Genomic DNA, 144,179 nt, shown 5'->3' with positions numbered 1-144,179 from the left:
TGCGCTATCCAGCTTCCTTGCTTGCTGCTGGGCTGTGGCACCCCAAACAGAGGCTGGTGCAATCTTCATTAAGCTAATGGGTTGTTAATTTGTTTGCAGATGGAGCCTCATTGCCTCCAAGGAGGGGGTAATAGACATGAGGATAATGGGATGAAAATTCTAGTGCAGTTTTTGCTGGAGAAGTTGGGGGGGTTAGACATCACTAAAAATGGCTCTGTGTGATGAGGACATGATCACCATTCTATATTTCACAATAAAACAAGTGTGCAGCAGGATTATGCTGAATACTGGACTTTGTAAATTGACCCTCCCTACCTGCTGTCCACTCACTTGCTATCTGTTTATCCAGCCTGGAAGATAAGGGCCACAAAATGCGACACCAATCCACCTCCTCTATATCCACAACACTGTACCATCTTCTCCATGCCCACTATACAGTACTAGCCTGGAAGAAGCTAACAATTTCACTTACACCAACACCAACACCTCCTCTGTATCCGCTATTATCTGCCTAGAACAGCCTGGAAGTGTCGCTTATACACCTACACCTCCTATCTGCTGTACTCTGTCAGAAAGAGAGAATAGGTATCTTTGTTAGTTGCTTCAGTTCCTTTGTTATAATGTTCACACTACCTAAACAACCTAAATTGGCACTGGGGATGGCCTGCATTAAATATTATCTAACATCAAGGCTGTGGTGCTCTTTGTAGGCTCCAAGGGTAGTTGTGGGGTTTAACATGAATCCAGTCTTCTTTTGTTTGGGCTGTGAAGTCTGGCCATGGGAAAAAAAGGATGGGCCCCCTGACCGTGGAGAAGAAAGGGGGGGCTATCTGGCTATAGAAATTAAAAGGTGCCCTCTTTGACCATGGAGAAGAGAGTGTGGACTATCTGGCTATGGAGAAGAGAGTGTGGGCTCCCAATTCTGTGGAAAAAAGAGGATGGGATCTCTAGCTGTGGAGAAGAGAAGGGGAGCTCCCTGGCTATGAAGAAGAAAGGGTGAGCCTTTTAATCATGGAGAAGAGAGGGTGGGCTCCCTGATCATCAATAAGAAAGTGTGGCCTCCCTGACCATGGAGATGGCAGGATGAGCTCCATGGCCATGGAGAAAGAGGGTGGGCTCCCTGGCCACTGAGAAAAGATATTGGGTTCCCTGGCCATTGAGAAAAGAAGATGGACTCTTTAGCCATGCAAAATAGAGTGTGGACTCCTTGGCCACAACTCCAGACTGCCCTGGAAGTCTGGAGTTTCTTAAGAGTAGTTGAGCTTGTTAAAGGGATAGCAACTTTGAGTGTCAGTGAAGGGAACAGATTGTGCTCATTGCACCCCTGTTTTAAAACATTTTTGTATATTTTTGCTTTCTGAACAAACAAAAGTGGGCTTGACAGCCATGAAATCAACAATGGTGCTCTTTTAGATAGGGAATACCAAATGCCTGGCAGGATGTTACAGTGATCAGTGTTGAGAGCAGATTGGATTGGCTAGAGATCAGCAGAAGACTGATCGAATGCTTCTTAGAAGAGATTGAATAACCACACTTGACTAAACAGACTTTTACACATTTGAAAGGATAACAACTGGATTGGGAGAAAACTAAATGGCCTGGATAGAAAAGACTGGATAGATTTTAGATGCTAAAGCATAATGTGGCAGCCTCTAGACCACACTGGATGACAATTGGAGCAGAGGGATGGAGAATAGACCATTCTGGACAGAGTTTAGGCCACACTGGATGGAAACTAGGCTACAGTGGATGAAGCTGGGCCAGTCATTACATTGGAGTAGACAAAACTTGGACCAGACTGGACAGAGATCAGACTAGACTGAGTGGAGATGGGACCAGACTGGCAAGAAATCAGTCTGGACTAGATGGAAATTACACACCAGACTAGGTAGAGATCAGAATAGAAATGATTGGTGGATCTGAACTGGACTGGTTGTGTCACAGACTGGGATCTTTAGCCACTGGAAGCCAAACAGTCCAGGTAAAGGCAAAGTGCCAAGCTGTGTGGAGACATAGGTGAGGGAGGTACCCAGGTGTCAAGGTCCTATCTTTTCCCTGAGGTTATGTTACTCCATGTGCCGGTGTCCATCTTGGATTCTGCTGTGCATGGTGGGAATCCTTTTATGCCTTCAGGTCTCTGTGGTCCATCCCCCAGAGGGGTGTGGCTGATGACATATAAGCCTGTGGCCCGCACATGTTCTTTGCACTTGTGTCGCTATTACTCTGTTCTGACTCTCGTGACTCTCCTGGTATCTGATTCGGCTTGTGACTCGACTATTCTTTGTATTCTCCTTTGATCTGACCCTCTGTTGCTGAACCCGGCTCATGACCTGTGATTCTCGTCTGCTGTCCTGTACTGTTTTGTCCTGTTGTTGTTGACCCGGCTTGTCTGACTACTCTTTTGTCTCTTCCACCAGCTACACGCCATTGGCGGCGGCCATTACCGCAGCTGAGGTGTCTCGGGGGCTGCGACCTGGTTCCTGGCTGCGTCAAGTCCATCCCCATCATCAGGGGCCCTGGTGAAGGGTAGCCTGGGACTTAGACTCCGCGCCCTGAGGGACTTCGGTCTGTGGGTGGTGGTTGTCGTCAGCCAGTGCGTTACATTGTTAGGCCTGCCTGTCTGTTCCTCGGCTCCTGCCCTGACACCAGGGCACAATACAGACACAGAGTTATACTGGTTACCCAGAGGTGGCATTGACACCAGAAGCTGTAGGGTTCCTGGGGACACAGGACTCTGGGAACACAGATAATGATCAGGAAATGCAAAAAGTCCCTGGTTGCTGAAGAGACACAAAGAGACACCAAATGCTCTGAAGACACAGAGAGTTGGTGACTTTGGGTGTCTACACGTATAAAGACGCTGTGAGCCTTAGGAAGGGTCGTAGAGCAGAATTTAAGTAGCTGCCTAATATTCATCAGAGCACCCTGCAAAGGGATGATGTACTTAAATGAACTAGATACTCTGGGTTCACTGGATGAGACATGGAAATGGACACAGGGAGAGCAGGAATGCTGAGGTCTCAGGGGTGCTCAGAGGTCACATGGTACACTGGAGTCACTGGAATGCACAAGAAAGCAAATCTCTGGGATGCAGGGGTCACTGAGGAGGCTACTGGGGAGCCAGAACACTGAAGTTACTGGAAGTACATAGGGGTCACAGAGGATGATTGGGTGTACAGTAATGTGGAGGCAGTCTCTAAAAAACACCAGGAGACACAAGGGCAGAGCAGCTAGTGCGGTGCTCGGCTGCTGAGCAACATATCCGCTAGCCCTTTATGCCACTTTTTGTAGTTAAATCTCAGAAAACACCAGCATACCAAAAGAAACATTTTAAAAATATTGTATACCTTTTAGATGTTTCTCAGGAAAAGGTGTTATTGGTGACAAGGATTGTTGAACAATGTTAGAGTGAGTCTGTCCTAAGAACACGATGAACTCCCTCTCATTAACATACAATACAAAAAGCCACGCTTCTAAACCTTAAAGCCAGCCATAGATGGATCGAATCTTGGCTGGTTCACCAGGGACCTGCTGAAATTTGCTCAATCTATGGGCAGGCTGGTTGTACTGAAGTCGATCCATCGATCAACTTCAGTACAACTAGCCTGGTGGATTTTTTGCATGCGATCACTGACAGTTGCTATAACTGCCAGCACTGATCACTGTGTTCTGTCGGCAGGGAAGGCCCCCTGCCAGAAGAACACAATAGCTCTGTGAGAGGGATTTCCCCATCAATACTGGCTGTGTTGATGGGGGAAGCACAGGTTACAGAAAAGAAAAACGCATCGCTTATGGCTTGCCTTAAACTTTTGTTTCAACAGACAGTGTTCAAATTTAGTCTCAACTGAAAATGAAGATCTGCCTGCACAGCACAGAGAGGGTAACTATGAAAAACATAGCTGCCCAGCCCCCTTATAAACAAAAAATCTAGTAGGATTTTACAGTGCTGGAGGTTCCAAGATAAAGCATCTAAAAAGGTAAACTGCATTTTTATAATATTTTTTAAGTTATGCTAAAAGAATGAGAATGTAACAAATATGAAGTAGGCGCTATCCCAATTTGGCTGCAAAAGTGGAGATACACTTTAAGATAATGGCTGGCTGCGGGTTGACTGTGGTGCTGGCAGAACCCAGTAGTTGATGACCATGCTCAGAGCACAAAACCTGCTACTAAAATGGGGCACAGGTGAGTGTGACAGGTTGCAGATTATATTGGACAGATTTTAGGGTGGAAATTGCCCAGACACTTTTCCCATCCCCTCCTTCAGACACTTGCTGTTCTATATCTGGACGCAGTTTTGATCTGAAACTGCCCATTACAGCAGAGATCCCCTGAATCTGTAGCAAGCACACTGTCTTGTCTAATGTAGCAGCCACAGAGCAAATACATTGCACTATAATGTATGCTTCAACTCTGAACACCAATCACTGCATACATGGTCAAAAACAAGATTTATTCATGATTCTGTGACTTGATAAGAAGAAATTATTAGCCATGCTTAAAATCATCATGCGAGAAAAAAAGTGATGTGCCTGTATCATTCATTTTATATATAGAGACCCAAGATATTACATAGCAGCAGCATCACCAATATCAGTTCTATGCAGTCCAACCATCCTGCTTCAATGACATTACTGGTGGCATTGTTCTTTTTTATTAGATTCCTCTCCTCAATTTGTTCTGTAACATATCCAGCATTGCTACAGACAATGGCAAGTTATCACCATGAAAAGAACAGGTGTGGGAGCAGCAGGGGCCACTGATGTGCCCCCTGCACCCCCTAGCCTGTCTGGCAGAGCTCAGCAATGTTAAGATTCCAGACACGGATAGAGAGATAATACAAACAGCTCCATTCCCAGTTCACTTCGTAGACAGCCTGTGGATGCCTCATTACCTGCGCTACTACTGGGCCCATCTAATAAAATTAAGTCACACTGGTAGGGGCTCTACACTTTAGGGGCCCCTTCTAGATCCCCTATTAGTACAGTGAATGAATAGACCAGCAGTTAGGTTGCTTATATAAGTCAGCATGCTTATATATTTCTCAAATTATTTAACAGATTTCCTTTTCAATAGCTTTATCGTTTTTTTAATAAAGACATTATTATCAAATGTTCCAAAGATTGAAGTTGCTTTGTATGCATGGTACAAATTTACAAGTGAATATATTTTGCAATTAATGGTTATTCATGCATTACAATTGTACATAACTTTTGAGTCTTTCTTTGTAACATTTTATATTGTCCATGATTTGTTGAACTTTTCTTCTCGTCAAGCATGTAAAAATAAAAATTTTCATTTTCTACCAAAATGTTACTCATTCAACAGATTTTCATTGTTCCCAAGTCCTATTTGTAACTGGATAGTGAAAAAAGTTCTAGCCGTCTGATCATTCTCAGAATATAATCATCCACATGTCATTTCCCCTCAAAACATGGTCACCCACAGACTGTTCCTCTCAGAATATGAAAACATACTGCCCATTCCTCCTCCGAACATGATCAAAGACAGACCATTCCTCCTCAGAACACGGCGACCCACAGACTATGCCTCCTTAAAACATGGTAACCTGCAGACTGTTCCTCTTCAAAACATGATGACCCACAGGCCAAAAATATGTTGACCAAAATATTATTTCTCTTCAGAACATGGTCACCAACAGATCATTCCTCCTTAAATCATGGTCTCCCACAGACCATTAATTTTTCACGCTTATCATTTCTCCCCAGGACACAGTAATCCACCAAATATAACTTTTTAGAACACCACCACCAACTGGGTCACTTCTTCCTCAGACCTTGGCTGCCTCCTACCACTTATTCCGAAAACAAGGTTCCTCTTCAGTAGGCAAAAAAGTAGCCTGCTAATCCCCAAAACAAAGACAGCCAGAAAATTATTCTTCTAGAGAGCAAGACCATGCATACTGGCTGTCCATAGTAAAACTATCCACTAACCATTCCTTAAAAGAACAAGCTCAGTTGCCTTCATTTATGTTCAAAGCAAGACTACCTGTTAACTGTTCCTCCCTATGGCTGCCCATTCCAAAGAATGAGGCCACACCCCTGCTGTTCCTTCCTTCAAAGAACCTATTACTTGACAATAAAAGGCAGTTTAACAACCCCCCTCTTAACAGGACAAGGATGTCCTCTGACCCCAGTACTGATGCTAATGACTGCAGAATTCTGCAGGTCAGATTGTGAGGTTGTAGAGGTGTAGGCAGTTTTTATTCTGTAGCAATGGGCAGAGCTTTACGTAAAGTATATTTTACTCCCCTCTGTTCTGATTCCTGGGACCGCAATGTATCACCGCATTAAGACGCACGCCATTAAACTCATCACTGCTGAAAAAATGAAGACCTTTAACACAAGAACTGCTTAATAAATGGCACTGAATTCCTCCATTAACCCCACAAAGCTGAAAAGTCGTCAGCAGCTCTTCTTCATTAACTCTACGGATGGATAAATCCATGGCAGTGAGAGGGCCTACATATTATGCTGCTCATTTAACCCATGCTGTGCCAAGGGGGATTTGTTGGGCTTAAATTATCACCATACTGTTGCTGATTCATTGAAGCTTGTGTGCTCAGCCCGTGCTGCAGAAAATTGTGAGCAATACTCAGCAGGGTCCCTCTTCTCTTAAAAGCTTAGACTGATGATGGAGGGGCAGTGAGACATCAGAACAGGTCAACCCTCGTTAGAAGCTAATGGAGCCATCGTGTAGGTCTGTCCTGGCCACCACGCTGAGCTCTCATGCCGAGAGCCACAGGGATCCAATAAGGAAAGCTACGTCTGCTGCTTCTTATTTGTGCCTTACTTATAAACACCCGAGAATTAAACATGAGCAATACTGAATAATGCATGAGCACAACTACAGCTTATTTGTGGCTTTACTTTTGCTTAATTTCCCTCCCTCAGTAATGTTCCTTTACCAAATATTAAACCCTTTCTCCTATCAACAACATGCTGTACTTTCTACCCCCCCCCCCCCCCCCTCCTAGTGACACTCTGCACTTCCTTCTTCCTCCTTTCAGTGACACTCTGCACTTCCTTCTTCCTCCTTTCAGTGACACTCTGCACTTCCTTCTTCCTTTTCTCAAGGACTCTGTACCTATTTCCTTCCTCCTCTCAGTGACTCTGTACTTCCTTCCTCCTCCCATCAGTGACACTCTGCATTTCCTTCTTCTTCTCAGTGACACTGTGCTTCATTCCTTCACCTATCGTGACACTATATACTTCCTTCCTTTTCTCAGTGACACTCTGTGCTTCATTTCTTCACCTATTGTGGCACTCTATACTTCCTTCCTTTTCTCAGTGGCACTCTGTGCTTCCTTCGTCTTCCTTTCAAAGACACTCTGTGCTTCCTTCTTCCTCCTCTCAGTGACACACTTGTGCTTCCAAAGGTTCTGTGTGTGTTTTTCTTCTGTTATGTACATGTTCTGGGGTTAGGTGTTTCAACTGTGTTAATATATGAAAGCCACTTGTTATGATGTAGGGTTATTTCACTGTGTCCTGGGTTGATCTGCTGGGCTGGTGGTTCCTGAGAAAAAATAAATAAGTGTTAAAGCTGCTGAACAGGTTTGCATGCACTTTTCAGGAAGGTTACCACTCCCTGTAGGTCATACTATATAAATAGGAGCTCACTAGTGCCCCGAGAAGGAGAGAGGGGGAAATACTGCCAAAATGTAGCTGTTGTGCTGTTGGTCAAAACCAGTGTTTCTCAACCTGTGGGCCGTGACCCCTTTGGGGGTTGAACGACCCTTTCACAGGGGTCCCCTAAGACCATCAGAAAACACATATTTCCAATGTGTAAAGAGCAGCTACTGTGTAGAAAGCAGCTGCTGTGTTGAAAGCAGCTACTCTGTTAAAAGCAGCTAATGTGTTGAAAGCAGCAGTATTGGAGGTAAAACAACACTCATGAATTATAATTACTGGGTAAATAATTTTATGGTTAGGGGTCACCACAACATGAGGAACTGTATTAAAGGGTCACGGCATTAGGAAGGTTGAGAACCACTGGTCTAAACCATCCCTTGGGAGGGAGCCCAGTGGGGTCTGGAACCTGTGGCCCTATGGACTTGTGTTACCTTTTGCTGGACCTAGTGTAAGGGTTATTGCTACCTCATGTGGATTACTGACAGTTATGGAATGTTGCATTGGAAAGGATTCTTTCTCTGGACTTGCTGCCTAGATCAGGTATGACTACTTATGGGGCACTTAGAGAACTTTGTACAGAAAATTTTGTGGAAGATGTCTTTGAGAACTGTTTTTTGTTACCTTAATCTACTTCAGTAAAAGATCTTTATTGTTCATCTAAATTGCCTGATCTGAGGTCTCTAAAGGGGTGCATATAAGATGTATCAAAAGAACAAGGAATACCACAGGGGACTGGGAATGTTAGAGAAGATTCCGTACAGAAAGCCTAATGAGTAGAGAGCTGTTTAGAGGAAGCTATAATGCCTTTAACAATGACTACCATGTTTGTGTCACTTGTTAAAGCAGCCAACCAGCCAGGAAACTGGTGACATGGCAGTATTGATGGATACTCTGGTAGAGAAGGGGTGTTGTGCTTGGCTCCTTCACTAGCAACTGGTTCCCCACATACTGGGAGCGACCACCTGGAACAGAGCACCCAGAGAACCAGCTTGGATTCATGGAGAGAGATGTAGAGGGGACCTTGGGAGGAGAACAAGCATGGAATTATGGAGAAGTGTTTTTCCTGTATCCATTTGTAACATACAGATTTGTCATTGGGAGTGAGGTGACAGGACTGCTGAGTTGGTGGAGACTGGTGCACGCTCCAGGGTACCAGCTCAGAAATGTTGCACACCTAGGTAGAGGTGTTCTCTAACAAAAGTTGTGCCTGAAGTGCATTGGTTTAATCAGTGGGAGAAGTTTGGTCACGGCTTAGAGAAAGTTAATTGTGCAAGTTTCCTGCTTGCATCTGGAGTACAACCCTAATGTTGATTTCACATTTGTGAGTGCAGTTCCATGGTGTCCCCGCTAGGGTGCCTTAAGCCCAGCCCACACTCTGTACTTCCTTCCTCCTCTCAGTGACACATTGTACTTCTTCCATTGTCCACTCGATGACACTTTGCAGTTCCTTCCTCCTCTTGGTGACAATTTCACCAGCAGGCGTACTTCCTTTTTTTCTCCTCTTTCTGTTGGTGACACTTCTGAAGAAATATAATAAGAATAAAGAATAACAAAAGTATAAGAAGTCCAAAAGTTAATATGTACAGTCAGGTCCATAAATATTGGGACATCGACACAATTCTAACCTTTTTGGCTCTATACACCACCACAATGGATTTGAAATGAAACAAACAAGATGTGCTTTAACTGCAGACTGTCAGCTTTAATTTGAGGGTATGTACATCCAAATCAGGTGAACGGTGTAGGAATTACAACAGTTTGCATATGTGCTTCCAACTTATTAAGGGACCAAAAGTAATGGGACAGAATAATAATCATAAATCAAACTTTCACTATTTAATACTTGGTTGCAAATCCTTTGCAGTCAATTACAGCCTGAAGTCTGGAACGCATAGACATCACTAGACACTGGGTTTCATCCCTGGTGATGCTCTGCCAGGCCTCTACTGCAACTGTCTTTGGTTCCTGCTTGTTCTTGGGGCATTTTCCCTTCAGTTTTGTCTTCAGCAAGTGACATGCATGCTCAATCGGATTCAGGTCAGGTGATTGACTTGGCCATTGCATAACATTCCACTTCTTTCCCTTAAAAAACTCTTTGGTTGCTTTTGCAGTATGCTTTGGGTCATTGTCCATTTGCACTGTGAAGCGGCGTCCAATGAGTTCTGAAGCATTTGGCTGAATATGAGCAGATAATATTGCCCGAAACACTTCAGAATTCATCCTGCTGCTTTTGTCAGCAGTCACATCATCAATAAATACAAGAGAAGCAGTTTCATTGGGAGCCATACATGCCCACGCCATGACAGTACCACCACCATGCTTCTCTGATGAGGTGGTATGCTTAGGATCATGAGCAGTTCCTTTCCTTCTCCATACTCTTCTCTTCCCATCACTCTGGTACAAGTTGATCTTGGTCTCATCTGTCCATAGGATGTTGTTCCAGAACTGTGAAGGCTTTTTTAGATGTCGTTTGGCAAACTCTAATCTGGCCTTCCTGTTTTTGAGGCTCACCAATGGTTTACATCTTGTGGTGAACCCTCTGTGTTCACTCTGGTGAAGTCTTCTCTTGATTGGTGACTTTGACACACATACACCTACCTCCTGGAGAGTGTTCTTGATCTGGCCAACTGTTGTGAAGGGTGTTTTCTTCACCAGGGAAAGAATTCTTTAGTCATCCACCACAGTTGTTTTCCGTGGTCTTCCGGGTCTTTTGATGTTGCTGAGCTCACCAGTGCGTTCCTTCTTTTTAAGAATGTTCCAAACAGTTGTTTTGGCCACGCCTAATGTTTTTGCTATCTCTCTGATGGGTTTGTTTTGTTTTTTCAGCCTAATGATGGCTTGCTTCACTGATAGTGACAGCTCTTTGGATCTCATCTTGAGAGTTGACAGCAACAGATTCCAAATGCAAATAGCACACTTGAAATGAACTCTGGACCTTTTATCTGCTCATTGTAATTGGGATAATGAGGGAATAACACACACCTGGCCATAGAACAGCTGAGAAGCCAATTGTCCCATTACTTTTGGTCCATTAACAAGTGGGAGGCACATATCCAAACTGTTGTAATTCCTACACCGTTCACCTGATTTGGATGTACATACCCTCAAATTAAAGCTGACAGTCTGCAGTTAAAGCACATCTTGTTCGTTTCATTTCAAATCCATTGTGGTGGTGTATAGAGCCAAAAATGTTAGAATTGTGTTGATGTCCCAATATTTATGGACCTGACTGTATCTTCTGCTAGAGGCTAAGAAATGTCAATGTTGTGGGTGGGGCAGAGACACAAACTACTGCATTCTTTTCATATGTGTATAATGTGGTTTTGGGTTTATGTACCAGCACTGAGGTGGTAGAAGATGCATATGTCTCAGCACTGAGGCGGTATATTGCACACATTTATGTATGTCACATGCATTGCAGTATTTAGAGTAAAAATGCCTGATTCTACCACACGTCAGTGACTTTACATATAGATAAGAGGGATTAATGCTCACAAGGTTGCCTCCAATACTCCGTTGAATGCTATCACATTACAATTAGTAATTGAAGCTACACGTGGCATCGTATTAATGATGCTTATCAGGAGTCATTAATTAAACTCGGTATTAATGGAAGCTGAGCTGGAAGTGTAATGGGGCAAACTACAGAGTCTAATTAGCAGGATTTTGGCCTTGGCTGCGGGTAATATTCATTTGGTGGTGGTGATGGGATGATGTGGAAAGGAATAACCGGTTGGTAAGACAGATGCATATCAGGAAGACATATTGCGAACGCTGCCAGCACAGGATGAGAGGGAATAAAATAATGAATAATGACCCACAATGTACACCGAAGAAATGGGATACCGCAAGGCAGGCAGATAGGGGTTGCCTGGGTCAGAATATAGACAAGCCTGTACAGGGACTATGGGGACTATCTATGCAGGGACAGGTCTGTCCATTTTACTTTTCTCAACTGCTCCTTCTGCAGGTATGATTCTTAATATTTTGGGATTCCAAGACCATCAGCCAAGCACAATGGTAAAGGCAAACCTTTTTATTTTCATAAAAGCAGGCAAAGAAAACATCAGCTTATCTTCAGCGAACAAATATAGTCCATACATTGCTGACACAAAGAATAAAGGGTCGGCTCTCCGCCAGTCACACCTGTCCCCTATTAGGCTGTTTGAAAGTTCCTGTCTACCTCAGGGGTCCCAAAGAGGACACAGTTCACTAACCGTATCTCAGCCACAGGCTAGCCCACATTACTCACTCAGCTGTGTGTTTTGCTCTATTCCATCTCACAGACAGGTACTGGCTGATTCCTCTTCCTTTTCTGGACTCAGATGCAGATGGGTTAAACCTTTCAGAACCAAAGTCCCTATATTCATGATTTGAAGGTTCTCCAAACCTTGAATTCTGGGTCCAAAATGGGGACTTAACAATCCAGAGAGTACTGAAAATCAGTCCTCTCCACCGGACTACCCTGGATCCCCTCACCCTGCATGGACGAGAACCCAACAATGTCTTCAAATTATCCCTGTTAAAATGACTACAACCCAAACGGGGGAAATTTACCTGCTATCCAGGACCCATCCCTGGCATTCTGGACTCCTGATATGCAATCACCTCGTGATCTTATTATTTCCTGTGAATTTGTTTCTGTAGGAAAGAATACCATATTAGTGGAGAATCAGCCGCACACTAACCCATAGTTTCCACTGCACAACACTGGCCCCATACTATGATCAGCAGATTTACATTTGCTGCTTTATGCCAGAGATGTACCCAGAGAATGGGGAACTGGCCATATGTAAACAGACATATAGCTTATACAAGTTTAGGGATGGACGCTGGTCAACCAACCCCAGGAGTCCAATGTTGAGAAATGGCCTCAGCCACCGTACTGGCCATGTCCTCTGATGTGTTTTGCCCCACCCACTGGGGGGCTTGGTCACACCTCTGTGATCAAGCCCCCGGAGGGTGGGGTGAAACGTGTCAGAGGGCATGGCCAGTATGACAGCTGAGGCCATTCCTCAACATTGGACTCCTGGGGTCAGCTGAGCAGCGTCCATCCCTTAACTTGCATTGGCTGATGCTGGAATCATTTGGACTCATGCTCCCATCTTTTCATCTGCCGGAGGGGTGATCTTTTTCCTTCCATCCAGAGCTTGGAGTGGCACCATAAGGTATACTTTTCATCAGACATATAGTTTAGATGTGCCACGTATGAGATAACACCCAGAGGGTTCCACCAGAAATCCCAAACCAGAATATGGCAATCAACCGTGTACATTAAAAATGTATTCTAAGCTGTAAATATCGGACCACTTCCACCCAATGTGATATCTCTGCACTGCACCCTGCACTTTCCCTGCTATGACATCACTGGTGTCACTTTTAACAAACCCTGCTGTGATATTTTTGCTTCCACTCTTCCCATACCTTCTTTTTACAAAAGCGATCAGGCTTTTTGGTTAGTGGTGAGTTCTCGGAATTGTAATATCTGCTAGACATACATAAAGTCACTGGAAGGGGAACATGGATCCCTTCACAGGTACCAGGAGGGGGCCCAGTGTTTCTTTTCCCCTTTGAAGACATTGACGACATTTCTGCTGCTCTCTGGGTGGTGAACATATGAGCAGAATCCTTTCAGACTCCCCTATGACTCTCCTGTCTGTGTGTCCCGGCTCAGTCTCCCTTCCACCATATGCCAGGCAGTGTAAGATCGGGCACAGCTGTCATGTCTGCATGAATCATTTACACAACACCTCCATCTTTGCACCAGTCATGCACATCAGGCGGACAGTTCCTGGAGTAGAAGATAATCAGTTGGGACACAAAAAGCACAAGCAGCTTCTCCCTGGGCATCACACACCAAATACCTACCATATATCTGGCACTGGTACAGAGTGCACAACCCCCCTGACAGAAATGCAGGGGTGCCAATATATTTGGCCATGACTGTATACATCTGTGTATAGGAATGGAGGTGATAGTGATATAAGAGGGGTAGACCTGTATATAATAGTTTGTGACTGTGGTGGGACATTCCAGCGTAAGCTCACTTGGTGCAAAGAAATGTGACTGGCATAGTGTCCCTTGTAGAGTACTGTGGAATATGTCAGAGCTATGAAAATATATATTTAGAGTATGTGACTATAGTGGGACATTAGAATGTAAGCTCCTATGCTACAGAGACTGGTGTGACTGGCTCAGTGTTCTCTGTATAGCGATATGGAATGTGTCAGATCTATATAAATGTATAATAACTGTGTGGATGAGGTGGGACATTAGAGTGTAAGCTCATCTGGTGCAGAAACTGGTGGGAATGTCTCAGTGATCTCTCTACAGCACTATGAAATATGTCAGAGCTACGTAAATGTATCATAGTAATAGTGGTTGACTTTGATGGGGTTATAGCAACAACTATGTGGCTAAGGTGGGACATTAGAGTGTAAGTGTCTCTGGTGCAGAAGCTGATATGAATGATTGTTTTCTGTGTATAGCTATAGAATATGTCAGAGGTATGTAAATATATAACAATAATACTGTGTGATAATGGTGGGACATTTTTGTTTATTAAAAATCTTACAAACAACATAATAGAAAAAACATATTTACATATAAACAGAATACATAAAATAAATATATATAATTAAACAAAAAGAGCTTACTTCAGCATAGAAAACAGGAAACGGCTTTTTTTGCCGGGAAAAACAAACAGAACCAATCATATTTTACTATTATTATCATCTTTATAATGTATCTCTGCAAACATTACCATCACCTAAACACTCCCTTTAAGAAACAATTAAACATTGACCCCATGCATGCAGCCTTTTTTTTTAAAAATCTGATCTTAGAAAAATCTAAGGGACGTGAAATGACAGAAAGAGAAGCCAAGCCCCCAGAGACTAACAGACAGCAGCTACGGGACCTGACATTCCTCCTCGCCTTTGTCCAGGGTCTCAGCCCCCACCTGTCCTTCTTAAGACCCCGAATCTTCATAGCCTCACCCAGAATGTTGTTCACCACCACCTCGACAGAAAGGACTTTTTTGCGAATGGAAACCTTACACCGTGCATTCCACATGTAGTAATGAACTACTAAGCTAACTAGAAAAAGTCTTGGTGAGTTTGAAAGGCACCATAAGACCATTCCGTGTAACTCAAGCGGGAAAGGAAAGGGATACCCAGAGCCCCACCCACCCGCTTGTAGACTTCTATATTCAAGGCGCACTCTTGGACAACCACGGTTCTCCGCAGAGCGATGCTTCAGGTTGCCCTTCACATAGAGTCTGCTGTGGAATGAGAGCCAGGCCAAATCCCAAAACTTTAAAGGGATTCTCTCCAGATTCATCAAACATAGACCCTCCCTCATAACCTGGCCTGGGCAATCCCTCAAGGCTAATGGCTCGCTAAAGGCAGATTCAACAACCCTCCTCTCCAGGGCCTTCTTAGGAAGAGACTTCATTTCTTCTGCCGTCATTCACCATTGCTGAAGCATTTTCAGGCATGGGGCAACATAAGCTGGGAGCTTACCATGTTGGACCCTCAGGCTTTTCACTGGCCCACCATTCTACCATCTCTGCAGAAAAGGCCTAAATCAGGACTGAAAAATATCAACCCACCCAGGCGGTTCCTCTGCCAGCATGCTACCAAAATTATGTTTCACAAACATCAGAGAAAAGAAAACCACTGGGCTGACCAAACCTAGGCTACCCATCTGCCTGGGAAGGTAGGTTACAGACCTCTTAATGAGGTTCAGTCTGTTCCCCCCCAACAGCTGGAAGAAACAACTGTAGATCTTCACATAGAGAGAGACTGGCAGAACACAGACAAAGCTGACATACAGAAATACTGGGATCAGGTAAGCTTTTAACAGGTCAATCTTTTCCCTGTAAGAACGTTTCCAATCCTTCCAGCTGGCAACCTTGGCATTGGCATCTTGTAGCCTGCTTACCCAATTTGCAAGGCAGTAATCACCGGGACCGAATATGATGCCTAAAACTTTAATTTCCTGCCAGGGCTCTGGGAAAGCATCCAGAAGAGTAAAGCCTTCACCTTCCTCTCCCATCCAGAAAACCTCACTCTTATCCTGATTAATCTTTGAGCCAGATACCTCAGCATACTGTTCCATCACCGAGAGCACCTCCTCTGCCTTCTGCGTCCCAGAGATGAAAACATACATGTAATCAGCATAAGCCATGACACTCAAAGGAGGCTCCCCAGGAATGCCCAAAGGAACTCCACACAACGGTTCGCTCTCTAACCTCCGAATGAAGGGATTGATTGCGAACGCATATAGCAGAGGACTCAAAGGACACCCCTGACACACACCTGAACCAACCCCAAAGGGTCGTCCAATCCAACCATTTACAAGCATGAAGCTTTCATCCCCTCTGTATAAAGTCTTTAGCCAATTGATAAAGCCCCCCTCCAGGCCATACTTGCCAAGAAGCAGCCATAGGTACTCATGATTGACCTGATTAAAAGCTTTGGCCTGATCCAATGCCTGCAAGAACTTTCCCCAGCCTGCAGCCCTGCACTGCTCCAGGGGCTCCCAGACAGCTAACACCGCTGAAAAAGTGCTTCTACCCTGAACCGAACAGTGCTGATGGCGAGAAAGTAAATTGCCCGCAACAGACGATAAATGCCACAAAAGTATCTTTGCCAGTGTCTTCCTACCAGCATTGAGAAGGCTATTGGGCCGCCAATTCTCAATTTTCGAAAGAATCCTTACCCTTTGACAGAAGAATCACTGCAGATTGCCGCATGGAGGGAGAGAGCGAACCCTCTCTCAGATAGCCATTTAAAACCTCCACCAAATATGGGGCCAGAGTAACCTTAAAGTGCTTATAAAACTCGGCTGTCAATCCGTCTGGCCCAGGCGACTTCTTCATGGCAAGCTGATCAATAGCTTTAACCACCTCATCTGCCGTGATGTCTTCTGTCAAACTCACAGGAGAACTGCCATTTCCCAGTCCTGGAGTAGAGTCCAGAAAACCCAACATGCTCGCCCAATCAAGGTCCCTCATACCCAGGAGTTCAGCATAATATGACCTGGAGGTTTCCAGGATCCCCGACTTGGACTTTGTCAGGGAACCCGTACTGTCAACCAGGCCTACAACTGACTTAACTGCTCTACCCTTTTGCAATTCTGGTAAGGGTCGGGCGAGTAATATTTCCCATAATCCCTTTCCAGACCAAAGAGGCATGCCTGTCATATTGATACTTCCTGAGCAAGAGTTTAACCTCAGAGATCGGCCCCGGATCTGCATTATGCGAGAAACGCCTATTGAGCTTCCTCCGCAGATGCTGGTAGGTGACATACTTATCAAGCTGTTTATTTCTTCCTATGGCCTTGAAAAACCCAATGATCCTTCATTTGTAACCTCCCTCCACTCTGACTTACTGCTGCAAAAGTCCATGATTGATACCTGTGCCTGAAAAAAAATCCTCAAAGGATTGACTCACCTTCTCATTGTCCAGGAGGAGCCGAATTCAGCTTCCAGGTACCCCTCCCCCTAGGTGGTGTATCCGGGCCACTCAGAGTCACAGACAGAATGCAGTGATTGGAAAACTCCACCACTTGACACACTGGTGCCGAGAAGGAGGAGTTCCACTTTAAAAAAAAAAACCCTATCTATTCTACTCCGACTAGCACCTCGCTGAAAAGTGAATCCCGTGTCATCTGGGCAATGAATGTGCACATCAACCTGACCTGCCTCTCTAGCTATTTTGTTTAAACAAAGCCATCACAGTCCAGCATGGCTTCGGTACCTTTCCTGTCCTTAGTCCTAGTTACGGTGTTAAAATCACCACCGAAGACAACTTGCTGGGCTGTAAAAAGAAAAGGCTTGATCTTCATGAAGAGGCATTTCCTGTCCCATTTTGTCTGGGGCCCATAGATGTTAATCAGGTGCAGGTCCAGCCCCCCTATGGAGACATCTAAGACCATGCATTTCCCCATTTCTACCTCAATAATCTGCCGACAGGTTACCATGCCGGAATAAAGTACTGTAACTCCAGTGTAAGGCTCGGCCGCAAGAGACCAGAAGGAGGGGCCACGCCTCCACTCCTTCACCATATGAATATCTGCCAAACCGGACAACCTGGTCTCTTGCAAAAAGAAAATATATCAGCAACAAACCTGCTGAGCAAAAATAAGGCCATGTTACGAGCACTTACTGATTTTATGCTGGTGACATTAATGGTCGCCACCTTCAAAGGAGTAGGAACCGCCATCAGGATGATTGATGCACACGTTTCTTAGCCTGCTTACCCCCCTCCCTACTTGGAGACCCTACACACTTCAGTGGTACATTAGAGTGTAAGCTCCTCTAATACAGAGACTCAGTTTTCTCTCTACAGCACTATGAAATATCACAGCTCTATATAAATGTAAAATAATAATAGCAGTTGTGGTGGAGATACCTGAGTGTAAGCTCCTCTGGTGTGGAGACTTTTCTACTCCCTGTACATCTCTGTGGAATATGTAAATATAAAAAAAATACAAAGAATAACCATGATCCATAGATCTGGATATAATGGATGGGATCTTCATGTACGTACGTGTCATACTCCGATAATTCCCAATACGGTTTACTAGTTCTTTGAGCTGCTTCTAAATTGCTTTTACACACATTTTGACTTTGTGAAACTCAGACAAAAGCCTCTGTACATGAGCCTTAATTCTCTAGAAACCATTCCATATTACACTCTGCCCCCAGTGATTGCTCTGTGTTTAGGGCAGAGTGGGGACACTTCTCATCTCAGCACCATGGACAGATCCCACAACTGGGCTCATTCTAGTAATAGTGTCCTCCAGCTCCTGGTGATCTACTGCCACCTTCTGGATGTAGTCAACACTTCACCCCCTTTCACTAGGTGTATTTATATAGAAGATATGACTGTGGCAGTCAGGGTTCTCTCTGTGTGCTGTGACTGTGGGCTCTATAAGTCCCCCTCACACTTGATACTTTTTGTACCCCCCTCCCTCCCAAAGTGGACTTTACCAAATGATATCCACTGATCCCTCCATATCTCTTGGCTTCTTCACTATATCAGTGCAAAGTGCAAGAACCCAAAGTATTCCTAAGTTTGACTTTAGTACGATGTAATTTGGTTGCTGTTGGTAACTTCCCTTAGAGTACAAATTATATTTTTGTTCATTAATTCATAGCTGTGAATGAAACAATTGTAACCTTCCATAGAATGATGAAGAAGTATCCATCACCTCTATTTGCATTCCTCATGAGTCACAAGTTGCCTCCAGGGAGGTGGCTGTTGTCACCCAGATTGTATCACTTATAATTCTGCATAATGTCAGACATCGGGCAAAGCAGGCGGCTCCATTCTGAAATATCAGATCTGGCATTCAAGATCACCAGCATGACCCAACACGGCTATCGGACAAAAGCAGAAGGTTTAGATCTACTAGGTCTATCTTTGAAAATATCTATTGGAACAATTGTGTTAAATTATTTGTACTGTTATACTAAAGGCAGTCAGAACCAAAGGGGAAAAAGAAAGAGAATCTGACTGGCTGGATAAAACAGACTATAACAATTCCTCAGATTTTCCTACAAGGGTGACTGATCAGTATAGAAAAACTCCTATGTGCTTTACACCTGAACTCTGGGTACCAAGACTCTCATTTAAATGCTGTATGGTGCACAGTTGCCAAAAAAATCCACTTTGGGTGCACCAAATGCTAGATATTAAAAGTAGCAGCGACATCATCTCTGTACTGTATATGACTTGTGCAGAGAGCAGAGCTGTGGGAGGGGCCTGGCAGCAAAACCTGCTACAAACTGTTAGCAGAAACCTACAGAAGGGGCGGAGACAAGACCAGTCACCATACATAAAGAGAGAGAGCAGCAGTGACCGGTCTTCATTATTATTAGGAAGCTCCTACACAATTGCACAGATCTGAAAGAGATATGTAAAGTACACTAGGACTCAATAAAGAATATACACAGCTTTTCTATTTAGATAATATTTGCTTATACCTGAGTTCAGCTTTAAATCAGAAATTGTATGTATTGTAGGAGACTACATGCCTAAAAAATACTACCCACACCTAATGTGAGGTTTTCTTGACATGTTCCCTGATATTTGTCTGTTCCTGGACTGGCCTGACTGGCTCCTGAATGCCTGAACCATTAATGACTAGCAATAAACTACTATACAGATGAAACTAATGGGTCACTATAGTATAAAGTACTCAAGTAACATATAGTATGGATTAATCACACATGATTGCATGATGCTCCAAATGTGTGAATATAATGACAAGTACATGCTACATGTGTAAAAGGGTCCTATCCCTGGAGTGATCCTTTGCTGTTCTTCACCATTAATAGAAGTTTATTCAGTTGGTTGTACTACCAAAACCCACCCATGTTCTTCCGCTTATATACTGTTCACCTAGGGAGTATATCACCAAAACTAAAATTCCTATCACAGGGGATGCCTACAATCTGCCTTGTATCTTAGTGCAGATGTCTAAGAAGTCAATCTCACAAGCCGGACATTACATTTTTGGCGGCTTTTCCTACATCAGAGGGGTCAGGGAGGAACTTTTTCCAGTCAGAGCAAATTGTTCACTGCTTTATTAGGGTCTTTTTTGCCTTCCTCTGGGTCATCAGCTTTAATTATAGGATTCTGTATACACAGGTTTTCTATTTATTTATTCATTATTTTGTTTGAACTTAGAAGTTCAGGAATTAAAAAATAAAACAAGTAAACATTTATAGTCACCTAGGTGGATGTAGAATAGTTCTGATGCTGCATCTGCCCCCCATCAGCCCCATTCACATCTGCCGTTTTGGGATCTCTGTCGGAATCTTCTGCCCACGACCTCAAATCACACTGTAACAGTGGGAAAATACACCATGCGTGTTTGGGGGCCATACAGTGTTAATGGCACCTAAACGCGCTTCAGGTTGTGGCAGGATTTACCGGGCAACAATCACAGCAGAACTGCACTACATTATGAAACTGAATGGCACCTGAACACTTTTGGTGTGTTTTGCCACTATTGCAGTGCAATTTGGGATTGCGGGCGGAATCACAGTGATTCTGCCTAAGATCCCATAACGCCAGATGTGAACAGGGCTTAAGACCGAGTACCAAGCAGTCAAAGATGGCTGATCGCTTGGTTCTTGATCTTCAGTGAGCAGAGAGCAGTGACTGTCAGTTACAGACTCTCTGCTCTGCCCCTCTGATGTTCAGTGGAGTGCTGGGATGTGGAGGGGAGGGAGCGGCTGGCTCAGGGTCTCAGTGGTACGCTAAGAAGCTGAGCCTGGTGTTGGTCATGAATCTGGGTGGATCCCTCCAGAGTCTGGACTAGCTCAGTGATGTCAGCCAACAGAGGAGTTTAGCCTGACATCAGCTGAACACAAGTCACAGGAATGCACAACTAAATGAACTTCATGTGACCCACAGGAAAGGAGCTTTGGCCATACTTTTCCTTTAAAGGACGTGCGTCTTTTCTTCTATATGACTATAGGACTCTGCTCTCCCCCAAGGCCCACATGAGCTTTGGGGGTTCTGCTGCTAATGTGAATTTGTTGCATTCAGTCCTATATAGAACCTCCAAGGATGGTGTGTAAGAAGGCAGCAAAGGGTGTAATGTGGTTTGCGACCAGCAGATGGTAGCAAATCATCAGAAATACTGATGATCATCCAGAGAAGAAGAGCAGAGTCTTTCATTTTATAAAGCATTTTCATGTAAGCCAGTCTGATCTGTGAAGAATTATACAATTAAGGAATCATGATTTCTGCGATTATTTTCAGACTGGACAATCTTTATTTAAAATAATGTGCAATTCACCTGCTGTGTGAACTGACAGCTGTGAGTCTTCTGTCTGTCCTCAACCGCTCCGAAGCACCTCATATGTCTTCACATGGCACCATTCCATCATACATAGTTCCTGGAGGCCATCATTCCATTATACATAGTTATATAGGGATGCTGTTCTGATATTTTATTTATTTACGCCACCCTGGTACCATGCAATCACTGTGACCAATCACAGAGTTCACATGTCCAGTAGTAAATATGGCTGCTATTCATAGGGCCATTAAGAACCACTTTGATTGGTTACAGTGAACACATGGTACAGGGCCAAGCACTGCCTCCTTGTATGATGGATAGCTGTAGCCATTTACAGCTATCACAATAGTTCTTAATGGCTGCATGAATGCAGGTGAGAACTGTCAGAAACAAGTGTTTATATAGCCATCAGCTGCCCACAAGGTTTAGGAGTGTGTCTATGGGAATGTTTGACCATCCGACCATTCTTCCAGAAGCGCATTTGTGAGGTCATGCACTGATGTCGGACGGATGAGAAGGCCTGGCCCACAGTCTCTGCTCTAATTCATCCCAAAGGTGTTTTATCGGGTCTAGGTCAGGACTCGGTGCAGGCCAGTCAAGTTCCTCCACACCAAACTCACTCATCCATGTCTATATGGGCTTTTCTTTGTGCACTGGTGCGCTGTCATGTTTTGTTTTTTTTTCTTTTTTTTTTTCAAAAATTTAAGTGGTTTTTGGTTTGTTTAGCAAAAAATAAAAAACCCAGAGATGATTAAATACAACCAAAAGACAGCTCTATCTGTCTCAAAAAAAATGATAAAAATTTCATCATATGGGTACAGTGTTGCATGACAGCTCAATTGTCATTCAAAGTGCTACAGCACTGAAAGCTGAAAATTGGCCTGGTGTCAAGGTCCTACCTTTTTCCTGAGGTTATGTTACTCCATGTGCTGGCGTCCATCTTGGATTCTGCTGTGCATGATGGGAATCCTTTTATGCCTTCAGGTCTCTGAGGTCCATCCCCCAGAGGGGTGTGGCTGATGACATATAAGCCTGTGGTCCACACATGCTCTTTGAACTTGTGTCTTTGTGTTGCTATTACTCTGTTCTGACTCTCGTGACTATCCTGGTATCTGATTCGGCTTGTGACTCGACTATTCTTTGTATTCTGCTTTGATCTGACCCTCTGTTGCTGAACCCGGCTCGTGACCTGTGATTCTCGTCTGCTGTCCTGTACTGTTTTGTCCTGTTGTTGTTGACCCGGCCTGTCTGACTACTCTTTTGTCTCTTCCACCAGCTACACGCCATTGGCGGCAGCCATTACCGCAGCTGAGGTGTCTCGGGGGCCGCGACCTGGTTCCTGGCTGTCAAGTCCATCCCCACCATCAGGGGCCCTGGTGAAGGGCAGCCTGGGACTTAGACTCCGCGCCCTGAGGGACTTCGGTCTGTGGGTGGTGGTTGTCGTCAGCCAGTGCGTTACACTGTTAGGCCTGCCTGTCCGTTCCTCGGCCCCTGCCCTGACACCTGGGCAGGAAAGGGGTATAAGTGCCCTGTAGGCGAGTGGTTAAGATTCTGAGGCCACATGGAAAAAGGTGTTCTGGTCAGATAAGACTAAAATTGAATTCTTTGGCCTCAACAAAAAACGATATGTCTGGTGCAAATCCAATACAGCTCACCCTCCAGATAACACCATTCCTACAGTAAAGCATGGTGGTGGTAATATCCTGTTATGGGGGGTTTCTCTGCAGCAGGGACTGGAGCACTTGTCAGGATAGAAGGAAAAATGGGTGGGGCAAAATAATGTCAAGTTCTTGAGGAAAATCTGCTGCCAGATAGTTGTGAATGGGAAGGTGGTTTACCTTACAACATGACAATGACCCAAAGCATGCAGCAAAAATGAGCACACCGTGGTTGGAGGAGAAAAAGGTGAATGTCCTTGCATGGCCTAGTCAGAGCCCAGACTTAAACCGCATTGAAAATCTGTGGAATGACTTGAAGACTGCAGTCCACATATGGTCACCATCAAATTTACCTGAATTTGAGCAGTTCTACAAAAAAAAGCAGACAAATTTTGCAAAGTTAGTAGAGACACATCTCAAGACATTAAAGACTGAAACGTGGTTCAGCATAATACTAATACAAGGGGGTGATCCTTTTTGCAACTTAGTGATTCTTTTTTTTCTGACATGTTAGTGATATATCTGTCACTTGGCTGTTATAAGTTGCACTGAGTAAATACAGCTGGATAAAACAAAAACTGTGTCTGTCTTCATTTCAGGCTGCAAAGCAACAAAATGTGATTATTTTAAAGGGGGTGATTCTTTTTCATACCCACTGTAAGGAATACCACTCATAGGTATACACAGTATTCATCAAGTCTCTGTATATTCTAACCTTTCATGGTTAATCCAGCTTTAAAGGCTAAATTCACATTTTTTTTCACATTCACAAAATATTTACCAATATATCATTAATATACTTCTGTTGCAGAAAAGTTACTAGCACGATCTTTGTAGAAAATTTACATTTACCAAAACTATACAACAGGAAGATACAGCTATCTATCCAATCACTCAGGCAGGCCCTTGCACGACATATTTAATGGTAATGCTAAAGGAGATTGTATAGTGTATGGTGAGCTTTACAGACCTTTCCTGTTTTCAGTACTACAGCCTGCATGTGAGTACAGCAGTGGCTGGGAGCAATTTTCTGGAGAACAGGAGCAGGGTGTGTGCTAATGAGGTCAGGGGCATCCCTAGGGTTGGTGTCACCCTGTGCAATAACACTTGGTGACACCCCCTCTGACGATCCCCGCAGACAGAATGGATTAGATCTATGGATTGAGCATAATGGATCGAACTCCGATTCTTTATGCTCCCCAAACCACAGATCCGATCCATCCTGCGGGGATCGTCTGCTTTCTTTACCACTTACCTTTTCATAGAGCGGGTCTGGTGTCACCCCGTATAGGTTGAATGCCGATGATCCCCGCAGGATGGATCGGATCTGTGGATTGAGCATAATGGATTGGAGTTCAATTCATTATGCTTCCCAATCCGCGGATCCGATCCATCCTGCGGGGATCGTCGGCATGCATCCTATATGGGGTGACACCGGACCCGCTCCATGAAAAGGTAAGTGGTAAAGAAAGCCGATGATCCCTGCAGGATGGATCGGATCCATCCTGCGAGGATCGTCAGCTTGCTTTACAACTTACCTTTACGCGGAGCGGGTCCGGTGTCATCCCGTGCGGTAGGTGTCACACGGTGCGGCGCGCACTCCCCGCACCTGCCTCGGGATGCCACTGGTGACAGGGCCAGGGATAAGGGGGTACCACCAGTCCTCCTGTACGGGGCCCAGGTCAGCAGGGGGGCCCAAGCAGCTGGGTGAATTGGATGTGGGCAGGGAGATTGATCAGCAATTACTGGAACCAATCCCCTGTATGACTTTCTGCAGCAGCTGAAAGCTGGCTTCTCCTCTCCCTCCCTGGCTTCCAGCTGCTGCAGAGAGAACCATACAGGGAAGGTTACAGTAATTGCCCATCACCCCCCCCTGTACGCCATACATTTACCCCTGCTGCCCCCAACCCTGCAATGTTGCCGGCTTCCCTCCTCTCCCTCCCACCGGCAGCTGCAAGCATACAAAAGGATCCTTCAGGATGGAGACTGGGGGAAGGGTCTGGTAAATATGTCACATTTACTAACCTCTTCCTTTCCTGAATGAACACAATGAGTAATTGGTACCAATCAATCACTGTGTCCATTCATAATTGAAGCATAGTAAACAGTTTTTTTGTGGGAATTGGGGGGGTTGTCAGGTTGGCTGTATGGGGCTTCGTGGTTTCTAACAGCAGCCCTGGCTGGTGAATTTCTTCCTGTGTCTTAAGAGTGTTCACGTCCTAAATCTACAGTGGGGATCGAAAGTTTGGGCACCCCAGCTAAAAATGTGTATTAATGTGCATAAAGAAGCCAAGGAAAGATGGAAAAATCTCCAAAAGGCATCAAATTACAGATTAGACATTCTTATAATATGTCAACAAAAGTTAGATTTTATTTCCACCATTTATACTTTCAAAATAACAGAAAACAAAAAAATGGTGTCTGCAAAAGTTTGGGCACCCTGCAGAGTAATATCTTGTACTGCCCCCTTTGGCAAGTATCACAGCTTGTAAACGCTTTTTGTAGCCAGCCAAGAGTCTTTCAATTCTTGTTTGAGGTATCTTTGCCCATTCTTCCTTACAAAAGTCTTCCAGTTCTTTGAGATTTCTGGGCTGTCTGTCACGCGCTGCTCTTTTAAGGTCTATCCATAGATTTTCAATTATGTTGAGGTCAGGAGATTGTGAAGGCCATGGCAAAACCTTCAGTTTACGCCTCTTGATGTAATCCCCCGTGGATTTCGAGGTGTGTTTAGGATCATTATCCATTTGTAGAAGCCATCGTCTCTTTAACTTCAGCTTTTTCACAGATGGCATCAAGTTACCATCCAAAATTTGCTGAAATTTTATTGAATCCATTTTTCCTTCTACTCGTGAGATGTTCCCTGTGCCACTGGCTGCAACACAACCCCAAAGCATGATTGATCCAACCCCATGCTTAACAGTTGGACAGAGGTTCTTTTCATTAAATTCTGTGCCCCTTCTTCTCCAAACGTACCTTTGCTCATTCCGGCCAAAAAGTTCAATTTTAACCTCATCGGTCCACAGAACTTGTTTCCAAAATGCATCAGGCTTGTCTATATGTTCATTTGCAAAGTTCAAACGATGATTTTTGTGGTGAGGATGTAGAAGAGGTTTTCTTCTGATGACTCTTCCATGAAGACCATATTTGTACAAGTATCTCTTTATAGTGGAATAGTGTACCACAACTCCAGTGTCTGCCAGATCTTTCTGGAGGGATTGTGCAGTCAAACGTGGGTTTTGAATTGTTTTTCTCACAATCCTGCGAGCTGTTCTGTCTGATATTTTTCTTGGTCTTCCAGATCTTGCTTTAACTTCCACTGTTCCTGATGACTGCCATTTCTTAATTACATTCTGAACAGAGGATATTGACATCTGAAAACGCTTTGCTATCTTCTTATAGCCTTCTCCAGCTTTGTGAGCGTCAACTATTTTCAGTTTCAGTTTTCTAGACAACTGCTTAGAAGAACCCATGGTGCTGATTGTTGGGGCAAGCTCAGATGAGTCTGGGCATTTAAAACCTTTGAGATTGACATCATCTGGTCTTCCCAGGTGATGATTGAGAACAATCCATGACACTGGCAGGTCTCAGCTTTGCAAAGGGGGCAGTGCATGCTATAAATTCTGCAGGGTGTCCAAACTTTTGCAGACACCATTTTTTTGTTTTCTGTTATTTTGAAAGTGTAAATGATGGAAATAAAATCTAACTTTTGTTGACATATTATAAGAATGTCTAATCTGTAATTTGATGCATTTTGGAGATTTTTCCATCTTTCCTTGGCTTCTTTATGCACATTAATACAAATTTTTAGCTGGGGTGCCCAAACTTTCGATCCCCACTGTACATACCAGGAAGTCATTAACTTTTCTATGGAGCAAGCTGGAGCTGGACAGGTAAGGCTGTTCTAAAACACTAAGAAAGCTTTATATTTTCAGCAACAGAGGTACATTAATGGTATATTGGTACATAGTGGAGCTGGAATTAAAAAAAGAAAAGAAGTGAACTTAGCCTTTAAAATCTAAGTATAGTTCTATTAAATACAGTAATGTCATTGCTTTGTTGCTTACTGCTTCACCCCTTCTTCTTTGTATTGTATTTCACTAGATATTCACTCTGTTACAGAGTATAATAGATGAATTCTTTATAGACTATTGGTCTATTATAAAAGGAACAAATGTCACTGCATTCACAACTATAAACCGCTAATAAAATATATATATATATATTTGTACAATTCAAAAAGTTCATAATGTGTGTGAATCAGTGACAAAGTTCCACCAAATTCATTAGATTATTTAAATCAGTTCATATTGCAATAAGTACTTCAAACATCCTCCACACATGTCCATACATCTAAATATTAAATTATTTCATCCACCAGTGCATAGTGTCACAGTGCTGTGCAAAAGAGTGAATTATAATCTTTGCAGTGCACAAAAAAAAAAATAAGTCTGTGACCTCCACCTTGGGAAATGTCTACTCACCAACAGATCCCAGGACAACACAATACAAATCAATGTACAGTTATGATGTTCTAGTAAGCATGTAGAAAGTCAATCTCCTGCAACAAGTGTTCTCCTAGATCAGGGGTCTCCAAACGTTCTAAATAAAGGGCCTGTTTTCTGTTCTTTAGACTATAGCAGGCTGGATTGTGGCCATTGGCAATATAAATTGTCCTGGCATCGGTGGGAGTAAACCATACATCTTTGGAATCAGGGGAAGGAATAGTGCCTCATCGTTTGTGTCAGTGGGAGAAATAGTGCCCCATAGTTGATTTTAATGAGAGAACTGGTGCCCCATTGTTGATGTCAGTAGCAGGAATTATGGCCCATTGTTGGTGTCAGTGGAAGGAATAAGGTATTGTATCAGTGAGAGAAGAAGGGCCGGATAAAGGCAAGTGAAGGGACGCATCCAGGCCCCAGGGCACAGTTTGCAGGTCACTGTCTTCGTTGGTCATCAAGGGGTTACAGCATCTCCAGTATCCCAGTGGTTATATAACTCCTAACTCCATCCACATAGATGGGAAAGAAAACAGTGTAAAAACTTTTATTAGCAAATAAAAACATGTATCACACATACATTTGTCAGTGTCAAACCTGACATTAAGGAATCTAGCGCATAGATATTACTCAGCTCTGCTGACTCCAGCCATGAACTGTGACTGCAAGTGAACAGTGTGGGGTGATGTGACTCCAATTAGGCTCCGCCTTATGCGTTTTAACGCATTTTCGTCACCAGGAGCTGCAGGAGGTTGACATATCATTGTACCGGGCTGCTGCCACTACCATGTGATCTGCTGTGACCAATCACAGCAGATCACATGGCAATTGTACACAATTAATGGATTTTATTCATAGCCATTCATTGTGTACTATTGTGTTGATCTCCGATTAGTCACAATGATCACATGGTACAAAGAGGGCCAATCACAGCCCATCTGTACCATGTGATTAGTTGTGGCCAATCAAACCTAATCACAGCAGTACAAATGGAAGCTTTTAATAAAAAATGGACGGGAATCCAACTATGGCAATCACAGTGTGGTACTGCATAGTGCAGTGTTACTATGGTGACACTGAGCTACTCTTATGACAGGAGGTAAAAAAAAAACCAAAACATTTTTTAATTAAAAAAATGTAAAAAATAATTTACATTTTTTTACATACTGTCACCAGTTATATGATGACACTGTACTGCACTGGTCACAGTATGTAAAAACAAAATTGTGAAAACACTTTTTTAATTTCTTCATTTTACAAAAAAAATTACAACCTCAAAGAACTTGCCATACCCGCTTACTAAATACCTTAGACTGTCTACTTACCAGAAAGGGTAATTTGTGGGGTATTTGTACTGTCCTGGTGTTTTAGGGCCTCAAGACATGAGATCAGCTGTCAGTACATCAGAACTGATCAATTTTCAAAGATACAGGTGAAACTCGAAAAATTAAAATATCGTGCAAAAGTTCATTTATTTCAGTAATGCAACTTAAAAGGTGAAACTAATATATGAGATAGACTCGTTACATGCAAAGCAAGATAGTTCAAGCCGTGATTTGTCATAATTGTGATGATTATAAATGAACTTTTGCACGATATTCTAATTTTTCGAGTTACACCTGTATATCCCATAGTTTGTGGACTCTATAACTATCTTACAGACTAAATAATATACATTTATTTGGGTTATTTTTACAAAAGGAATGTAGCAGAATACATTTTTTGCCTAAATTTATAAAAAATTATCATGTATTTGCAAAATTTTATAACAGAAAAGATTTTTTTTTTTTCAGATTTTTCATTTTTTTTTGGTTATTTAGCAAAAAAATAAAAAAGAACAGTGTTGATCAAATACCACCAAAAGAAAGCTCTATTCGTGTGAAATGTCATTGGGGTACAATGTTGCATGAGTAATGGTCAAAGTGAGAGTACTGAAAGCTGAAAATTGGCCTGGGCAGGACGGGGATGAACGTGTCCGGTATTGAAGTGGTTAAAATGTATGGATTCTCTAAAGGTTATTGGTATATTATAATGTATAATGCTGTCAACTCTCTAAAGTCTAACAGTTTCTTATAGTGTGTAATGGATGGACTCTCTATAGAGAATCTGATATAGCGTAAATTGGATTTCCCATGTTATTAGAAGGTATAATGGATGGACTCTCCATAGGTTTTAGTTCTACTTTAGTGTATGATGGATGGACTCTCCATGGGCTGTTGGTCTATTAAAGTATACATTGGGTGGACTCTCTATAGGTCATTGGTCTATTACAATGTAAAATGGATTGATTCTTCATAGGCTATTGGTCTAATTTAATCCATACTGGATGAACATTCCATAAACTGTTGGTCTATTTTAATATATAACAGATGGAATCTCCGCATATTATTAGTCTATTATAGTGTGTAATGGATACACCTACCAGAGTGTATACTTGGTGGAATTTCTTCTGGTTTTTGGTCTGTTATAGTGTATAATGGGTGAACTCTCCATAGGTTATTGTTATATCGCAGTATATATGTGGACTCTCCTTTGGCTGTTGATCATTACATTACGGTGTATAATGGCTGGATTCTCCATGGCCATTTTTGGTTATGGGCTCTGCGAACATTTATGTGAACTTTCCTATGGTTATTAGGTCTATTAAAGTGTATATTGGATGGACTCTATAGGTTTGTAGTCTACTATAGTGTATAATGGACTGGGTATTCATAAATTATTATAGAATATAACAGATGGACTGTGCAAATTGGCATATCAGTATATAATACAAGGACTCTCCAAAGGTTTGTGGTCCATAAGAGTGTATAATGGATGGACTCTCTATAGGCTTTTAGTCTATTATAGTGTACCATTTAACAGGCTCTTTATAGGTTTTTAGTTTATTATATTGTATAATGTTGTGGATTCTTTATAGTATTTGATCCATTATAATTTATAAAGTCATGGAATCCCTATGGAACGTTGGTCTATTGTAGTGCATAATAGAGGGACTCTCTATAGCAGGGCTTTTTTTCAGCAGGAACATGGGGGAACACAGCTCCGTCACCTTCAGCACTGAATGTATAATGGCAAGGGGTGCTGGAGGGTCTATTGATGCTTGCTTTTAGGGGATCTATTTTTGAGTGGGGGTCTATTGTTGCTAGGGGGTCTTTTGTTTCTGGGGGTAATTTTTACTGGGAAATAAATACTGTTGAGGGAGGGGGTCTATTAGTTTTGGCTGCTGGAGGGTTTAGAGATATGTTGTTGCTGATGGGGGTCTATTGTTTGTATTGTGATTAACTGTCCATAAGTTATTGGTGTGTATAATGGATTCTCTATAGATTGTTGGTCTATTATAATGTGAATTAGGAGGCCTCTCCATAGATTTGTGGTCTATTATAGTGTTTAATGTATGGATTGTCTATGGGATATTAGTCCCCGATAGTAACATTGCCCATCAAAAGGTCCAAAGTATGAACGCTTGCTTATGAAGAGATAGTTTTCTATCAGCCACAATCAGATTCAAACCACTTCTGAAGGTCTGTGGGGAAGTATGCCAAGTCATGTGTGTCAGGCCTGGAGTGTCTTGGTGTCAGATTGATCAGCCAGTTATCCTCTTGCTTTGGGCTTGACCATAACCAGCTAAGTGTGCTTTCAATTGGGGGCACTCTTGCAAAGTACTCAGGTCCCTATATAAATATACATACTGATGTTTTTTCTGGAAAGAAGTGACTTCTTTGCTGTCCTTCTTGACACCAAAAGTCTTCGCCTCACTGTGTGTGCAGATACACTCACACCTGCAAGCTCTGCACTGGTGGTGCCCTAATCCCACAGCTGATTCAACTTTAGAAGACAATTCTGGTGCTTGCTGGGATTTCTTGGGCACCCTGAAACTTTCTTTGCAAAAATTGAACTTAGAGAATGAAGACACAAGAAGAAACAATGTAAAACAGATTTCATATATTTATTGTAAGAGTTTTCTTTGCTTCATTAAATATGCATTCACTTGTACAAATATTTATTGAAAATGACTCTGTCTGGTTTCTAGGTGTGAGGTGTTTATTACTTGAATGACTGTGATAAAACCGGAGACCCAGATTCTGCTCCGTAATGTTTCAAGCACCAATGTAAGGTTTCTGGGTTGTGTGTTCAGCGGGAGAATCTTTAGGAAACCATTAACATAAAACAGCCGGAGCACCAGTGCCGGTCTGACATTCTAATTGCTGGGATTACATTCTGTGGTAGAGAGCCTGGTTGGTCCACCAAAAAGTGATAGTACAGTTACAAGTGGAACATGGTGGGCTGAGTTGCTTACCGATTTCTGATATCTCTGGGGAACTCCAGTGATGAAATTTCACTGTCAGATTTTGTGGCTTTGTTCCGCCCACTTTTGGGGTGCTCCCAATCCTCCTGCTTCATTATCCTTTGTGTAAAATAAAGTAATATTCTAGCAAGCAGAGAGGGAGTCCTCATCATGTTCACAGCCCAAATCCCTGAGAGATATGAGTAACCATAAGGTGGATTGAGTACCATTACCTACCAGCAAAATATCAGTTTTGGGTGGAATAATCCTACAAAAATCCCAGAGCTCCGGCTGTGGAAATGACAGAACTCAGAAAATCAGTCTTGTGCCACACACTGTAGATCAGAGCAGGCTCACTGCTTATTGTAACGCTCTAATCTATATGCTTTCTGAAGTCTGAACCTCATCACCAAGACCATTTGCCTCACTCCCGTATAATTAAGGATAGAACAGTAGGACAGTATCCCTCCTTTCATCTGCCCTGAAACACCCCCATAGGGGGGAGGAATAGGAATATTACAGAGCAGAACACAAACTCCAAAATAATTGTGACCTCTATGCTGAAACACCCGACAGCAGAAGACGAGTGACAGGACATGTCAGGTGTCTCTATCTACAAAGTGAGGGAAGTGGCACTGTCACTTTGTAGGTGTACTTCATTCGTGCTCCGCTTGTGTCTATAGGCTAATGGGAAAATGCACAAAGGTCACGCTCTTTGCAAGTAGGTAATACACAAGTGCAATAGACATGAGTGTGTCACCAGTGCGCTACTCAGTGCATTCTTCACCCTCCTGCGAGGAATCAAGATATTCCCCAACATGATTGCCCAAGCTGGGGAATGAAGAACTGACATGACGGCGTTGTCTCCTGGTGCTTACAATCTATAGTGCATGTCACACAAAGGAGTGGGAAGAGGGAGTCTTTCAGTGCAAAGCCTAAAACAGCAAGCAGGCTGCCAGTGCCCCTATAGGGATGTTCCCCTATGTATTTTACACACAACTATATTTTAGCAATCATGGAGAAAGCCCTGGCTACTGAGAAATTCGGAAGAGATTGGCAATGGGCTCATTGCATGATAGAGAGATAGCAATAATGAGCCTTCTTCAGATATTGTTAGGATCCAATGGAAGATGCCTGACAAAACACAAGAACCATCTGCCAACCCTAACACAACTCATCTACCATAGGGAGCTACTAGGATCTTCATCCTTTTGTGGCTGAAAGTGGCAGCAGTACAAATGTGTTCAAAGCTTTGTTCCCCTTATCTCCTTCTTATTGACCAAAATTGTTCCAACAGTGGAAAATGTTCACTAACAATCACTTAAAAGCTTTTACAGCACCTGTAGAAAGTCTGATACATTTGCCTCAATGCCTGCTTTTATCAGGTCGTTAAAGGCCAGTCTGTTAACCACCAACCAAAAGATTAGCCAATACTGGTTCTAATGTCAAGTCAGGATAAGCACACAATCAATGTTCTGCAAGAAAATGGGGCTCATTAAGTCAGCACTGAAAAATGCTATGGTGACCTTACATGAGATTCACCGTCTCATTTTCTGAAAGCAATACAGAGAATTATTTGAACTATTTTTCTAAAAGTGTTTTCAGTAACTTCAAGTGTAGCTCGTCTACTTGCAAGAAAGAAGTGCAGCAGTTTAAAGACACCTAACTTTAGTTTCTATAAAATTGCCTGGGAGGATTTCACTTGTCTCTCATTTACCTGGGTGCAAAACTTTATTTGTTGCTGGAAGAATGGCAGCTTGCTTCCTGTAGAAATGACTGAGCCCATTCAGTGAACACATTCAATAAGAAATATCTAGAAACTTTGGCACAATGTAGTTTGAAAGTTGTCAGAGAGCACCAGAACTGGTCACCGGCAACAAAAGAAAACCTTGGATGAGCAGTGAAAGACAATGTGTCTATGAATAGCACCCTTCAATGTAAGACAAACCCTACCAGCTTATCACCTCTTCTCTACTGACAAGCTAAGGCTTCAACAGGTATATCTGAGATGGCATATGTGCTTCTGATGGCAATAAGGCACTGAAGGGGCACCAGCAGATTACCCCCTCCAGCTGCAGACCAAATTCTGCCCAGAGAGGTTAACCACACCTGGAATCTCTGCGATGCTCCGGAGACAGGTACCCCAATGTGCTTCTTCTGAATGTCTCCCAATTCGTCACCTTCCAGCCGCACATAGATGGACCCTGAAATAAAAATAGGGTGTTCTAATATCTGCGGGTTGCGGCAGTGGCACTCGCTCCTTGGCTGGTAATGCACAGTACAGAATATTGAGGTGTCTGGTGATTAGGAAGGCAAGAGGCCATCATATGAATAAAGCTAGAAGCCAGGAGTCAGACACCTGAGCGACAATCATCTGAACTGCGAATCTGTGGAAGGTTTGATGGCACTGTAAGACAGACACCCTGCAGGCAACAGTCAGATGCCCCCCATGATGTCACTTTACTGCTGTACAGCACACAAGAGAAATGGTTTAGCCAGAGATCACCGAAATATTAATGGCTATCTGGCTAGGCCTATGCACCAAAGAAACTACTGAAATGATAGCCAGACGTCTATAGCACCGACAAATGATCCCGACCAGAGAGGAGGTGTGCTAATCTCCAGAGGGAATCAGATGACTCTGTCCACAGGGGCCAGTTACTACTCACAACTAGCCCTGTGGCTAGCAGCAGCTTGATAGAAAAATAAAAGATACTATATATAGATAAAGTCTCTTCCTCTCTCTCTCACTATATATTTCTCTATATAGATTTATATATATTATTCTTATATGTAGACTTTGATATTAGCACATAGAAACAACAAGAATACCTTCGGCCATGTAAAACAAGGAAAAGCTCCAAAGGATTAATAATGAACAGGTATGTACAAGATGAGCCCCGAGCAAGTGACCCTCTATGCACCACTAAGCAAGTTATGTGCCAAATCAAACCAAAATAGCACCGATGCAGTCTGTAACAGGACACAGTTTATACTGTGCACACAGGAACCGTATGCACCACATGTACATGACACTAGCTACACTGTGCGCAGAGGACCCATGTGTACCGTGTATACATGACATGACCTACACTGCACACACAGGACCCGTGTGTACCATGTATACATGACATGTGTACCATGTATACATGACATGACCTACGCTGTGCACACAGGACCCATGTGTACCATGCATACATGACATGACCTACACTGCGCACACAGGACCCATATGTATCATGCATACATGACCTACGCTGTGCACACAGGACCCATGTGTACGATGCATACATAACATGACCTACACTGTGTACACAGAACCCATATGTATCATGCATACATGACACGACCTACGCTGTGCACACAGGACCCATATGTATCATATACATGACCTATGCTGTGCACACAGGACCCATGTGTACCATGTATACATGACACGACCTACACTCTTCACACAGGACACATGTGTGCCATGCGTGGGACACAACCTACATTGTGCACACAGGACACATGTGTGCCATGCGTGCGACACGACCTACATTGTGTACACAGGACCCATGTATACATGACACAACCTACACTGTGCACGTCGGACTCATATTTACCATATGTACATGACAAAGTCAGTTAATCATGTAGGGTAACACCTCTCATCAGAGTTATCCGCTCTGTGGAAATATATCATCTGAAACAAATTATTATCCAGTGTCTGCTTTTGCCGTGTCAAGAACCTTGCGATATACACTGGGAGTGAACAGACCGAACTGTGAATACAAAACTGCCAGACTGAAGAGAGATGAAAGCAGGTGCTCTCTCCTTTTTCTTCATTGTGGTATACGGCAGATGGGTAACATCATCCTACAGCTGGCAGCAACACATCTCCATGTACTCTCGCATCTCCGGACAGCAAGAACCAACCTCAGATGGACACACAGATCACAATAGACTGCAACTGTCTGGCCTCTCACCACTAACATTATTGCTGAAACCAAAGCACCCCTTCAATTAATACTACAGTACATTGTAACAAGAAGGACGGAGAAACCATCAAGAGAAACTCCAAATATCTCCACCAAACTCACAGCAAGATGAACATGGTTCTATAAATGAGAAGGGAATCCTGAGAGACCTTCATCAGAATAGACTGAAACAAAGAAGATGGCAACCACTCCAACAAATCGTTATTCACAATCGCCACCCTGATCTAATGCCATCTACATTCACCACTTAGATCTAACGCAGATCACAGCCATCACTCCGAACTAATGCCAAACGCAGCCACCACTCAGAACTAATTACATTTGTAGCCACCACACAGATCCTATGCCTTTCAGAGCCTCCACTCAGATCTAACTCCATTCACAGACATCACTGAGAACTAATGCCAATCGCAGCCATTATTCAGATATACAGTTATGCTCATTAGTTTACCTAGAAGAGGTTGTAAAATGTTAGCTATTCTTGCTGCACCGATGCCACTAAACAGACCACTTACAATATGTAAAAACTGCACCAAGAGAAGCCTCAAAACTTCTATAACAGAATCATATGAAGGGATAACACCATAACTGAACTTTGTAGTCACAACAATAAACGTTCCCTTTGGAGACAAAACCATTAAAGAAAAGCACACCATCCCTACTGTTAAGCATGGCGCTGGATCCCTGCTGGTATGCGAGCTACACTGCACAGGGAATACAGTCAAAATTGAGGGAAACATGAATGCAGCATATTATAATATAATGGAGGAAAGTCTGCGTTCAGCAGCTTGGAAAGTGCACATGGTGCGCACTTGGATTTTCCAACAAGGCATCCAAGACATAGGGCCAAGATGACCCTTCAGTGGCTGATGCTGAAAAAAAGAAGGTTCTGCAGAGGCCATCACAATCTCCTGATAACAACCTTAATAATCCACGCTAGGGAGATCTCAAATACACAGTTCACCAATTTAGATGACCTGGAGGCTTTTTGCCAAAAAGAATTGGTGGCTTTGCCAAGCTATTATTGGTTTTATTAAAGTATCACTAAACCCACAAGAATAAAATTTGGCTGTACATGCAGTAATGCATCCTTGTCATACTCCTCGTCAAGCCAGCCTCTGATCCCCCTTTCTTTCACTGTCCCCAATTCAGCTGTCAATTCTACAGCGTAACATTGGCAAGCAACCAGCATGCTCTGTTTTATCTGTGTTTCAGCACAGGACATTTCCTGTGATCAGAGTTGTGCAGGTCACATGTTACCCATCATACATGTGGGCATACAGATGATAAATGAGAGCCCACATCCTCCCTCCTTCTCCATGCCCACTAACTAGCAAAATACACAGTGGGTGGGGTAGTGAAAGATTATGATGGATGTGTAGCTCCACCCACACCATGCTGTTGCTGAATTATAAAAAAGCCTGTGTGTTCGAATATGTATGTGTATGCTCATTTTATATAAGGATGCAACATTAAATCTATATTTTCCTACTGCATCATCAATAATTTTTTTTCCCGGGGGGGGGTTTGGATCATGTGACCAGGACAGCAACAAACATCGCTGTCTAGACACAAGGGTCACTGTTCATGCTCCCTTTTCTGATGTACATAGATACACAGAGGAGAATGGAAGCTCCTCTTATGATCTCTCCTAGAACTGGGCTGAGCATTAGATATGAATCATGTGAGACCACTGTATGCAGCTATGGCATACAGGCACCTAAAATAAAATCAAAACCACTCTCTTAATAAATAAATCCAATTCCCCACAGCACCATCAACACCTTCACCCCAAAAGATGTACAAAGATCAACAAACAGAAAATGCTATATCATAAGTCCTCAAAAACTATGTGCAGTCCCTTATGATTAAGTCGATGACGAAACGCATCAAGGGGAAGTGACGTCAACGCGCACACGGAAACCGGAAGTTGACCGGCATCCATCTTGGATGAGGGAAACGATCATCTAATTTCCCCTGGGCACTTCCTGGATAACAGTAAACTACTTCTGAGTACTTTTAAGCGTTTTTTAAGCTGATGAAATGTGAGCATCCTATTTAAAGTTGATTATAAGATTGATTCTGGCGGTATTACACTATTGTGTTTCCTATATATTCATATTTATATGATACATGCCTGATGTGGATATATAGAGTCTCAAGGCTGTTGGATCCTGATGCTAATATGAAGGCAGACTATATTGGGTAAAGATCAATAGGAGGACTGTCTCCCACCTTCCTTTTGGAAAGATATAAAAAAGCGTCTATTTTTCTGAATATTGGTAAGGGTATGCATTCCTTACTGCACTTAGAAGTGTCACAGTGCTGGTTGGAATAGAGCACTGAAGAGTGATTCACATTCACAAGGGTTTTTATTGTTTTTGGCTTCACAGTTTTTTTCACTTTGTTCACTTTTTTCACGGATTATTTATGGGATTGGGTATTCACTTGTATGAAGTCATTATTATTTATTTAGTTATAAAAAAACATAATGCACTATGTGAATATTTTTTCTTTTTGAGGTACATTATCGGAGGAATTTTTTGAAAGGTTCTTTGAACACGAGAAGAATTTGATTTAAAGATTGGACTTATAGGGTTTGGACTGCACATAGTTTTTGAGGACTTATGGTATAGCATTTTCTGTTTGTTGATACAGGTACTTAGCAGTTTCATTTTTTCAAATAAACTAGAAAAACATGAATAGCATACTTTGGCAGAACATATAAAGGTTTTTATGGGGTATGTGTTTAGTATTACTTTAAGACCATTTTATTCTTTTTTGGTAATGCTGTGGTTTGTGTACTGATAGTGATATTCCATGATGCTTAACAATTTATTTTAATCATGTGAACAAATGTGTCTGGTATTCACAATCTTCTTTTTTTTATAATAAACTCTGCATTTCAAATTCTGCAAGGAGTATGTAAACTTATGAGCACAACTGTAGTCTTTTCACAGCTGCCACTCAGATCTAATGCCAATCACAGCCACCACTTAGATCTAATGCCATTTGCGGACGCCACTAAGAACTAATGCCAATCGCAGCTTCTACTCAGATTTAATGCCAATCACAGCCGCCACTCATATCTAAGGTAGTTCTGACCGCCCTTTTGATCCAATGCCATTCACTTTCATCACAGAAATGCAAAATCAGTCTCAGCTGAAGGAAATTTTACAGAAAATCCACTAACAGTCTCATGTTTCAGGTTATAACTGCCCCTCAGACTGCCTCGTTATTACTCCTGCCAGGGGTAGAATAATGATCAGGAAATGGCCCGCTTCTACGCCTGGATCAATCTGTCCAAATACAACACATGCCTACAGGCCATCCAATAAACAAAGGACCTTATACTATAAAACCTGGGAACACTTCAGACTGTGTTAGCTACATCACACCATGGACACACCATCTTGTAGGATGGGAGCTATTTGAGGTTCTGTGGTACTGTGTTGTCAATGGAACACCCAATGCATTCATAATATGTGGTCTGTTCATTCCAGGAATTACAGACAACAGGTAGATTTCAACATAAATTACCTATAGAGGCCAACTCTGCTCAGGAACAGCCAAGTATGACCATGAGTGGTGGATGGGGATGACAGATAGGCCCCTTCCCGTCACTGAGAGGTACTTTATTTCTCTTCTGTATTGTTGGCACTAATATGGGTTTGTGACAACCTATGTGTCTGCAGTCACCTAGGTAATGGGACTGTCAGGCGTTCCATGTCAGCAGTCCTGGAAGAAGATGACCCAGTGATACAAGACATTCTGAGAGGAAATGTGACAAAAGAGCTAAACCATCTGCAGCAGTTTCTGGAAATTATTGCTTACACGATTACCTCAAATATTCCCTCTGCCACAACCATCGCATTCAACATCTGAGCTATCACAATAGCAGCTTATGGAGAATATCACATGCGATCTGTGGGACCCCCCACCATACAATGCCGACCCAGGAGGGCTTTATCGCCATTACATCATAAAAAAGCCTTCAAGAAAAACAAATGGCAACAAAAGAAGTAACCGAACAGCTTGTACTACTTCTTCATGTGCTTAAAGGTGGCCTGTCATGACAAAAACCTGGAGCCCACCATTGATGGCCTCTCCTTTTCAAAAGTGTAATTGGCTGTCATGCTGACCCTCTGGCTTTGATACTTCGAACAAGGATGCAGATGAGGGCTTCTGGCTTTTCTTTGACTTTCCTGATGTACTGACTTCTTTATGGTTAGTGATTCAGAAAGAAATAAACTTCGGAAAACAGCCAGATGACCAGCATTTCCAGAACAATGTTTTTCTTATGACAGGTTTCCTTTAAAATTGATCCCAGTTTCCCCACCCAGCAAAACAACAAGTGAACACCCCAGATAAGATCCCTTCTGTCGTGGCTGGCCCCTCCGAATGTGGAGACAGAAATGGGAATGGGCTGCACTGCTAGCGAGGGTTCAGGAGAAGCCGGCCACAAGACAAATAAATTAAATAAATAACAATAATGACTGAACACATGAATAGGTAGTACAAACTAGATGGATGTCATTCAGCAGCTTTAGTGATGTCCTTCCCCAATAATACAAACATCTAATCAGTCTAATCCCTACACAATAAAATATATCATTTATGTCTAAATATTCTCTCTATGTACTGCGTAGTCAAGGCGCACCCATTAGGGGGTACATGTACAAACACATGTATACACAGACACGCCGTGGCATGTTTATGTAAACATGCAGCGGCTTGGCTAGACTCACAGCACAACTCTCTGCTACGGTTCACATAAAAACACCATTGGGTGGATTGGGCTGTGAGACGTGGCTTTGTTCTCAGAGCTGCCACATGTGCTATGGTCATACAAAGTGCCAAGCTGTGACCAGCATGTGTGTCCCCACCAGCAGCCATCTTAACACTGTACATGTCTCCAACATGTGAGGCTAAGTCTCTCCTCCGTGCACACACAGGATTGGTGAGGTAGGAATGAACGCACAACTTGCTGCTCACATTTTTTTTTAAGAGGGAGGGCGGGTAGTGTCAGCACCAAGAGACAGAAAGGGCCCATAATAAAGGCCTCTCTCTAAGGATGGTCACAGAAGGGTGGCATGGCCGCTGGAATCGTCAGGCTCGGTGCTGGTCAGTATGGCAGCCCGGTCGTCAGACAGCGAACGGTGGCAAAGCTCATCCCTCAGAGCGGATAGGCGAGACAGGGGGTCTTGTCGAGCTGGACGCTTCTTCCTACGAATGCAGCGAGTGTCAGTATACATGGCTGTGGCCGGCTGGTAGACCTGCGAGGTGGATCCATCTGGTGGAGAGAAGAAGTGTGCATTAATACACCAACTCATTTCTAAACTATATAACAGAGAAAGAGGTATTAAGAGTTGACAGGATACATCACATGATGATCAGAAAAGGACCTGAAATGGATTGAGGGAGTAGAACACACAAGTAACATTGTTCTTTATGTGCAGTACATTGTATAGACAGAAGCAAAGTCAGCAGTTCTTACCAGAGTGCTTCCTGGATTTTGATCTGCCCTTGCTAGATTTTTTGGGCTTGTGGATGCGGTCATCTATGACTTCAGACCTCTCAGGTACAGCAGCTAACCCAAGCCTGAAGGGGAAGAAGAGAGCGATCAGAGCCATAGTGGGAGCAATCTGCCCCTTCACTGTCACCGTATCACTGCCATGGCAATCTGGGAGTTGGACAGCCTCTGCAAGACACCTTCATCCCATCTGAGCATATGTCTTTATGTTAATATGAAGCGCACAGGGAGTGGTCGGTCAGATGGAGGCCCTTGTCAGCTAAATGACATCCTGCTAAGAGGTTCCTACAAACACAAGGGCCATCTACCCAACAGTAGGCACTGCCACTATACATATGACCAGAAAATCACAGTGAGTTACTGCACTCTAATAAGACCATAAGTGTGGTGAACTGTACCTCCAAGGGGGAAGGCATCTTCCTACACACTGCAACCAATCACACAGCGCCATCCCACACATCATCAATTTATGCTGTGCTGTGATTTCATTGGATGTCCATCTTGAGTTTATTCAATGCTTCCTTACATACCACTGTGTATTACTGTCATTTATTAATTATCACTGGGAGCCTATGGGGGTCTATTTATAAAATGCTAAAACTATTTAAACTTTTCTTCATAGTTCATGTGGATTTTAGTTGTAGTTTGTTGAAAAAAAAACAATGACCAACTATATAAATCTGTTTACTTTTCACTATTTCAGCAATGCTAAAATTAAACTTTTAGGTCCCTTTCACATGGGGCGGATTCTGGTCCGATCAGAAGGGGATCAGCTCACCGGATCCCTGACTGATTGGAGAAGAGTGAGCAGGTGACACATCCATGTCTGCTCAGTTTCTGCACAGTGGACACAGACAGAGCCTGCTCTGATCTATGAGTGGCCAGGAGTAAAAAGACTTCGCTGTCCACTTACACCTGACTACCTCTGATCTGCCATGCCCAAATGGAAGAGGATGTTTTTTAGCTGACCCAATCGGATATGGAGGTAGGTAGGTGTAAACAGACAAAAATTTGCTTACACCTGCCTGTCTACCATAGGGATGAATGGATCTTCTGATCAGGTCCGCCTAAAAAACTGACAGGCAGACCTGATTGAACGCCTGTATGAAAGGGCCTTCCCATGGGGGGGGGAGGGCGGACAACTGGGATTTTTTGCTGAGATGAAAAACTATTATTTGGCCAGTCTTTGTACACTTATGTAATGAAACAGTACACACGGTGCACAGACACTGCATACAATTATATGGTGAATGGAATCTTTTTTTCACCAATTTGGTGTGCTGGTCAGAGAATATGTGAAACGACAGAGTAGATGAGCCTTTTGTTGACTGGATGACTGGACGACTCACCAGAGATCATTATACCGAACACATCACTGCAAATGTTTTATTTATTTCTAACAGATTGCGTTAGCCAGTCAGGTGCAGGTCCTCACTAATGAGCTAAAATGTATGTTGTAATAGAAATGTTTGCCTAAAATGATGAAGACATGCTATTAATATGAATGTATTGATTCCTGTTATTAATGTGAACTTCCTTGACTAATTATTAGTCTACTAATAAAAGCGACACCATTACACTGCAGCTTCATTGTTGGCAGTGTGCAATAAAACAGTGTAAGCAGCAAAGGACCCAATGCATGAAAAGTGTGCTAAACATGCTACTGGTAACAAGAAAATTTTAATTTAGGACACTGTTCATACATCATGAACCCACAGAAACCCAAGAGAAACTCCATGTTCCAGTCTGGCCCCAGTAATTAAACTCAGCAGATTTGCTATGGATATAGCACCTCATCCCTGCCCTTGTAATTTTAAAGAAGTTCACCTTTTAGACAAAAATAATAAATGCACATTTTTTTGCAGGTTAAAAAAATGTGCATTTATTATTTTTGTCTACATGAGCCTGGAAAACATTGCACCAGCAATCAGTAGATCACTGATGCCATGCCGGTCTCCTGCAGACCTGTCAGAATATCTGCTTGCCATACGGGATGTACAGGCAAGCAGATATTCTGACAGGAAGCTTCAATGAACTGCCACGATGCTCCACAGTGCTGTGGTAGTTCACTGGAAAGTCAGTGAATGAATGATGCAGCTGTGTGGGCGGTGCCCCACACGGCTATACTGTTTTCTAATTTGACAGGTAGTACGGGGAGACTTCTCCCCATACTGTCAGAGGGAGGGGGGCGGCGGCTGTGGCTATGGGAACATGTTACCTTCCACCCTATAAATGGGTGGAACATGTAACATGTTCCCAAAGGTGAACTTGTCCTTTAATTATCTTGCTGTTTTTTTTCTGCAGATGTAGCATGGGCTGACAGGACACTGGGGGGGGGGGATTCAGAGAACGACTGGCAGAAATTAATGTTCTTTAGTGGTTTATGAAGATGAATTCAGCAGAAGACTGTCTTACAATGACAGTGAATCCTGTGGAAGATCCTGCATTCTTCCCAGCCAGAGCCTTGACAATGGTGGAGAGTAAAGCAGGGGGACATAATATAGGGAGCATGTTTGCTGATGTCCAAAAACACACACGCATATATATAGTCATGCCGTGAAATAGTCCTTATTCTGACTCAAAAACCAACAGCAATTGCTTTGTCCTATAAATTTCAGGATGTAATAAACCATTTGGCGCCTATTTCAGCTCTGGCTGAAATGAACTGCACTCAATAAAAACCTAAATTCACATTATAATGCTGTCATTATACATATTCTGGAGTCTGCACTTGGAATGGGCTCATTCATACTCTGGTTTTTCTTCCGTTTGTATAATCTTTTGCCTTTTACAGAATGGGCTCACTGAATGTATAGCAGGACACCCGGTCTGGCCATGAAAATGCACACCTCACCATCTCATTGTTACTGGTTATTTTGGTAGACTAAAGCATGATGAACCAGCAACTCCCCGCATTCCGTGTGCTCCCATTTCTTTCCTTCTAAAATCAAAATGGCAGAACCCAGAATTGGTGGTGAAAAGTTCTCCAGAGATGAAATGGTAGGCATTATTCATAAATGCCTGGCAGATAGCACCACCTCTAGGGTTTAGAAAAGACATTTCATTATTCTGCCATAGAAGGGTTATACATCTACCAAACAGGTTACACTGGGATTACTCTACGATGGGATGGTCTTCAAGTTTTGTTTGCTGATAGGACAGGATATTATGTACCTGTATGTCTTTGCTACATGAATAAAGACAGACATCCACAACAGGGGGGAAACACATATACAAGACAACCAACTCAATAGCCATTTAGGCAACAGAATGGCAGGCAACCAGCAGGTGGGAGATATGTGTCCACTTTCTGTGCAGGAAACAAGTACTTCCTCCTCAGCTGTCAATCATTGCTGTCATGTTGCCATAAAGGGATGTAAGAACATTGCAGAACTCAACATACACTCAAAGAGACAAGCAGGGACACTGAAGGAAAGACGTACTGTAGAAATTTGTTATTGAAAAACAAAACTGCAGTGATCACACTAACAGACACAGTGAGGAGGAACTTCACTACAGGCTGTGAAGGAGGAAAATGTCACTTTAAAAGCACCAGTGAGTATTGCCAGGATGGCTCATTGGATGAGGGTCTCACCATGACAGGAAGGGAGGAAGACGGAGGGAGAGGTTGCTACAGTCACAGCATTAGGACAAAGCTTTGTCATGCACAGGAGTTGCAGAGATCTCCTTTAAAGGGGAACCTGGCACCCTTGAAGAAACCCATTCCCAAGGCCGGCTATGTACCAGGCTCTCTTACACATCCTATATAAAAAATGATCAGCTGTTTTGCCCAAACTGATGCTGATCTGAGGAGGTACAGTTAATGAGACTGCTATGGACCATAACTGTTTATGTATTGTGTTATAAATCTGTGCAAAATGTATAATAATTTTCTATTATTATAATGGCAATGATACATCTAAAGGTGACTGTAGAGATGAAAAGAGATATGTCACTATATGAAATTGTTGCTTGTGTGCAGTAGTAGGGATTATATATTTTACTTTACTAAGATAAATTGAAGAAAAGGTTTTCCTTGCTAGAATGCCAGTTGGGACTAAAAAGAAATCCTCTGGAGTTTACCATCAAATGGAATCCAAGCTACAAGGAGTTCCAAAACATTGCTGAATTCTTTCTTCTGACTGTAGAAATCAGGTTTAGGTCAAACAACTTACATATAATACCTTCCGATTTGTCTGATAAAAAATAAACACTTTTTCCAGTTCCAAAATGAGTATTTCTTTGCCTTTCCCTGCCATTCTAGTAATGAAAAATCATAACTTTTGTAATCTATCTATACTGGTCACACTCAGGGCACAGTGGACACCCAAAGACCTCAGGAAGTTTAGAATTAGGCCTCACTTAGCTATCTTGTCTATACTGGGCACTCCCAGAGTATAGTGGCCTGTTAATATTGGCCACTCCAATGAAACTGTGGTCCATTGGAGATCACTCTCATTGTATTGTGGCTTGAGGAAGAACTTGGAGAAGGATTCTGAAAGTAAGCTTCATCTCCCTCTCCTGTCTTTACTAGACTCACACAGAGTATGGTGGTCTGGTAGAGACCTTAGGAACCCTGGGAATAGGCCTTATCCCCGTCTTGTCTATATTGATCACTCCCATGGTATCGTGGCCTGGTGGAGACCTCAGAGAATTGGAGAGAAGGCCTTGTATTTTTATCCTGACTACACTGGGCACTGTAATGGTATGGCAGTCTGATGGATGCCTCAGAAATTCTGAGTATGGGCCTCCCCACCCTATTCTGTCCACAGTGGACACTCATGGGCCATGTGAAGACCTCAGAAATTCTAGAATGAGGATTATTTTGTCAATACTGGGCACTGCCAGAGTATAGCAGTTTGGTGGATACCTCAGGAATTCTGAGAGCAGACCCGACCTCTCTCTCTCCTTTCTATCCTGGCCTGGTGAAAATCTCAAGAATTTCCAGTAGTAGGCCTCAACTTCCAATCCTGTCTATGCTGCATTTATTCTTCTGACATTTATACACCACTCTATAAAGCTTTCTAAAAAAGCCGAAATCTATTTTTTTGTAGAGTAGATATCAACACAAACCCTTAATTTACACACAAGACCTCCACATGGATGGCTCAATGGGTTCACACTCAGGAATTCTGGAAGCTGACCTCACTTCCTCATCCGGTTTTATACTGAAAACCTCTGGGGTATGGAGACCTGGTGGATACCATAGGAATTCTGAGAATAGGCCTCACCTACTTCTCTTGTCTATACTGGACACACAGTGTATGGTGGCTTGATGGAGACTTCAGGAATTCTGGGAGTTAGTTTGACCTCCCTATCTCTCCCGTAAGGGAAACTCCTATGGTGGCCTGGTAAAGATCTGAGGTATTCAGGGAATAGGCCTCACCTCTGCATCCTGTCTATACTGGACACTCCCAGGTTATGGTGGCCTGGTGGAGAGCTCATGAATTCTGGTAATATTCCTTACCTCCCTATCCTGTCTATACTGCACACCTCCATTGTATGGTGGCCGGATGGAGACCTCAGGAATTCTGGGAGCAAGCCTCACCATTTTGTATCCTGCATATACTAGGCACTGCCGAGGTATGGAGAGCTGAATGATCACCTCTGGAATTCTAGCAACAGGCCTCACTATTCTATCCTGTCTATATTGGGAATCCCCAAAACATTGTGGTCTGGTGAAAATCTTATGAATTCTAAGAGTGAGCCTCCATTCCCTCTCCTGTCTATACTGGATACACCTAGGTTAAGGTTGCCTGAGGGGAACCTCAGGACATCTGGGAGTAGGCCTCACCTCTCTATTCTGTCTTTAGTGCACACTTCCAGGGTATGTAGGCCTATTAGAGAGCACAGGAATGATAGGAGAACCCCTTTATTGAATGCTACAACCTGGACATTAAATAAGGTCAGTGAGTCTGTTATACACGATCACATAGTCATACATGCTCCTTTTAGGCTGTTTGTGATTTCCATGTGGAGTGTGTAGCATCTGTCTGTCCTCTTAGATGTTGACTGTTCAGGGGTGAATTATTATGGCTCAGTGCTAAGAGAAAATGAGCCTGAAACGTGTGTGTGTGTGTGTGTGTGTGTGTGTGTGTGTGTGTGTGTGTGTAAAAGACCGAAACCAGACCTCACTCTTGTCATCACAGACTTATGAGATGGGCGAAGCTGTGGCAAGCCTAATACTGGTGGGATTAATGGGATCTGTGTGATGGGAGAAGCCGTGGTTCTTTGGAGTGAAGCGACACAAGAAGTGTTCTTCATATAATAGGAGAAATGATAAACCCATTGGTTGAGGTTTGATGAACACTTTGTCTTATTCTGGGCTCTGTTCCCCTTTAAAGCAGACATTGGGATTAATAAACAGAGGGAATGAAAGGCCCATGTTTTGCCCACCCACCAGGAGCCCACCCCACACTTCCCTCTTCCCCCTTCAGACATGGATCACCCTTACCTATTGGACGGAGGAGCTCATGACGTCAACACTGCTCAGATAGCTGAGATCAATCAGAAATAGACACAGTTACTCAGGGCAGTGCAGGGGAGGGGGGAGGCTGAATTGGGGGTGTACATGCCACTATGGAAGATACCATATTACTGTGCAGCTTGATTCTAACATGTTGGAGAGGCTTCAAAACAAGATCCTAGCAGGTTTATACACATAATATTCTGACATTTGTACTCTGTTCTCTGGAGCTTTCCTAAACTGCTGCCATCTCTTTCCTTTTTGTAGAGCAGATATCAACATGTATCTTTCATTTATGCATCAGATCTTCATGTTGATATCTGATCAGGCTTAGTTAAAAAAGAAGAAAAATAAAAAAACACAATGACAAGACAAAGAGGGATTACATCAGTAATATTCATTGCCACTTTACTGAGAAACTGGTGGGATAAGACATGCAAGACAGAATAACAGAAACATTTAATTCCTTCTTTCTGGTAAAAACCTGATAAGGCTTCCTTCATTTTATGTAGCTTGACTTCACCAATTGGTTATGGTTTGGAGATATCAGGTGAACTTTTCTTCAATATCTATGCTTTGTGCATTGTGTGATGATTCTCCCAACCCAACCCCCCCCCCCCCCCCCCCGAAAAAAAAAATAAAAATCACTATTTATATGGAGTATAAACAGTGCTTTTCTAACAGACCTAGTTCTATTCGAATTAATGCATTGTGGGAAAATGCTGTCCAGGGGGCAGTAAGAGACAGACAGACATTGAACACAACACAGAAGTATACAGTCTCCATGTTCTCACTCCACTCTGAAGTGTGTGCGTTGTGCATACAAAGTGTGTAACATTTAGGATGTCCTCCTAAAGTCTTAAGCGCTAGGAATATAAAGAACAATGAGAAGAATTGCAGAGAGCACAATACATTTTATTTCATGTGACACAATGCAAAGGTTACAGCAACAATGTTAGGGTTTATTGCCATTTATTGACACACAACATGAGTGATAAGGCTGTCTGTGCAATGTTCATACAGAGTGCATCTCACATCTACAACAGAACACAGCGTTACTTATGCACTCTGCTGGTTTATGATAACCAGGCCATGTAAGGCCAATCTTAGCTCTGTGATCATCTAAAGACAGAGCAAAGAATGTTGCAGGTTCAGAAAGTAGAATTTGGCACAATGTGTTTAGTATAGCACAAGAACTTACTACTAAGTGTAATATTCTCCAGAGGTACCAAGAACAGATCTGAGTGATTATGTGACAGGTGATGTTACTTCTCAAAAGTAAATGTGTGTGCTTTTAGTAACTACATCTACCATAGTTTTTACTCTACTGGGGTAATCCAAATCTAAGCAAGCCATCTCTGTTCTGCATTGTGGAGTATACCAGTGTGTAATAGCACAGGCGGCCCCTTGGTAATTACTGGTCCATTTTGTAGGCCCCTGGGTAGTAATAGGTTGCAAAACATGAATGGCCATCTAACAAATCAAGAAACCCCATTAATAAAGTGTGTTTTGCTTGTCACTAGAGGTAATATTAGTCCTTGGATCTTCTTGCTCACAGCAGATGACTCAGTATGGTGGCAATGTTTTACCAACATAAAATAAAGAATCTTTATAACACGATTAGAAGAATATAAATACTATATGTAAAACGTTTCTTCTGGCTTTGTTTGTTAGGTGAAAACCCCTATTTTCAGTGTGCCGCAGTGCTGGGGATGCAATCCTTGGGAGTTAAGCAACGTTACCCCACTGGTCCCTAATACACACATCATGGAGGAAATTTCACCAAGCAAAGGAAGGCAGAGATTCTCTTTAAAGTGTCCCTGGGAACTAGCGCTGTTTACTTCCCAAACACAGGGATGCTGGGCACATTTACTGATTCCAATTCTGCTTTAAACAGGAACTCCTCTTGTTAACAAGCCTTGTTCTGTCAGCACAACCAAAAAAAAAAAAAAAAATCTTTTAACAGATAATGTCACATTGGCATGACACCGCTAAAGTGGATCTTCAGACAAAACACTTTGTTTTTAATTTTAGACAGAAAGCCAAAGAAAATGTCACCAGCAGGGACAGAGATTGCATTTTCCCTCCAGATACTCCAACAATTGGCTGGAGTTCCACTTTAGGTTTGATGCTTGGTCTGAGCTGACAGAATCTTTCTAGCAAGTTTTGTAGGGTATGGTAACAAGCGCTTATATACTTTTCACTGCATGCAGTCCTTCAGTGCAAAGTTTCAGATAAGGAACCTAGTTTGCTCTGAAAGCATTGAAACCCAATGCTTCCACAGATCATCATTTTTCCTTTAATGTTAATGAAAATGCATAAACTGTGTTTATACTGTGATTCCTCTTTCTCATATGATCTGTACACTGTCCATTCGAAGCTCCCTAATACTGCATTAATTCTCACACTAGTAGCATTGGACTCACCCTGCAGTGCACAGCACCGCTGTCTCTGCATGTACACGCTCTTCTCCTCTTCTGCGTCCTTCTGCATGGGGGGAAGCATCAGGTGGGGTAGGCCGATAGCTTGGACTATCATGGCTGCTCTTTGCTGGGGATCCAGAGGAAGGAGGTGATTTGTGTAAAAAGACTGGAGGCTGTAGAGCAATGCCAGAGCAGTCTGAAGGTGGGGGAAGCAGGCCAGGCCGAGGCCTGGCTCTAGCACTTAGTTCAGGTGAGCCATGTCTTGAACTTAGTGGACTCTGTGTTAGTGGGGAAAGACGAGAGGGCTGCAGCACCACCTGATGTATACTTGGCTCTAGTCTACGATGCTGCCTGGGGCTCATTTGTGGACGAGTCCGGCTCTCAAACCAACGAGCATCCATCCCGAAGGACCCTGGATCGGGGATGTCTGGGTATGGAAGCACCGGAATTCCCATCCCTTGGCTAGTGTGCCGGAGCTGACCCTGAGCAGCCAGTTGCATAGCTGCATCCTGCCAAGAAGTTGGGTGGGGAGGATGAGGGCCGCGTCCAGGTAGCCGACCTGACCAACCTGGATGGGGTTCCAGAGGCAAGATGGCAGCATATGGTGGAACTTGCAAGGAGCTAGGAGGTGGGCGTCCTCGTGGAAATGGATCTGGTGGCGGTGGAGGCAAAGGACGCCTCATCTCCCCAGGTTCATAGCGGTGTTGGATAAACATAGAAGGAGATGGGGGAGCATCCAAGCCTCCAAAGGGGAACTCTGGTGCTCCCCACTGCTCTGGAGAGCGCCCCCCAGTGGGTGTATGAGTGAGAGGCAAGGTACTGGTAGAGCTGTTCTCTCCATTCTCTTCTGGAATGGGTGGAAAAGATCCTTCAGGATGTAAAGGTGGAGAGGACATGACTGAACTAAGAGGACTGACTTCTGGCATATAGAAGGGTGGAGGAGGATCAGAATCACGAGGACTGCTGCTAAGATATCCATATATATGACCATGATGGTATCCACCAGGTCGGGACTGACCAGAAGCCTGCTGCCTTCCCTCAGGGGGCTGATGCTGGAATCTGGGACTGTAGGCCGGAGGCTGTAGGGGAGAATCTTGGCTGGATGACAGTGGAGTGAGCTGGGCCTTTAATCCAGTCGGCTCATCATTTTCTTCATCAGACTGGCGGAACTCTGGGTACATGTCAGTTTCTTCTGCAAATGGAAAACCTTGTATCCGGCGACTGCGCAGAGCTGGCTCCTGGTCTGGACTCCCTGTGACAAAACGCCCATCTGGACCTCGACTGATCAGTTCAATGGGTGTAGTGACCTCTGCTTCTGCCTGGCTTACACTGTACTTCTTGCTGGTCATGGCACGCTTGGTCTTCTTATACAAGGACAGCTCTTTCTCACGGCCAGGACTAAGCGGCCTCTTGGATGGTAGACCCTGATCCTCAGAAGATTCTGAAGGGGCATGGAGAGTCCGAACGCTCTCTGGACTAATTTTTCCAGAGGATAACCTATGATGAGGGAGGAGGATGTTAAAATGAGGCAGGTAAAGCTAAACATAGATCAATGAATGATCTATGCACTTATTTTGGTAACAATACTGCATGTGACAAATTTCAGATGCTAAGTTTGTAACATGTTGTAAGGTCTATGCAAAATAAAAGAAGACATGTTGGGTGTTGTGTATATAGCTAGATCTACATGTATTATGTGTACAGTAGTAGTAAATAAAGGAGAATATATAATATGTATACCTTATTTCTTATGTGTTTTGTACATATTGTTTTATCTGTATCATGCATAGTTGTGCTATGTCTATACGTCTTGTGTAGACAGGTCTATAAAACTTAGTGTATAAGTATTGTGTATATAGTTCCATCTATAAATTCTGTCTTGATATGCACTGTGCGCTATACGCAGCAGTAAGATACAATAACACTTACGGTGACTCCATACTTTTACGACAATGAGTAATGGACAGTGGTGGATCTGAGAAGACACAAGCACAATTACAAAATTTGTCAACGTCAAAGCATCAAACCAATCAAAGAGGGTGATAACTGTAGAAATTATAGAAGTTTCATTGTATTGTGAAAGGACCTAAAAAACTGACAGCAGAATAAGGGTAAAGGAGATGGATTCTGGTGCAAGCATATGAGGCACAGGAGATATGGATTTTGGCAGAGGGAGAAGGGCACAGGAGAGATGCATTCTGGCAGAGGTACTAGGGCATTGTGGCAGATGTACTCTGGCAGGAGGAGGATGGAGATACATTGTGACAGAAGGATGGGGCAAAGGGGAGATGTATTCTGTCAGAGGGATGGGGGTACGGGTACAATGCATAATGAAAAAGGAAAAGAAGAGATGCCTTTCTGGAGGAAAGATGCAAGCACAGGCAGACAGTATTGGGGCAGAGGAGAGATGTGTTCTGAAAGAGGGATGTGGATATACTGTATGTACACTGTATAAGGAAATAGATGTATTCCAGCAGAGGGATGGATAACAGAAGATATGCGTCTGGAAGGTAGAGGTACACTGTATTGTGGCAGAGAAGAGATAGATTCTGGAAGTACACTGTATTATTGAAGAGGAAAGATGGATTCTGGCAGACCATTGGGGCACAAGGGACATGTATTCTGTTTAGACAGGGCACAGGAGAGAAGCAGAAAGTTGGGGCACAGGCGAAATAGATTTTAGCGGAAGAATGATGGCACAGCAGCAGTACATTCTAGCAGAGGGATAAGGCATGGGGGGATATTTACTGGCAGAGGGAGGGGAAACAGGAAACATGCATTTTGGCCTAGGTATATTGGTAAAACCGTATGGTATTCTGGCAGAAGGAAAAACGTGAACAGAAGCATTGTATTCTGGCAGAGGAATACAGACGCTTTCCATTTGCACCTTACTGCAAAAGCTAGTCATAGGTTAGGACTGTTGCCACTTTTTTGTATAGCTGATTAACTGGAAGTGCGGACGCACTGGATGCCTTCAGCTGCCTTTGTGCTCTTGCTGGGCATCCCTGTGCCTTTAAAGGAAGGCTCCCTCCAAGCTAACCTGCCCCTAATCTATCCACTGCTATATGTGCTTTGGAGACTCTGAAAATTATAGTTAGGACCGTAGTAGACAGAGGAACCTTGACGTAGGCACTGCAGCTTACACATATATTTGCAAATGTGTGCAAACAAAACCCTCTGTTTTTAATGTGAATTGTTAGACAGGGTCAATCTTTTTTTAGGCTAGCTGGCAAGTGTTCTGGGAAATCTGTGTGATGTGTGTTGCCCTTCCATGTACACCTTACTGCAAATGCTAGTTATAGGTTGGGGTGGCTGACACTTTTTTGTACAGAGCAATACAGGACCAGGAAAGCTTTATTCTGGCTGAAGAAAAAGGGCTCAAGTGTATCCTGGCAGAGAGATTTATGCACATATTTAATGTACATGTACAAGAGAATAATAATCCTGCACAGAAAGATGAACACAAAAAAAGCCGTATATTGGCAGAGGTATACTGTCACAGAAAAATGTATTGTGGAAAAGGGACACAGGTACAAAAGAAGGGTATCTGGTATTATGATAGAGGATTACAGGCACAGAGACATATTCTGGCAGAGGGATACATGTTAAGGATGGATGTATTCTGGAACAGGGACAGGGGATACAGGTACAATGTACTGTGAAAGAGGGATTATTTTTTAGACATCACTGAGCATATAGGATAAAGAAACTTCTTTCCACTTCTACAGTGAATGCTTTTGGAAATACAGGAGAAGTGTTAATAGTTTATTTTTATCAATTAACAAAATGGAACGTAAATGAATAGAAATGGAAAGTAAATGAACAGAAGAGGAATACAAATCAAATCAATATTTGGTGTGATCACCCTCTGCCTTCAAAATAGCATCAGCTCTTCTAGGTATACTTGCACAATTTTTGAAGGAAGTTTTTGAGGGAACATCTTGGAGAACTAACCACAGACCTGTGGATGTATGCTGCCTCAAATCCTTCTGTCTCTTCATGTAATCCCAGACAGACTCCATGATATTGCGATCAGGGCTCTGTGGCGGCCAAACCATCACTTCCAGGACTACTTGCTCTTCATGCCGAAGACAGTTCCTAATGACATTGGCTGTATGTTTGGGGTTATTGTCCTGCTGCAGAATAAATTTGGGGCCAATCACACACCTCTCTGATAGGATGGTATGATGGATAAATATCTACCTATATTTCCCAACATTGAGGATACCGTTGATCCTGACCAAATCCTCAACTCCATTTGCAGAAATGCAGCTCCAAACTTGCAAGGAACCTCCACCATGCTTCACTGCTGCCTGCAGACGCTCATTATTGTACCGCTCTCCAGCCCAGCCAACAAACTGCCTCCTACTACAGCAAAATAATTCAAATTATGACTCATCCGTCCAAAGTGTCTGCTGCCATTTTTCTGCACCCCTGTTCCTGTTTTCCTGCGTAGTTATGTCACTTAACCTTGTTTCCATGTCAGAAGTTTGTCTTTTTAGACGCAATTCTTCCATGAAGACCACTTCTGGCAAGACTGCTCCAGACAGTAGAAGGGTGTACCTAGGTCCCACTGGTTCCGCCAGTTCTGTGCAGATGGCACTGCTGGACATCTTCTGATATTGAAGGGAAGTAAGCATGATGTGTCTATCATCTGCTGCATTGATCCTTTGACACCGACCCAACACAAAATTTGCAGCCTCACTGCACTGGGTTTGATGCCGTGGGGCTGCATATTTGTATATCTCCATTTGTGCTGGAAGCGCCCTGCACAGCGCGCTCCCAGCAAAGAAACCAGGGTCTCACTGTGAGCCCCAGGTCCCGCACGAACGATTTGGACCCGTAACTCCCAATTCCAGGTCACCTGATCGCTGTGATAAGTCACTGTGAAGCAAGCCCCTGTTTTTTCCTCTCTCTGAATGGAGAAGAGAGATGCAATGTCTCTCGATTGAGAGAGAGAACCCACAACAGTTTGTAAAACAAATATTAAAAAGAAAAGAAAACAAAGAGAAAATACCTAGATCAATGTTTGATCTAAGTCAGTGTTTGAGTCACGTAAGGGTCAAAGGTCAGGGTCCATTTATTTTGGGCAGAATTTTTTTTTTTTACATTAGTATCAGTGTGTTTTAGGTAGGACAAAAAAAATTGCAAAATGCACACTATTGTTTCTGGGCTGTACTACGGGTACAAACAACAAATAACATACACATACTGTATGTGGCATCGCTGCAATCGTCAGCAGCAGGAGAATTTATTTTGGGTTGTTCTTTGGTGATTGGGATTTGTTTTACCCTTAGGTGTGAAGGGGTTGTTTCCTTGGCTGACCACTGTGTCTATGGTCCTCAATATTGCCCCATTTCTTTGTGCTTCTTCAAAAGAGCTTGAACAGCACATCTTGACACCCCAGTCTGCTTCAAAATCTTTCCCTTGGTGAGACCTTGCTGACACAGTATAACTAGCTTGTGCCTTGTTGCTATGCTCAGTCCTGCCACGGTGTATGACCTGTGACAGTTTGGCTCTACACAGCCCTGATCTCAACATCAAGTCTGTCTGGGATTACATAAGGAGACTATATTTGAGGAGGCCTACATCCACAGATTTTTGGTTGGTTCTCCAAGATGCATGGAACAAACTACCTGCCGAGTTCCTTCAAAAATTGTTTGCAAATATACCTAGAATTGATGTTGCTTTGAAGTGAAAGGGTAGACACACCAAATATTGATATGACTTTGATTTTTCTTCTGTTCGCTCACCTGGCATTTTGTAAATTTATAAAAATAAACAATAAAAATATATATGTTTGAAAGCATGCTTACTTTACAGCATTTCTTCACACCTAAAACGTTTGCATAGTACTGTGCCCCAGACGACGTCAATTGTGACGAAATGCGTAGGGCGGAGCCTGCTGTGACATCATTGCATACCGGAAGTTCGCCGGAGGCCATCTTATCTGCTGGTTGGATTGAGTGGTTACATGCGCTAATGCCGCATTATACATGTGAGCGTTTTTACCATTTTAAATACATTTTATAAAGGATTTCACACTATGCTGGACTCCATTTCTCTTGTATATCTGATGAATGGATGACTGTATATGAGCCTGCTTATATGGAGACATTCCTTGTCCCAGATGTCACATACCAGAGTTATTTTGGAGGAGACTTCCATGGGATATTTGTACCAAAGGGCACCATAACCTTCCGTGATTAGAGGATCATAGTTATTCGGTAAGCGTGTATGGTGTTGTCTGGTGGAGGCCCCTCACATCTTCCCAGCTCACCCTTGGAAACAGTTTATTTTATTCTGAGATTTTGGACACTTGTATTTTTATTTTGTATATTTCTTTTCACATTGGGACTATTATCCTTTATTTGTTTGATCACCATTTTCTTTATATGTATTTGTTTAAATACATTGAAATAACAATGTGCTGTGCTCTATGTAAATATCACATAGTAGGTCTGCAGTACATGATTTTTGTACACATAAGCGCAGTGCAATATTTGGTATATACTAGTTTGCACTGTACTACACGTCCTTGTGATGTGACTGTAATGCCGTTTCCGAACTACAGTAAAGTGCAACAACACCAATTATTGTGTGGACATTCCTTTCTTGGAGTTAAAAAACAATTATAGCTATTTACATAACTCTGTGCCATCCAGCACTCAGTTTATCCAGCGTTTGAAAAAGAGTTCCAGAGCCGCCACCATTCCGTATACCCGGAACCGGTGTGCACTGCACTGATATAATTTGACATCACTGTAATTAATGTTTGTGCCCGCTAACCCCAACTCTACGCATTTCATCGAGAAATGAGGTCTCCAAGCCCTTGTTTTGAACTTAATAAATGTGTTGCGCAGTGATTTCTGCCTCACAGTCTTTCTACTCTTTGGAGCTGCATAACCAGGATTTATGAAAGTACTGGGAGCCCCCTTGTGGTTGGAGTGGAGAGGTGTTGGACAATTATAGTGTATAAAGCGCATCTTGACCCATGTATTAAATCAGGGTCAAATTGTTTTGGTGAGTGCACACATATTTGTGTGGCACTGTGGAGTGATGTGGCACTTGTATTCACCAGTTGAGAGCACTGACTTTTCTTTAAAAATTGTATTATAAAAAGTGTAGACTGGTAGCATTTTGTGTAGCACATGGATGCTTTAGAGTAAAGCACTTTTCTATTCAGAGGTGGAGGAACAATACACATTTTTTAAAAAAATTTTTTGTATATAATTATAATATTATGTATTGGATGGTACTCACCTTACGAATATGTGGTTGAATCTATTATGATATGATATATTTTTGGCATTTAGCTTTTGCTGACATATTCAGAGATTTATTTTGGTAAACTGTTAGAAGGAATTTTGTCACTTCTTTAGAGAGGCACTTCTTTCTAACATTTCAAAATGGAATTTACAGGCAAGTCAAAATTCCTCATTTTAATTGTACAGTGCAGGACACAGGCTAAATGTTCACAGATCTTGGAACACTCCCAAGCAATGAATGAGAAGGCCCAACTACAACAAGGGTCAACTGATTAAACTTCAGAGTGCCGCTGCAAGAACCCTGTGGCTGAAAACTGCATCTGCAAAAGATTGGCCATCCACCTGGTAGAACTTTGAAAATGTATGAACAGAGGAGCAGGTGGTGGCCTTACAATAGTAGGGCAGAATGAAATAAAAAACAAGAAGCGCACCAGCCTTGCGCATTACCTCAGTAACCAAAATTTATTACTTGTAAAAAATATACTCACAAACAGCGAATAAAATCAAGCATATAAGTCCTCACAGGGACTTGAAGATAACATGAGTCCCATCAGGGGAATGGGTGTTCAGTACAGCTGACGCGTTTCGAAGGGGGTCCCTTCTTCCTCAGAGCTAACTGAACTGTGAGTGCTCTCTCTTATATATACACTTCTGGACTAGACCTAGGCCCTCCCTAATGGGTTGGGCAGTCTCAGGTTGATAGGAGGGGCCAAGATATTGTCAACAGACCATCGATATTTGCAATGCCATTAGAGAGAAATAACATAAAATATAAAATGTAAAATGCATAAAAAACATAAAAAAACCCATTTTGCATACACCACTTAGTGTGCATATAATCCATCAATTTAGCGATGACACCATAGGAGATGATGATCATGGCTAATACATGATGAAGCATGATATATTATAAATAATTCTCGTGTTCCATGTTTCATTAGTGAGCAATGTGTCCCCTGGACACTTCATCCAGAGGACTTGTTATGAAGCTGGATGGATATATAGCAATAAATGTGACAATAAACATAGATTATTAATAATGATTGTTAATCAACAAATGTCTTGATGGTTGAGTGTCCATAGTGACACAACCACATGTATATATATGTATAAACATATAGACATATACACCCACAATCAGACCTTCAACCCGAAGCTGTGTGTTTTGTGCTACCAGGCAACTGCATGCGTTTCATGATCCGATGATGAAGAAGATTAAATCAGTGCTCTTAAATCCATAATGCTGTATAGTCAGCCGCAGAGGGAGATCTTGGACTTCCCTCCTTGGCTGCAGGTTTACCCAGTGTATGGAACGCACGCTAGTGTACCATGCTCGTCACTGCGCATGCGTGAACCAACATGCGCATGCGCAGTATAAGGAGGAAGGTCCGTCTGCGCGATCACGTGAGCCCGCATCACGCGCATCTGACGGCCACTCTGTACGCGTGCGCCAAACCCGCTCTACTGGGTCAGATACCAGAACTGCTACCCCGCCCCCATCCTCTGACGAGGCTCTCCTTAGGGGAAAAAGACCTGTCTGGAGATTCCCCTCTGACGGGCTTACTGTTATATGCACCTTATAACAGATCAAATGGGGTGGTCAGACGGCCCTGGCTGCCCTACTCCAGGAGTATATTGAAGTGAAGGACATTATCATAAACATATATATATACATGTGTATACACGTCATGCGCACGCGTGTAACACCTTCAGTGCATATGACAGTAATGTTGCCGGTGGGTGTAGAATGTAAAACATATAGGCATACGTTCACATGGACGCCTTCCATGCTTCATGTATACAACACATGTGATGCATGATGATGAATACAGTAAAGTAAAAATAAAAATAAAAATAATAATAGAAATATAGTAATATGGTATAAGATAAAATCTATAAAATACAACTAAGACCCTATACACATAATTACGATTAGATATTAAGGTAAGGACCACGTTATAGGCGCTTATGTACCCTAGTGCTTAATTCAATGATATTACTCCTGATCGTGGGAGAGTCTCCTATTGGGGTACTATGATCAAGCATATAAGGCCATCACTTGCACCCTACCCCTAAGATACTCTAATATTTTTTGTTTTAATTTTACTTCTCACTAGGGTGACTGATATTACCAACATATGTGACGGGGCCCTATGTGGAAGATCTATATATTAGGTATGGCCATAAAGAATGTTCTACATACAACAATTATGTAAAGACTGTTCTACATACAACAATTATGTAAAGATATGATAGACTTCACATCTATACATTCGGGAGATCCATCAACCGTGGACTTGCAGTATATTAACAGTCTTAAGGAGTCACTAGTTCGCACCAAACTACTAAAGAGACCATATATGTCCTTGTAGTATGGGACAGTAGGATGAAAGATTGTTATTGTCAGGGCTAGTGATAGGTAACCACATTCCTTACACTCAGAACATTCCTGTTGACAACAATATATGTATTACTAGATACAATTGATATATTAAATCGCAAACTGAAATTGGGGTGGAAAAAAGTAGAGATAACCCGATTGCGTTTGCACTACCTAGTGGCTAAATAAGAGTACAATAGTAGGGTACAGAGGCCTGGTGGTGAAATGCCCAGGAAACTCCCACCAACCTGGCCATGTAAAAGCACAGAAGAAGACTGAGAGTGTAAGCGCTAGTGATCAGTTGTCTTATCCGCCAAGCAATGGTAGACCTGGAAGCAGGAAGCGCCTTGTGAGGTCCGGAGGATAGGACAAAGAGAATCCATCTTCCTGACAGAAACAGTTGTTTTGAGGTGGACTCTTATGGCTCTGACTAAATCCAGGCAAGGATGGGAGGGCTGTATCTTCATTGAGGTAGAAGACTGATAACCACCTTAAGAAGAAAAGATGGTCTTGGACTAGGAACTACCTTGTCATTGTGAAGAATGAGGAATGGGTGCTTACAAGAGAGCCACCAACACAGAAACAAGTCTTATAAGACATGATAGCAACCAAAAAGGCCACACTGCAGGAGAGGTCATCTGAGGGGATATCCCTGATGGGTTCAAAGGGTGGTTTCTGCAGGGCAGAGGGAACCAAGTTTAGGTTCCAATGAACCACAGGGTTCTGCAAGTGGAGCCTGGTTGGAGACACACCTTAAATAAAGGTTTTGACAAAGGAAAGTGAAGCCAGAGGTTGTGAAAAAAGAATAGACGAGGCAGAAACCTGTCTATTCAGAGTGCTTCACCTTTCGTAACATGTTGCATCCGTATTCAGGGTGTAACATGTTATGATCAGAACATCCCCCGCTCCGCCCAGCCACGTCACTCATTCAGTCTTTTGTGGATGAGAGACAAGTGCCGAATGAGAAAGCCTTGGTGGCTGTCGGCTTGTAATCCTCCATGAACTACCACAGTGCTGTGGAGCGTCGTGGTAGTTCATTTATTCTTCCTGTCAGTATATGCGATTGCTAGTATATATTCTGTACGGACAAGTAGATATGCTGACAGAGCTGCAGGAGACTGGCATGGCAATGTTTTACAGGCACCTGCAAACAAAAATAATAAATGCACATTTTTTTACCTGCAAAAAAAATGTGCATTTATTATTTTTTTTTACTAAAAAGGTGAACTTATCCTTTAAAGCCAAGTTTTGGTTAAGTCCTGATTGTAGGAAGGCCTAAATGCAAGACACAGTGTAATTTCTCGGACTGAAATGCCTTGTTTCACACCAGGCAAAGAAGGATTTCCAGGGATATTAGATCTTTCTGGAAGTGACTTCTTACTTTTAGCAAAGTAGGAACAGACTTAGAGACTCCTGTCTTTTAAGACCTGAGCGGCCATGAACAGGGGGCCCTGAGTAGGTCTGGCCTGATTGAGAGAAGCCAGGGGTTCTTTCCTAGTAGCCCAAGTATGTCTGCGTACCAGGTTCAAGCCAGTCTGGTGTAATGAGGGTCACCAGTTTCTTCTCTTGCTCGCTTTTGTGGTGCAGACAAGGTAGAATTTGAACTGGAGGGAAGGCAAAGATTCAGCTGAACAGAGACCAGAGGATTATCAAGGGATCTGATGCCAGCTATGTCTAACATATCAGGCTGAAGATGTCAGGGTGAAGGGCCTATTACCCTTGATCCAGGTGAGGGCAGCTGAGGTACTCGGCTTTGCAGTTGTCCATTCCTGAGATGTGGACTGCAGAGATCACTGTACAGCAAGTCTCCATCCATGACATTATGTCGCTTGCTTCCTGAAGGGCTGCAAGACTCCTGGTCCCCCCTTGGAGGTTGATGTAGGCTACAGCCTACAGTCTGATTGCACCCTGGTTGGGTATCCTTGCAGAAGGGAGGTCCAGTTTTGTAGGGCTATCCTTATTACTCTGTGATGTTGATGAAGAGTTTGGCTAATATCACTTTCCAGTTTTAAGAAAAGAAAGACTTCCCTATTTTCAAGGCTGCGCTGGAGATCCTAGCCTGGAGCATCTGAATTGTCTTGTGGATATTTGTGGATAGCTGGAAAGGAGATGAATTCTTCATGAGAAGGCCATCCTGATGACCCGTGAGTTCTTAAAAAGACAAGAAAAAGGTACTAGGACCTTTGTGAATACTCTGCGAGCAGATGATTGGCCACCAGGCAATGCAACAAACTGGAAATGACTGTGTTCCACTGCAAAGCAGAGAAACTACTGATAAGTAGAATCAATGGGAATATGAAGATAGACTGGATGTCTATGGATGCCAGGTATTCATATTGTCTCAGAGAGACATTAGCTGACTTTGCAGATTCCATGCAAAACTTGGGAATTTGAAGGTATTTGTTGAGGGATTTTAGATCCTGAATGGGATGAATACCCTGATGGGCTTTAGTTCCGTGAACAACCTTGATTAGAATCCTTTGAACCCGACTTGTGGGGATACTAGCACAACTACTGCCTGGGACAAGAGATGGTTCAGGGCATTGTGCAAATCTGACTGTCCTTGGGCAGATTTTAGTTAATTTAAAAAGAAGAAAGTGGTGAAGGGGTAAACATTTGAACTCTATTTTGTACCCCTTTGAAACCATCAACTGAACCCATATCTAGGACCCAGAGAGGCACATTGTAACATAAGTCCATCTGCTTGTAGGAGAGAGGATTCCCCTTCATTTTGAAAGAGAACTTTGGGAAAGACTTGGTGGGCTGTGTGTGCCAAGGCATATGCCAAAAGAAAGGGCTGAACTTAGGTTTTGAAGCTGAAGCCTTGACAATGCCAAATACATATCCACATTAGCAGCTTATTGTGTTATGCTGCAACTTCAGGTGTATACGAGTCTGGGAGCGAGAAATGTTCTGCACCCTCTTCTAACTCTGCCCCTAGGTCCTCTTCATTCCCTTCTATATCCACTTCATCTAGACTGGGCATATCAGGCTCTGATTCAGGAAGAGCTAGAGGATCTGGAGAAAGGGCTTGGTATTCTGAAACCCTGGACAGAGATTTCTATGTTAAAGCTGTTTGTTGTCCAAAATATTGTGGCATAGCTCCAGAAAAACATGCCTTTGGCAGGTAGGCCACTTGTGTGCCTGAAAGGGAACTAGAGTCAGATGTAGAGGACTGTGGTAAAATATGGTTCTGCTCCTCTGCAAGGGAAGCATTGTCACTCTGACATTGAGGGTTGTGTGGGCCTTCTGCAGATTGAATAATTGCTTGCGTTTTTGCCATGGCTCCCTTTTGCTCACCATAGCCATGGGTGAGAGTATTCTTCTGTAGGGTGCTCACGTAGTGTGCAGAATATAGAGAAATTGCATCTGGAAGGAGTGTGCAGCAACCAGGGTGTAGACCATCCTGTAGCGAAGTCTTTGTAGCAAAGAAAGTGCCTGAGTACTTTACTGGGCTCTAGGTGCATGTGCAAAGTGTAAAGTGTGTGACCAGTGTTGTGATTACCACACAAAGTGGGAAAAGTTTGCAGTGTAAACTTAATACATTACAATCGCACCGTTTTTAAGACTAACAGTCAGATACCAGGTAATACTGTCCATTGTGTGCATACCCCCGAAGGGGTCTTCTGGGTCTGGGTTCCATGGGGATGGACCATGGTCCTGGACCTGTAAAATACCCTGAGACTGAATTTATGCATTGTACAAAGGATTCAGGACCCAAAAGCATCATTACAGGCCTCAGCATGGGGTCCAGGTACGACTCCCAAGGTTTTACCAAAGTTGCACTGATCCAGATGCACTGCTTCTATTGTGGTATTAGAAAACAGTGAAGAGTTGATTGAGGAATCCGAAAATAAACAAAATTAAGCCAAGAGTGATATCTCCATAAAAGGAGAAAAGGTCCATCATCTTGGGACACTAGCAAAAGGTTTCCTATAACCTGAAGGAACGAGCCCAGGTCTATGAATACTCAGACTGTGTCCTGTGCTGCAGGATTAGAAGATATGAATTCTGGAGAAGAGATGGGGGTATAGGTACACTGTATTGTGGCAGATGGATAGGGCAGATGACAGTTGTATCCTGGAAAAGGGATGTGGGAACAGGTACACTAGCCCAGAGATGGAGCAAATGAGTACAAAATAGTTTTAGCCATTCCCCACGTCAACTAATACTAAAAAAAGTTTTATTTGGTGCTACACTTTAATAAGAGTGATACGATAAAAGTGACCAGGGGTTAGGTTCCTGGGAGACAGACATGAGTTATGTATTAGAGCAGTGTCACTATGTTTCATCAGGTCATGTGCAAAGGTTGTAAGAGGATTAAGACTGAATAAGAGACAGGCCGATGTTTTGTGGTTGGAAAGAAATGAACCATGTTACTGCTCTGCGTTTGTTAGATGTCCAAGAGAAGAAAAATCCGCCGTGAGTTCCACTCTCACCTTTTTTCCTTTTCAACTTGCGTTTTCGCTGCCTGTTGACAACACATGCTGCTAGGGTGCTGAACAGAACTGCTGCGGCCAAAAAACAGATTGTGGCGACAATTCCGGCAAGAACAGGGCGAGCAAAACCTTCATCGCTAAGTTCTGGAGAGGGGAAGACATCTGTAGAATGAAAAAGTTGAAATTCTCAAAGAAATAGTAACATCAATGAAAACTATAACAACCAGTGAGTCATTATGTACTGTCCCAGAGTGGCTGATGCTCAACTACTAACATAAATATTCATATGTATTCTGCTCAAATCTATAGATCCATATTTCCAGATGTAGATTAATATTTAATGTTCTTTGGTTCCAATGCATAATGTGATGTGGCTGGGAGGAGCCAGCAGAAGGCGTTCTAATAGAAGACAAACAGTAAAGCACGCAAGCAAAATCTCTGATTGGCAGACAGATTACCTGGCACAGCTGAGCTTTGTATAAACCCAACAGGCACTGTGCAGACACAATCCTGGCACACATCACAGCAACCATAACAATATATAATGTAATATAAGAATCTGCAAATACCAACCTGTGCTGGACAGTCCTGCAATATTACTGGGCTCACTGATGAGATCCTGCATCACAGCTAGAACACGGAACTCGTACCACGTCTCCTACAAACAAAACAAAACGCTGCATGACATGCTACTGCTGAACAAGGACTATCAATATGGGACATGTCATAACCCTATAAACAAATGTAGATAATCTAAGGGTAGGCACCCATAATGTGGAAAAAATTTCAATGCAGAGAAACCCAATGTCGGAATCCTCAGGGTAATCACAGTGTAGGCACATGTAATGTGGGAAATCTCAGGACAAGGACCCATAATGTGGGAAACCCCAGTGTAGGCACCCATAATGTGGGAAATCTTAGGACAGGGACCCATAATGTGGGAAATCACAGTGTAGGCAAATGTAATGAGGGAAATCTCAGGACAGGGACCCATAATGTGGGAAATCACAGTGTAGGCACATGTAATGTGGGAAATCTCAGAACAAGAACCCATAATGTGGGGAAACCTCAGTGTAGGCACCCATAATGCGGGAAATCTCAGGACAGGGACCCATAATGTGAGAAATCTCTGGGTAGGTTCCTGTAACGTGGAAAATCTCAGGGTACATAGTCTGGTTGAAAAAAAAAGACACAAGTCCATCTAGATAGACCATTAAAAAATAAAAGACAATGCCATATGAAATAAATGAATACAAAAAATAAATTTGTAATGTGGGAATTCTCAGGGTAGGGACTTATAATGTGAGACATCTCAGGGTACAGTCTGGTTGTTATTCTTATGAATTGTGAGATCATGCTGACATACTTCTTGTATTTTGTGCCCATTCACCATGGACATCACTACTCCTCCTGTTAATGTCCCCACAACATAACATATAGGTTCAGTAATGATTTTAGGAGCCCCTAGTAATGCCTGCAGCAAGGTTGCAGAGCTGGGAACAGAGATTGCACTATTAAGAGTCCCAAAAAGATAGAAAGAATGATCAGGGGATTCAATTTCCCAGGATCCAACAAACAGTGACCGATCCTTTACAATATAGATAGTTTTCAAAAGGTTATGATAGTCAGATGAAGAAATATGAAAAGTCCTCACAAGTGCAGAAGGTTATAACAAATTCCCACACACCTTTCACCTACCTGGGAAAGTTCTTTTGCCAAGATCTCGGTCTCAGTTCCAGCTATCGAGTCATCGAGAATCTCCCATCTCTCTGCTAAGCGAAACTCCATGATGTAACGATCGAGTGGAAAGCTGTGATTGGCTGGGGGGAGCCAGGAAAGCAGTACACCTTGCTGGGTCCGATTGGCTATTAGGCAGCGGGGTGAGGTCAAAACCAGGAGAGGCTCCGGAGTTGTGAGAGGGAAGGCTGTCAGGAATATGATGACATTATTAGAGGATACCCTATTACAGCTGTATGTTAGAATTCAGTCTATAGAAATACCTATCTGTGCCTCACCTAAAGTCCGCACCGTGACCACCTCACTGAAAGAGCTGGTCCCCAATTTGTTTTGTGCAAGAACGCTGAACTGATATTCCGTCTCTGAGTCCAGAGATTCTACAAGCAGGAATGAGGCTCCACTGGCTACAGGCATGGAGACCCAGTCATGAGGCCCAAACTGAGCACGCTTCATCCTGTTACAAAGCCAAAATATGGAAATATAGTAACAACAATCACATTTAATTTGGCAAGAACCCATTACACAGGAATATATCTTTGAAGAAAGGGGGGGGGGGGAATCAGATAAACCGTTTAAATAATTCAACAATGGTCTCTTCACAACTCAGCCAGTCATTGCAGTGAGAGTTACCAAGTCTTTCTTCTCCAATAGTAGGGAACCTAGAAAAGCAGCTAATGTACCTCCTAAACAAACAGTACAAAGGATGGGTGGAAATATAGTAATTCAGAAAGGTCATCTAAAGTACAGTAGTATTTTCCTCACTTTGTCCCAATGACACTCAATGATCCGCCATGTGAGATGGGTTCCTGTCATATGCCATGTTCTGTCATTTTCTAAGGTGTCCAACTTGGTTCCATGACTTTCTACAATCAATGAGTCTACTATGTGAAATAGCAGCAGTCTCCTGGTTCATCCACAATTTTCTCACTCAGAAGTGAATGTCAACATTAGAGCTCATTAGGCCAACTACTTATTAGACAAGTTGATAAGCTGCAGCAACCAGTGAGATGCTCTATTGCCTAAGCAGCAACAAATACATTTTGGTAAAGTGCTAACATTGTAATATTCAGAAAAATCCCACCAGTTTACTTTGTATCTATGTTTTTATAAAATCCACTACAGCTAAATGCAGAAGTTGTTCACACTTGTATGTGTGTCTGAGAAGGGCTCCCCATCTAGTAATAGGATGAGCCTTCTTATACTATAGCATATGAAGGCAGGGCTGAAGTAGGTGGCCCTAGAACCAGGGAACATACTGGCTACGTTTTCATAGGTTCAGACTTAGTCATTCACAAGATGAGGATTTAGCAAAATTGGGCATCCTAGTGCATTTGACAGACACCAGTGAGGCTGTGTCCCTGGAAGCCAATTTATATGTTCCTATCTGAAAAAATAAAGGACACCTATACTGAGAGGCCTAAAAGGGACAGTCAAAACTGCCATCCATCTGGGAATGCTAGTTACCTGGCAGTTTCTGTCTTAGAACTTACTGAATCACTGACCAGTATCAAGCATGTAGAAAAAACAAAACCAGTGTAAAGTCATAACTTTGGACAATTGTTTCAGTTCAGTAACTCAGAGGTACTGAAGCCAGAGGATCACAATGGCAGCTAGGAAACTAGCAGCCCATGTAGTTTCCTTTAAAGTGAGCAATTCACAAGGGCAACTAAAACTGAACATATGATGGAAAAAAGAACAAGCAGATACACAGATATTGCTTATTATGGAAAATGTCAAGTAAATCAGTAGGTCCAGGGAGATTGCAAGCTAAAGTTATAGGCAGATCTTAACTTCCTGTAACAATTGCACTTGGTGGCTGCTCTACCTCCCTCAAAAAGTAAGCCTGTGCCCAGATCATGGAAACACCAATCTCCATTTCAATTAAAAATGACTAGACTCAAGTACCCTGAGGATAGCAGCAAAGTGCTCAAAATCTATTCCTCTAGGGAGCCTGTACAGGGCTGTTGCAGTGTTCTGGGAGCTGCCAACTTGGACTCCTCCACGACAGCCAAGTGATAGATGGCTAGACATTGTGCCCAGGCTTTTAACTTGCCCCTGGTTCTTCCTATGCAAAGCTCACATGACCACCTTGAGGCACTGACTTACAAGTTGGGACACTGTGTTAAGTAAATACAAAGACAGAGCAGATCAGTACCTTCATGTGACAGGCACCATTTACATCCCACAGCCTTTCAGGGAGATCACATGAAAGAAAGACAGATGGAAAGGCTGCAGTGACTCAAAAGGGAGGGAGGGAAGCAGGGTCAAGCATATTCAGGGTTTGAATATACACTATATGATCAAAGATTTGTGGACACCTGATAATCTTACATACTATATGACAAAAATGATGTGACACCCCCTCCTATAGTAATTGAGTGCAGGTGTTTCCAATGCAGGTTCTTGTTAATGTTGCAGCATACAAAGAAATATTAAACAACTGTGTGCTTCCAATCATGTGATGACAGTTTTAGGACGTGGCTGTGCGCAAAAGTCAGGTCCAAAATGATATGGTTTGATGAGCTTACTGTGGAGGAACCTGAGTTGCCTTCACAGAGCCTTGACCTCAACCCTATTGAAAATCTTTGTGATATACTCAAATGCCTATTGTGTGCCAGACCTTCTCATTCAACATCAGTACTAGACCTCACAAATGCTCTTTTTACTAAATGTGTCAAATTCCCACAGACACATTTTCCAGTGGAACCTGTTATAGCCCCAAAGTGTTGTACAGTTGTGTATCCATGCATGTTTTGGAAAGGCATATTTAACAAACCTGTATATTGTAGGTGTGATGGTCAGATGTCCACAAACGTTTGATCATACAGTGGAAGTCACTTTGGCCTAAAGTTCCAGACTGAATTACTGCTTAGTGCCTGCAGTTTGGAACCAGGAAGAGCCTGTTTGAGAGGCATTTTTCATGCTCGTTAAGGAAACATAAAAATGTAATTATTTTAATGTGCAAAGCCTGACCACAAGAGCCATCATGGAGGTTTTGGGAGACAAATTCCCAGTCTGACTTCTGCAGGAAACATCAGCAGTTGAAATCTCTGTGCTTCACAAAGAAGATAACCTCTGCTTATGTATTTAATCATCATATTCTCAGCTTGAATTGCCCAGATTTGTTACAACTATAATTGAACGCAACATTCAGTATTATCTCTTTCTAAGGGGAACAACAGGTTGGTCAGGGTGTGAAGAGCAGGAATGATGCAGGGTACATGGTCAGGGCGTGAAGAGGAGGAATGATGCAGGGTACGTGGTCAGGGCGTGAAGAGGAGGTATGATGCAAGGTACGTAGTCAGGGTGTGAAGAGGAGGAATGATGCAAGGTACCTGGTCAGGGCGTGAAGAGGAGGAATGATGCAACGTACGTGGTCAGGGCGTGCAGAGGAGGAATGATGCAACGTACGTGGTCAGGGTATGAGGAGGAGGAATGATGCAGGGTACGTAGTCAGGGTATGAGGAGGAGGAGGAATGATGCAGGGTACGTGATCAGGGCGTGAAGAGGAGGAATGATGCAGGGTACGTGGTCACGGCATGAAGAGGAGGAATGATGCAACGTACGTGGTCAGGGTATGAGGAGGAGGAATGATGCAGGGTACGTGGTCAGGGTATGAGGAGGAGGAATGATGCAGGGTATGCGGTCAGGGTATGCGGAGGAGGAGGAATGATGCAGGGTACGTGATCAGGGTGTGAAGAGGAGGAATGATGCAGGGTATGTGGTCAGGGTATGAGGAAGAGGAATGATGCTGTAGCCAGCATGTGAAGAGAAGAGGCAAAGCAAGTTGTATTCAGAATGTGGAGAGAAAGTCTGATGCAAGGTGTGTTCAGACTAAGTGGTCAGGGTATGGATGGAGGAGTGATGCATGTAAGTGTGTTCAATCCACGTGCTCAAAGGGTGGAGAGGAGGAGCATTGTAGGGTTTGTTCAAATTGTGTGATCAGGATGTAGAGAGAAGGAGCGAAGCAGGGTGTGTGTTGGGATGTGGAGAGGAAAAGTGATGCAGGGTGTGGGGTTAAAGTGTGAAGAGAAGGGGTGATGCAAAGTGTGGTTAGGCAGTGTGTGGTCAGGGTGTCGTGAGGAGGAGCAATGTAGAGTGTGTGGTCAGGGTGTCGAGAAGAGAAGTGATGCAGGGTGTGTGGTCAGTTTGTGGAAAAGAGGAACGATGCGGGATGTGTGGTCAAGGTATAGGGAGGAAACCTTATGCAGGGTGTGTGATGTATGTGTGGAGAGGAATAACAATGCAGGGTGTGTGGAGAGGAGACACATACAATTCTTCTTCACTGGAAATGCATTTTCTGCTTGTCCTGCACACTGTTACAGTCTTCCCATTATTTGCATGTTTTTCTATTCAGGGTAAAAAATGTACAACAAAACAAGGCAGGAAAAGATGCAGTCTCAGTCTATGGTGTCTCACCAGATGCAAATATCATACATAGATCTTAAACACATGACTAATAATCACAAATTATCATAGTGCAAACATGAAGTGGCATCCTTTATATGTGTGCGGCATAATATATACATCTCTGGTGTATATACAAACACACATATATCATACAGACATATAGGTGGCTCTCTATATGTCACAGCAGGAATGCAAGGCTAACATCCCCGACAAAGCATGACAGACACATAAAGACAGTGTGGAGATAGAAGCTGCAAAGCATGCTGGGATGACTCACAGAGCTCCATACCAAACTGAGAATGTCTGCTCAAATCCTCCGTCGTACCCAGCCTCCCAGGTCACATTGGCCGTGTTCATGGACACCACAACTCGCACATTGGAAGGGGCGTGCGGGCTGGTACCTACAGACAGGAAAGCAATATGACATAGCAGGAAGTGCTCAGATCAGTAGACATGAGATTTCAGATGTCACCATACACAGGTGGGATGCTAAATGTCAAGAAAGTTGTTAGCATGTGCAGGGCGAGTGCTTCCACTAGGCAAACTAGGGCGCACTGCCATCCAGGAGCACCTGGGCACAGCACAGGCCGGTACTCTCGGTGTGGGACGCCACCACATTATGAATGATCCTTTAGCTGAGAGAAGGGGCTGCAGAGGGGAAGAAGAAAGTACAGAGGAAGATGCCGGGTGTCTAGGGCAAGTTTAGCAGCTGAGCTGCTGCTCCTTCCAGTGTTCCTCTCAGACTCAGTCCCTTACTGCAAGCCGGAAGGTGGTTGCTGACCACTGTGGAGTTCCAGCCCTTCTCTTCCGATTCATCAGTGGAGGCGGAGCTGCGCCTGAGGAGGAAGGTAATGTCTGACTATATCTCATGTCTGTGTGAGTGTGACCCGGCCAGCCATCCATCACATGTGCAATGTGTCAGTGAGTGATGACACCATTACTAACCAACAGCCTTCTCTTCAAGTGCTTGCTGAATTGTGTCAGTGTTGATGGTGGTGTGTTGTGTTGGATCGGTCACTGTGTGGGATCGCTCTGTTCAGGTGTTCTCTGTGTGTGGCAGTGGGATGGGCTGCCTGCTGATCTCCCCCCATTGCCTGGGGAATTCCAGCCTGGGGCCTGTCAGAGTGTGGATTCATCAACCTCCACTCACTGCAACTGTCACCCTGCCACTGCCAGCCACAGATACAGTCGATCCATGACACCGACTTTGTCTTTAATATTGGTGCTGGTGGGGGGGGGGGGGTCAAGTACCTGGTCTTGCTTAGGGTGCAAAATAGTCTAACACCGGCCCTGAGCGTGTGCCATATGTCTACAAATACAGGTGGGAAGTCAGATTTCACCATACATGGCTAAGATGTCAGGCAGATCTAGGGAAGTGCTGGGTAAGGCCCCCCTCCCCTCCACCACACACACACGCACTTTAGTTGCACCCCTCCCTAGATCTCAAAGTACATCCACTGATCCATGAGCCAGTCTGGTTGATGCAAAGGGACACTTGGGTTCCGGTAGCCGATCCAAGGTGGCACTTGGGTGCCGGTAGCCGATGTGGCACTCTGATGCAGGTAGCTGATGTAAGGGGGCACTCTGATGGGGGCAACTGTTGTAGGGGAAGCTCTGATAGGGACATTTGATGTAAAAGGGCACCTTGAGGGGGAAGCTGATGTAAGGGGACACACTGGTGTGGACAGTTTATGTAGGAAGCAGTTTGATGGGGACAACAAATGTGAGGGGGCATGGATGAAGACAGCTGATGTAAGGGGGAACTTTGATGCAAACAATGTATGGGGGCACTCTGATGGGGACAACTGATGGGGGCACTATGATGTGGACCCTGATGTAAGGTGGATTCTTATAGGAACCTTAATGTAAAAGGGGGACATTGATGACTCCTGATGTAAAAAGAGACATCTGTTATGGGGGGGGGAGTTCTGTTTAATCATCCCAATCTAATGACAGACTGCTGCATATTAGAATTCCCTGTTCACTCCTGCACCACCTTTACACTACCTGTCAGCCATATCTTCTGTGTCATGACTTGTGATATAGAAGTGCTCCAAGTGAATAGAGAACACTGGCTCCCCACATCTATCACACTATGTGACAGTCTATTAGCGATTCACACACAGTGTTAACATTCTGCTCTGACTTATTTACTGCACCCCAGGATAAGATAGGCTAGGTCTGGGACAGTTTTCAGGAGCCACCTGGCAGTTAAGATCTAACATCCCATCGGTGTCTGGAGACATGTACATCTCACTTCTGTATGGTGACATCTGACATCATATCTGTGTGTAGTGAGATCCATCCCACATATTTTCTTAAATCCTTAAAATGCCAAAATGACATCAGATCTCTAACCAATGTGGTATATTCCAGTCATGTCTAGGGCAATCCAATAAAACCATCCATGCCTGGTGACTTCTGACATATCCCAGTCCTTTCTGGTAGCATTAGCCTTGGATCTTGTACCATCCAACACCTCACCTGTGTCTGATATCAGATCCAAGTGAGATGTCTGACGTTAACAGGATATTTCACCCATGTCTATTTGTGATTTTACCCGTGTCTGGTGATATCTGGCATGTAAAGCTGACTAATGAACTAACCAAACTCAACCACTATACCCAACAATTTTCAATCCAAGAAGTCAGGCGAAAAATTGTTGACAGAAGAGCACCTGCATTCATTCAGATGAAGACACTATTCAGGCATTATGACACCTGGCAGCCTCAGCTGTGGAAGGAAAGAATATTGCTCGATTCCCCCATCAATACTGCGTGTGGGGGGCACGGGGAGCCATCCTGGCTAGCAGAACCCGAGGATTACTAGTAGTGGCTATAGCCACCAGCAGTAATCGTATGTATAAATTCCACCACACTGGTTGTACCCAAGTCGACTGATGGATCAACTTGGGTACAATCAGTCTGCCCATACATGGATCGAATTTTGGCTGGTCCCCGCTGAACCCGGCTGAATTTCAATTCATGTATGGCTGGTTTTAGATTTAATTTGTTTAGCCTACAGGCTGAATTAAATTTAAAAAAAATCTATCAGGGTCTGTCCAGCTTTACACATGCTTGGTGACGTGACAATGCAATCATGTCTGGTAATGTATGCTATCCCACCTGTGTCCAATGACATTCCATTATGGTCTGTTGCCATCTGACATCCTATCTATGCTTGATGACATCTGACGTCTTCCCTGTGTATGGCAACATCTGATATGCCACCTGTAGTGACATCCGATATCCTATCTGTGCCTACTGACATCTGATATCCTACCTGTGCCTAGTTACATCTGATAACTTACTTGCACCTGGTGACATCTGATAGCTTGCCTGTTTAGGGTGGTATTTCTCACATGTGCAGAGGCATCTTACATCTTGTCCACATATGGTGACATGCCACCTGTGCCTAGTAAAATTTGACATTCCACTTCTGTCTCATAATTTCTGACCTCAAGCTCATTCCTGACAACATCTGAGATGCCACCTGTGTCTAGAGACATCTCACTCACGTCTGGGAACATCAAACTTCTCGCCTGTGTTTTGCAACATCCTACAGTCCACCTGTACCTTGCGATATTATATACACCACCTGTGCCTGGTAACATCTCATATTTTGTTTCTGGTTGCACCCTACCTATGTTTGGAGACACCTAAAATTTCACCTACATCTGGTGTAATCCCACCTTTGTCTGGTGACATCACATTTGTGTTTGCAGACATCTGACATCTCATAACTATATGATGGGATTCAACCCATGTCTTGTTACCTGTGACATTCCACCGGTTTCTGATGACATCTGATATCCTGTGTTTGGCAACATCAGATTTACTACCCATGCCTCATAACATCTTCTACACTACCCATGCCTCATGACATCTGCTACACTACCCATGCCTCATAACATCTACTACACTACCCATACCTCATAACATCTTCTATACTACCCATGCCTCATAACATCTGCTATACTACCCATGCCTCATAACATCTGCTATACTACCCATGCCTCATGACATCTGCTACACTACCCATGCCTCATAACATCTACTACACTACCCATACCTCATAACATCTTCTATACTACCCATGCCTCATAACATCTGCTATACTACCCATGCCTCATAACATCTGCTATACTACCCATGCCTCATAACATCTTCTATACTACCCATGCCTCATAACATCTGCTATACTACCCATGCCTCATAACATCTGCTCTACTACCCATGCCTCATAACATCTTCTATACTACCCATGCCTCATAACATCTTCTATACTACCCATGCCTCATAACATCTTCTATACTACCCATGCCTCATAACATCTACTATACTACCCATGCCTCATAACATCTACTATACTACCCATGCCTCATAACATCTGCTCTACTACCCATGCCTCATAACATCTTCTATACTACCCATGCCTCATAACATCTACTATACTACCCATGCCTCATAACATCTGCTCTACTACCCATGCCTCATAACATCTTCTATACTACCCATGCCTCATAACATCTGCTCTACTACCCATGCCTCATAACATCTGCTCTACTACCCATGCCTCATAACATCTGCTCTACTATCCATGCCTCATAACATCTGCTATACTACCCATGCCTCCTAACATCTGCTATACTACCCATGCCTCATAACATCTGCTATACTACCCATGCCTCATAACATCTGCTATACTACCCATGCCTGATGACCTCTCATAACCCACTTGTGCCTTGTGACATCTTACCCATTTCATTTCTGGTGACACCCTACCCACGTCTGGAGACATGTAAAAACGTGTCTGCATCTAATGACATCTCACCTGTGTCTGCTGACATTTGATATTTGATCTGTGTCTGATGACATTTGACATCCTCCACCTGGGTTTGGTGACAACACACTATAATGTTGTTGACACCCGACTTGCTTTTGGTGACCTGTGACATGCCACCTGTGTCTAGTGACATCTAAATTCCCACCTGTGTCTGGGGACATCTGATGTCCTACCCCTCACCAAGGTCTGGTTCCATACCACCTGTGCATGGTGTTGTTTGATTTCCCATTTGTGTCTTGTAACTTAGTTGTTTCTATCGGCACCCTACTCATTTCTAAAGAGCTCTAATATTTTGCCCACATTAGGTGACATCTGTGGTCCTGCTCATGTTTGGTGACATCCCAAAGTTGTCTGGTGACATCTGACGTCTCACTCGTGTATGGTGACATTTGGTGGTCACATGACACCTCACCTATCACCTGGTACATTTTAATATCTACAGTGGCTCTGATTTCCACAACAATTTGTTGAAGTGAAGCCATGTTCTGTGAACAGAACCCAGCAGCTATATAATAAGAATCTCTTATTCTTCTTCTCATATAAATCAATGTGCACGCCACTAGTTTATCTTGACTTACCAATAACAGTGAGGTGTGCACTGGCAGTGATACTCGTCACAACATTGCTAGCAACACATTCCCATTCTCCATGATCTTCCTTGCTGAGTGACCGAAACTGCAGGGAGCCACTAGGCAGCACGCTGTGCTTACTGGATGAAGGTCTTCCCACCTACAGAACAGACAAATTGAAACCACAATATGGAACACAGAGGATACTACAGCCCCAAGTCATGATGTATGTTGCAATCCTCAGACACACAGTATATTGTAAACCTACCAGCGACACAGGGTTTGCCACAACCCAGGGACATAGTATAGCGCAACTACTGAACACAGAGTACAGCACAACCCTGGGATGCAAACCACAGCACCATCTCAAGACACAGTGTACAGCACAATTCTAAGACCAGTGTATAGCACAACTTCCAGATAAAAAGGCATATTTCAAATCCAATACTAATTACAATAACAAAGACCAGCATGCCTTGCCTTCCTATTAGGTCTATCCTGAGACTTTCTAGAAAACTGATTTGCACTGAACTACTAGAACATATAAATATGAATTTATCATTTTTACAACTCAGTGTGGACTTCTGTGTGAATGAAAATCACAGGAGGAGCCAAAAGTGCTTCGCAACATTAAAAAAAAAAAAAAAAAAGCAGTCTTCCCCTTCATTTGTGGACAATTATCCAAGAAGAATGAACTTAAAAGAGCAATGTACAAACTCTGAAGAAAAACAGAACCTGGACTGCAAGACCCCCTTCACCCTACCGAGCATTAAATGAGGAGCGCCACCCTGTGAGGAATGTGAATTCCATCAGGAGAGGAGCACAGTAAACATCTTGTGGCTATACAATGGAGGGTGAGTGGTTTGTTATGCATCTTCTAATGATATCTGGGTCACACAATGCTGCATATAAGGCAGCTCTGTCACCGTTCCAGTTTATGGAATTCCCACTACTTATCTCAGGGGAAGGAACGCAGAAGAGGTGTGGCTCACAGTGTGCTGGTAAATGCAGAGGAATGGGGAAAGCAGATACATAAAATGATAGCAACAATGTAGAAGGATTTCGTTAACACACTTCTATCTGCGCTTTACAGTCCTATTAACTCCAGAAACAAGAAGTGAAGAATTGTCTGAAATGACGTTATCACTGAAGATGCACATAGCTCAGCAAAGATCTGCGTGAAATCTGATGGCCTCAAATTCTGCCCTTGACCTTTATATCTGAAGTCAGCACCGAATCAGCTAGCTAATAAACAAGCTTGTGTATGTCCTAAATATGGGTAGCCATCTTTCACTGTCACATCTGAACTTATGTTCCACCCCATCTGCCACACAACTACTACTCCTCCTTCACATGCATATGTAATTTGCTTCCAAAATGATAGCCCAATAATATCTTCCCAGACCATGCCAAAGAACAATACTCCTTTCAAGAACAGAACTTCACATATCCAGACGGCTTCACAGAATAATTCTCTGCCTACTCTGATGCCTCTCCACAACAATGCTCCATCTACCCATATCCCGCTCCAGAACAATGCTCTGTCTACCGAGACCATACTCAAAAGCAATGATCAATCTACTCTGTCTCTGCTCCACAACAATGTTCCACCTGTCCAGACCCTGGTCCAGCTTTGCCTATCCAAAACCCTCCCCAGAACAATGAACTGCCTGCTCACAGCCTTCTCCAGAAGGATGCTCCTCCTGCCAAGACCCTGCACCAGAAAGATGCACCACCTGCCCAGACCCTTCTCCAAAATAATGCTCCTCTTACCAAAGACCCACCTCTTGCAGAGCAGTGTCTGTTAGCTTACATACCTTTCTCCATGTGATAGTCGGGAAGGGGTCTCCAGCAGCAGCACAAGGAATCAGCAGCTCCCTTCCAGCCTCCTGTCTATACTCCCAGCCAGGCAGCACCGTGAAATAGGGCGGGTCCTAGCAGTATGAAAAATGCGGTGAACAGAATATGAGACAATACATCAGAAAGATACCGTAAATAAAATTAGAAAAACACAGGAGTTTATATAAGGAAAACCGGCAAAAAAAGTACAACCATAACCATAAGACTTCAACAGGCTGAGGGGTTAACTGGACAAGTTCATTTCTAAGTGGAGATTTGTAAGTAAAAAAAAAAAAAAAACACGGAGTGACTGGGTGTAGCCACTGGAAAGCACTAATACATAATTGATGTCTCAAAGATTCGGATAATGGTGAGGAGACCGGGATATTACACATTAGGAAGGCAGACATTTGCTGCTTCTCTCCATTCCAGGAATCTCTCTAATGGAAAACAATCTGCTGCATTTTATCTCTCAACAATCACAAAGCTTTTTATAAATTTCCCGCCCACCCAGAATTCACAAATACAATCTGCAATCAGGGCCCTAACAGGCCCATAATGGGGCCCTCTCTCCATATATGTGCTAAATGATTAGGCAGAAGGTGACCTCTTTGACTACACCTGCATGCAAACATAAAAATCAGAACTCTGTGGATACTGCCAATCAAACTACAAAAATCTGTTTTACACCCTAAACTTACACAAGTGAGATCACCTACCTACTCTACTTACCTTCAGCAGCAGCCGTGCAGGAGGGGACTGGCCCATGGTCCCCAGTGCATTGTAAGGCACACAGGTGTAAGTGCCCAGCAACTCCTCTGTCGCCTCCTCGATGTGAATAGATCCATCATCCAAGATTTTCCAACCTGACAGCTGAAAACATTAGGAGAAAAAAAAAAAAAAAAGGAGTAGAAACATGTCATTCTTCAAGATAAATAGTCTTAGGCATCGCAACTCTGCACAAAGATGTGCACAAAGCAAAAAGAGAAAATGGCAGCTGCTCAGTTGCTTTATAACCAATGACAAGGGACTACTCCCCGTATTCCAATACCGGAGGGGCTAATTGAAACTACTTTTAATACTGTGAAACATTGCTCTTGAAAGCTTCTGGATTTTTTTCAGGTTCTCCTACCCTTCCTAAAGGGTATACCCAAACACTTGCTGACAAACATACTTCAGAATTGACAGACTTTTGTATTCCTTGCTTTATTGGCTATAAATTGGTGAAAGAGTGACAGGGTATACGATACCCAAAACAGCAGCAAAAATCCCTCCACAAAACAGACTTTTCAAAGAGTTCTTTAGGCCCAGATCGGTTAGTATCATTCTGATCTCTGCCACAGGTCAGCTTTGGGCCTCTGCCACAAGAAAGTGTAGATTCAGTAGACCCAAACAGCTAGCTAACTTTCAGTTTGTTGAGTCTTTGCCACAGGTCTGCTTAGGACATTAGACCCAGACAGGTAGCTAGGAAAACAAAGCCCTCTCTTAACTTTGGCTTCCTTCTCCAAGAGGCATAGGGAGCAATGACTGAGCCTCTCTGGAGCTACACCCTCCCCAGGCAATAACTTAGGAGTGGACCCCGCTACACTCATATCCTTACCAGGCAAAGCCTGGAAGGATTCTTCCAGAAGATCCCTCCAGATGTTTTCCTTTTCCACACCCCACATTACTGGATTGAATCGCTCAGTGATTGACCAGGGTGAAATAAATATTCATAACTCAATACACTGTATCTCCTCACACTTTCTACAGGAGAACTCTTAACAGCAGCAGACAGAAACAATGCCCTTGGCTTGGGAGAAACCTAAAGAACCCAAAATAACATACAGTTGTGTCCAAAATTATTCAACCCCCAATGCTGTAAAGGGGTTTAGGGACTATAGTGTACATTTGGAATTGTATTCAGAATCAAATCCTACAAGGACGTTGTAACTACCCAAATGCAACTAAAATGACATCAATTGTTTATGTAATACAGTAGTAAATGGTTCTTATGTGGTTTCTTCATTGCCACAATTATTCAACCCCTTAAAGACTACCACTCTGAAGAACAGAGGTTCATACAGGTGCTTTCCATCAGGTATTGAAAACACCTGTGGATGTCACCGAGCAGCAATCAAGCATAATAAGCACCAATTAGGCAGCTTTAAAATGACTGTGATACTCAGCTCCTTCTAGACATTTACTGGTGTGGTTACAAACATGGTGAAGGCAAGAGAATGGTCCAGGAAGACAAGAGAAGAGGTGATTTCTCTTCACAGGAAGGGCAATGGCTATAAGAAGATTGCAAAGATGTTAAACATACCAAGAGACACCTTAGGAAGCATCATTCGCAAATTCAAGGCAAAGGGCACTGTTGAAACGCTACCTGGTCGTGGCAGAAAGAAGATGCTGACTTCGACTGCTGTGCGCTACCTGAAGCGTAGAGTGGAGAGAAGTCCCCGTGTGACTGCTGAGGAACTGAGAAAAGATTTGTCAGATGTGGGTACAGAAGTTTCAGCCCAGACAATAAGACGCACACTGCGTAATGAAGGCCTCCGTGCCAGAACTCCCAGGCGTACCCCCTTGCTGTCTCCAAAGAATAAGAAGAGTCGACTGCAGTATGCCAAAAGCCATGTGGACAAACCACAAAAGTTGTGGGATAGTGTTCTGTGGACTGATGAAACAAAATTAGAACTGTTTGGGCCCATGGATCAACGCTATGTTTGGAGGAGGAAGAACAAGGCCTATGATGAAAAGAACACCTTGCCTACTGTGAAGCATGGTGGAGGGTCAATCATGCTTTGGGGCTGTTTTGCTTCTGCAGGTACAGGGAAGCTTCAGCGTGTGCAAGGTACCATGAATTCTCTTCAGTACCAGGAGATATTGGATGGAAACGTGATGCAGTCCGTCACACACCTGAGGCTTGGGAGACGTTGGACCTTTCAACAGGACAATGATCCCAAGCATACCTCCAAGTCCACTAGAGCATGGTTGCAGAGGAAAGGCTGGAACATTTTGGAGTGGCCATCGCAGTCACCAGACTTAAATCCGATTGAGAACCTCTGGTGGGACTTAAAGAAAGCAGTTGCAGTGCGCAAGCCTAAGAATGTGACTGAACTGGAGGCCTTTGCCCATGAAGAATGGGCGAAGATACCCGTAGATCGCTGCAAGACACTTGTGTCAAGCTATGCTTCACGTTTAAAAGCTGTTATAACTGTAAAAGGATGCTGTACTAAGTACTAAGATTGAATGTCACTTGGGGGTTGAATAAAACTGATAATGCTGTGAGCACAGAAAAGACATTTGTGGTTATTTCATTATAACTGTTATGTTATATTTGTCTGACCTACAAGTGCCTCTTTAATGTAAATGTAAGCAAGATGACTGAATGATCAAAAGCAATGTCAAACTGGCCAAAACACTCAATTTCAGTGGGGGTTGAATAATTTTGGACACAACTGTAAATAGGCTGAATACAGCCCAGTTGCAAACATTATATTTTGATAGGGACACTTCAACTTACGGCAGGATCCTACATATGTAATAAAATTGGCACACTAATCTGTGAGAGCACCTTAGGGCTAAATATAGCAAAGAGTAAAGTAGGAGCCACTTACCTGCAGGTAACAACACAAAATGTGGTAAAATTCAACCTGCAGTTTAAAGAGGTGAAAACTCCTTGTATTTATTGCAGTGTCACAGTACAAACATAGCATACTGGAGGTTCATCTGTCTTCCCCCTCCTCATGTGAAAAGGACAATCACATATATTTGCAATGTATGCAGCTGACGGGGATGGCATAACCACCTGGTAAGCTACTCACTATTCATTGCTATGCAAGTCCCAATGTTGGAACTCTTAGATTGTGACAGAACTATGCTGTACAGAGAAACCTTGGAACAGTTTGCAGCTTCTATACGTGCAAACTTATGCAACAGAGATATTTTCACCCAGAGCCCCTGTGAGGAATACTACCAGCAATATCATGAGTATTGAGGTTGGCTCTTCCAGGTGTGCCATGGGATAGTATACATCATATGGGACCTGGGTGCCCATACACCATTTTCATTTCCCCTCTACACCTCTTCTCCACCAAAGTTAAATATGTAATCTTAATTACCCCAAATGCACATCTTTCAACAACCAACATAAAGTGCAAAAAATAAATAAAAATTACAGTACAATAAATTAAAATGAAATAAAATAAATAAATCAACTTAGTGTCCAAAAAGTGTCCCTTCTATTTACAACAAGTCCAAAAGACTTTTTCTTCACTTCAATCACTTCTCCTTGTGATATTTTATATGAAATTTCCAATACGATAATCCAGTGGAACAAACCTCAAAAAAAAATATAAATCGCAAATAGTGTATTATCTTATAACAAAAATGTATTTGTGCACTATGTGTCATGCACACTCCAACACAAAGTGTTTAAGCAGTGAAGAAAAAAAAAATAAAAATGTATCTATAATCTATAAATATGCTCTAAATGTGCACCAAAAATATATCTCGAAACATATACCAAGTGCATCTATATAATGTGACAGTGAACTCAGCACACTGCAACCAATACTCAAAAAATGTGAATCAAATCAACCAGTGTAAAGGTGACCACTCCAAACTGGTGCTGCAAATGAACAATTACCCTATGGAGGTAATAATCCGCTTTCTGGAATAGTAGATAGCTGCACATCCAATTTTCTCATACTTCCATTACACGTATACCCATGTCCTTTTGGTATGTCTCCATATCCCTCATAAGGTGAAATAGGCAGTTAGAGACTGAGTAATAAAAGGTACAACACTTTTATTACATCCACTTACATAAAAAAAATCCAGCTTTCAGCTTGTTTTGCACATGGACAGGCACTTTCCTGGAGAAAATCGCATTTTCCCTAATCAAAGATGGCCGCACACCTACTTCCGGTCTAGCGTGATTGCGTCATACGTCACGTGTCCCGACGCGTTTCGTCACTTCCTGGACACGTCATATAAAATATCACAAGGAGAAGTGATTGAAGTGAAGAAAAAGTCTTTTGGACTTGTTGTATATAGAAGGACACTTTTTGGACACGAAGTTGATTTATTTATTTTATTTCATTTTAATTTATTGTACTGTAATTTTTATTTATTTATTTTTTGCACTTTATGTTGGTTGTTGAAAGATGTGCATTTGGGGTAATTAAGATTACATATTTAACTTTGGTGGAGAAGAGGTGTAGAGGGGAAATGAAAAGAACTCTTTGCTGATTATATCACTTTCAAGGGTGAAAGTAGTTGATCTTTTCTGGGTAGGGCATTGTTTAATTTTTGAGGGTGTTCGTATTATTCACATACACCATTTTGCCAAAAGTATTGGGGCACCCCCTCCAAATCATTGGATTCAGGTATTTCAATCACCTCCATGGACACAGGTGTATAAAATCAAGCACCTAGGCATGCAGACTGCTTCTACAAACATTTGTTAAAGAATGGGTCGCTCTCAGGAGCTCAGCAAATTCAAGCGTGGTACCATGATAGGTTGCCACCTGTGCAATAATCCAAATGTGAAATGTCCTTGCTACTAAATATTCCACGGTCAACTTTTAGTGGTATTAAAACAAAGTGGAAGCAACTGGGAAAAACAGCAGCTCAGCCACGAAGTGGTAGGCCACGTAAAATGACAGAGCGGGGTCAGCATACGATGAAGCGCACAGTGTGCAGAAGTTGCTAAGTGTCTGTAGAGTCAATAGCTAAAGCCCTCCAAACTTCGGGTGACCTTCAGATTAGCATAACAACAGTGCATTGAGAGCTTCATGGAATGGGTTTCCATGGCCGAGCAGCTGCATCCAAACCTTACATCACCAAGTGCAATGCAAAGCATCAGATACAGTGGTGTAAAGCACGTCGCCACTGGCCTCTAGAGCAGTAAAGACATGTTCTCTGGAGTGACCAATCACACTTCCCTGTTTGGCAATCCGATGGACTCTTAAGGTGTCAGCACACCGAGATATTTTGGACAATTTCATGCTCCCAACTTTGGGAATAGTTTGGGGATAGCCCCTTCCTGTTCCAACATGACTGGGCACCAGTGCACAAAGCAAGGTCCATAAAAGACATGGATGAGCGAGTTTGGGGTGGAGAAACTTGACTGGCCTGCACAGAGTCCTGACCTCAACCAGATAAAACACCTTTGGGATGAATTAGAGTAGAGACTGCGATCCATGCCTTCTCGTCCGACATCAGTGCCTGTCCTCACAAATGTGCTTCTGGAAGAATGGTCAAACCTTCCCATAGACACACTCCTAAACCTTGTGGACAACCTTCCCAGAAGAGATGAAGCTGTTATAGCTGCAAAGGGTGGGCCAACTCAATATTGAACCCTATGGACCAAGGCTGAGATACCATTAAAGTTCATATGTGTGTAAAGGCAGGCTGAAATAGATAGGTTGAGTCTTTTGAATCACAAAGGTAAAAAGTGCGCTCCCTCTCCCACCCACTCTCTGGATGACCGAACCTCCACTTCCCTTCGCTGACCAACCACCAAATCACCCACCAGTCTCGATCACATAGAACACCTGACCAAAGTGGTGGAGAATGACAAAATGAATGAGTGATTCTGCCACAATACCCATCACCAACCTTATCCATCTTCAGGGGTCGGCCATCTTTATTCCACTTCACATGGGTGACAGGCGGCACAGCGTCCACAGGGCAGCGGATTTGACCATGAATACCGACCGGAACATAGATGACAGGTGGCATGTTGACTACTCGTGCAGGATCTGTTAAGACGAAAGATCAATTACACAAGAGGCAAAACACTTTAATATTGAACTTATTACATGCTCTGCCAACTAGACATGACTAATGTATTACATTTTTGGCAGCTATCTGGAAACCGAAGGAACCCAAAGAGGATCTCGGATGAGGACAGTGACTTCCCCTTTAAGGTTGTGTGTGTTGATTTAAAAAACCCCTGTCCCTATATGATATCCTCCAGCCAGACTCACACTGGATGGTGAGGTATGCTGATGCTGATGGAGAGCGTCCAAGGCTGTTGCTAGGCACACAGGTATACTTCCCAGCATCCTCTGGTTTGACCCGGAATATGATGAGCGTTCCATCGATGAGGATACGAACCCTCAGCTTCAGGTCACTGCCACAAGAGAGAAAATGCAACGCTTGTTAGAATTGCAATGTCTGATGAGGCTACCATTCAGCTTTTCTACATCGCACAACTCACACCTCAACAACTGTTGATTAACCGTCCAGTGAGAAAATTTATAAGAAAAATATAATCTATAATTTTTTCCCTCTCTCCCATCTTCATCTCTAGTTAAATCAGGAGCTGAATGGTGTTTTAAAAGCTTCAAGAGGGTTGCTTGAAGCTTGCCCAAACTTCTGCGAAAGCTTCATTAAAGTTTGCTGTTCACACTACTCCCATACATGCTGAAGCCCATGTGAACTACACCATACAATCTAACAGACAGATCCCTACAGAAGCAAGTACATTCTAATGGAACCAATACATACAGATACAATCTAATGGAGAAACCCATTAACACACACCTACACACATATTGATGGATGGACACAAAAACAAACACACACAAACACACACACACCTTCAATCTGACAGGTAAATCCCTACACACAGACAATCATCTGACAGGGAAAAAGGTTATCAGGCCAACTTACTTTTTAAAGAAGACATTCTCATCCTGCCAGTACCAGGTATAGGTGAGGTTTCCTGGATACGCTTCAGCCTGGCATGTGAACAGGGCATCCTGGGAAATGTTAACGGTGATGTTCTCAGGAGGGGAAACAATGAAAGGCGACCCTGGGGACAGAAGAAACATTACCTCAGCTGCCCAAAACAGGCCATGTTGTCACCTGGAGGCCAAGCAGCGAGGGCACACCCCGGGGACATGGCAGCCTGGAGCAGATGAGACGCCGTTACCTTGTACTAGAAGCCGCGTACTGTGAACTGCTTCTCCCTGAATACTGGTAGCGCGGCAAGTGTATGAGCCCCGGTCTTCACGCCCAATCGAAGAAATGGTCAGACTGCCATCGTTCACCTGCAGAAAGCAAGCACATGTCAACAACACCCACACTTCAACCAATGACACTCACTGCTTATATCCTATATGGCGTAGGACCCACAGCAACCCCAAACTTTTACCTACTCCAATCCTGGTCTATCACTAAAATATCTGCCTATGAAGAAAATTCATGTTTTGCCCTTCTTCTACACAAATTAAAACCTAAATACTGGCTATTCTGCATGAAATCACGTTACCCGTAAGGGGGGGGGGGGGGGATTGTGACTTGTTACCCACCTGATATTTTGGGGTTCCCCCGAGGAACTCGCCCTCTCGCAGCCATGTGACGGTTGGCTTTGGATTCCCAAAAGCAGTGCAAGTTAGAGTGATGCTACTTCCTTCCTTCACTTCCAGGTACTGTGGAGGGGTCTCAGTGAAGGTTGGAGGAGCTATTAAAAGATAGAAATGGGGGGAATAAGACTACAAGCAATCAGAGATATACAATTAGACAACCAGGAATCAGAGATATACAGTATGATGAACAGAGATATACCATAAGATAGGCATAAATCATAGAAATACAATATGACAATCAGGGATCAGAGATATACAGTATGATGAACAGAGATACCATAAGATAGGCATAAATCACACAGAGACAATATGACAATCAGGGATACAAAGACAATAGGGCAACCAGGAATCAGAGATATACATGTTGACAGTGGGGGGTCATAGATACACTATTACTGCAAGGGACCAGGGCTATATAATAAAGAAAGCCAGGGATCAGGGCTATATAATAAAAAAAGCCAGGGATCAGGGCTATATAATAAAGAAAGCCAGGGATCAGGGCTATATAATAAAGAAAGCCAGGGATCAGGGCTATATAATAAAGAAAGCCAGGGATCAGGGCTATATAATAAAGAAAGCCAGGGATCAGGACTATATAATAAAGAAAGCCAGGGATCAGGGCTATATAATAAGACAGCCAGGGATCAGGGCTATATAATAAGACAGCCAGGGATCAGGGCTATATAATAAAGAAAGCCAGGAATCAGGGCTATATAATAAAGAAAGCCAGGGATCAGGGCTATATAATAAAGAAAGCCAGGGATCAGGACTATATAATAAAGAAAGCCAGGGATCAGGACTATATAATAAAGAAAGCCAGGGATTAGGGCTATATAATAAAGAAAGCCAGGGATCAGGACTATATAATAAGACAACCAGGGATCAGGGCTATATAATAATATTTTCAAAAATTCAAGAAAACGGACAAGATTTTAAACATCCTGTGGATAAGGAAAGGAGAAAGTTGGTAACAGATACAGCTCACTTGGAGGAAAAGTGGTTACCATTAGCAACACTGTTTCACTGGGATAGTCCCCAAAGCACAAATGACCCTCCTAGAGATAGGTGGTCATTGGATGATGGCGAGTGTCAGTCCATGTGGGGAACTATTCTGAGCACAGGTTGTATTGTAAACGGAGTTCACAATTAAGAAATTGACAGTAGAATATCAGCACTCTGCACCATTTTTTCCCCTTATTGGGACTGAATCTATTTAATTCTGTTTATTTTGTTATACAATTCATGCTGATTTTTGCACTTATGCGTGGTCCATATGGTTATTTATCTACATTATAAGACAGCCAGGGATCAGGAATTTACAGTATGACAACCAGGAATCCAAAACATACAATATGACAGCGAGGGATCACCGACTGCATACCCACACAGATGGCAGCAGGGAGATCTGTACAATAAGCTCAGTACACATTCTCCAACCAAACCCCCTAAAAAGCCGAAGATAAAAGTTCTGAATGTCTGAACAGTGAGCGAATTTTGGCAGAAGAAAACATAAATGTGCAATTACTGTAATTATGGCATGGTATATCACATAGAAGAAATACATGAAAAAGATAGAACTGTGAGGGGACACAAATGTATCACCTGAGGTACAAAATATTCACCCTAAATCTAGCCGATTTAACTTTTATATGGGGGTTCCATACAGGGAAGGTGGCTGAATAAAAGGCTCATCTGCCAAGTCCATCTCTCTTCAACTTCAGAATAAAATAAATAACCACCTTTGGGGTAACTGGGGTCAAATCTGCCACACAGGGCCAACTCCTTCCGGATCAATCCTCTGAGGAAAAAATACTCCCAAATTATAACAATTCAGAACCAGAAGAGTAATATTCTGTGCACAACACATCACTATAATTGTGTCTTAGAAATACATCCTCCGTCTATTCAGTACAATAAGTAAACAGGCTGGAACACTTGGCAATAACTTGGATGCTGAAAGAAAGAAAAGTGTGATATTTTTTCTGTGCCCACAACAGGTCTTGGAACACTACTGAAAGTTCCCCTAGAAGAGCGTTCTTATAGAGACTTACCTTGGAGCACACCTGTAGGCAGTCAGATTCTATAAGAAGAGTGTGGGAACAGAGAGCTGATCCAAAATGGATGTATCTGGTCAACATGCCACCAAGCTACGGTTCTCCATCCCAAACTTAAAATATTCATAAAGCAAACACTAAATTCAGTTGTAGAGCTAAGAGTTGCAGCGTGTCCTGACACTGGTCAGGTATTGCCTATACCAGGCAGAGGAGGCAATGTGAATATAATGAGCACCAAGAACACACCTTATCATATGTTCTGATCATTCTTCATCCTCTGGCATTGCCCATACACCATACTCACCGTTCACTGTCAGATGAACCCAGCTGCCGTTGTGAAATGTGTCGTATTGCTGCTCCAGCATCAGCACTTTGCACTCGTACCAGCCCTGATCTTGTGAGCGAGCCTGGTCAATGCGCAGCGATGCTTTGTCATGGAGGGTGGCACGGCCTAAAAAGATAGCAAAACGATCAGTAAAATTCAGACAATATATTACCATGGCCATTGTTTAGGATTCTTGTAATGGATGGCTTTTTCATGATAAAAAGGTGGAGCTTTTATAAAAAATATATTGTTGTCATATTGTGACAAGTCAGGAGAGTATTCATCCAGACCTATAATGTCACGGACACCTCCACTTTATTGATGAGAAGAAAACAAGGACAGCAACTGCTATTGGGAGAATATAATGGCCTATGGTGGAGGAAACTAATAATTGCAACAAGTCCAGATTTGTTGGCACAGTTGAAGCTTTTAGAAGGAGCTCCTCTCCTTCAATTTCCAAGGGTATATACTATGGAGCTTATGACTCATAATTCCTTCTCACTCCTCCAAAATGTAGAACTCACGTCTCTTCACATTTTTTTTATTGCAGAAACCCTATGTCACTCTCTTAGCTATATGTTAATCTAAGCTTGTAAACACTTCACATTGTGCAGCATTTACAAAGCACTTACTGAGCTTTGATCAGATTTTTTGTGGCTCTGGAAACATCCTTCAGTTCTAGCCTGGAATGGAAGCTCTGCCTGCAGCTTTATACAAACCATTATTAGGCTTCAGGGAGAATTCAACAAGCTATGGGACACCACTGGGCTCTGTAAACACTAAATGATTAGTAAATGTCTACTTGAGCTTGCTAAATGCTTGGTTAAAGCTACAGCCAGCTTTGTCATCTTATGTTGCTATACTTTTGGGGGGGGGGGGGGGGGGGATTTACTAAAACTGGAAAGTGCAAAATCTGGTGCAGCTCTGCATAGAAACCAATCAGCTTGTTTTTTTGTTAAAGCTTAACTGAACAAGCTGCAGTTACAAGCTGATTGGTTAACATGCACAGCGGCATCAGATTCTGAGTGCTCCAGTTTTAGTAAATCCCCCCCTTTGTGTGTCCAGTTTGGGAAGTGCCCACACATCACAGTAAATCAAACTGAACAGCAAAACGTGTAAAAAAAAAACCTGGTAAACCCAGTAAATGAGCAGTCAGTTTGTGTACATATTCTCAGCTCTAATTTAGAGCCGGACCCTCAAACCAAAAACTATTACAATAAAAAGAAATGGTATACAGAATCAAAGTGATAAATCTGCACTTAAAAAAAACAAAAAACGTTGTTTCATTGCTATTAAAAGTAGAAATTTGCAAAGGTCTTGATCTCTTCACAAAAAAAAAAAACCAAAAAAAAAAAAAAACTATATTATTGCTAATATTGAGACATCATTGTTTATACACCTCAAATCTCCTCATTCAGGTAGTTCAGTCAGTAACAACTGTTCTATAATAAATAAATAAAATAAATAAAAATAAACCATGTAAAATCCATGTAATATGACTGGACAAACTTTCAAAAGCCTCTTCCCAGCAGAAGTGATAGCAGCAGTATCACCTATGAAGGCAGGTACACAGACATAGGGCTCGGTGAATGGAGAACTGTTCAACACACTTAAGATGACATTTATTTTCTGCCTAACATTTTGCCTTCCCTGGTCCCTTTCTACCCTCATCAACATGTTAATGACATTTTAAATAAAACATGTTTTCATTAAATACTTTATTTCAGACCTAGTGGGGTAATAAATGGGTCCCTGTGCTTCTCAATGCAATGCAGGCAGATCATAGCTGGTGGGAGGGGCCGGCAGAGTGCTGTACACAGCTTCCTGAAATCATCACAGCACCCTGCTTCCAGGAGCCACCAGCTCTGATACAGGCAGTGGACTTGCTCTTGGAAGGAGTTATGCAGATATCAGAATACCTTGATGGTGCTGTGCATTGTACATTAGGCACCCCCCCCCCCCCCCTCATTTTCTTAAATCTATTTGCACTCAAGCTTGATATGACCTACTGTATTGAGATATAGATCAGTATACAGGTGTGACAGCTCATGGATACTGTTTACACTCATAAGCTGTGCATTGTATATCTAAAGGGGAATTTTTATATGAGATTCAACTTTTTTCTTTTATGACATGGTCACTGTGCAACCTGACCTTTATGTCACATTATACTATCATACTTGACCCTCCTTTTGTATTGTAACTCCACAATAACCACTTGATATCTGCAGGGTTTTACAACCTTCATGACCAGGGCATTTGTGCTATTGCCAGTTAAAGCAACTGCACAATCATACAACACTGTCCACAAATTAAATTTATATCATGTTTTTTCACACAAATAGAGCTTTCTTGTGGTGGTATTTTATCACCACTGGGTTTTTATTTTTTTATTATGTAAACAGAAAAAGACGAAAGATTTTTTTTGGAAAAAATCCTTAGTTAGACTTACCAGTGATGGTATTTCTAGAAGCCTTTCAGGACAGCACCTGGAGGGAGTGCAGCTCCACCCTCAACACAGGAAACACAGCCTCTTCCACCATGCCCTCAGTTATAACCGAGTAACCTCTGACAAACTGGAAAACAGAAAGCGAAAAAACGGATACCATGCCAACCACAGAATTACGGACATAGTAAAAAAAGGGAGGGTTAGAGACTGCTGTCCTGAAAGGCTCCTAGAAATACCGTCACCGGTAAGTCCAACTAAGGATTTCTCCCCTCACCTTTCAGGACAACACCTGGAGAGGATAACCGAGTAACTTACCTCTAGAGTGGGACCACCACTTGCAGGCCCTTCCTGCCGAAAGACTGGGCTATAATGGCGTATAAATGTGGAAAAAATGGATCAAGTAGCCGCTTTGCAAATCTGTCCTGGAGATGCACCAGCCTTTTCAGCCCAAGAGGCCACCACCGATCTTGTGGAGTGTGCTGCAACCCCCTCCAGATTAACTTTGTCTAATGCCCCATAGGGTTCTTTGATGGCCTGTTTGAGTCATCTGCCCAGAGTACTTTTGGAGACTGTCTCCTCTTTGCGGTTTCCCATAAAGAGTATGAATAAGAAGTTCGACTTTCTAAACCCCTTGGACACTTCCAAAAATCTCAACAGACATCTTCTCAAGTATGAATCGCCTCTTCCCCTGGATTAGCTGGAGCTGTACAGAAGGTAGGCAATACTATTTCCTGCTTACGATGAAAGGATGAGGAGATTTTCGGAAGAAAGCCCGGATCCGTTCTAAGGACCACTCGGTCCGAAAAAATAACTAAAAAAGGTTCGGAAATCGACAGCGCCTGGATCTCACTAATCCTTCGAGCTGACATAATGGCAATTAGAAAAATGGTTTTTAGAACTAAATTTTGCACCGACACTTCCTCTAGGGGGCTCAAACTGTTTCTTTGTGAGGCCCTGTAAAACTAAAGACAAATCCCATTTTGGAAAAAAAAAAAACTTTAACTGAAGCTGGCCTGGTCCTGGCCAAAGCTTTAAAAAAAATCTAATAGTTAGCACCTCCTGGGATAACTTTTTCTCCCGGAATGCAGATATTGAGATTTAAGGGTGCTTGCAGCTAGGCCCTTCTCCATTCCTTCATGGAGAAATTCCAGGACTGACATGACTCTGTTCACCTGGAAACCCTTCTCTGAACACCAGGAATTATACTTTCTCCATACTTTCAGATATATTGCTTTAGTCACTTTCCTGCTTGAGACTAAGGTGGCAATAAGCTTATCTGATAGCCCCTTTCTTCTTAGGAGTTCTTCAAGAACCAAGCTGTTAGGTTGAATCGCTCCAAACAGGTCGACCTGAGTAACACCCCAGGCTTCTGAGATCAGCTGGAACACATCCTGATTCAATCCCCACTTGGACTCTACTACTTTTCTTCTGCTCAAGAAATCCGCCAGCTGATTCTGCGAGCCCTTTAAGTGAATGGCCGAGAGGGAGGCCAAATTCTTTTCTTCTCAAGACAGGACCTCTAGTGCCAACTCCAGGAGTTCCCTGCTCCTTGTGCCCCCTTGTCTTGAAATGTAAGCTACCACTGTTATATTGTCCGATAGGACCTGAATGTGCTGCTCTTTTGCTGACTGTTGAAAGGAAAGAAGACCCAGCCGGATGGCTTTCAATCCCCTCCAGTTTGAGGACTTCCTGGCCTCCACTTTGGACCACGGGCCCTGTGCTGACTGATCTCTGAAGTGGGCTCCCCACCCCCATGCACTCGTGTCTGTCGTTAGATGTTTGGACTTTGGAAATTACCATAGCAGGCCCTTCCCTAAATATGTTGGATCTCGCCACCACCAAAGCGCCCTCTTCACTTTTGGAGCGATCCTTATAGGCATGTCCAGAGGATCTGGATATGTCCACTTATGCAGGATGCCCCCCTGGGAGGGGACGGGAATGGAATCTGGCCCACTGAATTGCTGGGATGGTGGCAGTAAGCAGTCCCAAAACGGACATGGCCACTCTGACTGACATCGACAGGTTGCACTGAACCTGCCTAAGGCCCAACTGGATCCTATTTTCTCCTCCGAAAGGAGTATCCTCTGTTGAATGGAATCTATGATATATCCCAGGAACCTTATTCTATGGGCTGGAATCAAGTTGGACTTTTCCAGGTTTAACAGCCATCCTAAGCTTCTCAGATGAGCCTGAGTGGTCTGAAGATCTAACAGCACCTGTGTCCTGGTTTCTGCAAACACGAGTAGGTCGTCTAAGTATGGCACCACCGAAATCCCTCTCAACCTCAGAGGATCTAGTGCTTCTGCCACGACCTTGGTGAACAACATTGGAGAAGATGACAGGCCGAAGTAAAGCACTGCAGGTGCCAGATGGACAATCCCAGATTGACCACCAAACGTAGGAACTGCATCCCGCAGATTGATAGTCGCCATAAAGCAACAAGGGATAGCAGCTTCCTCACTGAAAAAAATTGTAACTGTGCGGAAGTGCTTGTACTGAATGGATAAGTTCAGTAACTTCAGATTCAAGATTAGACGGAACTTCCCTGAAGGCTTTTGGACTAAGAGGATGTGCAAGTACAACCCTCAGCCTTCTTGTTCCCTTCTCACCTGAATGATGATCTCCTGCTGCATCAGCTCCTTCAAAAAGGGACGTCATTGATGAGGCCATCTCATGACTCCTTGAGGGACTGGACACACAAAAATCTGGATGGTGGGGTGTGGGAGAACTCCAGGCCATACCCCTGGGTCACAATATTTCTGACATCGGCACTTGATGTTGTTTCTTCCCACAGTGAGGAGAAGGTCCAAAGCCTCCCTCCCACCGGAAGAGAGATGTCATTGGTTCTTGGATGGCCTCTTTGGGGGTCTGAAGAGTACCTCCTTCCTTTACCCCTTATTCTCTGGAAACTCCAATTTCTTTTCTGGGCCTGTTCCTTATGTTTTTGAGTTTGTGAAAAAAGATAAAAATTCTGACTGGTTGCTTACTTTTCCACAGGAAAGCTTTTTTCTTATCTGCTGTTCTATCCAGCACCGATTCCACATCTGGGCCAAAGAGCAGGTTCCACGAAAGGGGGATTCCGCATAACTTCACTTTAGAAGCCGAGTCTCCCGATCAGGTCTTGAGCCAGATGGCTCTCCTTGCCGAGTTGACCAATGCTGAAGACCTGGCTGTCATTCTGATAGATTCTGCCGATGCGTCAGCCATATACTTCACAGCTTTTAGAAAGAATTACTCCAAAAGCTCCCTCCTGGAGTTCCCTGCCTTGACATGATCACTCAGCTGTTCTAACCCACACTCCAAATTTCTCGCCACTACCATGGAGGCCATAGCCGGCTCGAGGTTGGTCAGGGAAGAGTCCCACGCTTTAAGGAGTGAGTCTGCCCTCTTATCTATTGCATCCTTCAGAATGTCCATATCCTCAAAAGCCAAGTCAGTGCATCTTGAAACTTGCGAAAATGCCACATCCAACCTCTGTTTCTTATTCCACACCAGGGACTCGTCTTCCTCGAAGGGAAACCTTCTTAGAGATTTGGAAAAGAAAGGACCCCTTTCTGGATCCTTCCATTCCTTCTTTACTGAGTCTGAGAATACCTGATGGACCAGGAAGACTATGTTTAGCTTGTCTCAGGCCCTTGTACATTTTATCATGGACTGACAGGTGGACATTCTCCTCTTGGATTTCCAGCGTCATATATATTGCTTTCAGCAGGTCGTTCACCTCTGCCAACGATAGTTTGTATCTGGACGAGCTTGCAACCTGCTCCTCACCGTCCTCTTCCTCCAAATCTCTGAGGAATGGAAGGACGCTCTCTCTGTCCCTTCGAGTCGCCGATTTCCTTTTGGCCTGAAAAGGACGGCCATGGACTGGACAAGGTGCTATGTTTGCAAAGCAGGGTGAAGTGTCAGTTTATCCAACAAGGATTGGACTGACCCCAGAGTCTCCGACAATCCCTTCTTGACAGAAGCAAACATGTGACTGCATTGCTGCAAAGATTCTTCTTTTACTAAATCTGCCACACATACTTTACAAAGCGGTTTTGGCCATGACTCTCTCAGGGGATTCCTACAAGACGGACACTTCCTTTTAACTGGTGTGACCCCCTTTGTCTTGACCATAGCCTTGACCTAAAAAATTGGAAAGGAGCAGGACAACAGAAAAAACCCAGATCAGACTCCCATCCAGCCGGATCCTCCTCAGCCCACCCTCCTAACCCACTGTGCGAAGGTACGAGAGAGAAGAGAGGGGGAGACTTAGCTCACACTACCCCCAAGTCATCCCCCTGAGCCATGCAGCAGAGCAGTCACCTCTGTGCCACAGCAGCAGGCTTCCCAGGGAAGGCAACAAAGAACATACCAGAAGAAAAATCGAAGGAGCCCCACTGTAAGGATAGAAGCCACCACTGTACTCCCCTTACCTGGACTAGGCTGGTGCATGATGCGCTTGCTTCTGCCGCCACTGCTGGACCCTCTGTCTCCTCCATCCTACAGAGAGCGCAGCTTACCGAGACCTGTGGTCCTTTAAAGTTCCCGCCGGTCTCCAGCATCCTGGTGACCTGGAAGCACCTGCCGACTTGCCTCCTCCCCTTGCATTGCAGCGGCTGGAACCAATGCCGTCATGCCCCCGCTGTGCGATGTTCCCCGCCGGTTGGACCAGCCAGGACCTCCAGAAGCTGCCTGTAGGCTTCCCATGGCCCGGAAACCCGGGAGACCCGCTCCCTGCGAGAGGAAAAAGTGTGGCAGGACTCCCCGGCTGGTCACCGCTCCCCTGAGCAGAAAAGGACCCCCCCAACCAGAGGAAGGAGCTGGGCTGGTCCTCATGATCCATCTGGGAGGTAAAAGACCAACGCACTCCAAACGCTGAAGAGAGCACAGCCTCCTCATAACCCAGGTTCCTTCGGCGCTTCCACCATGGCAGAGGAAACACCATAACTGAAGGCATGTGGAAGACGCAGACTTTTAAGTTGCAGTGTTTCCTGTGTTATGGGTGGAGCTGCACTCTCTCCAGGTGCTGTCCTGAAAGGCGAGGGGAGAAAATATCTACTTTCTGTTATAAAACATATTTAATCCCCATTTCAGTCTTTATCCTCTGAATCTGAGGGCGACATTATCTTGGCGGGTGATTCAAACTTGGCTTTAGATCATACGTTAGATACATCTCATGCTGTTGAATTTAAATCCCTTTCTAAGCAAAATCACAAATTTGCACAATTATTATATCTCTATTTATTTGTCGATGTCTGGAGGGAGGCCAATCCCACTTCTAGAGACTCACTCATTTCTCTATGGCTCATAATCATTCTCGTATTCACCATGTTTTCCTCCTCTCGGAACAGTTATCTAAAATTACCACTGGCTAAATTTGCACCTACACCCTGGTCAGACCATGACCCTGTGGTGCTGACATTTTCCAATTTGATGGGTAAACTGGCCGAACCACACTGGAGTTTAAATGAGTTGCTTCTTAGTAAGGAGTCTTATTGCTTGGACATTGTTGATCATCTAAACTCCTACCTTGTAATTAATAAGGCAGAGGATACTATGCCTGCTGTTAACTGGGCAGCTCATAAGTCCTCCGTCAGAGGCTTTTTTATCCAACTGTCCTCCAGACTTAAAGAATATGAAGCCTTAGTCACCCAACACAAAACTACCCCAAATCCTGACCTGTTACACAAACTCATTCCTAAACACTCAGTTGGCGCTCCCTGAAATTAGGCTTTCGGGGGTCATATTTTGCAGGATCCTCAGAAGATTCTCCAGGAATTCCACAATTTCCATGCTAAACTCTATAGTCAGCCTCAGACTGCTGGTCCTTCAATTCAATACTTTTTGGGGACTCTGCCTCTTCCGTTTCTCACTGATGCCCATAGAGAGCTCATGGAACAGCCTATTACTTGTGAAGAGCTCCACAAGGTCATTAAGATCCTGTCATCACATAAATCGCCTGGTCCCAATGGTCTCCCTAATAAATATTATAAAAAATTTTCTGAACGTCTTCCCCATATGGCCCTTTATTTTAACTCTTTAAGAGATGGTGGTGTGGTTCCTCTAGGTGAGAAGAAGGCATAGATTAGTGTAATTCCCAAACCTAATAAATATTCTACTGATGTTCTTAATTATCACCCAATTTCGTTAATTGTGACTTGAAAATTCATAGGAGACTTTTGGCCCTGCGTCTTAAATCTTTTCTTGTGCAGTATATTCAAAAGGATTAGTCAGGCTTCACAACTGGACAGCAAACTTTAGATGAGATCGCTGGTCTATCACCTTGATCTCTGCTGTATGTTCTAAGTGGGATGCTCCTCTTTCAGGGAAATTGTGCTCTTTTCATTCGAACCTCCACAAGGGTTTTGACAGCCTGATTTGGGAATATTTATTTGCCACCCTTGAAGGCATTTGTGTTTGGTTTCACATTTCTTGAACACTTTATACGATACTCCTTCAGCTCAAGTTTCCATTAGAGGCTATAGATCCTCATTGTGCCCCATCTGACATGGCACAAGACAGGGCTGTCCGCTCTCTCCATTGCTTTTTGTATTGGCAATTGAACCTTTAGCTATGGTGATTTGCTCCCACCCCTACATCCATGGTATCTGTTGTGGGCAACAGGAACACAAATGTATTTTATTTGCGGATGGCATTCTTATGTATATTACTGCCCCTCAGGTCACTACCTAATTTGCCATCTCTTCTAAGCCAATTTTCCCAACTCTTTGGGCTTTCTTAAATTCTCAAAAAAACGACAGCTCTTAACGTTTCATTACCCTCTTCTATGGAGCAGACTCTCCGGAACACTTAACTTTCACACACCATTCCTTGCCATATTTAACGATTCAATTAACTGCTTCTATCGAGACTATCAGGCTAATTACGCCCCCCCCTCCTTTTTTAAAAACTTTAACAATCTTTGCCATTGGGCGGACTACTCGTTATCTTGGTTTGGCAGAATCAACTATTAAAATGACATTCCTACCCTGACTGTTGTACTATTTTAGAACCTTACCGATAGCAGTTCCGAGAGGTGATTTACAGAGTTTACAGGCCGAGGTCCTCCACCTTATTTGGGGTAATAGAAAACCTTGGATGAACAAACTGACATTATATGCCTCAAAGCCACAAGGTGAGATTGGCCTTCCTAATCTACAAGCTTATTTCCAAGCTGTACAAATTGCTGAATTGGCCTACACCTCTGCCAGGGAGCCTACACCCCTTTGGGTTTCTGTTAAAGGTTTTTTCCTGTCATCCTATTGCCATCGGCTCCTTGTTATGGCTTCCTAACCGGTTACACCCTCCTATATTGTGTCACACATTAGCATGTTAATTGACCGCCCGGGATAGAGTACGCCACCATAAATCTTTATCATCTCTGCATACACCATTGGCTCCTGTTTTTTGCAATCCTGAGTTTGTGCCTGACTGGTACCTACCCCATTTCAATGGTGGATCAACAAAAAGTGTTGTTGCAGATAGGAGACTCTCTCAATGGTGATAGAATATATTCTTTGCAGCACTTTAAAGACAAGCTACAGATACCCTCCAATCAGATTGTCTCTTTTATCCGATACAAACTCAATTTATTAGATGGTCCTCTTTGCCTTTGCATTGTCTAAAATACCAATTAACACATTAATAGAAGCAAATTATAAAACATTGCTACATTGATATTTAGTCCCTACTTGGGTTGCCAAAATGCACTCATCCTCATCACCTACTTGCTTCCGGCATTGCAGCCAGATGGAAACTATGTACCACATCTGGTGGCAGTTCCCGGTAGTCACCAGTGTTTTTTTCCAAATATTTAACTTTATCTACTCAGTGATGGGAGTGAATATTTGCAGAGCCTCGGAGACAGTCCTTTTTCACAAATTCCTGACGACATTTCCAGAAAGTCACATAAATTGATAAACTATACATTGTTGGCAACAAGAATTACCATTGCTAAATATTGGAAGCAGTTGGCAATTCCACTTGACTATGTCAAGAATAAGCTTAACTGGATCATGGTTAATGACAGACTCACCTGTATTCTTCACAATAATACTAAAACGTTTGATAATACCTGGGATCCATGGATTCAATATATTTCAGTCCCTTAGCGAGTCCTGGACTGACCCTCCTTCTTGCTTTATTCTACTGTCCTTATTTCTTAATTCTTCTGTTAAGTACAATTGATTATACCTTTGATTGTTCTAAGATGTTCTCAATGCCTTAGATGGCTGTGACTCGGCTTGTAGTCTCAGACAAGTGTTGTTTCCCTCTACCTCACGTCCACCACCTTTTCCCTCCCCGTTCCATATCCCACCACTGTGTTGGTCCTTTATATTTTGATGTATTACTAATTTGGACTTTGCTGACTGGGTTTGTTATGTCCCCAATCTCTTGTGCTCCGGACTCCTGTTACCCTTTTCTATCAATGGGAACCTCTTTTATTTTGTTTAGGATGGTTTATATGAACATGTTTAAATGCTGCAATTTGTGTCTACTGGCAGGGACTAAACTCGGCCTTAAATGTTTCCTAACAAACCCATGCTCCATTTTCTTTTTTTTTTTTTTTTTAGAGACTACTTACTGTGATATGACTACTGTTCAAATGTTATTGTTATAGACGCTATACTGGTAATGGCGGTAATCAGCCACTTATAGTGGGACTGCGATAGTGGAGGGCTTGCTCCCGTACACCATCAATAATGACCACTGATAATACTGTACACTGTACTAATGACACTGACTGGGAGTGGGTTAACATCAAAGGGCAATCAAGGGGTTAACTGTGAACCTAACAATGTGTAATGTGTCCTGCTTTTACTTTACTATCGGACTGTTTCTTCTCCCTGAAAAGCAGGGAGAAAAAACAGCCTGATTGCTGTTCACAGTACACAAAGTTCTGTGTTCTTGTAAACACAGAACTCTGTGTGTGATTGGACACAGCTGATCAGCTGCCAAGCTCGTGCTGTGTCCAATCACAGCACGGGTCAGCAGGGGGCGCACGGACGTGCGTCCCAAACCCAGAGGAAAGCCAACCACGTACATGTATGTGATTGCGACTCTACCTGCCACCCACTTGTAATGTTCTTTATTGTGAGCGGTCAAGCAGGTAGTTAAAATTCAATAAAAATACAGTAAAAAAAAAAAAAAAAAAAAAAAAGGCCTTGATGTTCACCAGGAGGAGTGGGTATTCATAGGCAGACTGCATTTGCATGTAGATAGTCCTAGGTATCGCCCACATGTGATGCTGTGCCTCCATGAAGGGAAAGTCAGGGTTCAAAATTAAATGAGAATGTGACACTGATTCAGTAAATGTAACAAGTTTTAAAAAGGTTGTAACAGTCTAGCAAACAGTTACCTGCATATTCTGGGTCCACGTGAGGAGGATAGAAGCCAAACTTGATGAAGATGGGAATGGGAACACCAAACTTAAACCACTCTACAACATAGGGCGGAGGCTGCGCTGTGAGCGGATGGACCACGTTGCACCTCAGGATGACGCTCTCTCCAGCACGTGCGGTCACAAACTGTGGCTCCTCCCGCGAGCCCCCTGCTCCTGCAACACAACACATTTCTGGATTCAAAAATTCTAGAAGTGAAGAGCCTTCCAAATGTAGTTCAGACCTCCATAGAGGAGAAATCATCATATGCAAGAGCCCAACACGTACAACAACACGCTCACCTGTCATATGGACTAGGGGCCTCATACAAGACCTCCGTACTTACCCATCCCCAATCCCCCCCACCTATCACCACTATGGATAATGTCATGGGGTCCACAATACACAAGTATTACTAACTCAGAACAGATATCCAATTACCCCTCCTCCAGGTGCCTTCATATGGGACAGACATGGACACTCACAATAGACAAATATGGGCCTTCCCAGGATACAAGCCCAGGACATTCTAGTGAGAAAATAGGGGCCCCATAGGAGACAGACATAGGTCTTCAAAGGGTGAGGTACAAAACATCAGGGGGGGACATACATAGGCCCTCCAAGAGGACAGATATGGTACTTTGCAGGGGACAGACATGGCCCATTACAGGGGAAGTACTGTATGTATCACAATGGGAACAGATATGGTACCTTTGAAAAGGGACAGATCAAATCTTTCTAGGAGGCAAACATGAGCCTTAACAGAGGAGAGACATGGGCCCTCAAAAGGGGACAGCCACGAGCCTTCACTGGGAGAAGACCCATGGGCCCTCACAAGGGGCAGATATGAGCCTTCACTGGGAGAAGACCCATGGGCCCTCACAAGGGGCAGATATGAGCCTTCACTGGGAGAAGACCCATGGGCCCTCACAAGGGGCAGATATGAGCCTTCACTGGGAGAAGACCCATGGGCCCTCACAAGGGGCAGATATGAGCTTTCACTGGGAGAAGACCCATGGGCCCTCACAGGAGAGACACAGACTGCGTTACAAGAGCTAATAATGACCCTCAAGGGGGACAGGTAGGAAGCCTTTGCATGGGGCAGACACAGGCCCTTATAGGACAGATAAGGGCCCTCACTGGGAATAGACATGGGCATCTGCAAGAGAAAGATACTGGTCAGTCTTCAAAGGGAGAAAATAAGGCCCTCCCCACAGTGGACAGATATAGTTCTCTATAGGGGACACCGGGGGGGGGGGGCCTTCACGTCAGACAGGTCTTCACAGAGCTCTTGCAGGGGGCAGACATGGGCCCCCGCAGGAGAAAAACAGGAGCCTTCATATTCACAGTGGGAGAGATAGAAGTCCTCACAGGGGTCACTGGGGAAAAAAAAAGCAACACACAGATCATGTAATCAGCTGTCATTTACCCCTACAGATACTGAGAGGAGCTCTGCTATACATATACCCCTACAGACAAAGATTAGATATGCTATACATTTACCCCTACAGATACTGAGAGGAGCTCTGCTATACATATACCCCTACAGACACTGAGAGGAGTTCTGCAATATTTACCCCAACAGACATAGAGGAGTTCTGCTATATTTACCCCAACAGACATAGAGGAGTTCTGCTTCACATTTACCCCAAACACTGAGAGGAGCTCTGCTATAATTTACCCCAAACACTGAGAGGAGCTCTGCTATAATTTACCCAACAAACACTGAGAGGAGCTCTGCTATAATTTACCCCAACAAACACTGAGAGGAGCTCTGCTATAATTTACCCCAACAAACACTGAGAGGAGCTCTGCTATAATTTACCCCAACAAACACTGAGAGGAGCTCTGCTATAATTTACCCCAACAAACACTGAGAGGAGCTCTGCTATAATTTACCCCAAACAGACACAGAGGAGCTCTGCTATAATTTACCCCTACAGACATTGAGAGGAGCTCTGCTACACAATTACCCCAACAAACACTGAGAGGAGCTCTGCTATAATTTACCCCCAGATCTTGAAAACCAGAAAGCTGCATGAACACTAAATCCATGTTTATCTGGAGGAGAGTTCCCTCCACCTCTAGTGAATGTTTCAGTTTGGGGAGGAGTAATGTAACACACTGGGGAAGAACATAATTGGAGGCTACATAAGAGGTCTTGCTGGCTTGCTATGGAATGAGAACCCTGCCTGTGATGTCTTCTAAGCATGTGTTCAGTGAAAAGATCACCTGATTTGGAATGGGAGACCTCCAGCCCGGACATCAGGCGCAGGGGGCCACACACTACAAGATCTGCAATACATCTGCATCTCATCGTCTAATTTGTCTGATAAATGAATGGTGGAGATGCTCTGCAGATGCTTCCTTGCAATGCTCTGCGGGAAGGAAGGAGTCGCGCGGATTCTGTTGCTGGGTCACGTTTCCTCGGTGATGTCACCGGTCACGCAGGAACATGGGGTGGGGGAAGGGGGCTCTAGAAGGAGAAGGATGGCTGAACATGCACAGGATTCTTTCCAGCAGGGAAGGGGTTACATGGACTCAGCTACGAGACTGCAGCAAGCGTTTTCTGCCAGCAACCTGATTGGCTGCCGGTGACATCACCAACTCTGGGGAGTGATATCAGTGGATATTTCTGACACACAGGAGAAAGTCAGTGATGGAGGAGACGGTGGTGACCCCGAGTGACAAGCACTGACATATCCACACCCCGAGAGGACAGCTCTGTGATGTGCCTTCCATACAGAGGAGGGGGGTCCGGTCATCTCATACATAGTATAGAGTGAGGGGCGGGTCAGGTCCTCTCATACATAGTATAGAGCGAAGGGGGGGGGGGGGGGGTCAGGTCATCTCATACATAGTATAGAGCGAAGGGGGGGGTCAGGTCCTCTCATACATAGTATAGAGCGAAGGGGGGGGGGGTCCGGTCCTCTCATACATAGTATAGAGCGAAGGGGGGGGGGGGGTCAGGTTCTCTCATACATAGTATAGAGCGGAGGGGGGTCAGGTCCTCTCATACATAGTATAGAGCGAAGGGGGGGTCAGGTCCTCTCATACATAGTATACAGCAGAAGGGGGGGTCCGCTCCTCTCATACATAGTATACAGCAGAAGGGGGGGGGGGTCCGCTCCTCTCATACATTGTATAGAGCAAAGATGGGGGTCTGCTCCTCTCATACATTGTATACAGCAGAGATGGGGTCCGTTCCTCTCATGCATTGTATACAGAAGGGGGGGGGGGGTGTCCAGTCCTCTCATACACTGTATAGAGCAAAGATGGGGGGTCCGCTCCTCTCATACATTGTATATAGCAGAGATGGGGGTGTCCTGCACCCCCCCCCTATACATTGTACAGAACAGAGAAAGGGCTGCCCGGTCCTCCCATACATTGTACAGAGAGAAGGGGGTGTCCGGTCCTCCCATACATTGTACAGAGAGAAGGGGGTGTCCGGTCCGCCCATACATTGTACAGAGAGAAGGGGGTGTCCGGTCCTCCCATACATTGTACAGAGAGAAGGGGGTGTCCGGTCCGCCCATACATTGTACAGAGAGAAGGGGGTGTCCGGTCCTCCCATACATTGTACAGAGAGAAGGGGGTGTCCGGTCCTCCCATACATTGTACAGAAAATAGAAAGGGGTGTCCGTTCCTCCCATACATTGCACAGAGAGGAGAAGGGGGTGTCCGGTCCTCCCATACATAGTATAGAGCGAAGGGGGGGGGGGGTCAGGTTCTCTCATACATAGTATAGAGCGAAGGGGGGGGGGGGTCAGGTCCTCTCATACATAGTATAGAGCGAAGGGGGGGGGTCAGGTTCTCTCATACATAGTATACAGCAGAAGGGGGGGGGGTCCGCTCCTCTCATACATTGTATAGAGCAAAGATGGGGGTCCGCTCCTCTCATACATTGTATAGAGCAAAGATGGGGGTCCGCTCCTCTCATACATTGTATACAGCAGAGATGGGGTCCGCTCCTCTCATGCATTGTATACAGAAGGGGGGGGGGTGTCCAGTCCTCTCATACACTGTATAGAGCAAAGATGGGGGGTCCGCTCCTCTCATACATTGTATAGAGCAGAGATGGGGGTGTCCTGCACCCCCCCCCCCATACATTGTACAGAACAGAGAAAGGGCTGCCCGGTCCTCCCATACATTGTACAGAGAGAAGGGGGTGTCCGGTCCTCCCATACATTGCACAGAGAGGAGAAGGGGGTGTCCGGTCCTCCCATACATTGTACAGAGAGAAGGGGGTGTCCGGTCCTCCCATACATTGCACAGAGAGGAGAAGGGGGTGTCCGGTCCTCCCATACATTGTACAGAGAGAAGGGGGTGTCCGGTCCTCCCATACATTGCACAGAGAGGAGAAGGGGGTGTCCGGTCCTCCCATACATTGTACAGAGAGAAGGGGGTGTCCGGTCCGCCCATACATTGTACAGAGAGAAGGGGGTGTCCAGTCCGCCCATACATTGTACAGAGAGAAGGGGGTGTCCGGTCCTCCCTTACATTGCACAGAGAGGAGAAGGGGGTGTCCGGTCCTCCCATACATTGTCCAGAGCAGATAAGGAGATGTCCTGCCCCCTCCCATACATTGCACAGAGCAGATAAGGGGGTGTCCAATCCTCCCATACATTATACAGAGCAAAAGAGGAGGTGTCTTGTCCTCCCATACATTGTACAGGGAAGAAGAAGGGGTGCCCAGTCCTCCCGTACATTATACAGAACAGAAAAGTGGGGTGCCCTCCACTCCCATACATTATACAGAGGAGAAAAGAGGGGTACTCAGTCCTCCCATACATTATACAGAGCAGAAAAGAGGGGTGCCCTGTCCTCCCATACATTATACAGAGGAGAAAAGAGGGGTGCCCTGTCCTCCAAAACATTATACAGAGGAGAAAAGAGGGGTGCCCTGTCCTCCCATACATTATACAGAGGAGAAAAGAGGGGTGCCCTGTCCTCCCATACATTATACAGAAGATGTAATGGGTGTCCTGTCCCCCCCCCCCTCCAATACATTGTACAGAGCTGTATCTGCTATCTACAGTGACAAGAAGGGGAAATCCTTCCCCTCATACAATGTACAGAGTAAGTGATAAGAAGGGAGTAACCTGTTCCCACCTCCCTCAAACATTACACAGAGATGAGGATCAGCACTGATAAGGTGGTCAGGTTCGCCCCCCCCCCCCTTACACATACAGCAATGTATTTGCAGTGATGAGAAGGGGTGTTCTATGCCCCCCCATGCATTGTACAGAACTGAGTTTTCAGTGATAGGAAGGGGTATCCTGCCCCTTCCATACACTGCACAATGATGTATATGGAGTTACATCATTATACAAAGCTGTATCTGCAGTGATAAGAGAACGTCCTGCCCCCACCCCCAATACGTTGTACAAGGATTACAGCGGGTAAAACAAGTATTGAACACTTCACCATTTTTCTAGGTAAATATATTTCTAAAGGTGCTATTGTCATGCAATTTTCACCATGTCGGTAACAATCCATGCAATCCATACATGCAAAAAAAAAAAAACAAATAAGTTCAGAAATGAAGTTATGTCTAACAACATGAAATGACACAGGGAAAAAGTATTGAACACATGAAAAAAAAGGGAGGTGAAAAAAAGGCATGAAAAGCCAAAACACCAGCTGAAATCTGTCAGCAATTAGAAAACAATCCTGCCCCTTGTCAGTGCAAATTAATATCATCTGGTTCAGTCTCAAATGATGGCCTATAAAAAAAAAAAAAAGGTGTCTCATTACCAAGGTGTCACACAAGAAACATCTCATGATGGGCAAAAGCAAAGAGCTCTCTCAAGACCATTGTAACCTTATTGTTACAAAACATATGGATGGCATTGGTTACAGAAGGATTTCTAAACTCCTGAATGTTCCAGTGAGCACTGTTGGGGCCATAATCCAGAAGTGGAAAGAACATCATTTCACCATAAACCAGCCACGACCAGGTGCTCCTCACAAGATTTCTGACAGAGGAGTGAAAAGAATTATCAGAAGAGTTGTCCAAGGGCCAAGGACCACTTGTGGAGAGCTTCAGAAAGACCTGGAATTAGCAGGTACAATTGCTTCAAAGAGAACAATAAGTAATGCACTCAACTGCCATGGCCAGTATGCATGCTCACCATGCAAGACTCCATTGCTGAAGAAAAAGCATGCTGAAGCACGTTTAAAGTTTGCTGCACAACATTTATACAAGCCTGTGAAATACTGGGAGAATATAGTCTGGTCAGATGAGACCAAAATGTAACTCTTTGGATGCCATAATACACACCATGTTTGGAGGTCAAATGGCACTGCATATAACCCCAACTTCACGAACAGTGAAGTTTGGGAGGTGGGAACATCATGGCGTGGGGCTGTTTTTCAGCATACAGTACTGGCAAACGTCATATCACCGAAGGAACGACAAATGAAAAAATTTACCGAGACATATTTGATAAAAATCTGCTGCCATCTACCAGGATGATGAAGATGAAACGAGGGGAGATATTTTAGAAAGACAATGATCCCAAACACAAAGCCAAGGAAACTCTCAATTGATATCAAAGAGAAAATAAAGCTGCTAGAATGACCAAGCAATCACCTGACTTGAATCCAAAAGAAAATCTATGGAAAGAACTAAAGATCAGAATTCATAGAAGAAGCCCACGGAACCGTTAAGATTTGAGGACTGTTGTGTTGAGAATGGTCCAAAATCACATATGAGCAATGCATGTGACTAGTTTCTCCATACAGGAGGCATCTTGAAGCTGTCATTACCAACAAAGGATTTTGTACAAAGTATTACGTTTCAGTTAATGTGTTCAACACTTTTTCCCCGTGTCATTCCATTTTATTACACATAACTTAATTTCTGAACCTATTTGTTTTGGTGTCTTTGTATGTATGGATTGCATGGGTTGTTACTGACGTGGTGAAAATTTCATGTCAGAGAAAGACACAAAATCCACACATATACAGTATAAGAACCCATTACCTTTGAGGCCAACATCTTAACTGAATCACCAACAAGACCAACAGCAATACCAGGCCACCTCAGAGAATGACAATGCTATTGGATAACTTGACATAAGCCTTGCTACTGGATCACCTGCAAGGGTAACAAAGCCACCCAATCAACCCAAAAAAATGTAAACACCAGACACAAAATCCACACATATACGAGAACCCATTACTTGAATGTTATCTAATCACTTCTGACACCAACAGTGTCACCTGATCACCTACAAGCCTTACAGCTTCACCTGGTCACCTCTAATACAGACATCATCCCCTGACATTACACAGTTCCCATTTATCAGCAACTCTTACACCAACAGTGTTACCTGATCCCCCCCGCTGACACAGACCGCGATACCTGATCCCCCGCTGACGCACACCGCGATACCTGTCACCCCTCGACGCACACCGCGATAACTGATCTCCCTCCGACAAAGACCGCGATAACTGATCCCCCTCCGACACAGACCGTGAAACCCAAATCCCTCCGACACAGGGAGCGAGATCCGGATCCCCTCCGACACAGGGAGCGAGATCCGGATCCCCTCCGACACAGGGAGCGAGATCCGGATCCCCTCCGACACAGGGAGCGAGATCCGGATCCCCTCCGACACAGGGAGCGAGATCCGGATCCCCTCCGACACAGGGAGCGAGATCCGGATCCCCTCCGACACAGGGAGCGAGATCCGGATCCCCTCCGACACAGGGAGCGAGATCCGGATCCCCTCCAACACAGGGAGCGAGATCCGGATCCCCTCCGACACAGGGAGCGAGATCCGGATCCCCTCCGACACAGGGAGCGAGATCCGGATCCCCTCCGACACAGGGAGCGAGATCCGGATCCCCTCCGACACAGGGAGCGAGATCCGGATCCCCTCCGACACAGATCGCGAGATCCGATGCCCTCCGACACAGATCGCGAGATCCGATCCCCTCCGACACAGATCGCGAGATCCGATCCCCTCCGACACAGATCGCGAGATCCGATCCCCTCCGACACAGATCGCGAGATCCGATCCCCTCCGACACAGATCGCGAGATCCGATCCCCTCCGACACAGATCGCGAGATCCGATCCCCTCCGACACAGATCGCGAGATCCGATCCCCTCCGACACAGATCGCGAGATCCGATCCCCTCCGACACAGATCGCGAGATCCGATCCCCTCCGACACAGATCGCGAGATCCGATCCCCTCCGACACAGATCGCGAGATCCGATCCCCTCCGACACAGATCGCGAGATCCGATCCCCTCCGACACAGATCGCGAGATCCGATCCCCTCCGACACAGATCGCGAGATCCGATCCCCTCCGACACAGATCGCGAGATCCGATCCCCTCCGACACAGATCACGAGATCCGATCCCCTCCGACACAGATCGCGAGATCTGATCCCCTCCGACACAGACAGAGATACCCGATATCCTCCGACACAGACAGAGATACCCGATATCCTCCGACACAGACAGAGATACCCGATATCCTCCGACACAGACAGAGATACCCGATATCCTCCGACACAGACAGAGATACCCGATATCCTCCGACACAGACAGAGATACCCGATATCCTCCGACACAGACAGAGATACCCGATATCCTCCGACACAGACAGAGATACCCGATATCCTCCGACACAGACAGAGATACCCGATATCCTCCGACACAGACAGAGATACCCGATATCCTCCGACACAGACAGAGATACCTGATATCCTCCGACACAGAGATACCTGATATCCTCCGACACAGACATACCTGATATCATCCGACACAGACATACCTGATATCCTCCGACACAGAGATACCTGATATCCTCCGACACAGAGATACCTGATATCCTCCGACACATACAGATAGCTGATCCCCTCCAACACAGACAGATAGCTGATCCCCTCTGACACAGGACAGAGATACCTTACCACCTCAGGGATACACAGGGGTAGATTTATTAAACTGATTCACTCAGAATCTGGTGCACGGTAGCCAATCAGCTTCTAACCTCAGCTTGTTCAATTAAGCTTTGGTAATAAAACTTAGAATCTGATCAGTTTCTATGCAGACGTGAGCCTGATTTTGCACTCTCCAGGTTTAGTAGATAAACCTTACAGTGCCTTCTAGACATTTATGAGACCAGCAGGGCAAGTCTTTGAGATGTGTGTCAATGGCAGGAGCTGTCTGTGGTGCTGAAGCCAAGTATCTGACTCAGGCATGTGAGGTGTATGTTGGGGCTTATGGCAGGAATTACTGTGGCTCCAATATGAGATAAGTGCCGCACACACAGCTCACACTACGGGCGCCTGTTAATATATGACATGGCCTACATACAGCTGTGATCACATCTCCCTGCCACCTTCTAAGTGTGACATTCCTCATCTCACTAGATTCAGCATGTGCGTCTACTCTTCTCAAAGAGAACTTGCCTTTATACATGCACGGCTCTTACAGCCACCCTTCACCAGGAAATTATTAATCACATTAGTAGATATTTGTGGAAGACATCCAATCATCTGCAGAGCTAGGTAAACAAGTATTGTCTAAATGAAGTATTAAAAACAACTGAAATAAATGAAAGTCTTTCAACCTTTATTCTGAATATTGGGAAGGAGTGCAGGGACCTGTGCTTCTTACACTCTTAGGATCTGTAATGTTTTTGGCAAAGCCAGGAAAAGAAGCCTGACAATGTTCTACTTCTAGAAGCTTCAGAAAACAACGCTGCAATTCTATACAATGCAGTTCCATAAGATGCTCAGTCCTTGTCCATCTCCTTCATTCAGTTACACAAAGTAGCTGAAATCTGCAGGCTCTGTTAAGGGAAAAAGAGAACAGCAGGGGACAGAACATGCTATTAGGCAAGTTCACCAACAGGTTTTAATGAGTGGAGTTCTGATTGAAATAATAGAGATCCTTAGTCATGGTCTCTGTGCACTTTGCACATAGATGACCTCTATATGTCACCAAACTATGTCAACCACTCACCGTCCAATCTGCCCCTGATCAGACACTTCACTCATTAACTGGAGGCCTACCCAGTGTTTCCAAGACAGTTTATTAGAAGAAACTTTCTTGTACATGCCAGGAGAAACAAGAGTTCAGTTGGAAGACAATTCAGCTTTACTTTGGTTCATTAGCATACTTTATCAAAAGAAAAAAAAAAAAAAAAAAAAGAGTTAGCATTGTCAAAACAATGATTTGATGACAGGGATCCCTTCTGGCTGCGTTCCTGGCCCCGCCATGGAAAGTGATACCCTGCTAGAAGAAGTTACAAGATGTTTCGTATCAATACACACGCGTGAGTGGGCGTCTGTGTGGGCCGTTGTGTGAGCTATAGCTGCCACTTGGCAACAAACACTCCTTCTTGCTAGTCAAACTTGTTTACTACGACTTGAGATCAGAATTTTAAGTGGAGAGTTGTAAAATGCTAAATTCTCCAGAAATCCTAATTAACACAAGGATTAGGTACATAAATGTTATTGCTACTCACATGACTGCCCTGCAGGTTATACAAGCTGGACATGGAAGGTGGAGATCAGAGGTGACATGGAAGGCTGAGGATTGGATGTGACATGGAAGGTGGAGATCAGAGGTGACAGGGAAGGCTGAGGATTGGATATGACATGGAAGGTGGAGATCAGAGGTGACAGGGAAGGCTGAGGATTGGATGTGACATGGAAGGTGGAGATCAGAGGTGACATGGAAGGCTGAGGATTGGATATGATATGGAAGGTGGAGATCAGAGGTGACATGGAAGGCTGAGGATTGGATGTGACTTGGAAGGTGGAGATCAGAGGTGCTGTGGAAGGCTGACAATTGGAGGGGACACTGAAGGCTGAAGATTGGTTATGGTATGGAAGGCGGAGGATCAGTGGTGACATGGAATGCTAAGGATTGGGTATTGCATGGAAGGAGAAGGATCACAGGTAAACACAGATTGGCAAAAAAAGCCCAATTCCAGCTAAAATACGGTTTTCAGTTTGTATTGCATCAACAAGAGTAAAATTTCTGTCAGGTATTTTTTCTGTGACATCATTGTAGAGATTTCACCTCACATCCTGTCTCTGTGACTCCTGTACAAGAAATAGGAGGTGCAGTTGTCACCCGTACAAGATGGTGGAAGGAAATAAAATGTTCTAACCATTTACCACTTTCCTGAAATTGTGCTTTGGTTTATGTCTGTGACCCTGCTAAAAAGATTCTTGTCACCAATAGGATGTAATAGAACATCTTCCTTGTTACTCACCACTCAATTCATAATTAAAAAACATTTTGGCTGGTTTTGGACATTAAATACAGCAATATGAAAGTTTAGTTGCTCCACGTAGGAAAGATTTGTCTCTACACCTGTCAATACATGGACTGTGTCTCAGCTAAATCTATCTTCTATAAATTGTTCTTGTAGGAGAGAAAGTGGGCAAGTATACAAAATATGGCTGTCACCAGATCTGGATATGAAGGGAAATCTTTCAGTGTGAACACTTGTTCTACTGACAAAGGTCAAAGTTGAGAATGTTCACCTCAATTGGGGAGATGGGGACAGAAATGTAGGAAAACCTCACAAGTGGGGACATTGGAAGCTTCAAAACTCCAGAGAGGTTTCAATTCTTACTCACTCCATCTAAAATGTAAAGTGGTTGTAAACCCTTACATTTACCCAGTGAAGTGACTGACCTCAAGTGATACAGAGATTAAACAAATCCTCCTGCATAAGTTGTACCTGTTTATCTGCAGTCATCTCTTCTCTACATCTGTTCAAAGTGCTTAATTTATAAAGCTTGTCTAAGTTGTCAGAAAAAGAAAAAGGGAGTGAAAAGACGCCTCCCCCCTCTACAAATCAAACAGAGAAAAACAGGCTGTCAATCTGCTGGAGCTCCCTCTGGTCACCATTTTTCTCTTGGTGTCAAGAAGACTTGTCAGAAGTGATTCATGGCAATAGAGGAATGAGGCAGCGGACAGAAATGACACATCGTGCTCTTAATTGAGAGAGGGATACACTTTATAAAATACAAAAATATAGGAGATAATATCTGATCACAGGAGCTTGCATTGCAGATAACCAGCAATAAAGAAGTTACACAGGCTGGCCAGAAGTGAACTCTGGGCTATCTAACAAGACAACGCTTAGAACAGAGATGGAGGTTACACAAGGTTGAGGGATTAGGAATTTTACCTCCTGCATACAGAGTGGAGCCTGAGAACAGAGTTAGTGGAGAATATCATGAGATGAACACTTCCCTCTGTGGGGAGAACTTCAAACACTGCGGATTAGGAAGAAGTTTGGAATCAGAAGCAGAGCATTGACTTGTGAGAAGCCTAGGAAGGGGTTGGGAGGGTCTGCCGAAGGAGAGTGAAGAGGGTTTGCCGAAGGAAAGTATGGAGGGTTTGTGGAAAGAGTGTAGAGGGTAGGCGGTAGGGGAGTCTAGAGCAGCTTTTTTCAGTCAAAGCACCCTATTTGCACAATCTCGAGGCAGCCCATCCTAAAAATGTTAAAAACTATTCGTTTTATATAAGGCAGCCACATCCACATACTTAAAGACACCCAACGCCAGAGGTGATTTATTCTTACATAGCAAACACACCTTTGCACACTGGTACTGATTAGTATAACAATGTTTCTTTTCTCCCTCAGGATCTCTTTCTTTCACTCAGCTTATGTGACCCCAGTGCTGGTGGGCATGGGAGGGCAAACAAGGATGCTGTGCAGGTGCCCGACGTCCTCCTTATCAACTGATAATGGAATCTTATAATATCTTGGAGAAAAAAAGAGAAACTAATCGGTGGCAGACATGACAGCAATGAAATATTGTGTAACCTGCAGAAGTTTACGGACAACAGAGATGAGACAAAATAACACAGACCACAGGCAAGACACATGTGGCATGGCATCAATTACAGGGTCACTGACAGAGGCAGAAGTGGAAACACTGCTAGTTCTATCTTTCACAGTTTATAGAAAACTGCAGAAAATCAGCCAGTAACCTGAGCAGGAGGTGGATCCCAGGACTTAACCAGCTATGATATCCTGAACTGCAGAGAAGTGTGGAGTCTCATTCAGAGCATTCCATGGCCTGAGAAGTCCCATCTATAAGATTCTCGGCATGACAGATTCATGGTCCCATCTTGGTCATTTCCAGGCCCGAGAGAGATAGAGGGCCAGCTAGAGGATTCCTGGGACTGAATGGTGCAGAGTTGAATTTAGGGAATTCTCAAGTCTGAGAGGTGAGGAGTCTTATTACAGAAGACGTCATGGCACCCAGTATCTCACAATACAGTGCCCCTTGTACAAAGGATGACAGGGCTTCCAATATCACACAATGCAGTGTGCATCATACACAGGATGTCATGGCACCTGATATCCCACAATGCAATGCTCATCATACACATGATGTCATGGCACCTGATATCCCATAATGCAATGTTCATCATACACATGATGTCATAGCACCTGATATCTCACAATGCAATGTTCATCATACACATGATGTCAAGGCACCTGATATCCCATAATGCAATGTTCATCATACACATGATGTCATGGCACCTGATATCTCACGATGCAATGTTCATCACATACAGAATGCCATGGCACCTGATATTCCACAATGCAGTGCTCACCATATACAGAATGTCATGGATCCCAATATCCCACAGGGCACTATGCTAAAAAGTAACGTAACAAAGCTTTTCAGTTTTCATCCCAGATAGAACTGGTGGCACGTTATTACTGTATCTACTCCCATACCTGGGTATAGGGGAAAGCATGGTACTTTGTGAATGGAGGATGGGAGCAGAGCATTGACTATGAAGCAGACATCATGCCATCCTAGACCCAGTGACCATAACATGACGTATGCAGCCATGGAGAGGATGGACAGTCTGCCTGGAGAAATCCAAAAATGATATTTCACATACAGGTGGAGCACCCCATAGACGCAGTTGCAGATGTGAAACTCAACGTGGAACCCTTGAAAAGATATGGCTAGGTGCTTTAATTCTACAGCATCTACGAGACACAAAGATTTCTGGGTGGAGAGTCTGTTTAGTGTCATCTACAGCCAGAATGAATAGACCTTCCCAAACAAAAACTGCATTCACTATTGGAAATGTGTAGGGAAACAATTTATCATTCTGCTGCTTTGAATTTTCTTATTAATGCGGGCAAAAACAAACGCGAATTTAACCCACAATTAGAAAATCAAACAAACATTCTTATATTAGGAAAGAATATTGAACATAATTCTACCAGTGCATGGCAAACTTAAAGTATAAATAAAGGCAAAATGTTTTCTTTTAGCTTCGGACAGAGTAGAGATTGATTATAACCCCTGTCAGGTTTTTATTGTTGTCTGTGCCCCAGTTGGGGAGCTTCAGCCTCTCTGTTTATCCAGTTTACCATTATCATTGAAAGTAAAAGAAAATCCCACATTTTGGGTTGTCCCCAGAACAGTAATAAAAGGGAAATCTCCCAATGGGGACAATAATTCTGGTGACCTGGGGGGCCCAAAGGGATTCCCTTATTTGCAGGGATTTCCTCTCACTTCCTGTTTTGGCTATGGGACAGGAAGTGAAGGGAAATCTCCACAATAGGACACAGATGGGGGAAAAAAAACTGACAGAGGTTATAACCCTCCCTTATTCTATCCAAAATGAAAAAAGGTTTTACCTATAGTTCTACTTTAAGAGAGAAGTGTGGGTTTTCAGAAAAACAAACATTCATACTCACCTAGATGGATGCAGCATCGGTCCAATGTTGCATCTGTCTCCTATCGCCTCTAAGACTGAGAACCGAGCGATCAAAGGCCACTGAACGCTCGGCTCTCAGTCTTCAGTGAGCAGAGAACAGTAATTGTCAGTATCCACTCTATCCCTCCACCGCTCATTGGAGAGCCAAGCTGTGCAAGGGCCAGGAGCAGCTGGCATCTGGGTGGATCTCAACATTATTGTCTGAATCCCTGCAGAGCCTGGACTGGCTCTGTGAGGTCAGCCAACAGCTGACTTTAGCCCACTGTCAGCTGAACCCAGGTCACAGAAGTGCAGAATTAAATGCTTTGGTTATACTTTTCCTTTAGTTCTCCTGGTCAGTGGAATGATGTCATTCAGAGAAGATGGAGGCAGCAAAGGGTCCCTGTGTGAGAATAACGTGCCCCCTTACCCCCCCCCCCTCCCCACCCCATTCAATGCCTTAGTACAAACAAGTACTCTTTGTATATAAACAGATGCAAGTTAGGAGTGCTTTGTGTGCTAGGATCTCCACCATGAAATATAACTGGAGTCAGGCAGCGAACATACTTCACTTCCTGCCCAGAGCGTCCACAGGAAGTGGGAGAAGTGTTCCGCATGTCTCAGTGCCAACATGGCAGGAAATGAATATTCAGGGAATGAGGAGACCACAGGTGAGGTCCCAGCATCCAACCAACCTGCATTTTGTGTATCTGGGCCCCTAAATCCAGAGGGCTCCTGTGCAGATGCATGCATGGTGTGCCCATTCTGTCCTGTTCCTTGTGGCTGTCTCCTGAGATCTGGAGGGATCCCAGACTCTGCACATTAACTACAATGTACTCTGCTCAGCATCACATGGAAAGAAATTGAAAGTTCCAGGAGCCATCTCCATCTCTGGGGGACAATCACACAATTCTTCCGCCAGTCAGTCAGTGCAGTAAAAAGGGGACATCGCACTACCTGCACAGATGGATCACATCAGCCTTGTCCTAACATATGGAGCAGAACATTCATTTGTGGTAAGCCCCTTCCCCCACGCATCACACATCAGTGATGGCAAAGTGAGCAGCTCCACCAATCACTGAATTCCCCAGCAGGAAAATGTCATTTCCTCTCAGCTCTGCCAATAGTGCAGACAAATTGTATTCCCCTCTTCCTGCAGACTACAGTCTCTGTGCCCGGAGGACTGAGAGGAGAGGGATCCCACGCTCATCAAAGATCATTTCTGCAATTACTGGTGGAAACTTCAAGCTGTCATCAATCAGCGGCCTTTAAATCAGAGCACAAGATGAATTAACCCCTTTGCTGCTGGAAACACAACAGACTACTGCAGCCTGGTGAGAGGCGCAGAGGAGCTGGCAGAGGAAGGGTTAAGCTCCAGAAGGTTCCCAGGAATACACGCTGCTTCCAGGTGATGTCTCCTCAGCAAGCCAGTCATGACAACTTTCGTTGACACACATCTAGTGACATGACCGGATCCCCCTGTAATGAATAGATTCATCATACACTCTGCAATATCGGTTTATCCTTTCAGAACTCCACCCAAAACCACCCGGGACAAGCTGCCTGTCACATGGCAATGAATTCATGAATTACAGATGACATCATCCAGAGCCTCCGCGCTCCGACCGTCATCTCCCTCTTGCACCTCTACACGACTTGTGACACTGACTCACACTAATGAGATGTGGCAAGATAAAAACGTGGAGCCTGTCAGCACCCCACAGCCCTCCTGGTCAGAGTCCTTCACCATCCCTGCTGCATGGACACTCAGCTCACCATCAGTCTGCAGCAGCCATCCATTAACCCTTTCCTCATCGCCCGTCACACTCCATCAAATATCTAGGATGTCAGACACAGGAGTGCAGGAGAGGACATGGCGGGGTCACAGAGCATAAAGGGACATTTCTCCTCCTGGAAATCACAGATAAAGTGACCTCATTTACTCTGTGTCCCTGCTCTGCCCTCTCTGTGCCTCTGCCAAGGCCTAGCCTGCACACAACTATGATGCCAAGACAGACTCCACTGCGGTGCTGCTAATGCCAACAGCTGCTGCAAGTTAGGAAGTGCCAACACCTGGACATGGGATGTCCTGCAACGGACAACATCCCACAAGAGTGTGTGGCACCTCTAAGTACCCAGGAAACCTATATGGACATAATCTAATCTAACTAGCGAACAGAGGGATAACCCTAGTGTCCCATCCAACGATCAGAGAGCTAACCCTAGTGTCCTAACCAGCGATCAGAGAGCTAACCCTAGTGTTCCAACCAAAAATCAGAGAGCTAAACCTAGTGTCCCAACCAGCCATCAGAGCGATAACCCTAGTATCCCAACCGGCGATCAGAGAGCTAACCCTAGTGTCCCAACCAACGATCAGAGAGCCAACCCTAGTGTCCCAACCAACGATCAGAGAGCTAACCTTAGTTTCCCAACCAGCGATCAGAGCGATAACCCTAGTGTCCCAACCAGAGATCAGAGAGCAAACCCTAGTGTCCCAACCAGCAATCAGAGATAACTCTAGTGTCCCAACCAGCCATCAGAGATAACCCTAGTGTCCCAACCAGCCATCAGAGAGATAACCCTAGTGTCCCAACCAACCATCAGAGAGATAACCCTGGTGTCCCAACCAACCATCAGAGAGATAACCCTGGTGTCCCAACCAACCATCAGAGAGATAACCCTGGTGTCCCATCCAGCCATCGGAGACATAACCCTAGTATCCCAACCAGCCATCAGAGAGCTAACCCTAGTGTCCGAACCAGCCATCGGAGAGCTAACCCTAGTGTGCGAACCAGTCATCAGAGAGCTAACCCTAGTGTCCCAACCAGCCATCAGAGAGCTAACCCTAGTGTCCCAACCAGCCATCAGAGAGCTAACCCTAGTGTCCCAACCAGCCATCAGAGAGCTAACCCTAGTGTCCCAACCAGCCATCAGAGAGCTAACCCTAGTGTCCCAACCAGCCATCAGAGAGCTAACCCTAGTGTCCCAACCAGCCATCAGAGAGCTAACCCTAGTGTCCCAACCAGCCATCAGAGAGCTAACCCTAGTGTCCCAACCAGCCATCAGAGAGCTAACCCTAGTGTCCCAACCAGCGATCAGAGATAACCCTAGCGTCCCAACCAGCAATCAGAGTGATAACCCTAGCGTCCCAACCAGCGATCAGAGTGATAACCCTAGTGTCCCAACCAGCCATCATAGCGATAACCCTAGTGTCCCAACCAGCCATCATAGCGATAACCCTAGTATCCCAACCAGCGATCAGAGAGCTAACCCTAGTGTCCCAACCGGAGATCAGAGAGCTAACCCTAGTGTCCCAACCAGCCATCAGAGAGCTAACCCTAGTGTCCCAACCAGCCATCAGAGAGCTAACCCTAGTGTCCCAACCAGCCATCAGAGAGCTAACCCTAGTGTCCCAACCAGCCATCAGAGAGCTAACCTTAGTGTCCCAACCAGCCACCAGAGAGATAACCCTAGTGTCCCAACCAGCCATCAGAGAGATAACCCTAGTGTCCCAACCAGCCGTCGGAGACATAACCCTAGTGTCCCAACCAGCCGTCGGAGACATAACCCTAGTGTCCCAACCAGCCGTCGGAGACATAACCCGACTGTCCCAGCCAGCGATCGGAGAGATAACCCGACTGTCCCAACCAGCGATCGGAGAGATAACCCGACTGTCCCAGCCAGCGATCGGAGAGATAACCCGACTGTCCCAGCCAGCGATCGGAGAGATAACCCGACTGTCCCAGCCAGCGATCGGCGAGATAACCCGACTGTCCCAACCAGCGATCGGCGAGATAACCCGACTGTCTCAGCCAGCGATCGGAGATAACCCGACTGTCCCAACCAGCGATCGCAGAGATAACCCGACTGTCCCAGCCTGCGAACGGAGCGAAAACCCGACTGTCCCAACCAGCGATCAGAGAGATAACCCGACTGTCCCAACCAGCAATCGCAGAGATAACCCAACTGTTCCAACCAGCGATCACAGAGATAACCTTACTGCCCTATCTAATGGTCAAAGAGATAATCCAATAAGGAGATATATTCCTACTCCCCCCAATTAGTGATGGGAGAGATAACCCAACTGCCCCAAGCAATGAGAAAAGGTCATCCTATTGTCCCAACCAAAGAAGAAAGACAATCCTACTGCCCCATCTAATGGTCAATGAGATAAGCCAATAAAGAGAGATGATCCTATTGCCCCATCCAATAAAGAGAGATGATCCTATTGCCCCATCCAATAAGGAGAGATAATCCTACTGCCCAAGCCAATGATCAGACAGATGATACTACTTTCCCAGCCAATAAACAGAGATAATCCTATTGCCCCATATAGTGAGGAGAGAGAATTCTACTGCCCCATCCAGTTAAGGGAGAAACAATCCTACTGCCCCATCAAATGACCAATGAGAAAATCCCATTGCAAGTTGCAATTAGTGGCAGGACAGCGAGGGGTAGATTTTGGGGTATAAGTACAGAAGAGGTGAAGGATGGGGGTGGCAGGTCAGGGAGAAGGAGAGGAGTTCTATGTAACTGAATGGGGCAGACAGGAGGGGGTACATGGGTATTACAAAGCAAAAAGGGGGAGGGAGATACTGGGGCCTAAAAGGGCAGACAGGAGGAAGGGGAGTTCTGGGGTATTGCAGGGAGTACTGGGGGGTATTCGGGCAGACAGGAGTATTAAAACACTGGGGTATTAAAAGTCAGAAAATAGATTGGGGGGGGGGGGGTTGAGTACAGACATGGGAGGGTGGACAGGAGTAATGGGGGTACTGGGGTATTGGAAATGAGGGATGGAGTGGAAGGTCAGGAAGCAGGAGAGGAGTTCTAGGTAGCTGAAAAGGGCAGACAGGAGGAGGTAGTGGGGTATTAGAGGACAGACAGCAGAGGGAGGAGATGCTGGAGGATTATAGGGCAGACAGGAAGAGGTACCGGAGTATTAGAGAACTGACAGCAGAGGGAGGGTATGCTGGAGGATTAGAGGGCAGACAGGAGGAAGGGGGTACTGGGGTATTAGAGGACAGACAGCAGAGGGAGGGGATGCTGGAGGATTAGAGGGCAGACAGGAGGAGGTACTGGGGTATTAGAGGACAGACAGCTGAGGGGAGGATTCTGGAGGATTAGAGGACAGACAGGAGGAGGTACTGGGGTATTAGAGGACAGACAGCAGAGGGGAGGATTCTGGAGGATTAGAGGGCAGTCAGGAGGAAGGGGGTAATGGGGTATTAGAGGACTGACAGCAGAGGGAGGGGATGCTGGAGGATTAGAGGGCAGTCAGGAGGAGGTACTGGGGTATTACAGGACAGACAGCAGAGGGGAGGATTCTGGAGGATTAGAGGGCAGACAGGAGGAGGTACTGGGGTATTAGAGGACAGACAGCAGAGGGAGGGGATGCTGGAGGATTATAGGGCAGACAGAAGGAAGGGGGTACTGGGGTATTAGAGGACAGACAGCAGAGGGAGGGGATGCTGGAGGATTAGAGGGCAGACAGGAGGAAGGGGTACTGGGGTATTAGAGAAGACAGGGGGGAGTATTTGGGTATTAGAAGACAGAAAATGGAGGGAAGAGAGAGGTGGTTGGATCCAGACATGTGAGGGAAGGAGTACTGGGTTATGGCCAGACATGAAGGGGGTACTGGGGTATTAGAGGACAAATGGGAAGGAGGGGGCAGAGAGGAGGGAATAATGGGGTGTTAGGAGTCAACGGTGTGAAGGGGGTCAGAGGTATTAGAGGACAGACAGGGGGGTGTGCTAAGATACTAGGTTCAGACAGGAAGGGGGGGTACTACAGTACAGACAGTGAAGGGGCTACTGGGGTAATAGAGGAGAGGAAGAGGGTACTGGGGTATTAGGGCAGACAGCAGCAATAATTTATGGGGGGTTGGAGTACAGATAGGAAGGGGGTACTGGGGTATTAGAGGGCAGACGGAAGGGGTGCAGTGGAGTATTGGGATATAGACAGGGGTCAGAGAGAGATGAGGAGGAGGGGGGGATCGGGGACACTTTGGGGTCAGGTCAGTTTGGGGGGACAGTCGGGCGGGGGTGGAGGGTAGTCCTCCCCAGTGTAGCAGGCAGTAGTTGGTAGGACAGGCAGCTCCGGTCAGTCGGTCTCACCTTGAGCCCGGGGAGGGGCGCACACGGCGAAGATGACGGCGATGAAATGTCGCACATAGCGGATCATAGTAGATCGTACGATGGTCGCTCCGGAGCCTCATCCTCCCCTCCGTGTCATCCCCCTCCGATCTCCATCTCCTCTCTGCCCGCACCGGACACCGACTATAGCGGCAGCACCCGCCCCCTCACCGCGCCCATTGGCCGGCCCCACTCTGGGGGAGGCGCAGATTGGTCAGGGGAGGCGCCACTCAGCGAGAAGGGGGTGGGGCCAGGCCAAAGGACAGCCGCAGTGTCATGCGCAGTGCTGGGGCCCCCAAAAGCACCGAAATTCGTTCCGGCAGTGTACCCGGCCCCGCTAACATTGTCCGGACAAGGTCCCCTCCACCCCCACTACCACCCCCCACACACACAGCACCACCGAGTGTACTGCGCTCCCCGTACTCCGCTGTTCAGCACCACACACCATGGACAGCGCCGGTCCATTCTACTACACTATGTGATACCGTCCCCCCCATGTACTCCTCTACCGGACCGGACCCTCTATGTACTCCTCTACCGGACCGGACCCCCTATGTACTCCTCTACCGGACCGGACCCCCTATGTACTCCTCTACCGGACCGGACCCTCTATGTACTCCTCTACCGGACCGGACCCTCTATATACTCCTCTACCGGACCCCCTATATACTCCTCTACCGGATCGGACCCCCTATGTACTCTTCTACCGAACCCCCTATGTACTCCTCTACCGGACCGGATCCCATATGTACTCCTCAACCGGACCGGACCCCATATGTACTTCTCTACCGGACTGGATCCCTATGTACTCCTCTACCGGACCGGACCCCATATATACTCCTCTAAAGGACCGGACCCCCTATATACTCCTCTATCGGACCGGACCACCTATATACTCCTCTACTGTACCCCCTATGTACTCCTCTACCGTTCCCCCTATATATTTCTCTACCGTCTCCCCTTTATACTCCTCTACCGTACCCCCTATATACTTCTCTGCCGTACCGTCCCCCTATATACTCCTTTACCTCCCCCCTATATACTCCTCTACGGTACCCCCCATATACTCCTCTACCGTACCCTGCCCCCATATACTCCTCTACCGTACCCTACCCCCATATACTCCTCTACCATCCCCCCTATATACTCCTCTACCGTACCCTACCCCCATATACTCCTCTACCATCCCCCCTATATACTCCTCTACCGTACCTCCCATATACTCCTCTACTGTACCCTACCCCCATATACTCCTCTATCGTACCATACCCTCATATACTCCTCTACCGTACCCCCTATATACTTCTCTGCCGTACCGTCCCCCCTATATACTCCTCTACTGTACCCTACCCCCATATACTCCTCTACTGTACCATACCCCCATATACTCCTCTACTGTACCATACCCCCTATATACTCCTCTGCCGTACCGTTCCCCCCATATACCCCTCTGCTGTCCCCTCTATATGCCTCTCTGCCGTACCGTCCCCCCTCTATACCCCTCTGCCGTACTGCCCCCCTATATACCCCTCTGCCGTAACGTCCCCCCTCTATACCCCTTTGCCGTACCAAACTCCCTATATACTCCTCTACCATACCACTATATACTCCTCTGCCATACCGTACCCTATATACTCCTGCCATACCCCCTATATACCCCTTTACCGTACCCTCTATATACCACTCTACCAACCCCCCTATATACCCCTCTACCGTACCCCTATATACTCCTCTGCCGTACCCCTATATACTCTCTCGTACCGTACCCTCTACATACTCCTCTACCGTACCCCTATATACTCCTCTGCTATACCGTAGCCCCTATACACTCCTCTGCCATACCCCCTATATACCCCTCTAACGTACCCCTATATACTCCTCTGCCGTACCGTACCCCCTACATAGTCCTCTACTGTACCCCTATATACTCCTCTGCCGTACCCCCTATATACTTCTCTGCCATACCGTACCCCCTATATACCCCTATACAATACCCCTCTACCGTACCCCTATATACTCCACTGCCGTACCGTACCCCCTATATAATCCTCTGCTGTACCCCCTATATACTCCTCTGCCATACTGTACCCCTATATACTCCTCTGCTGTACCCCTATATACTCTGCCATACCGTACCCCCTATATACTTCTCTACCTTACTGTACTATGCCATACCTCCTATATACTCCTCTACCATACTGTACCTCTATATACTCTACCGTACCATACCCCCTATATACTCCTCTACCTTACTGTACTATGCCATACTCCCTATATACGACTCTACCGTACTATACCATACCCCTACATACTTCTCTATTGTACCGTACTCCCTATATACTCCTCTACCGTACCGTACTATACCCCTATATACTCCTCTATCATACTATACCATTCCTCCCATATACTCCTCTACCGTTTTTTACCTTACCCCCTATATACTCCTCTACCATACCTCCTATATACTCCTCTACTGTACCATACTCCCTATATACTCTACCGTACCCTACCCCCTATATACTCCTCTACCTTACTGTACCATACCCCCTTATACTTCTGTACCATACCCCCTATATACTCCTTTACTGTACTGTACCATACCCCCTATATATTCCTTTATTGTACCGTACCATACCACCTATATACAGTTGTGGCCAAAATTATTCAACCCCCAATGCTGTAAAGGGGTTTAGGGACTATAGTGTACATTTGGAATTGTATTCAGAATCAAATCCTACAAGGACGTTGTAACTACCCAAATGCAACTAAAATGACATCAATTGTTTATGTAATACAGTAGTAAATGGTTCTTATGTGGTTTCTTCATTGCCACAATTATTCAACCCCTTAAAGACTACCACTCTGAAGAACAGAGGTTCATACAGGTGCTTTCCATCAGGTATTGAAAACACCTGTGGATGTCACCGAGCAGCAATCAAGCATAATAAGCACCAATTAGGCAGCTTTAAAATGACTGTGATACTCAGCTCCTTCTAGACATTTACTGGTGTGGTTACAAACATGGTGAAGGCAAGAGAATGGTCCAGGAAGACAAGAGAAGAGGTGATTTCTCTTCACAGGAAGGGCAATGGCTATAAGAAGATTGCAAAGATGTTAAACATACCAAGAGACACCTTAGGAAGCATCATTCGCAAATTCAAGGCAAAGGGCACTGTTGAAACGCTACCTGGTCGTGGCAGAAAGAAGATGCTGACTTCGACTGCTGTGCGCTACCTGAAGCGTAGAGTGGAGAGAAGTCCCCGTGTGACTGCTGAGGAACTGAGAAAAGATTTGTCAGATGTGGGTACAGAAGTTTCAGCCCAGACAATAAGACGCACACTGCGTAATGAAGGCCTCCGTGCCAGAACTCCCAGGCGTACCCCCTTGCTGTCTCCAAAGAATAAGAAGAGTCGACTGCAGTATGCCAAAAGCCATGTGGACAAACCACAAAAGTTGTGGGATAGTGTTCTGTGGACTGATGAAACAAAATTAGAACTGTTTGGGCCCATGGATCAACGCTATGTTTGGAGGAGGAAGAACAAGGCCTATGATGAAAAGAACACCTTGCCTACTGTGAAGCATGGTGGAGGGTCAATCATGCTTTGGGGCTGTTTTGCTTCTGCAGGTACAGGGAAGCTTCAGCGTGTGCAAGGTACCATGAATTCTCTTCAGTACCAGGAGATATTGGATGGAAACGTGATGCAGTCCGTCACACACCTGAGGCTTGGGAGACGTTGGACCTTTCAACAGGACAATGATCCCAAGCATACCTCCAAGTCCACTAGAGCATGGTTGCAGAGGAAAGGCTGGAACATTTTGGAGTGGCCATCGCAGTCACCAGACTTAAATCCGATTGAGAACCTCTGGTGGGACTTAAAGAAAGCAGTTGCAGTGCGCAAGCCTAAGAATGTGACTGAACTGGAGGCCTTTGCCCATGAAGAATGGGCGAAGATACCCGTAGATCGCTGCAAGACACTTGTGTCAAGCTATGCTTCACGTTTAAAAGCTGTTATAACTGTAAAAGGATGCTGTACTAAGTACTAAGATTGAATGTCACTTGGGGGTTGAATAAAACTGATAATGCTGTGAGCACAGAAAAGACATTTGTGGTTATTTCATTATAACTGTTATGTTATATTTGTCTGACCTACAAGTGCCTCTTTAATGTAAATGTAAGCAAGATGACTGAATGATCAAAAGCAATGTCAAACTGGCCAAAACACTCAATTTCAGTGGGGGTTGAATAATTTTGGCCACAACTGTATGTACCGTACCATACCCCCATATACTCATCTATCATACTGTACTATGCCATACCCTCTATATACTGCCCTACCATACTGTACCATACCCCCTATATACTCTTCTACTGTACCATACCATACCCCCTATATACTCTTCCACCATACCCCTTATATACACCTCTACTGTACTATACCACACCCCCTTCCCCCCATATACAGTAATACCTCGGTTTACAAATGCCTCAGTTAACGTAATTTTCAGTTTACGAATGAAAATCCATTGAAAATAATGCCTCCGTTTACAAATTTTTCTGCAATACGAAGTGTATGTCAGTGCTGATTTTTAAATGCAATTGCCGGCTTTTTTTTTTCCTTCACTATAGCTCACAGAATTAGCTGTCACTTTCGGAGTTAACAGAAACTTTGTTTCTTTTAAGAAACTAAAAGGAAACATTATTTCTCTTAACTCAGGGAAATAAACTAAAAGGAAAAACTTTCTTTCTTTTAGCTGGGGGGAAAGTGACAGCTGAATTTCTGAGCTATAGTGAAGAAAAAAAGCGCGGTAATTACATTTAAAAAACGTCACCATAATAAATAAAACAACGGCTTGGGGTCCCCCCTCCCATCCAGCCCTTCGGGTCTGGTATGGATTTTGAGGGGAACTCCCACGCCAAAATTTGAAATAAAAAATGGTGTGGGCTACCCCCCCAAGATTCATACCAGACCCTTGTCTGAGCATGCAGCCCGGAAGGTCAGGAAAGGGGGGGGACGAACGAGCACTCCCCCCCTCCTGAACCATAGGCCACATGGGGGGGTGCTTTGGGGCAGGGGGGCTCCCCCCCAAAGCACCTTGTTGATGGAGACAAGGGTCTCTTACCCACAACCCTGGCCGGTGGTTGTGGGGGTCTGCGGGCAGGGGGCTTATCGGAATCTGTAAACAAGGGGGCCCCCAGATCCCGCCCCCCCATGTAAATGAGTATGGAGTACCCCTACTCATTCACAAAAAAAAAGTGTGTGAAAAAAGACAGGACACAGTCTTTGACAAGTCCTTTTTTAAAAGAAAAAACTAACAGAATGTCCCCCGCAGTAAATCCAAATGTCAATCACGATGCCCGCCGTCACCGCCGCTGTCGCAAACCCGAAAAAAAAAGCTCTGCTCCCGACAATGATTTCCAGCTGTCTGCCTGCTCCGGTGGTTTGACAGTTCTTAAATATGTAATGGGTGGGGCCACCTGGGGACATCACGCATGTGACCCCACCCCAGGTGACCTCAATGAGGTCACATGGGGCAGGGTCACTCGGGTGATGTCCCAGGTGGCCCAGCCCCTTACATATTTAAGAACTGTCAAGCCACCTCAGAAGCAGACGGCGGTGGCGGCAGCGGCGGGCATTGTGATTGACGTTGGATCTACTGCAGGGGACATTCTTTTAGTTTTTTCTTTTAATAAAGGACTTGTGATTAAATACACTGATTAAAAAAAACAAAAGAAACAATATATACCTCAATTTATTTGTAAAATATGAAAGAGGATGTTACGGTGAGTAAATAGATACTGCGGTACTTAAAAATTTCCATGGGTGATGCTTTAAAAATTTCTACAGGTTAGCAGTGTAAAGTTACAGAGCAGGTCTAGTGAGAGAATAATTGCTCTTGCTCTGACCTTCGTGGCGATAAATCACGTGTGTAGTTTGAACACCATTTACATATGTGGGCATGGCCTATGTATGTGCTCATGACTACATGTGAGCACGGGGGGGGCGGCGACACTTTACATTTTTTAAAAAAAATTAATTTAATTTTTTTTTTTTTTTGCAATGTCCCTTTAAAAAATTTTTAAATCACTTTTATTCTTATCACAAGAAATGCATGCATCCCTTGTGATATAAATAATTAGTGACAGGTCCTCTTTATGGAGAGATAAGACCCCACATCTCTCCTCTACAAGGTAAAGCATTGGATCAAAAAAAAAGCATTGATCTAGTGCTTTAAAAAAAAAATGGCCGGAACGGGAAGTGACATCGCTCCAGTCTTCCAAGGGAATAGAGATGAGTGGTGGCCATCTTTCCTTCACTCATCTCTATGCCCAGCGCCGGGATCGATGGTTTTTCAGGTAAGGCTGAGAATTACCGAGCGGCAGCCGAGGGGCGGTGATGGCGGGCAGCAGCAAGGGGCGGGCGGTGGCGAGGGGCTTTTTTTTTTCCGGCACCTATATCGGTGATTTTTTGCACTTTGGCCAACGGTAGAAAGGGGTGTTTTCGCACAAAACGTTTTGGCCACTGAAATTCTGGTGCATCCCTAGTTGTCAAAATAAAATAACTCATGCAGTATTTTAGTAGCCTTTACTTTTTACTGACCTTAGGAACAGATTAATTGGTTAACTGCATTTCGGTTTACAAATTTTTCGCTATACGAAAAGTCCTGCAGAACGAATTAAATTTGTAAACCGAGGTATTACTGTACTCCTCTACCATACTGTACCCCCCTATATACTCCTCTACTGTACCATACTCCCCTATATACTCCTCTACTGTACTATACCATACCCCACATATACTCCTCTACCATACTGTACCCCCCTATATACTCCTTTACTGTACCATACTCCCCTATATACTCCTCTACTGTACTATACCAAAGCCCCTATATACTCCTCTACTGTACTATACCATAACCCACATATACTCCTCTACCATACCGTACCCCCTATATACTCTACTGTACTATACCAAAGCCCCTATATACTCCTCTACTGTACTATACCATAACCCACATATACTCCTCTACCATACTGTAGCCCCCTATATACTCCTCTACTGTACTATACCATACCCCCTATATACTCCTCTACTGTACCATACACCCCTATATACTCTACTGTACTATACCATACCCCACATATACTCCTCTACCATACTGTACCCCCCTATATACTCCTCTACTGTACCATACTCCCCTATATACTCCTCTACTGTACTATACCATACCCCACATATACTCCTCTACCATACCGTACCCCCTATATACTCTACTGTACTATACCAAAGCCCCTATATACTCCTCTACTGTACTATACCATAACCCACATATACTCCTCTACCATACTGTAGCCCCCTATATACTCCTCTACTGTACTATACCATGCCCCCATATACTCCTCTACTGTACCATACACCCCTATATACTCCTCTACTGTACTATACCATACCCCACATATACTCCTCTACCATACCATACCCCCTATATACTCCTCTACAGTACTATACCATACCCCCTATATACTCCTCTACTGTACCATACGCCCCTATATACGCTACTGTACTATACCATACCCCACATATACTCCTCTACCATACTGTACCCCCCTATATACTCCTCCACTGTACTGTACCATACCCCCTTTATACTCCTCTACTGTACCATACGCCCCTATATACTCCTCTACTGTACTATACCATGCCCCACATATACTCCTCTACCATACCCCCTATATACTCCTCTACTGTACTATACCGTACCCCCTATATACTCTACTGTACTATACCATACCCCCTATATACTCCTCTACTGTACTATACCATACCCCTTATATACTCCTCTACTGTATTGTACTACCCTATATACTCCTCTACTGTACTATACCATACCCCCCCATATACTCCTTTACCATACCGTACCCCCTATATACTCCTCTACTGTACTATACCATACCCCCTATATATGCTACTGTACGATACCATCCCCCATATACTCCTCTACACTGCTATACCATACCCCCCCATATACTCTTCTACCGTACCTCTCCTATATACTCTACTGTACTATACCATCCCCCTATATACTCCTCTACTGTACTATACCATACCCCCCATATACTCCTCTACCATACCATACTCACCTACTGTACTATACCATACCCCCCATATACTCCTCTACCATACCCCTCCTATACACGCTACCGTACTATACGATACCCCCCATATACTCTTCTACCATACCGTACTCCCCTATATACTCATCTACTGTACTATACCATACCCCCCCCCATATACTCCTCTACCGTACCCCTCCTATATACTCCTCTACTGTACTATACCATACCCCCCATTTACTCCTCTACCATACCGTACTCCCCTACTCATCTACTGTACTATACCATACCACCCCATATATGCCTCTACCATACTGTACCCCCTATATACTCCTCTACTGTACTATACCATACCCCCATATACTCCTCTACCATACCGTACTCCCCTATATACGGTACTCCTCTACTGTACTATACCATACCACCCCATATATGCCTCTACCATAATGTACTCTCCTATATACCCCTCTACTGTACTATACTATACCCCCTATATACTCCTGTGTACGTCACTATACTGTACATCACTATACTGTTTTGTTTGTTCTGTGCAAATCCCTCCTATAGTCACCTTACTTTATAAGTCTAGTTAAGAATTGATTGGAGCAGTTGACATTTTTGTTTAGCTTGCTGGATTTGGTGCAGGGACACACTAGTAGTTTACAGCTGCCATTGTGCTGCGCTGGGCTTCTGCTGGGCCATTCACCTTTAAAGTGTTCTGTAAAGCCTCATCTTTTATCTATTTATTGTTTGAAAATAACAAACATATTATTCTTACCTGCTTTGTGTAATGGTTTTGCACAGAGCAGCCCCAATCCTCCTCTTCTCAGCCACCCTGCTGGCACTGTCCACTCCTCCCCCTTTGCTGAGAGCCCCCATAACAAGTTGCTTGCTATGGGGGCACTCATGCATGCTCACTCCTAAGGAGCCCCGCACTACTGTGTGTCCATAGAAAACACAGAGCATGGCTCGGGCCCAACCCCTGCTCCCCCTTCACGGGCTGTAATTGACAGCAGCAGGAGCCAATGGCTACCACTGCTGTGACTGAGCCAATGAGGGGAGAGAAAGCCGAGAGAGCCTCTGCTCTCATGCATAGTGCTGAATCAAAATTGGGCACAAGTGTTAGGAGGGACTGGGGGGGGGGGGGGCGTGCGAGCCAGCACACTGAAGTTTTTTCCCTTAATGCAGAGAATGCATTAAGGTAAATTAACCCTCCAGGCTTTAGAACCACTTTCAGAGAGTATAGGCTTCCTCCAGTCATGCCTGCCCTCAATGTGTTTGTTGCTATATATGCACCAAGATGGAAGATCTCATAGGTTAGAGATCACATTTCACATGGGGGCCCTACACACCAATATACCAAGGGGCCGTGGCGATGCAGTGCAGCTTTCACATATACACTATATTACCAAGAGTATTGGGACACCCCTCAAAATCATTGGATTCAAATGTTCCAATCATCTCCATGGCCACACGTGTATAAAATCAAGCACCTAGGCATGCAGACTGCTTCTACACACATCTGTGAAAGAATGGGTCGCTCTCAGGAGCTCAGTGAATTAAATCGTGTTACCGTAATAGGTTGCCACCTGTGCAATAAGAAATTTCCTTGCTACTAAATATTCCATGGTCAACCGTTAGTGGTATTATAACAAAGTGGAAGCAACTGGGAACAACAGCAACTCAGCCACAAAGTGGTAGGCCACGTGAAATGACAGAGAGGGATCAGCGCATGCTGAAGCACACAGTGTGCAGAAGTCGCCAACTGTCTGCAGAGTCAATAGCTAAAGACCTCCAAAGTTCGGGTTGCACTTCAGATTAGCACAACAGTTTTCGTACAGAGCTTGGTGGAATGGGTTTCCATGGCCGAGCAGCTGCATACAAGCCTTACATATCCAAGTGCAATGCAAACCGTCGGATGCAGTGGTGTAAAGCACACTGCCACTGGACTCTAGAGCAGTGGACACATGTTCTCTGGAGTGACCAATCATGCTTCTCTGTCTGGAAATTCGATGAACGTGTCTGGGTTTGGCAGTTGCCAGGAGAATGGTACTTGCCTGATTGCATTGTGCCAAGTGTAAAGTTTGGTGGAGGGGGGATTATGGTGTGGGGTTGTTTTTCAGGGGTTGGGCTTGGCCCCTTAGTTCCAGTGAAGGTAACTCTCAAGGCGATAGCACACCAAGACGTTTTGGACAATTTCATGCTCCCAACTTTGTGGGAACAGTTTGGGGATGGCCCCTTCCTGTTCCAACATGACTGGCCACCAGTGCACAAAGCAAGGTCTATAGAGACATGGATGAGTAAGTTTAGGGTGTAGGAACTTGATTGACCTGCACCTCAACCTGATAGGACACCTTTGGGATGAATTAGAGTGGAGATTGCGAGCCAGGCCTTCTCATTAGACATCAGCGCCTGACCTCACAAATGCGTTTCTGAAAGAATAGTCAAATATTCCCATAGACACACTCATAAACCTTGTGGACGGCCTTCCCAGTAGAGTTGAAGCTGTTATAGCTGCAAAGGGCGGGCCAACTCAATATTGAATCCTACGGACTAAGACTGGGATGCCATTAAAGTTTATGTGCGTGTAAAGGCAGGCGTCCTAGTGCTTTTGGGAATATAGTGTATTTGCAAACTTAAACCTCTGTTTTTAATGCAAACTGTTAAACAGTGTTATTTGTTTATTTATTTATTAGCTAGCTGGTATGTGTGCTGTGAAATGTTTGTTTTGTGTTTCTTCCGTGAAAAGTCCTTCCATGGGCACCTTACTTAATAAAGATAGATAGATTGAATTGGAGCCCCTGCCATTTTTGTTTACACCACTATACTGTACACCCTGCAAACCACTATACTGTACCTGCTCTGTACACAAATATACTGTACTCCCTGTATATCACTATACTGTGTCCACACTCAGGGCAGAAATCAGAAATTTTGGCAGCCCTTACACAGCTTTGAGCCTGGGTCCCCCCGGGCCTGACCAACAACATTCCCCAAAGCCTGGTCATTGGCCATAACACCAAATCTGCCCACAGGCCATCCCACAAAGTCCTTCAGTGCCTCCACTTTTAACTTAATATATCCTCCATCCCATGTCCTCCTCCTTCAATCCCATCTCCTCCATTCCATGTCCTCTTCCCCCTCCAGTCCCATCTCCTCCATCCAATTCCTCTTCTTCCTCCAGTCCCATCTGCTCCATCCCACGTCCTCCTCCTCCTCCTGCAGTCCCATTTCCTCCATGCCACGTTGTCCTCCTCCTCCTGCAGTCCCATCTCCTCCATTCCACGTTGTACTCCTCCTCTTCCAGTTCCATCTCCTCCATCTGATGTCTTGCTTCAGTCCCATCTCCTCCATCCCACATCCTCCTCCTCCTCCTCCAGTCATATCTCCCCTATCCCATGCCCTCCTCTTACAGTCCCATCTCCTCCATCCTATGTCCTCCTCAACCTCCAGTCATATCTCCCTTATCCCATGTCCTCCTCTTACAGTCCAATCTCTTTCATCCTATGTCCTCCTCGACCTCCAGTCATATCTCCCTTATCCCATGTCCTCCTCTTACAGTCCAATCTCCTCCATCCCACATCCTCCTTCAGTCCCATCTCCTCAATCCCATGTCCTCTTCCACCTCCAGTCCCATTTCCTCTATCCCACATCCTCCAGTCATATCTCCCCTATCCCATGTGCTCCTCTTACAGTCTCATCTCCCCATTCCATGTTCTCCTCCTCCTCCATCCCATGTTCTCTTCCTCCTCCAGTCCCATCTCCTCCATCCCATGTCCTCCTCCTGCAGTGCCACCTCCTCCATCCCACATCCTCCTTCTCCTGCAGTCCCATCTCTTCCATTCCACATCCTCCTCCTCATGCAGTCCCACCTCCTCCATCTCACGTCATCCTCCTCCAGTCTCATCTCTTCTATCCCATATCCTCCTCTTCCAGTCCTATCTCCTCCATCTGATGTCTTTCTCCATCAAATATCCTCCTCCAGTCCCATCTCCTCCATCCCATGTCTTCCTCCTCCTCCAGTCCCATCTCTATCCCATATCCTCCTCCAGTCCCATCTCCTCCATCCCATGTCCTCCTCCAGTCCCATGTCCACCTCCTCCTGCAGTCCTATCTCCTCCATTCCATGTCCTCCTCCTCCAGTCTCATCTCTTCCATCCCATGTCCTCCTCTTCCAGTTCCATCTCCTCCATCTGATGTCTTCCTTCAGTCTTGCCCTCCTTTCAATGTCCTCCACCTCCATCCATATCCTCCTCCTCCATTCTATGTCCTTCTCCTCCTCCATCCCACGCTGTCCTCCTCCAGTCTTGTCTCCCCGCTATGTTGGTCCTCTCTCACAGTGTCCTCCCTCTGTAGTCCTTTTATCCCTCCTGCACCTTCAGTACAGCCCTAATCCAGGTGATACACCTCAGTGTATGGTCCCTCCTCGGCCCCGGGGCTCACCTCGCTCTCTCCGGACACACAGCTTCGATCGATCCCACTTCCATATGCAGACTTCCCACTGCAAATCTCTCACCCCACTGGAGCCTATTGGCGTGACTCATCAAAAGGGGGGGGGCAGGGGGTCCAGATGGCACAAGGTACAGCTAGAAGAGAGCGCAGACATGGCTGCTCCTGTACCTGCAATTCTTATTTAAGTCACTCAGCCTGGGACACATACATCTCGGGACAGCTTAATGAAAATCATGGCAACTATGTGCGCAGAGCGTGCTCAAGGGACAGCTGCTTTGGGGCCCACAACAATGACCGGGCCCGGGGCAGCTGCCCCTTTTGCCCCACATTAAAGATGGCTCTGGTTGAGGTCCAAGCCCTTTGGTACACCCAGGCCCTTTACATGTGTATGGGCTGTCCCCTCCTGATGGCCGCCCTGCCTGCACTGTATACCACTTTACTGTACACCCTGCACACCACTATACTGTACCTGCTCTGTACACCACTATACTGTGCATGCTGCAAACCACTATACTGTTCCTGAACTGTATACCACTATACTGTATCCACATTGTACACCAATATATTGTACACCCTTCACACGGCTATACTGTACCCGCACTGAACACCACTATACTTTACTTGCTCTGTATGCCACTATACTATGCACCACTATACTGTACCCCCCAGCGCAGTAAACATCTATACTTAACCCACACTATACTCCACTATATTGTACTTCCCCCATACACCACTATATTGTACCCCACACATAACACTGTACTGTATGCCCCATACACCGCTATACTGTGCCCTCTGCACACCACTATACTGTACCCCTCATATGCCACTACACTGCACTCCTTTGTATACTACTATACTGTACCCCCTGCACACCGCTACAATTTACCCCTATACTCTACTCCTTTGTTTTATTTGAACAGGTGCAAGGTATCAAATTAAACCAAATACAGTTTGCTTTAAACAAGGTAGGTTTAAGGTTGTAAGGTGTAAAGTAAGGAGTCTGCGTATATTCACAGTCCCACCAGCAAGAAGAGGCACACTATATACACACATATATGGTAAGTATCTTGTCCTTTTTAGCTCCTGTCAGCTGCACTCTTATGCAGTTAGGATTTTAGGGCAAAGACAGCATTTTTATATATACCTTTTATCGATCTATCAGAAAGGTTGGTCCCCTGGGACAGTTTTTTTTCTGTTATTATCCAGTGCTCTCTACGAAGTCATTGATACGAAGTCATTGGATCATATTGTGTGACCTTCTCACCTTATAGGACTCTGTTGGGACTTTAACAGAGGAGTGACTTAGTGCCAGTTGTGGTGCCAACTTTTCCATGTTCCTCTTCAGGGTATTATCAGCTGTGACATCATCATGATGACATAAAGATAAGATATTCTTTGCAAGCTTTACAATGTATCCATATTAGATCATCAGCATTGTACATGATTGGCCCCAACCTGTGCCTCTGACCAGAATTCTCTTGCCTTTTCTTTACTCAGTTCGCCCATCTGTAGAAACACCAACACAAATGCAGAAATAGATTTGTGATTCATTTTTCACTAGAATAGCAGAACAGTGTAAATAAAGCTATTTATTACTGGGAACTCACAAGCTGCACAGTGCCCCCCCTCCAGCATCACACTAGGTCTCAGAACTTTGAAGACAAAGGAATAAAATTGTATTATAAATGGGGGCTGTGAGGTGGGATCTATACAGCCACTATGTGACGGAGGAATAATAATGCCCGCATAGGTCACATTCTTTGTGTTCTTTAATATGGGTTACTCTGCACAAAAAAATGATTGCCCCACTGGATATTCTACAGTTGAAGCATATTCCTATCTAACTCATAAATATGCACTGCACGATCAGGGCCTGCTCTGATTCAGGTCCAGATAATGAATCAGGTTCTGATTTATTTATCCCTAGATATATCCTCCGGTACTCCCCACTTGCATCTTCCAACATTCACACTAACACATTGCATCCCTAGACAACACTTTTAACATGGAGGAATTTGTGAAGTAACTTTCTGGTCCCAAGGAACCCAGCTACTTTTATTTACAGCTTAATGCACATTAGTTTGTTGGTTATTGTGAAGAAAGCCACTTATATTTTTGGTCAGTTGGAAAAATTCCCCCTTACAGTTAACTAAACAGTTAACTGATGTCTGTTGGTTATGTATTTGAGAGGCAGGAATTGCTCATTGCTCAAAGAACACCTAGCAACCTCTGGAGAGACCCAATTGAAAAAAGCTGCCCTTGACCACCATGTTTTGACAAACTGCCCACCCCAAGGCCAGGCCACCCCACCCAGAATGAATCTTCCAGTATTTGGTTAATGTTGGAGCCTTAAAGCGGACCAACCTCAAAAAGTTAAGAGCGTTAAGTGTAGATAGCATCTAGATTTGTTAACTGTGAAAGATCTATCTTTGTTTCAAATTCCTCTTTAAAACCAACAGTGCACTTCAAATCAATGTGGTAATCCTCAAGAGATGTAGGAGTCCAGCTGATAATTCTTGTCCCCCAACTTCACCCAATATTATTTTTGGATGGGGAGGTCTTTTAAGGGGGTAAAGAAATAGTCGGTTTATCTGTTTGCAATCTCGGTAAAGTGACATGAACAGCATGCAGACAAGCAGAAAGTTTCACAGAGCTGTAGTCATCAGTGGAATGAGTTGTCTCACATTGTCCTCAAATAAAGCTTCAAGTAGCTGTAGGAGTCTGATCACTCAGCTCTCTGATACGTTTCATACGTGCTGATGATGAAACACAAGGACCCGTTTGCTGCACCCCCTCACATTCTGTGCACACCGTGTAGGTGGTGTCTGAGCAAGGGCCTTGTCTGACAAATGCAGGTGAATCACATTTGTCTGGAGTTCTGCAGATGGTGAACAGTGTGAAATGAACAGCACAGCAGCATTACCAAAGATCTTCTAAAGATATGGAATTTGGAAGGACTAACAGGATCTTTTGAGGAAAGTCTATTCAGATGTGTCCCAAATCCTCCTCAGGTTTACACTGAACTACCCTGTACAGGGCACTGAATAACGAATATAGAGACCCTGTAATTTCAGACTGTCCCACCTTTCTGGCCCTGTATTCCAAGTTCCTCTACCTCCTCAACCTGGACGTTTGCATAAGGCTGTAACCAAGTATCTACTCAGCACGACATGAATTCCCAACTGCTGGTTTGCTTTTTTTGGCCCACAAATAAGGACTCTGTAACATATCCTGGGTAAAGGTAGAAATGTTTCTTTGATTGAATTTTCATACCCATTTTTCTGGGGGTGAGATGTGACAATCCTTCCTCCTGTCTCCACCTCGTTGACAATACAAGGAACTAGATCATTGTACAATCTGTATGTCAGGAAGACTAAGGGAGTGTGTCCCACCTGTGGCCTGTTAGCCCATCTAGGGGCAGATTTGCTATGATGGTATTATCACCTGGGTACTCTGGTGGCACTGCTGCAGAAACCTGTGTCTAAAGTATCTATAACAAGAGCGATCATTTGTTTTAAACTTATATAAACACAATATAATACTGAAGTGAGGCAGTTGCCCCTTGCCCAAGTCCAGAAGCACATGACCCGAAATATAGACTAAAAGATATACTAAGCCCCAGAATCACTAACTGGGGGGAAAGAGGAGACTCAGGGTCCTTTTGTTTATCTGCCATATTTACTTGGGTACTAAAAGGCTAATGCAGTCCCTCATCTGTGATGCTGGGGCTTTTAGTTCATCCTCAGTGAGGTACCGGGAGTTCATCCTCACCTTTTGGTACTGGGAGTCACAGTTCCTGTTCATCTGTGATATATGAATTTGTAGTCCTGCCCCGGTTATCGCTTTGGGACTTTAGTTCTTACTCTTATGCATGCTGGGACTTGTAGTGTCTTTTCATCCACAGTCCTGGGATTTATAGTCTCTTCTCATCCATAGTGCTGGGACTTGTAGTGTCTTCACATCTGCAGTACAGTGACTTGTACTCTCTAGTTATTCTCAATGCTGGGACTTTTAGTCTCTTCTAAACTGTAGTAATTGGTCTTGTAGTCTCTTCTTACTCACAGTAATGGGACTTGTAATCTCTTCTAAAATGCGATGCTATTCATCTGTGATACTGGGACTTGCAGTCTTTTCTTAACGGTGGTGATGGTGCTTGTAGTCTCTTCTCACATGTGATCCTGAGACTTGTAGTCAGTGGCAAAGCTAGACATTCTTTCACCCGGGGAAAAGACTCAGTTCGGTGCCCCCCTTTCCTCCTGAAGAGGACGGTGTCAGTAGGGTAGAGGTTGGTGTCAGTAGGGTAGTGGACGGTGTGAGTAGTTTTTTATTTTTATTATTTTTTTAATTATAATTTACAATTCTGTAGCAGCCCTGTTGGACGGCTTTGGAGAAATATCAGGGGTCTAGATAGACCCCTAACATCTCACTTTTGAGACAGAGAAAGGGACTGAGAACAGAGATTGCCAAGTCCCTCTCTCTGCAACCTCAGCTGGACTGGACAGCACTCCCCCCTGCCTTGTACAACTCTCTCCCCCCCCCCCCTTCTATACCTTTCCCATCCTCCACCCTCACCTCATCTTGTGCACCCCCTGACACCCTCCTCTCACCTTGTGCAGCCTCCCCCTGCCCTCACCCACCTTGTGCACCCCCCACCTTGTGCACCCCCACCACTTTATGCAGCATCTCCATCCCCCCATGCCCCCCCCCCCTCACCTTGTGCAGCTTCCACATGACCCCTAGAGCCTTGACCTTGTAGCTGTGGTGCCAGCTTTCCTCCAGACACTGGCAATACAAGCAGTCTTACACAGCACACAATACATGCTCATGGTGGAGATCATGCAGGGGCTCAGTCTCCGGCTCACCTGGCCCTGAGTGGACAGTAAAAGGTAGTGTTTGAACAGCGGTCCTTGGGGCGGATGACAGGGGAGGCGGCAGAACAGTAGAAGACATCTCTCTGCTGATGGTGGCCTTCTTCTGGCTCTGGAGGGCGGCCACCTTGCTCTGCTGGTAGTGCTCCAAGATGCCCTCCAGAACCCAGTGTAGCTACACCAGTTTTCAGTGACGCCGCAGAAGCCCAGCTCGTCGAGCATAAGGGAGCGGTAACACTGCAGGCAAGTCAGGCACTGGTGGCGGAGAGGTGAATCAGGGCCCTGGAGGAGTGGTGATGAGGTTTGTGTGGGGCGGGCATGGCCAGGAGAAGACCTGAACTCTTTGTTCCGGGATTTCTGTCAGAGGCGCCCCTCTCAATCCGGTGCCTGGGCTCATGCCCCCCCCCCCCCCCTAGTTTTGGCCCTGCTTGCAATCTCTTTTCATATGTGGTCCTGGAACTCGTGGCCTCTTTGCATCCATAGTGGTGGGACATGTAGTCTCTTCTCATTCGTGGTGCTGGGACTTGTAATGTCTTCTCATCTATCATGCTGGGATCAGAAGTCTCTTTCATCCATGGTACTAGAACTTGTAGTTTCAGCTCACATTCATTGTTTGAACTTGTAGTCACTACTGACTCTTCTAATCCATGTTGCTAAAACTTGTAGTCTGTTATCATCCTTAGTGCTGCGACATGCAGTTTTATTTGACAGGTGGTGCTGGGACTTGTAGTCTCTTCATCTGTGTGCCTGGAATTTATAGTCTTTACTCAGAAGCAGTGTTGGGACTTTTAGACCCTTATCATTTGTGGTGCTGGGACTTATACTCTCTTCTCACATGCCATGCTGGGACTTGTAGTCTTTGTTCATTCGTAGTGCTGGGCCTTGTAGTCCATTCTCATCTGTGGTGCTGGGACTTGTAATTATTTCTCACATTTTGTGCTCGAACTTGTAATCCCTTCCATTTGTGGTGACCTGATTCAAGATGTGAAGTGAAATGTCTAGATTGTTGTAAAAACTCCAATTAACCCTCATTTAGTGACATTATTGTGTTTTGCCGTGTACTTTTGGTTGTAAATGTCACACTGCTTACTAAGACTAATGCTCCACAAATCCCTAAAAAGATAAAAATACCGAAACAAAACACTCAGCTTTTCTAAAGACTTGCTAAGATGAGCTTGACAAATGTCTGAGTATGACAATGGGGGTAATTTTCACATTATGTCATAAGCACAATACGGAAGTCAGAACACAATTATACTTTTCAGCTAATCATTTTCATCATCTGATTATAAATAAAAACAAATCTTTCATGGGCTACTGCATTATAAACCTCTTATGATTGAATAAATGAACACGGAAACCTCTTTCTCCTACGTACTGTATATCTATGAGCTGCAGATTTACAGCAGCTGATAACTCCGTAATGGTCATTTAACTATTTTTAGTAGTCAGAAGAACAGGAACCCTTCCTCTGAATCATATTGTATAATTGTTATTTTTAGCAATGAGGGCCAAAGGCTAAAAATAACAGTGAAAAGGCCTACAATAATTATTATAATGGAAAGTAACATGTTCATTATATCTTCGTAAATTGAGCCTTTTACTGAGATAAAATAACGATTCATGACAAAATAGGACATTCAAGAATAAATTGTCCATTTCATGCAAAACAAGAAAAAAATCCACACTTAAACAATGTTTGTCTGTGAATTGAACATGACATGAAAATTATCACAAGATAAAATGATAAATGGAGTTTGCAACAGCAAATTTTATCACCAGGCAGTACCACATTGCATTATATGACAGTGTTATAGTGAATAGTTGTAGGAACATATCACAACATAATAGCAAATTACACCAATGAGCAACAACAAAATGATATCAAACCATATTATGTGATTGTACACCACCTGGGCTATCTGCAAAATTGGTGGAGGCGTGAGGCCTAAAATATTTGGAGGCACAGAGTCCAAGTTGCTGCCACAAGGGGTGATGGGCTTTGCTGTGGGTGGCTCCCAGGTCGGTCCTCAAACACAACTGTGCAGATGGCAGCTGATCAGGGAAAGAACCAAAACAAAGTGCCAAATTGATAAGCAATCTCAAAAATGTGGATAGTCCAAAGGTCAGGCTGGGCAACAGACAGGCATGGTCAGATACAGAGCTGGGGTTGATAACCAAAAAGACAAGAACATGATCCCTGTACCTCTGTGCCTTCAGTGACGTTGTTATCCCTGTGTTCCCAGCACCCCAGTGCTGCAAGAGACCTTCACTCCCGTGTTCTTGTGATCCAAGCATCTCAGTGCTCCCATTGACGCTGTACAATCCTGTGACTTCACTGTCTCAACCTGCACTTTGTGCCTCAATTGACCTGTGTCCCCCAGTTTCTTCAAGTATAGTGTTCTGAGTTCAGGTGTCCCCAAGTTCTCAGACCCGAAAGCCCTGGTAAGGATTGGGGTGGGGCCCCTCGCTGGTTTTTTCTTAAATTTAAATGCCGGCAATTCTTTGGTTTACATTCTGTCAGCGGGTCAACTGTGCAGCGCAGTGACTAAAAGTACAGCAAGCCGCATTCTTCCACATCGCAAATGCTCAGAAATGCATGTAAAAGCACTGCAACACAGTGCAGTGTACATAAAAGCCCAAAGAAAACAGAAAACAGAGTTGGCCTTAAAGAAAATGCAAGCTTAGGAAAAATGCACTGCAAATGCGCATAAAAACGTGTCAAGTGTACCTTTCCGCACATGCACAAAATGCGCAGTAAGTGCACAGTTTCAGATGCGATGAGCCCTAAATCTTTTTTCTTCCAAAGGCAGAGTGTTCCCTTGTCTTTTGCAAAGATCTTGAAGTGAATAAATTTGCACCAAGTTCACTAAATAGAGCATTAATGTATTTATACATGGTGATCATATCCCCTTTAATCGCATCTTCTCAAGAGGAATTTAAATTCAGTTCAGCTAATCTTGTCTTATAGCTGATGTCCTCCATGCCTCTTATCAGTTCAGTTGCACTTCTCTGAACTCTATGAAGTTCCCTAGCATACCTTTTATGAACTGGGGTCCAAAACTGAACTTAACTGAATACTCCAAATGAGGTCTTACTAATACTTTATGCAGAGGGAATATTATGCTATTTTATCTGGAATCTGTACCTTTGTTACTACAAAAAATGATTTTCCTTGTTTTACAAACCGCAGCTTGGCATTACATGCTAATATTAAGTCTATCATCTACAGTGCCTTGAAAAAGTATTCATACCCCTTGAAATTTTCCAGATTTTGTCATGTTACAACCAAAAACATTAATGTATTTTATTGGGATTTTATGTGATAGACCAACACAAGGTGGCACATAATTATGAAGTGGAAGGAAAATGATAAATGCTTTTCAAACTTTTTAGAAATGAATATCTGAAAAGTGTGGCGTGCATTTGTATTTAGCCCCCTCTGTCAATACTTTGTAGAACTAACTTTCGCTGCAATTACAGCTGCATGTCTTTTTGGGGATGTCTCTACCAGCTTTGCACATCTAGAGTGAAATTTTTTGCCCATTCTTCTCTGCAAAATAGCTCAAGCTCTGTCAGATTGGATGGAGAGTGTCTGTAAACAGTCATTTTCAACTCTTGCCACAGATTCTCAATTGGATTTAGGTCTGGACTTTGACTGGGCCATTCTAACACATGAAGATTCGTTGATCTAAACCATTCCATTGTAGCTCTGGCTGGATGTTTAGGGTCGTAGTAGTGCTGGAAGGTGAACCTCTGCCCCAGTCTCAAGTCTTTTGCAGACTCTAACAGGTTTTCTTCTAAGATTGCTCTGTATTTAGCTCCATCCATCTTCCCATGAACTTTGACCAGCTTCCCTGTCCCTGCTGAAGAGAAGCATCCCCACAGCATGATGCTGCCACCACCATGTTTCACAGTGAGGGAGGTGTGTTCAGGGTGATGTGCAGCGTTTTGATTTTAGGCCTCAATTTTGGTGTCATCTGACCAGAGCACCTTCTTCCTTATGTTTGCTGTGTCCCCCACATGGCTTCAAACTGCAAATGGGACTTCTTATGGCTTTCTTCTTGCCACTCTTCCATAAAGGCCAGATTTGTGCAGTGCATTACCAATAGTGGTCTTGTGGACAGACTCTACCACCTGAGCTGTGGATCTCTGCAGCTCCTCCAGAGTTACCATGGGTCTCTTGGCTGCTTCTCTGATTAATGCTCTTCTTGCTTTGCCTGTCAGTTTAGGTGGACGCCCATGTCTTGGTAGGTTTTCAGTTGTGCCATGCTCTTTCCATTTTCGGATGATGAATTGAACAGTGCTCCGAGAGATGTTCAAAGCTCGGGATATTTTTCTTTTTATAACCTAACCCTGCTTTGAACTTTGCCACAACGTTATCCCTAACCCGTCTGGTGTGTTCCTTGGCCTTCATGATGCTGTTTGTTCACTAATGTTGTCAAACAAACCTCTGAGGGCTTCACAGAACAGCTGTATTTATACTGAGATTAAATTACACACAGGTGGACTCTATCTACTAATTAGGTGACTTCTGAAGGCTTGGTTCCATTTTTGTTAATACAAATGCATGCCACACTTTTCAGATATTTGTAAACAATTTTGAAAAACATTTATCATGTTCATTCCACTTCACAATTATGTGCCACTTTGTGTTGGTCTATCACAAAAACTCCCAATAAAATACATTTACGTTTTGGGTTGTAACATGACAAAAATGTTGAAAATTTCAAGGAGTATGAATACATTTTTAAGGCACTGTACATACCAGAACACCGAGATACTTCTCAACCATTGGCTCCCCCTCCTAAAATGGATGATGCATGCATGTTTTAGCCTCCAAGTAAATAACTTTCCATTTATCAACAAAAGAAAATTAGGCACATAGTTGTCAAATCAAATAGTGCTTTAAAGTCTGCTTGCAAGCTGGAAACATCTTGTAAGAACTTTATTCTATTACATAGCTTGGTGTCATCTTCGAACACTGAAATGGTACTTTTAATCCCAAAATCTATCTCATTTATAAATAGGTTAGAAGGTAAGGGTCACAACACTAAACCTTGGGGTACATCACTAATAACCTTACTCCATACAGAGTATGAACTATTAATCACTACTTTCTGAATACGGTCTTTAAGCTCATTTTCTGTCCATTTACAGACTGAATTTTCCAAGCCTGTAGATCTTAAAGTGGAGTTCCAGCTGTTTTTGTGTTTTTCTAAAAGTCAGCAGCCACAAAAACTGTAGCTGCTAATTTTTACCAAACACACACTCACCTGTCCCAGGGTCCAGAGATGTGCTCACCCACAAAGTCTCTTCTCTCGCTCTTCTCTGCAAGGCACCAGCATCTCAAATGTGGGAACCAGGCTGTGACAGCTTGCGAGTCTCGCTGCGCATTCTGATTGGTCTGGCAGTCATCTGGGACCTGAGAAGGTTCCTAGGAGACTGCGGGAGGAAGGAGGGAGCAGAATTTCCTGCTCATTTTGCCGATTTTGATAGGTACCCGCTCCCCCCCAAAAGGT

General features: G+C 44.3%; 1 protein-coding gene and 1 pseudogene across 5 annotated transcripts; both read right to left on the bottom strand.

Moving 5' to 3' along the window:
* Positions 1–31,557: 31,557 nt before the first annotated feature.
* LOC149441807 (protein turtle homolog B-like) lies at positions 31,558–121,337 on the bottom strand. 5 transcript variants are annotated; one of them, XR_016307293.1, is made up of 21 exons: positions 102,593–102,734; positions 100,339–100,536; positions 88,526–88,672; positions 86,111–86,262; positions 85,732–85,849; positions 85,470–85,611; positions 84,782–84,927; positions 84,411–84,553; positions 78,537–78,677; positions 77,783–77,899; positions 75,975–76,125; positions 70,829–70,952; positions 66,420–66,595; positions 66,103–66,329; positions 64,978–65,062; positions 64,405–64,566; positions 52,247–52,292; positions 50,321–51,814; positions 41,393–41,496; positions 35,451–41,188; positions 31,558–35,403 (listed from the first exon to the last, which is right to left on the bottom strand). XR_016307293.1 is itself a non-coding variant. In XM_089656867.1 (20 exons), the coding sequence occupies exons 1-20, from the start codon at positions 121,268–121,270 to the stop codon at positions 40,974–40,976; spliced, it is 4,155 nt and encodes a 1,384-aa protein (XP_089512993.1). In that variant the 5' UTR covers positions 121,271–121,337; the 3' UTR covers positions 31,558–40,973. The 5 variants fall into 5 exon arrangements, 4 of the variants coding, with proteins under 4 accessions (XP_089512993.1, XP_089512991.1, XP_089512992.1 ...); XM_089656867.1 differs by lacking the exon at positions 102,593–102,734 and adding an exon at positions 121,204–121,337 and having other exon boundaries at positions 31,558–41,188; XM_089656865.1 differs by having other exon boundaries at positions 31,558–41,188.
* LOC149441808 (uncharacterized) lies at positions 92,782–95,542 on the bottom strand (annotated as a pseudogene).
* Positions 121,338–144,179: the final 22,842 nt, after the last annotated feature.

Source organism: Staurois parvus, unplaced genomic scaffold (genome assembly GCF_062004578.1).
Source record: "Staurois parvus isolate SC_StPar_1 unplaced genomic scaffold, SC_StPar_1.0 ptg000943l, whole genome shotgun sequence".
Taxonomy (NCBI): Eukaryota; Metazoa; Chordata; class Amphibia; order Anura; family Ranidae; genus Staurois; species Staurois parvus.
The sequence above is the reverse complement of the archived record's forward strand: the minus strand, read 5'-3'. Positions and strand labels throughout refer to the sequence as shown.

What these genes read in the sequence shown, in the direction of transcription:
- LOC149441807 (XM_089656865.1), bottom strand. Translation starts at nt 102,677, where the DNA reads ATGAGATGCAGATGTATTGCAGATCTTGTAGTGTGTGGCCCCCTGCGC. An exon ending in CGTGGACCCAGAATATGCAG is followed by an intron (nt 88,673 to 100,338) that starts GTAACTGTTTGC and finishes CTATCTTTTTAG; the next exon opens with GCCGTGCCACCCTCCATGAC. An exon ending in CGACTATCACATGGAGAAAG is followed by an intron (nt 76,126 to 77,782) that starts GTATGTAAGCTA and finishes TCTGTTCTGTAG; the next exon opens with GTGGGAAGACCTTCATCCAG.